A 115,722-nucleotide genomic window follows, 5' to 3' on the forward strand; every position below is an offset into this window, starting at 1 on the left:
CAGAAAGTGAACTTCAGCATCCAGGAAGTCATTAAAGGCTAGTTTCCACACAGCTGGTGGAAATGACCACAAGCCTGGATCCAAGCTGACCCTGGGCAGGACCCTGAGGACTCAGGAGGCCACTGTGCCTCCTCTGCCCCCTGTGGGTTTTACCTTCCTCCAGGTTCCATGAAGCACAGGCTGGTGCAGGGCACAGGGTGAACTGCCACCCACAGCACAGGGAGCTGCCATGTGTGGAGCACGCATGGCCCTGTGTGGACCTGTCTCTCCTTTCAGAATTGCGGAGACGTGGGAAGTGCTCCAGAACTGAGCTCTGAAATGTTTCCTGCGCAACCTGTGATAGAAGCTCAATAAATGTAGTTAAAGCACATTCCTAACGTGATGAATTGTGAAATAAAGTCAGTGTCTCTCAACACCTAAAATACATGCTCCCAAGACTAATGAAATGTCAGTTCTCCTAAGGCCAAAAATCCCTGCATTGCCCATATATCCTTCACCTGCTAAAACCTGTGCAGATTTAAATTTACCTATACAATCTTTGGGTTGTTATGGGCTTGTGCTTTTGTAGAAGGCATGTGCTGCATGAATTTTTCTCAAGTTGACATTTTTATCTTCTAGAGGGATTTTCCAATTTCCGGAGCTTAAACTTGAAGTTGCTGGTTACCGTTTTTCCTGCTGACCTGCATCCTTGTATGAGTATGCTAGAAAAAAACATTAATTCTATGTAGAAAATACCTAGCATGAAAATGCACAATAGGAAATGAAAAGGAAATCAAAGGGTAGAATCCAAAAAATAAAGAAAAAGACAAATTCACCAAACTAGAAAAGAAGGCAACAGTGGAGATATTGACGGTCTAGAAGAGCTGAATGACACTGAAAGAGCAAAGGGATACTAGTCACTCCTTTCCTACCAGGAATTATTTGAAAATTGATAGGATTAAAATGGCCAATCAAACCCCAAGTTTCCAAAAGCTGTAAAATCCATAGTTCAACTGTGTGCTGCCCAGAGAGCTTCACCAAACACCAAGGACACAGGTGAATATAATGGAGTTGGTAGGATTTCATGCACATGAGAGCCTAAGGAGGGCAGATTGGCTTTGGCAGAATCAGACAAATAGACATTAAGTCCCATGATCACAAGAAAGCAGCAGGACATTATGTGTTGATCAAAGGATGAATATTTTGAAGAATTTATAATACCCATTATAAAGCTGTGCACACCAAAAAAAAAAAAAAAACGGGGAGAAGAGGGGGAACAGGTACAGATATGGAGTTTAGGGCAGAGTTTGCCCTTCCTCTGGCACTCTGTGGGTACACGTGCCATCACATGTGTCAAAAGCCATGAATGGCTGGCTGGTGCTGAGACCTGTAATCCCAGCTACTCAGAAGCCTGAGTCAGGAGGATTGCAAGTTCAGGGCTCACCTCAGTAGTTTAGCAAGATTCGGCCTCAAAATTGGAAGAGTTGCTGCTCTAGGCATAGGTACAATGCTATTGAGTACAATAACCAATACCCCCCCAAAACACACATAAACACAAAACCACAGAAGGAGCATCATTGAGAGTGAACCCTGTTATGAACTATGGGGTTGGATAATGATGATATGTCAGTCTATGTTCTTCAGTTCCAAGAAGTGTTTCACTATGCTGAGATACCGAAAGAGGGAGGCTGTGCTTCTGTATGAACAGAGAGAAGGGGGGAGGTGACATTCAGTCCTTCTATGAACCTAAAACTGGTCCAGAAAATTATTTTTGCCAAAAGAAAATAAAATAAAAGAAAAACCACTAAACTAAACCCTAGATTACAACTCTGCCTCTGTTCTGCCTTGAAAATATGCAGTGCACTTAAGCCTTTTTCAGCAATGTCCCATATCATATGATGCCATAAGAGTGATCAAAATGTTTCAGATTTTAGGTGTTTGGATTGGGGATGCTGAACCTCTTATAGCCTGAGAAGTCTCAGGTACAGCTCTTGGGACTCTGTGAAATCTATGATCTCAGGTTTAAGCGAGGTGACAGCAGGTACTGTTTAGAGCCCAGTGGTGGACATCTAAGGGGACAGGGGCTGGGAAGGCCCTGCTGGGGCTTCAGGAAGCTGCTGATGCTGTTTCCTGATCCAGGTGGGGAACCTGAGTGTGTCCACAGTGAAAATTCAGAGAGCAGTAACATTTCAGGACGTGCGTTGCAATTCCTTAGAAGAGACAGAAAAATAACCAGGTCTGTATCCTTGAAGGACAGCTGGACTGAGCTAAACCTGGATGGAATAGAGAAGATGAAGGAGAAGAGAAGTTTGAGATTTCATTCCTCAAGACGATTATGAAAATGGAAGGCAGAGAGGGCTGGGGAATCACTCAGCCCAGTGAGACTTTGCAACTCATTATCAAGAGTTAAAGCTGAAGTGGGTGACAGCAGGTAGTGTTTTGAGAGCATTTTGTTGACATCTAAGGGACTAGGGGTGGGAGGGCCAGGAGGGCCTTGCTGAGGTTTCAGGAAGCTGCTGATACTCTTTTCTGGCCCAGGTGGAAACCTGGGTGTGTCCACTGTGAAAACTCAGCGAGTGCAACATTTCAGGACATTTGGCCCTATAATACAAGAGATTTAACAATTAGAAGAATGGGTGGACTTGAAGGGCAGGTGGGTCTCTGCTGAAACCTGGATTAAGGTTAGAAGATCAAGGAAAAGGTAAAAATCAGATTTCATTCCTCAAGAGAATCATGAAGGGAGGAAGGCAGAGAGGGCTGGGGAGCTTCCAGGATGCAGCTCAGACATGCTGACAAGGAGTGACAATGACAAGGGACATACAAGAGCTTTTGAAGGAAATAACTCACTGAGGGACAGTTCTTAAGCTGAAGGTACTTGAACTGCACATCCATGTGGCACTGTGATTGACACAGCCGGTGGAGGAAGTAGAGAGGTTTGAATCAAGTTGAGAAATATTCATTCATTCAAAGGAAAAACCGAATTTTGGTGTAGGATGTTACATTTGAAGCACAGAAATCTAGACACAGTGGGAATGTGAACTTTAAGAGTTGCACAGAAGGGCTGGGGATGTGGCTCAAGCTGTAGCGCGCTCGCCTGGCATGCGTGCGGCCCGGGTTCGATCCTCAGCTCCACATACCAACAAAGATGTTGTGTCCGCCGAGAACTAAAAAAAAAAAAATATTAAAAATTCTCTCTCTCTCCTCTCTCACTCTCTCTTAAAAAAAAAAAAAAAGAGTTGCACAGAAGCCTAAGAATCACGTTGTCATAGGAGGAGGATCCTGAGCCACAGTGGTGGTAAAAGCAGGCAAGGACCACCACAGAAAACCTGAGTGAAACCCTGACTGCAATAGAAGAAGGACTTCAGGTAGGAGAGGTGGAAGTGAAGGAAAGGGGTGTGGGGCAAGGAGTCTGCAAAGTCCATGATGACAGCAATGGAAAGGGGCTTGCTGCCTCTCATGGAGAATGACTGAGAGAAGACTCATGTCAGCTCAGACATGAGAGACTGCATCCAGATAGGAAGCCCTCCATCCCAATGTGAGTGGGTGTCACTGTGGAGAGGTCTCTGCTGACATCAGAGATGCCCCAGGGCTGCTCACTGCAGGCTCAGAGTGAGTGAATCTCTCAAGCCTCTCAGTTCTCCTCCCCAGCTCTATTTGTAGAGCTCTCCTCATATCACAGAAATGATCCCTGCACCCTGAAGAGCCTGTGTAGTCCCCTGCGTTATGATGTCTGCTTGTTCATAGGACACTGGAGTACATCCAAGCCCTACAGTTGTAACTAGATTATGTAAAGCGGGCAATGGGAATTTGTGGGATACTGCAGTGGTTCATTTGAATTGTCCACTTGATTGGGTTAAGAGATGCTGATGATTAAGAGGCTTCTGGGTGTGTCAGTGAGTGTGTGTGTCTAGAAATGATTGGAATGTGGGACAGTGGACTGAAGTGGAGACCCTTCCTAAGCATGGGAACCACTGTCCAATAGGACAGTGCCTTGGATGGAATAAAAGTTGGAAGACCAAGGAAGCAGCAGCAGATGCAAGCTCAAATCTTGAACGGGTTCCTGATTGCTGCTATGATCACCTGAGGATCTCAGACTCACTTTTCTTCACTTGTCCAAAGTGGACTCTGCCAATGATTCTCTTGGGAGTTTCCTGAATCCCTGGGTTTTGGACTAGGGTAGCACTGTTGATCCCTCTTGTTCTGAGGCTTTTGCCTCTTGGGCTGTATCCCACAAATACCCATTGCCACTTGGAGCTACTGGTTCTGTAGTAGAGACAAACAAGGCAAGGCACCGAAGGTAGCAGGAAACTGTTTTATTTGGCTGCAGCCAGGTTCAGAGGGTACAGCCTTTGCTGTAATCAGTCAATCCCCTGAACCCCGAATACCGGTAATTTCAGAGTTTTATACCCAGCATGTAAGGGGAGGGGCTCAGAAGTTCACAGTCTACAAAAGTTCACCCAAAAGCAGCTTTTTCCTTCGCTGTTTTGGGCAAGTTAATACTTCAAGGACAGCACCTGTGAAGGGGAGAGCTTCTTCTCCCCTTTCTTTCTTCCCCTGCCAGCTGTTACCATGGAGCCCAGTTGGTATCTTCTCTTAAAAAATGTAGACATCTCTGTGAAGCCCAGCTCAAGGCCAGAAGCCTCCTTAGCACATTTCTACAAACTACTATACTGGATACATTTGTGAGAAATTATTAATGGGGTGCCCAGCACCTGAAGTGCTGGTATCTTCCTGGCTACTGGCCAAGCAAAATAGGGCAATAGGAAAATAGGAAATTTATCCATATTGAACTTTTTCTCAGAGACTCTTTTTCTGACAGTCCCAAAATCAGCCATGGTGAGAATTCTTGGAGAAGCCCAGTTAAGACTTTTTCTGTGGAGAGAGGGAGTGCCACTTCAATTTTCCCCTTTAATGATGCTCCCCATAATTTAATCCTTTAAATTACAGAGGATCATTATCATCATCTTGGCTTAAAGCCTTATATAATGCCAGAAATTTAGTTGTTGTCCTCCTTTGAACAGCATCTTCTATAGTGGACCCAATAGTTTTAATGCACGGTGGAGCCAAACATGGAAGCAATAAACAGGTTAACAGCAGAATACCCACTATAACAATAAAGCTTTTAAATCCACCAAGAGTTGAAAACCAACCCCCTAAAAGTGTGTTAGGGTCCCAAACTTTAATGCCTCTCCATGTCTGAATGGGCATGTGTGCCAGTTTTCTTATGCTGTTGGCTATATCATTGAGTGCTTGTCCATTATCATCTATTTAGATGCAAGAATCTGAGCTGTTGAACTTTGTACATAATCCTCCTTCTTCAGTCAGTAGGTAATCTAATGCCAAGTGGTTTTGATAGATGGCCACTCGCATCTGGGTGTGTTGTGTAGCTATGAGGTCAAGACCTGTGGCAGTCTGATTAGTTATGATTTCTAGTACAGCTTGTAAGCGGATAATTCTGTTCAGCATGTAAATAGGAGTCCTATAACCCCAACTGCCATCTTGTGCCCAGGTAGCATGACCATAAGTGGCAATCATTCTCTGGGGTGTGCATTCATCTTCACCCCACGATTGGTGGCCTCCTAGTTCAATCTCTTGCCCAATGGATCTCCTTTTACTTGGCCCTAGATCCTCATACAAGGGGATTCCTAGGTCCTTTCCAGTAGCATTAGGAAGTAAGCAAAACCCTTGTCTAATAGTACCAATAGTACAAGTTCCTCTCCAATTTGTTGGGAGTTGGGTGTAAGCCCTTTTCCCACAAATCCAAAATAGCCCATCAGGTACTTTCCAGTTAGTGGGAGGTAGGTTGCTCCAGAATTTATGGATTTCGGGGATGCCCCAAAAGGAACTGATCTGGATCGTGTCTGGGCACGTACAGTTAAAAAGTGCTCTTCTCTTTTTGCATATTAGACCTCTAATTCCTAGCCAGCCTGGGTTATCTTCCTCAAACCAAGTAGGTTTCTCTGGCCCCCATTGGAATTCCAAAACAATATTCTATTACATGGGGTTTCACTGACTCATTGTGTGTGATGGGGTCCAAATCTGCCAATACATTCTTCACCAAATATTTCTGAAGTGAGAACCCAGACTTGGGGGCTTTCATTTTTTAGTTCCATTTGTGTTTTATTCCAAAGCAGTAGGGAGTAAGCAACTAGACCTAGTCCTGTCCATGGCCATTCCTCACTCAAAAGGCCCCCCCCCACAGACCCAGCAATTTTTAACCTCAAGGTTTTTAGCAATTCTTCCTGATAGGTCCAGAAGGAGATTCTTCCCTAAGGGAGGAAGGTTGAGATTTGGGCTTAACTCTTTATACAGTTTAGCTTTAGGGTAAGGACTTAGAGTAGGTCTCAAGGCAGCTGGTTTCGAATCACTTTTTCTAAAACTTTTCCAAGATAGTGGCTGGGAGTCTAGTGGCCAACAATACCAAATTCCACCAGTAAAGGGGAAATTTCCTGGGCAAAGTATTTTTTCCTTAAATTGTGATTCAATCCAAGCCATGTAGACTCTTTTTCCTTCCCAGAGGCAAACCGTCATCCACCTATATCATTTCTCTGGTGGGACAGGTCCTAAGTATATGTTTTTACCACCTTTTGGTTATAGTAGATTGGCTTGACACATGGTTCGCATGATCTCCACTGTTGGGGTGGGAGTAGGGCAGAACTCCTTAAGATGAACAAAAGAACCCATACTAAGTGATAGACTAACATTTTGGTTAGCATAGGTTGGACAGATTAAGTTAGCAAAGCCAAACTAATAACATCAAACAAATCTTAGAAACTTATATAAGCAAGATAATGAATATAAGTGAAATTTTGTTATTTAGAGCCCAGAGTGTTAACCATTACACTATAGGAAGTATATTAGAGGTTGAAAGAGTCCATTAGTTTTCATAGGAGGTTTATCTTTCACTAGGAATTTTTCAGCCAGTCCCTCCTGTGCGGCTGAAACAGGGCCACAGACTCCTCAAGCTTCGGCTGTGTGTAGAGCAGTCAGCTTCCGGAGTGACTGGACCAGGTCTGTTGTCCTTCTGATCCTCAAGCTTCTCTGATGCTCCTTTTCTCCAGATGGTCAGCTTCAAGGGTGTTGTGGCATCTGGAGAGCACTCCCAGTGTGCGGCTGCAGGCTTGAGTCTTGTGTAATGAATCCAGGGGCCTATTTCTGCAACCTTCACTGCAGTTGGGGTGGATAAAATCACAGTGAAAGGGCCCTTCCAAAGAGGTTTTAAAGGGCCTGGGTCTGTTTCTTTGACCCAGACTGAATCTCCTGGCTTGAAGGAGTGGGCATCTGTGGTTAAACTTACTGGCAACCTCTCTCTAACCCATTGGTTGAGAACCTGCAAAGTTTTCCCTAAGGCCTGAAGTTGCTGCCTCAGGGCTAATTCCTCTCTCTCTCTTAAGTCTCCCTGTAGCCCCTAATAAGAGGGGAAGGCCTTCCAAACATTATCTCATAAGGAGAGAATCCAGTCCTCCTAGTGGGAGTGGATCTAATCCTCAAAAGTACAATAGGGAGAAGTTCATCCCAGTGTAAGTGTGTCTCCTGACACAGCTCACCCAATTGAGTCCTCTTCATCCTTTCAGCTTTACCAGAACTCTGAGGCTTATAGGCGGTATGTATCTTCCATCTGATATTTAAATTTTTGGCCAGTAATTGTATCACTTCAGCCACAAAAGCTGGCCCGTTGTCCTAGCCAATAGTTATCGGGATACCAAATCTGGGAATAATTTCCTGGAGGAGCACTCTGGCTGCCTCTCTAGCCTTTTCAGAGCGAGTTTGAAAGGCTTCTACCCAAGCCGAGTATGAACACACAAACACCAGAAGATATTGATATCCCCGTGAGCGTGGTAGCTCTGTGAAGTCTACTTCCAAATCCTGGAAAGTTGCTCCTCCTATACTTTGAATTCCTGGTGAAAGTTTTGGTCCCTGTCGGGGATTGTTATGTGCACACACCTCACATTGTTCACAAATCACGCGGGTAATGCTTGTGAGCCGGGGGATATAGAAATATTGGCTCAGAATTGTCTCAAGTGCTGTACATCCCATATGTGTTCCTCTATGGCACTGTCTGATAAAGGCTGGGGCTAGAATCTCAGGAATGGCTATTAGGCCATCAGAAAATTTCCACCATCCGCCAGGGAGATAACTTCCTCCTTCAGTCTTAAACCAATTTTCTTTCTTTTTTTTTATTGGTTGTTCAAAACCTTACAAAACTCTTGACATATCATATTTCATACATTAGATTCAAGTGGGTTATGAACTCCCATTTTTACCGTGTATACAGATTGCAGAATCACATCAGTTACACATCCACATTTTTACATAATGCCTTATTAGTAACTGTTATATTCTGCTACCTTTCCTATCCTCTACTATCCCCCCTCCCCTCCCCTCCCATCTTCTCTCTCTACCCCATCTACTGTAATTCATTTTTCTCCTTATTTATTTTCCCATTCCCCTCACAACCTCTTATATGTAATTTTGTATAACAATGAGGGTCTCCCTCCATTTCCATGCAATTTCCCTTTTCTCTCCCACCTCATGTCTCTGTTTAATGTTGATCTTTTCTTCCTGCTCTTCCTCCCTGCTCTGTTCTTAGTTGCTCTCTTTCATGCAGGGAATATTTTGGCTCCCATTGTGTTAGTGGGTCTGGTAGGACAGCAGCATTTAAATCCAAGGCTGGATTATCTTCTCACTTGTAGGCAGCTGATCTGGCCTCTCTGTCAGCTCTCAGGTTGCCCTGAGCAACCACAGTATTTCCTTTTGATGACCCCGGCAATGCTTAACTGCAACCCTTTAGGGAGCCCACACTGCATCTAAATTTTCAGAATTTCTTGCCCATATTTTATGTCTTTTCCTCCTGAGTTAATTAGCCCCTTTTCTTTATATAAGGCCCCATGAACGTGCAGGGTGGTGAACACATATTTTGAGTCTGTGTAAATATTTGCACAGACTCCAGCTGCCAGCTGAAGTGCTCGAGTCAGTGCAATAAGCTCTGCCTTTTGCGCTGAAGTTCCTTGAGGCAGAGGTTCCGTCTCAGCAGTAGAGTCCAGAGTGAGCACTGCATATCCAGCAAAACAAGTCCCACCTTTAATAAAACTGCTTCCATCTGTGAAGTACTCTGCATCAGCATCTCTCACGACCCCTTGCCCGCAAGGAAGACGCAACTCGGGAATCTTCTTTCAGCGGTTTATTCAGGCCCTTGATATTTCTTCTACTAATCCCTCGGATGCCCCTCCCAGCCTTAATATAGCATCTCAAGCCCCAATGCGAAGCTGCCACGTGGAACTTTCTCATAGGGTGCTGAAAAACCATGCACCAACTCTCCCAAATAAGGAGTTGTTTGTCACATACCACAGCGGAGCCAGCGCCATCTTGTAATGGCGACCATAGTCTGCATAAGCGGCAGAAACGGCTCACCACAGTTCCCCCTTTCTGTTTTCTTAAAACAATACAGGCGAGAGTAGAGGTCCTATCCCACTGTGCAGAATGGCTGCATAGTATGGCTCAGTCCTAAGGAGGCGCCTTCCCCAGATCTGACTCCATATCAGCCGACGCCTTTTTTTGTGGGGCGGGGCGTGGACACGTCAAACCCGCATGCAATAGGACATGATCCCCTTGAGGTCCCTCTTCTCAATGGATCACTCAAGTGCAGTGCCTTGCCTCGCATCCTGTATCATGACGCTGGTGAACAAAAGGGGGTAGCTAGGACTACCTCTGTAGGACAACCACAATTAAGTTGGCGACACCCTGAGAGAAAGGCACGGGCTTTAAAGCCATAGCTAAAGACCAGTGTGGAAACCCTTCTGCGTGCAATGGCAACAAGACCTGCAGAGTGCAAGGGCTTTCCAGCACTAGAAGAAAGACAAAAGAAGGACATGTCGAACCCAGTGCAATGTTAGAATAACTTGGTGTGCAACGACCATGTCAAAGGCACTAGTGTGGAAACCCATCTGCGTGCAATGGTAGGAAGACCGGCAGAGTGCAAGGGCTTTCCAACACTAAGAGAATAACGAGGAAAGACATGTCAATCCCAGTGCAATGTTATAATAACTTGGGGTGCAATGACCATGTCAAAGATTTACTGTTTAAGATGCGCAAGCCAGACTTGAGGTGAGTTGCCATTTTCTAAAGCTGCAAGAGCTTGTATGATCATAGCCTTATCGTGAGCACTGCGGGCCTTGAGGCCACAGAGAAACCACAAACAGAGGAACATACCAAAGCAACACATTGCACCAAAAATGCCTACTCCCACCCACTCTTTAAAAAAGGAAAAGGCAGAAGATATCCAATCTGTGAATTGACCCAAAGTCACGGGATCAACACGGGTGTTATTCAAGACAGCTATCTGAGTCAGTTGAGACTGGATCATGTCTTCCGCCGCCATGGACCAATTTCCAGCCAAATAGTCACCGATGATGCGGGAAGCATTCCTGGAATCATTAAATCTGACAGAGGTTATACACAAATGCGCACGTTGTTCAACACAACCCAAAAGCACCATGTCAGACAATTCTTCTGCCTGAGCTTGAAGTAGGTCTATTCTTTGGTTGGCAGCTAAAATTCCTGACAAAATATGTTGATTAATTGTATTTTGGGATTCGAGTATGGTGGAAGTTTGTTGAATAACTTGATTAACAGTGACAGCAGTTTGCACCTGGCTGGCCATGGCTACTCCGGCCGTAACTGCTGCAGCAGCAGCAAGGCCTGCATTAGTTAATGGCCCACCTATCTCTCTACAGACTTTCATCCAAGCCTCTATGCCTTTGTTTTTATAAGGAGTAATAGCTGCCTTACATTCTTTAGTACACTGTTCAAAGACCAATTGTTTAATCAAGGGCATGGCTCTATCGGGATCGCCAAAAATCTTTCCGGCGGCATCCACCATCCTTGCTACAAAATCTGAAAAGGGTTCTGTAGGGCCTTGTATAATCTTGGTCAAATTACCAGACACCTCTCCTCTATTTGGAAGTGACTTCCATGCCCGAATGCAAATATTATTGATCTGTTCATATACCTCAGGAGGATACCCCGTTTGTTGGTTAGCAAACCTGCCCTGCCCCAGAAGCATATCTTTGTCCCAGGCAGGACGGCCTGCTGCATGATTCTGGGCAGCTTGTTCTACAGCTCCCTCTAGCATAAATGCTCTCCAGTCCAAATATTTGCCTGGAGAAACACAAGCCCGAACAAGGCTAGCCCAATCAGAGGAGTCATGCAGTATCTAGACAGACTCTCCACCTGAGTTAGTGTGAAGGCGGCATCCACCCCATAAGTGCGCACGGACTCCGCCAGGGTCTTCACAATTTTGAAATCTAAGGGTTCATGGAATCTTCCCCTATTGTCATCCTGAAAAACTGGATAAGCAAGACCCATCTCAGCGTTAACAGCCCTCCATGTTTGGGCATGGAAAGCTCTCCCCGAAACACCCCCACCGTACGGCGGTGGATCCGGAGGATCATTTTTCCTGAGCCCCTGTTTATTTCTGTTCTCTTCTCCTATATCTACACTCTCTAGCTGACGAGACAGCCTCCCAAGCTCTTCCTCCTCATCCTCTTCTTCCTCTGACCCACTTTCGCATGGGGGTGTACGCAGCGTACTGAGATCTGGATACAATCGTCTCCTCCCCTGTTTCACGTCCCGCACACTCCCATCCTCCTGAGATATCTCACTTTTTGTTGTTGCCGTTTCTGATTTCTCCTCATGTAATTGCTCTAGAACTTCCTGTCCTTTAGTAAGTGCTTCCTGACATCTGCCATCTGTAAGGCAACTACGGACCATCTTCCAAAGGGGTATCACCCCACCCTCTAATATGCCCTGCTCAGAAGCAAAGTCAAGATCTCTGCCTAATTTATCCCAACTAGGTATAGTAAGGCTGCCCGAAAATGCAAACCACGGTGCAGCAATATCTGCCTTCTGTAAAAATCTCTGTAAAGTACTATGCTTTACTTCTAGTCCCTTGGAACGTAACAGGTCATCTAGGGCCAGGAGAAGCGGACTTGAAGATGCGGCACCCATGACACAACTAAAGAAGCACAAAAAACAAACAAAAGAAGCACAAAAAACAAAAGCGAAAGTAAAAGCGAAAGTACACATTGCAGCTGCAATAAAATATAACGCTCTCTCTTTATTTGCAGAGGAGCAAATACCTTTTTCCCGCTCTCTCTTTCTTTACAGAGGAGCTGCCCCGCTTTGATCGCGGATCCCACTTACCTGGGACTAACTGGTGCACCACCCCTGACTGCTGAAAGTTCTGGTTCCCAGGTCTCGGCACCACTTGTCACGACCCCTTGCCCGCAAGGAAGACGCAACTCGGGAATCTTCTTTCAGCGGTTTATTCAGGCCCTTGATATTTCTTCTACTAGTCCCTCGGATGCCCCTCCCAGCCTTAATATAGCATCTCAAGCCCCAATGCGAAGCTGCCACGTGGAACTTTCTCATAGGGTGCTGAAAAACCATGCGCCAACTCTCCCAAATAAGGAGTTGTTTGTCACATACCACAGCGGAGCCAGCGCCATCTTGTAATGGCGACCATAGTCTGCATAAGCGGCAGAAACGGCTCACCACAAGCATCCCCAAGGGCTGGTCTGCCAGGTCTGGTCTGCTGGAGAACACTTCACCCATGACCTCAACACATTTGTGATCAGGTTTTCCAGGTCCAATGGGCAGCAAAGTTGTTGGATTTAGAGTTTTAACAACCTCAATGCGAACACATGGGATTTCACATAACATGCCCTGATATTTATCCATTCTTTCATTAGTCATCCTATAGTGTCCTTTATATTCTAACGATGTCAAAATTGAATGAGGAACTCTGACAACCATTTCTTGTCCCATGGCCAGTTTATCAGCTTCCAACACCAGAAGAGCTGTGGCTGAGAAGGTGGCAAGCCCTGGGCTACAGAATCCAGTTGTTTTGACAAATAGGCCACTAGACGGTCCCCAGCATCTGAGTCAAAACTCCCACAGCCACTCCAGACTGATCATGGACATACAGAAAGAAAAGCTTCGTGATGTCAGGGAGCCCTAATCCAGGTGCACTGGTGAGTGCTTGTTTAATGTCCTCAAAGGCCTTTTGTTGTGTTGGCCCCCACATCAGAGGATCTCGTTCTCCCCACTTTGTGGCTTCATAGAGGGGTTTCACCATGACTGAAAAGTTGGGGATCCATATACGGCAAAATCTAGTAGCTCCCCAAAATTCTCTAATTTGGCAGTGGTTTGAAGGGACTGGAATTGAGCAGATTGCCTGTTTTCTTTCAGAGCCCAGCTGTCGTTGCCCCTGAGTCAGATAGAAACCTAGGTATTTGACCTTTTCCTGACAGATTTGGGCCTTTTTCTTTGAAACTTTGTAACCAGCCTCATATAGGAGAGTGGGAAGCAGTTGTGTCCCCTTCATGCAGTCCTCTTTAGTTGCTCCAGCCAGCAACAGATCATCTACACATTGGAGCAGTGTGCACCCACACTGCCTTGCAGGAAAGGCTTTTAATTCAGAGGCCAGCGCTGTCCCAGAGATAGTGGGTGAGTTTTTAAAACCTTGTGGTAATCTAGTCCAGGTCAATTGGCCTTTGTTCCCATTGGAATCTCCCCATTGAAAGGCCAAGAGCTGCTGACTCTGTGTTGCTAGTCGAATGCAAAAGAAGGCATCTTTAAGGTCCAGGCAAGTGAAATATGCTGCTTCAGCCGGGAGCAGACTTAAGAGTGTATATGGATTGGGGACCACGGGATGTAAAGTGACTGTGGCTTGATTGAGTACACGTAAATCTTGGACTGGTCTGGGGTCATCAGTTCCTGGTTTTTGGATAGGCAAAAGAGGTGTATTCCATGGTGATTGGCACGGCCTGAGAATCCCATGTTGTAAAAGTCTGTACAAATGTTTTTGAATCCCTAGTTGTGCCTTATGAGGAATATGATATTGCCTCAGGCGTATTGGCATAACTCCCGGTTTTAATTCCACTCTTACTGGGACAATATTTTGGGCTATTCCAGGTGGATTGTCCTCTGCCCATACTCCTGGCACTTGGAAAGGAAGCTCTGGCTCCTGTTGTGGTGTCTCTACTAAGTGGAAGATATGCCATTCCTCTTCCTGGGGAATGGTGAAGGTTAAAATTTTTGCCTCAGAGTTTCCCAATGATAAAGTTGCCTGACCTCTTGCATCAAAAGTTATTTGGGCCCAGAATTTTCCTAGCAAGGCTCGACCCATCAATGGTACTGGGCAATCTGGCATATGCAGAAACTCATGAGTCACTTCATGACCTGCTAAATTGCATCGCCGAGGCAACAGGAAAGGATGACGAGCTTTGTTGCCTGTGGCCCCAATAATTGTAGTCTGTTTCTTTGAAAGCGGTCCCACCGGCCTGGTCACCACTGAGTGGTGAGCCCCAGTGTCCACCATAAAGTCCATGGGTTGGCCTCCTACAAACATTCGGACCATAGGCTCCTGGGGGCCCAATGGGATGGAGCCCGGTGGGTCCGAGTCCTCATCATAACTTTCCACGGCTGCCAGTCCCACAAAATCCTTTTCTGGGATATCAGGTGGGTGTTCATTGCACTGAGCATCATGGGGGACCCTTTTGTGGGGCTGGTATCATCCTCTAAAGACTTCACCTCTCTTGTCCTGGTAAGGAGTAGCAGCAGCCCAATTGTCTTTCTTCTTCCTGGGGCATTCAGTCTTCTCGTGGCCCTCTAGATGGCAGTAGCTGCACTGGTTTGGTCTCAGCTTAATCCCAGGATGGGATGGTCCCTCCAGCCAGACTTTTCTTGGGCTCTGCATTCGACCCTGATTTTGAATATTGTTCTGGCTTTGTTCTGGCAAGACCCCCCCCTTTGAGTGATTCCTGAATTTGCAATAAAGGCAGCCACGAGTAAATCCATTTTCTTTTTCATCTTTCTGTCCGCTTCTTGTTCGGCCTCTTGGTCTCGATTGATGAACACTGTAGTGGCAACCTCAGTTGGTTCATTGGCACACTTTCCAGCAAAACCCTCTAGTTTTTGTAACTTTCGGCGAATGTCACCCTGAGCTTGTCCCCCAAAGGCAGCGTTGATCATCCGCTGATTGTCTGGTGCCTCAGGATCAAAGGGAGTAAAGAGTCGAAAGGCCTCACACAGTCATTTGTAGAATTGACTGGGGCTTTCATCTGGTTTCGGGATCACTTCTGATGTCTTATTCATATTTAGGGTTTTCTTTCCTCCTTCCTTTAGGCCTCCTATGAAAGCCTCTTGATATTTCCTTATCTTTTGGAGGTCCTCTTCATTGTTGGGGTCCCTTTGGGGGTCAGTGTCCAGGAACTGGGCCTGGGCATAGGCTTGGATATTGCCTTGTGCATCTGGAACATGTTCCTTGAGCCATTTTAAAGCTGTTTGGGTTACCTGTCTACGTTCCTCCGTGTTGAATAGAGTCAGAAGGAGCTGGCAGAAGTCCACCCAGGTAGGCTGGTGAGTTTATATAATGGATTGTATCAAATCAATCATGGCCTGAGGGTTTTCCGTATAAGAGGGAGTATGATTTTTCCAATTTAAAAAGTCAGTGGAGGTGAAAGGCTGATATATGTAAATGCATGGTCCCCCTAGAATATTTCCTTCCTAGTCAACATAGGCTGGTCCTCTAGCTTCTTGTAAAGGCATCTGGAGCACTCTCCTTTGAGTAATGGCTCTAGTCTTAGGACGGGCTCCCTTTCTGGTCTCAGGAGGTGGAAGAGGAGACTTAGGTTTAGGGGAAGATTCTGGCTCTGAGGATGAATTGTTGGAAGGAGTAGTGGGTGTAACTTCTGAAGATGAGGGGGCTGTGGGTGTAGGCTGTTGTTCCAGTGGTCTTGGTAAGGTTGGGTAGAGTGGTACATACAGTGGTGGAGTCTCTGCTGGCTCACTGGACAAAACTGGTTTCTCCTGTGGCTCATGAGGCAAAACTGGTTTCTCCTCTGGCTTTTTTCTGTCAGGTTCCTTCTGTCTATTTGCCTTCCATTGTGTCTTTGAGGCTGCTGTGCTTCGTGCCAACATCAGCTTGGCCTGTGCATCTAGACAGGCTCTCAACCAAGGGGGCTGCTTCTGTTCTATTTCTTGCCAGAAATCAATATAAGGGAATGGTCTGGGTGCCCAGGAGTACCAACAACTATTAAAAGGACCTTAGCAATGACTCTCATATCTAAAGATCCTTCTGATGGCCAGCCCACACCTAAGGTGGGCCATTCTGCTTCACAGAGAGAACGCAACATTTGTGGAGTGAGTTTTACCCCATAATCTCCCTTAAAACCCTTTTTAAAATTTTTTAAAAGGGGTTCAAGGAACTCTGTTTATCTTGTGTGCCTTCCATGTTCCACCGTGAGTCGGTGTCACACACTTAGAACAAAATATCCTTAGGACAAGACTCGCTTTGTCCCTCTCCAGCCATTCTCTCGCAGGGACTTAGGGCCCTCTTTGCCTTGTGGGTCAGTATTGACCCTGACCTGGAGCTTCCACCTGGACGTTGATTGGTGAAATTCTGCCATAGACTGTATGAGGGGCCACGGAACCGCGGATCAGGACTCTGCACTCGCTTCGGCCCTCGGGTTGGGTCAGAACCCTTCCCTTTGTCCATCTCATTCACACACTTTTACACACTTTCACACAGACATGGCCAGGACAGAATTTCTATACCACCCAGATTCCAACAATTCCAAACCAAACAGAAAAGGGAGTCATGGTGTTCCCCCTGCTAGCTGACCCGGAACAGAGGCTACTCGGGCGACTCCTCGGGTCCCTTTCAGCTCCAACCATTTGGAGGGTACTCGGGACCCAACAGAGGGTGATCAGGCCTCTCTTCCACCCACTTAGGCCTCGAAGAGGAAGTCAGGTGGGCTGCAAACCAAATGGACCCCGGTCCTACCTGTTCAGCTGGGTGGTGCTCCAGACCCTAATTCTGGTTCCTGCTGCCTGGGGGTCCCATTGTGCTCCAGGGTGGCAGCCCCAGGGCGCTGGGTGAGTGGATCCTCCTTCAGGCTAAGAGTGGCCTGGGCATGCCAAGGGGAAGGCTGTCCCTCACAGCCCCAGGGAATCCTGTCCCCAGAGACAAGAGAGGCACAATAGCCTTCCTTACCTCCTGTGTCCCATCTGGGTCGCCAAAAATATAGTAGGGACAAACAAGGCAAGGCACCGAAGGTAGCAGGAAACAGTTTTATTTGGCTGCAGCCAGGTTCAGAGGGTACAGCCTTTGCTGTAATCAATCAAACCCCTGAACCCTGAATACAGGTAATTTCAGAGTTTTATACCCAGCATGTAAGGGGAGGGGCTCAGAAGTTCACAGTCTACAAAAGTTCACACAAAAGCAGCTTTTTCCTTCGCTGTTTTGGGCAAGTTAATACTTCAAGGACAGCACCTGTGAAGGGGAGAGCTTCTTCTCCCCTTTCTTTCTTCCCCTGCCAGCTGTTACCGTGGAGCCCAGTTGGTATCTTCTCCTAAAAAATGTAGACATCTGTGTGAAGCCCAGCTCAAGGTCAGAAGCCTCATTAGCACATTTCTACAAACTACTATACTGGATACATTTGTTTGAAATTATTAAGGGGGTGCCCAGCACCTGGAGTGCTGGTATCTTGCTGGCTGGTGGCCAAGCAAAACAGGGCAACAGGAAAATGGAAATTTATCCATATTGAACTTTTTCCCAGAGACTCTTTGGCTGACAGTCCTGAAATCAGCCATAGTGAGAATTCCTGGAGAAGCCCAGTTAAGACATTTTCTGTGGAGAGAAGGGATGCCATTTCAGTTCATCCATTTAGCTTCTGGTCATTGTGAGATCAGGTAAGGCAGGCAGCGACCAAAGGAGGCAGACTAAAAAAAAAAAACAAACATATTTTTTTTTGTAGTTGTAGATGGGCAGAATGCCTTTATTTATTTATTTATTTATATTTATTTATTTTTAAATATTTTTTAGCTGTCAATAGACCTTTTATTTATTTATTCATTTATATGTGGTACTGAGGATCAAACCCAGTGCCTCACACTTTCTAGGCAATTGCTCTACCTCTGAGCCACAATTCCAGCCCTATTTTATTCATTTTTATGTGATGCTAAGGATCGAATCCAGAGCCTCACACATGCTAGGCAAGAGCTCTACCACTGAGTTACAGCCCCAGCCCAAAGGACGCAGATTTAAAAAGACCGCCAAAGGAGGCTTTATTTGAGACTCTCTCCTGGCGGGGACTGGGTCAGACCCACAGAGTGGACAGGAGAAAGGTCAGAGGAGAAACCATGTGGGACCTTGACAGGACTGGAATTTTATGGGGCTCCTGGCAGGAAGGGAAGGGCTTGGAACAGGAAGATGGATTTTTGGGGTCCCTTGTCCCGCTGGAGTTGTTCAGGGGAGCTGGGAAACTCCAGGATTGGCCAGGGGGTCCTGCTGATTGACAGGCATTTCCAGGCTCCTGATTGCTGTTTCTTTCCTGTGCCCATGCGTGATGTTTGTGTTTTGTTCCTGCTTGGTGCTTTGTTCCTAGGTATCTGCCACCAACGGGACAGTCATGTAAGCCAATCTAATAAATCCACTTTTTGTAATCATAATTACTGTTGATTCTGTTCCCCTAGAGAACCCTGACTGATACAGAAGTTGGTGCCAAGAAGTGGGGTTGTTGCTGGACTAACCTGATATTGTGGTTCATACATTTTTGCAGCATTTGGGAATTGGTGGGAGGAATTTTGAGATGCTTAGCAATTGAAGCTGGAAATGCTTTAGACTGTGATCAGTGCAGCTTTCTGGTGGGAGCTCAAAAGACCAGAATGCCAATAGCATCATGGACAGTGAAGAGAGGGATCAAGAGGGTTTAGGGGAAAAGGAGGAACCTATGGGTAATTGGACTAGAGGCCATTGGGGTTCTCTTCTGGCTAAGAAGGTGTCTGCATTTTGCCCATGTCCTGAGACCTTCTGTGAGGCTGATTTTTAAAAGTGATGAACTTCTTAACTGGGCAGAAGTAATTTCTATTCATCATAGCATTCAGGTGGTGGTGTGGATATTGCTGGTGGCTTTTAGCCAAATTCATTGTGATATTCAGGAGCAGAAAGCAGAGCAGAAAGATTTGAAAAACCTGGACTTGAAAGACCAGAATAAAAGGAGGCTAAGGAAGTTGCAGTTTTTAAAGACATTAAGGCCACTAAAGAAATGCTAAAGTATTGGCCCAGAGACAATGTCAAAGATGGCCTGAAGGCATCTCTGGAATTTGCAGGACTACACCCATCTCAGACTCAAGAAAATAAAAGTAAAAATTCTCTTGAGAAAAGACCTTTGGGGCACACTTTTTTGCACTAGGGGGCCTAGGAAGTTTTACAACATGCTCAGCTACCCATCCACTCAGAGGCTGCTACCACCAGGGTCCCTGGAGGCTTGGCTACTGCTTGAAATGGAGAGATGGCACTAGACCTTGGCATCAAGCACATGGTGCTAGTTCTTCAGGAATGCAGGATGCTGGAGTTAGGGCATCATGGAGGCTTCCACTAAGATTTCTAAGGAAGGCCTTGGAGGCCAGGAAAGGCATAGCAGGGCCTGAGTCCCTGCAGGGTCCCCCAGAAGTCCAAGTGTGGAGATATGAGGAGGAAGCCAAAGCTGCAGTGGACACCTGAGATTAAGAGATGCCAGTAATGTGAGACATCATCCTACAAAAGCTGCAGGAATCAAGCAGAGAAAAGCCCACAGAAAGGCCTGGAGAGAACAAGATGATGCCCTGTGCCCCAGGGGCTGGACAGGAGAACAGGACTTGTTTGCCCAACTGGAATTCAATCTAGCTCTGGTTCCATCCCTTCTCTATGCCCCTAGTTTTGTAAATAGAAATGTTCACTCTATACCTTTATATATTGGACACTTGTAAGTCGCTTTTATTTTTACAGGTGCTCACAATGTGAGAGTACTTTGAGACTCAGAGAAGACTATGCACTTGAACCGTGAGCAATCTTGGAACTGATCAGTATGGGGACTCTTGGGAATGGAGTATATGTATGTTGCATGATCAGGTGAGTGTGAGCTTTTGGGGGCCAGGCCCAGAATCTTATGGTTTGGATGTGAGGTGTCCCCCAAAAGCTCATGTTGAAAGGATAAATGAAACTAAAGTTAAAATGTAAAGGACTAGGTATTGTAAAGTTTCTGAACTGCACACAGAACCTGAAATTCCTGAGGCATGTAAGACAATGCCCGGTACCACCACTTCGTTGTTTAACAACCTGGACCCAGTACAGCTCAGCACGTAGGCACCTCAGGGCCCAAACCAATGAGTTTGAATGTACCCCCCTTCTTAGGACTGACCTATCATCCCCGCCCGACCTGTTCCCACAAATGAATGTACTAATCATGTTTGAGAGTTGTTCAGTTTTCCCGCGCCTCATGATGATTTGCTCTGATGTATGCAAAGCCCCTGCCCTCCCCAACAAGTGTACTTAAGCACTGCTCAACCCTTGCTCTAAGCTCTTGGTCTCTCTCCCTTCTTGAGTGAACCTGGAGCCCCAGCGGGCAGGATTGGATCCCCAATAAACCCCCTTTTGCTGTTGCATGAGTTGGTCTCTTGGTGGTCTCTTCCTCTGATGTTCGCTGGACCCTTACAATGTGTGAGACAATGCAAGAAGGTTCAGAGGAGAAATTGTTACTGCTGTTTACCGATGATGAGTCCTTGCTTCCCCAAATGCTGAAGTATAACACCAGAGAAGCTCGCTGAGGCAAGTGTAGAGTGGAAAGTGGAGGCTTTATTAAAGGATAGCAGAAAAGACTTCCTCCCAGAGGAAGAAGGGGACCCAAAATGTGGAAAGGCAGAATCCGTGGAAAGGGGAGGTTGTCCCTTTTTTATGTCTAAGGTCTTCTTTTAGTCTCCCACATTTCTGTCTTTTGTTTCCTTCTATCCTGCAGTGATAGAAGCAGGTGGGAAGGCCAAAATGTGGGAGACAGGGGGACTGATGGAGCTGGGGGGAGTAACCTGGGCAGGAAGGGCCTGGGGTGGTCTGATTAGCACCTGCCTGTTTGCTGGGAGCTGCTTCATTAGTTCCTTAGGATGGGTTCCGGGCCTTGAGGACATTCACTTTTCAATTTCCCCAGGTGTTGTTCTGGTTTCCTGGACTCCGTTCTCCATAATGGTCTCCATTTTCTTTATCCTACTCGATATTAGACCCAATTTACCTAACTACAGTAACTACCCATCTTTAAATCTCGTGTCAAAATGATTAGGTTATAAGAGTTTTAACCCAATCAGTGAATTAAGTGAAGTGGTAGGGTGTGGCTTCAGGAAGTGAGAATTAGGGGCACAGTGTTGGGGTATTTATATTTGTATCTGGCAAGTGGAAAGCGCTCTCTCTGCTTCCTGATCACCATGATGCCACAGTCTCCCACCATGATGTTCTCTCTAACGTTGTTCCTGAGGATTGGAGCCAGCCTATAGACTAAGACCTCTGAAACAATGAGCCCTCAGATAATCCTGTCTTCCTTCAAAGTGGTTCTGGTCTAGTCCTTTAGTCAAAGTAGCAAAATAGCTCCCTAACACAGATACATAGAAGCAGTTTCTTAGGCCAGCACATTTTAATAGAAGTATGAAATCCACAAATGTAATTTTATATTTTCTGTAGCTCTATTTAAAAAAGCCAAAGCAAGCAGATAAATCATTTTAATGTCATATAGAAAATGCACTGACTTTAAAAAGAATAATAGGGCTGGGGATGTGGCTCAAGCGGTAGCACGCTCGCCTGGCATGTGTGCGGCCTGGGTTTGATCCTCAGCACCACATACAAAGAAAAGATGTTGTATCCTCTGAAAACTGAAAAATAAATATTGAAGAATTCTCTCTCTTTCTCTCTCACTCTCTCTCACTCTTTAAAAAAATAAAAAGAATAATAATTTAAGGATGTAATCAACATGAAAATTGTTGCAGTGATACATACATACACTTACTCAAACTAAGTCTCCTATTGTGAGAGCACAATAGATTTGTATAGCATATGAATTCAGACTAGTGCCATTTGAAGTGGTCAAGTTAACAAGAAAAAACCTTTTCCCAGACGAATCTTGAGGGACTCTCTTCTCTATAAGCATGGTGGGTCAGTTCAGCCATCAAATGCTCTTAGGAAACCTGTAATTCTTATTGTGAAAAGGATGAAGTAAATTGGGAAACAACTTTATTGTTTTTCATCAGCAAAAACGGGCAGATGGTTGGGTAGCATGAAGATAAAGCTCCACTCAGCCCCTCCAGCCTTGGGATTTTCTTGTGTGCATAAAAAGAATAAAGAGTCACATAGTTGTTTGAGAAGTAAAAGACCACGAAGCAACTTACAAGCAAGAGGATGGTGCGGGTGGCTTTGTGTTCCGGAGATGTCTGAGAAGAGACACGGGAGCTGTGGAGGTGCTGGGCTCTCCTGTGGTGTCTGTAGAGGAGATTCACCATGTACAGGCTGGTGCCGATCATGAGGAACACAAACACTAGGTCATGAATCAAGATGGGACTTAGAAATGTCCCTGAGTTTTGGTTTCCAAACTGCCTGGTTTGGCAGTATGGATGAACATAAGCACGACTAACCAGAGTCAAATTTCTAGTGGCTGTTATGGTTTCAATGACGTGGATGTATATAAGCATGTTGATGATCCAAAAGAAAAGGAACGAGGGACAAATCTGTGTATGGAGCTTAAATTTAAGCCATGCCCACTTAGAGTTACTAGGACTGACAGTGATGGCTTGAAAGGCACTCAGGAGACAGGTGGTGCAGATGGAAACACCCCGAGTCACTCTGTACATATACAGGACTGCTTTGCAACCAACATCATCCAAAAATCGTCTGACTCCAAAGGATGACGCTATATGTGGTGTCAATGTGAACGTGATTGTCAAAGTATTGGCCAAGGTGAGGTGGGAAAAAATGGGATCCATAAGCTTCATGTGACGCTGGACTGAGAAGGTGTGCATGTACAACAGGAAGAGGAACAAGTTCCCCGTGACTCCCACGCATAGCTGTGAGACTAGAAATACACCAAACATTGTGTCACTTGGGAACATTTTCTCCTTATTATGACCTTGCTGTGTGCAAGGACAGAATCCAGGTCTTCCTGTATGCTGGGCAGGTGCAGAGAATTGAGTTACATCAGCCCAGGAACATTATCTTAATGATAGCTTAGAAGATTTTATTGAGGGAAATAAGGCCCCAAATGTGAAATAATTATTTAGAATTATTTTTAAGACATAGATTTGCAATAGTATTAGGGTTTAGGAGGAGAAGAAGATGATGGAATGTGCAGTTCTGTGTTTCAGGGCGTGGTGAGACACTTCCAGAGCCTGGATTCCAGGGATTCCTGGGAACAACAGATCACAGCAGGAGGTGGACAAAGAAGGTGGAAATCAAGGCACATCAAGCATTTAGGACACTGGCCTGTGTAAAAGACAAATGTGCGGGTTATAAGGCACATATTCCTCTGAGCCCCAGACTATGTTTTATCTTCAACCTACATTTCTGTACTCTCTACTCTCTAAAGAGCAGGATCCTTATAACAGGAAGACTACTCTGTGCACTTCTGTGTTGGATTTTCATGACACACACTCTTCTGCCAAGTCGATAACTGTTAAAAACTCATCAGACACAGTGTTTTCAACCTCCCTTCATACCCATAGGTCAAACTTCAATGATGTGAGACATTTGTGGTGCTCACATCTTGGGCTGGGCTACTGTAATGCAGAAGGCTGAGGCCAAGATTGCTGCTCAATATTCCCCAGTGCTCCACACAAACCCCATAACATGGAAGGTCCAGCAGAACCAGCACTCACATCGTGGTTGATAACCCAGGATAACAAAGGACCCTGTATCCTGAGGACTGCAGCATGAATAAAAGCTACTTTTTGGTCTGGCATTTTTGTCTGATTCTTACAGGAACAGAATTAGTTTCCAAAATGTAACTGCAGAGGAAGGGATAAGATGTTCATTTAGGTTAACAATGAAATGAATGAGGTCAATATCTCAACCATACTTCTTGGATTTTGGAGTTTATTTCACTATTTCATTTGCTTGGGGATACTTTCTCCCTCACCCAGTTCTTCCTTCACCTGAACCATAGTCCTTCTTGGACCTCTGGTCAATTCCACATGTGTCTCCACACTGAGCAAGTCCATGAGAACATTCTCAGGTCATCTCAGGCTACACTTTCACCACAATCCCTGCTTGGGCATGATCTGTGCTGCAGGGATCCTACTGTCATTATCCTATTAAGGGATCAGTATTCAAATTATTCTTTGAACTCCCACAGTTTTGGAGTCCTGTTCCTCCACAGGTTCTTTTGTGCCTTCCACCAACTATGCAGTTTAAATTTTGTGAGTTTTAATGGTTTGAATTTGTGAACTAGTCACGGATTACCATGGCGACCACACTCTCATTTTTTAAAATACATCTTGTCTTTAATCATGATATGATGATTTCAGTCTCAACCTCAAATGTTTTGATCATTTTATTTTCCCTAGTTTCACTAAGCATGGCCTCTCTCCCTCCTCACCCTAGCCAGAGACCTTCTTTTAGACATCTTTTCTCCTTTCTTGGGACATTTGCCATTTCCTGATTTTATCATCCAGATCACAATATTCTCTTCTATATTGATGTAGTCCACACTCCCTCTGGCCAGGGGCAGGAGGACAGGGATGACATTAGTCTCTCATCTGGACATTTCATACACAAGCTGCATAATCTTTGTGGATGAATGGGATCAGCCCCACTTAGATGAGCAGAGGGAAAATGTATAACCACAAAGGATCAGAGATTCTTATGAACAGTTGTATTCTAAGCAATTAAATTAATTACAAAAATGAATAAACTTTAGAAACATGCCAACTACCAAGAATGAATCATAAAGAAATAGGTTATCTGGGTTAACTCAAATGAGAAAGATGGAATCTGTATTTTTAAATTGTAGATTGATGGTAAGTCTGGGACAGGAGTTCTTCAATGCTGAGTTTTAACAAACATTTGAAAAATAATACTAATTCTCTCATACATCAAAAAATATATAAGCACAAAAATTAGTTCCAAACTCATTTTGCAGAAATGGTATTATCCCAAAACAAAGGCTTGACAAGGACACTATGTGGTAAGAATGTTACTGGTCAGTGTCTTTGAAGAACATGCTTGCATGCACTTTAAAAAAATCATAACAAGCAGAATCCAACAGCACATTAAAAGGATCATTCAACCTGAAGGACTGGGATTTACACCAGGGGTGAAGTATGTATCAACACACAACTGAATCAATGGATGCTCATATTAGCCAAAGGAAATGTGAAGTGATTGATCCTCCCAATAGATGCAGACACAGCAGCATCCTCAATTGATGTGCAAATACCATCAACATTCTTTCATGATAAAAACTCTCAAGCAATTAGGCATGAAAAGAATGTACCTTGACATAGTGAAGACATTGAGTGAGAAGCTCACCCCAACATCATACTCAATACCGACAAGCCAAAGGCTTTTCCTCTAATAAGCACACTGTTGCCTCTTTTCTCAGCATGATACTTGAAGTCCTAGCACAGCAATTAGGCAGGGAAAACAAATGATTAATGTTGGGACAATGCCCAGGCTACTGAATTGGATCATGGATTCAATGGAATTTCAATGAAAATTCTAATACCAGTTTTTAGAGAATTGGAAAAACCAATCCTGAAAGTCTGTGGCTCTCCACAAACATACCTGATAGCCAAAACTCTGCTGAGATGTATTAAACTTTGAGATCATTACACTTGATGATTTTAAACATTATCAAAAAACTCTAGTAATCTAATAAGTACATTAGTGTCATAAAAGTAATGTTAACCACTGAAGAGAATGATGATTCCTGAAGTAAACTCAAACATATAGAGTCACCTAAACTTTGGGCATCAAAAACTCACAATGGAGAAAGAAAATCCCTGTAATTGTGGGATAAGGAATATCTGGATTTTCACATGCAAAGAATGATGGCGGACCCTTTCCTACTATCACACAAAAACATCTATTCAGATGGGATTAATGATGTAATGTAAGATCTGTCCCCATATGATTTCTTATGACAAAATCATAAGTAAAAACCTACTTGACATATATTTTTGGATATGACAACAAAACTACATGTGACGGAAAAAGAAACAGAAGGATCAATTCAAACTAAAAAGTTACTGCGTGACAAAAAGTAATAAGTACAAAAAGCAACTTGAATCAGAGAAGGTGTTCACAAATACTATATCAGACAGGAGGCTAATTCCACAATATATAAAGAGACATGATACAACTCAGAAGAAAAGAATATTATTTCAATAGACAGGTGTCATGAATAGACAGTTATTCTAAAGAGTTCTTTAAATGGACAAAGGCAAATGAAGTGGTGCTCTACCTCACAGACCATGAGAGAAACGAAAATCAAAATGAGAATGAGATGTAACTTCATCAATGGCCATTATGATAAAGCAAGAGGAACAAGCAGGAGTTGAGATGGGAATCAAAGGAGACTCATGGGCACTGCTGGTGGGAGTTCAATGGAACAACCTTCATGGAAATTGGGTGGAGTTGGCTCAAAACTTTGCAAGTGCAACAACCATGTGCCCTGGCAATCCCGCCTCAACACACACAGAGGAATTAACATCAGTCTCTCAAAGGTGTCTGCCTCCTGCATTCCCTGCAGCATGTTTAAAAAACCAAGATATAGATACAACCTGCGTGTCCACCGATGAACACAAGGATTAAATGATTGTGATGTGTGGATGGATACATGATACACACACACACACACACACACACACACACATATGCAATGAAATAATATTCCTTCACATGCAGGAAGAAAGCCTCTCAATTGTGTCAACATGTCTTCAATCTAGAAGACATTTTATTTGTCAAAGAAACCAGATAGAAAGGGAAATATTGTATGATTTCCCTTGTACGTGAACCCTAAATATGTTGAACTTAGAGGAACAGGGAGGGAGAGAGGTGGGTGCAAGTAGTTGGGAGCTGGGAACTGAGACGTGGTATCAAGGGTACAAACTTTCATGCACTTGAGAAGTAATTTCAGCATGTCCAAGGTAACATACAAGAAGAAGATGGTATTAAGGTGTGGTGTACTTCAAGTTTGTTGAAAAGTGATCTTAAATACTCTCAACACATAAACACACACTTTGATTCGCCAACCAACTTGACTTTTTGTGGTCATTTTACAGAGTACACCAGGTCAACACATTCTTCACCTAAAAGAATATTGGTAATATTTGTTAATTAGACCTCAATAAAGTTGGAATAAATCTGTAAAAAGTAACTGAATTAAACAGACTAAGCTGAAGGCCGAGATTGCAAGACTGAAAAATTCCACGTCTCATGTGTCTTGCTGTGGGTGGGCTGTAATTTTGTACAGCAGATCCACACTAAGGACTCTAGGGTGACTCGAATAGTGGTGGACCCCTGTGTGCTGTCTAATAGAGTCACACTGTACATACAAACGCACATGGGTCAAAAGCAACAGCATGAGCTCCTCAGCAGGTCCCGGAGAGTCCCAGTCAGAGCAGATGAACTGGCCTGCAGCACCAGCACCTGAGCTGAGTAAGACCCACCCAGTGAAGGAGACAGGGGGACTTCCAGGGAACAATGATGATCACAAACTGCACACTGACTTACCTAAAGGTGTCGCCCTCCATATGTTGGGAAATGTGCTTTAGGGGACAGAACCCCTGGGTATACAAAACCCACTGCATTGAAATGCACCCCTTAAATGGCTGTCCTCATATACACATGGCATCAGTATTTATGGTGTAAACACACATCCTTAGTGGATCACTGTGGGCGGAACACACCAGGTCAGAACACAACAAACCCACAGGTCAGTTCACACTCCACCTAACTGCTATAAAAGCACCACCCCCACAGTCACTGTGAGATCCCAGCTTTCTCCCCAGGCACTGGAGAAGCAGCAGGGAAATGCACCCACAGCCAGCCCTGAAGTGAGGGCCACAAGTGCAAGGGCTCATGTGACATGGCAATTCATCTGGAGTCACAAAAGACAAACAGGAAAACCCTGATCTTCAGTATGTTCAAAACACAAAGCACCTTTTACTCACCACCTGGTGACTCAAACTCTATTATGGAAAGCACTGTGGACGTGCCTTCCAGAAGTAAATGTGAAGACTGGATGAGAGCCTGTGAAAGAATGATGGCATTAGAACAGGAACAGCAGAAGGAGCCCTAGAAAAGGAGGGAGAGAGGATTTCTGTGAAGGCAGCAGAAAAATATCAAAGAACCTCAATAGAAAGGAAAAGCAAAGGCAAACACAGTTCCTTGGAAAGACTACTGCATTTAACCCCTCCTGTGAGACTGTCCCTCTGCCCCATGTGAAGGCTCCACAGTGTCAGGTGTACAGTGTGAGAAAGACACTGAGAATCCACAGGTGTGTGTGAAAAGGTGATGTTGGATGGACTATGTCAGTGAATTCAGAGGAACGAGACATGAGAAAACCCTAGGAGACTCGACTTACCTTAGATTTCAGACCCGCAGGCAGCAGCACAGTGCAGTGCTCGCCAGCATGACATGGAATATTGCGGAAAAGGGCTTCCTAAGGATTCCCAAGGAATGCTTCAACAGCGAAGGATGCCAACCACCAGATGCAGAAACATCTGCAAACCCTTCCTAAGGGCAGGAAAGTGGTTTCTCTTAATCACACTGTGAGGGCAGCAGAGCCTTCACAACAGAGGAAATGCAGTTGAAACGTTGATGACAAGAGTGTGTCCTTCCACTTCCAGATAAAAAGCAATCTGCACAAAATCATGGCTGACAGCAATTCCAAACTGTGCCAAAGGTATCCCAAAATGAGCAAGTGAGTTGTCATAAGTGCAAGGAGGTTCAGGATTAGAAAGGTCAGCTGTGTGACCACCCCCAGGAGTAGAGTCAAAGAGAAATCTCATCATCAACCTCAATAGACCCAGAAAATCATGGGATTAAAGGCCACACATATAAAGCTAAAAGTTTTTGAGATAGGAGTAAAAAGGATTTGTTTCTGTGAAAAATATCAATAATGTCAACAATACCATGTTTGGGGTTGAATATGGAAAACTTCTCTCTCATATCAGATTCCAGTGCAGATAACCTCTCTCTCTCTGCTTCTGCCCCTCATGAAAGCAGAGGGTTTTATTGTTAATACGGAAGGAATAGTTGATAATCACTGGGAAGAAGGCAACATTATTTTTTTACCTACACAGATTAAATTGTAGACAATAATGTTGGCTAAACATATGAATCATTTGGGAGATTATTAAGGCTACTGGGAGAAAATCAGCATAAAACTCACTTGAGGTCTGTATTCCACCATAAAAGTATTATTCAAACACCATTGATTATGACTCAGTTAAGCCGCATCCAATAAAATGAACCCACCAATTGTTACATGATAAAATTAGGCTACGCCTCCAACTGGACATGTATGAAAAGTAAAAGGAATCTTGGAAGAGAAACTAAAACTAGCTACAGAGCAGAAAAGAAATAATGAAGTGACCCTGGAGCTAAACTGCTCCAGAATAACCCCGCATCCATGGAGGCACTGAATGGAGGCAGCGCCTCCCAGAGACCAGGGAACAGGAGACCCAGAGGTCAAGGGCGGGACTGGGGGGAACTCTCACCTGTGCTCTAATCAGGAAGGACAGGACCCAGCACAGAGGAAACCAAGTGCTCTCAGTGTTAAAGGAAAACTCAGTTGAAGACAGGATGGATTTGGAGAGCTAAGAAGTACACACGACTTCAACACAGGCCAGATCAGAGAGGGAAACCGTGTCTGCAGAAAAGAACAGAACAGTTGATGGAACTAAGAGAGAAGAAGATGTGGGCATGTCATGAGAGGAAGGACATTCAGGAGGAAGCCAGACATCAAATGCAGTCCTTACCAGGCGTGGACTGGGCAGGGGGAATAGAGTCCTGGGCTCCCCTCCTCTCTCTCCCAGGCCCAGGGCTGCAGGGCCCTGCTCCAGGCAGTCGGCCTCCCTGACTCAGTGAGGAGTCTTGGAAAGGCTGCGCCTGGCCCTGTATTTCAGGGGCAGAATGACAGGACCTCTCCTCCCAGAGCACGTCACTCACCTGTCCCCTGTTGCCCCAAGGACCTTGTTTACTGTGCCTCACTTTGAAGCCCAGGAGGAGCAACGGGTCCTCTCCCAGGGGCACCGGGACTCTCCTGGTGGACTGCCAGGTGGAGTGAGTGCAGTCGCTGCCTGAGAATGTGCTTTTCCCACGATGAATCCAGAAAGTGAACTTCAGCATCCAGGGAGTCATTAAAGGCTAGTTTCCACACAGCTGGTGGAAGTGACCACAAGCCTGGATCCAAGCTGACCCTGGGCAGGACCCTGAGGACTCAGGAGGCCACTGTGCCTCCTCTGCCCCCTGTGGGTTTTACCTTCCTCCAGGCTTCATGCAGCACAGGCTGGTGCAGGGCACAGGGTGAACTGCCACCCACAGCACAGGGAGCCACCATGTGTGGAGCACGCATGGCCCTGTGTGGACCTGTCTCTCCGTTCAGAATTGTGGAGACGTGGGAAGTGCTCCAGAACTGAGCTCTGAAATGTTTCCCACGCAACCTGTGATAGAAGCTCAATAAATGTAATTAAAGCACATTCCTAACGTGATGAATTGTGAAATGAAGTCAGTGTCTCTCAACACCTAAAATACATGCTCCCAAGACTAATGAAATGTCAGTTCTCCTAAGGCCAAAAATCACTGCATTGCCCATATATCCTTCACCTTCTAAAACCTGTGCAGATTTAAATTTACCAGTCCAGTCTTTGGGTTGTTATAGGCTTGTGCTTTTGTAGAAGGCATATGCTGCATGAATTCTTCTCAAGTTGACATCTTTATCTTCTAGAGCTTTTTCTAATTTCTGGAGCTTAAACTTGAAGTTGCTGGTTACTCGTTTTCCTGCTGCCCTGCATTCCTTCTGTGAATATGCCCTAAATCCTTCATCCCTGAATTGATAGACGTTATCTCTATGAACTGTCGCTGGCCTTCACCCCTGCATGAAAGCCTTTCTGTGATTATTGGAGAGAGTTTCTTGCATTTCTTTGGGGAACATATAAAACAGAGAGGAGTTAATGACACTAGATATGTGTGTTTTTAATTGTGATTCCCCTCCATTCCAACAACATCTGTATAGGCGCTGACAGTATTTAAATGGCTTGACTCTCCCAATCATATGAGGTTCAGGAGGCTGTGGGATTTGGCAATTTGATGAGTATACTGTGGTTTCTATCATGGTCCTGATTACTAGACGTTCAAAAATCTTAGTTGGCTTTTACTTCATGTGATTCACATTTTGTGAAGTAACAATCTTAATTTCGACCTGTTCTGTCCACACAGTTTACTTTTCTGTTCATGATTTGTGTTCTGTTCCATTATCACCTGCAGTTTACATAGCTAATATCATATTTGAAAATCACACTTCACTTTGAAACTTAATATCAGGAATGTATCTATGTGACTTTTAATTTTGTTTGTGTCTTTTTCAAAAGCTTCATAAGGATGTGTTCCCAATTCAGTAACCTGTATCATTTTATCGTCAAATGGAAAAGTTTGGAAGAGAGGGAAGATGGCGGTGAAGGGAGTGCATCACCCCAGTGCGCCGCGTCACTGAGCCAGAGAAAGACGATGTGAAACGGCTGAAGGCTATCTTGTTGGGAATTTCCAGTGAAATTGAGGCGCTCCAGAATCTAGTGAACAGATTTCCATTGTGCGAGGTTCGGCTGTGGGAGCTCCATTTCTCCGCACGGAGGGTCGCATAGCCTGATAGGCGATCGCCCCGCGGCTGGAGTCTGGGGCGCGCGCTGGGGAACGGCAAGGTGCCGGAGTGGGGGAGCAGCGATACGGATTTGGGGGGCTCCCGCCAGTGGTACATTGGCAGCGCTTAGTGCTGAGTTCCGGCTTTGAGACAGAGGAGAGAAGCGGTCCAGCTTGGTTCCAGACACCAGTCGGACCACAGAGGAGGTCAGCAGCCGCCATGTCGGAGAGATGATGTAATCATCCCCATGTTCTACTGATCTCAGCTCATTCAGCTACGGAACAGGTGATTTCAGGCTGGCATTTGCCTGCGTCTAGCAGACAGATTTCTTCCTCAGGATCGGGACTGGGGATCTTGTGGAGAATACTCCTAGAGGCTCGTGCCTGGCAAGGCGTGCGCCGGGCACTGAGCAGCTGGATTCTGGTTCCCGGGGCTAACCTGGCCCAGGTCTGAGGAAACGGCGGAGACTGCCGGTGGAGGTCAGCTCCAAGTGGAGCGTGCGCTGAGCTTGGGGCGACTGGGTTCTGACTTCCAGAACAGTTTTGGCCTGGGGCTGGGGAACCCGTGGGGGTCGCTCGCTGGAGTCAGCTCCCAGCGGAGAGTGTATCGGGATCGGAGAGGCGGGGTTCTGGCTACCTAAGCTGCTCTGGCCCAAGGCTAGGGAACTGGCGGTGACTGCTTCTCAGCCAGGGTCCTGCTGGGTGCTGTGGGGGCAGAGTGGAGCTTCCACCTGCGCCCAGAGCAGGCCAAGTGACCCGCCGGCGTGGTATCATGAAACCCCAAATGCAGCTGGGGCTGAAGAGAGTAGCCACCCACGCCTAGAATAGGACCAGCGACCCCGCGGCACGGTAGCCAAGTAACCTCAGTTGGAGTAGGGGCTGTGCAGAGCTGCCATATGAGCAAGCAGGGCAGGCAGATCTGCAGCCCACTGGCAAGACAGGCCAGGTAGCTTGCCAACGTGGTGGACACATAACACCGAGGCAGTCGCGTCACACTGGTTGGAGTGGGGTTGGAGCAGGGTCGCCGCCCGGGTCCGGAGGGGGCTCAGCGACCCATTGGAGAGGTAGTCAGGTACCCCCATTGGGAGTGCGGGCTGTGCAGAACAGCGACCCACCGGCCTAGAGGCCTGCCAGCGTGGTAGACACGTCACATCAATTGGAGTGGGGACCCAGCAGAGCCGCCACCCACATCCAGATCAGGACCAACGACCCCAGGGCGTGGTAGTTACGTTACCACAATTGGAGTGGGGGCAGAGCAGAGCCGCCATCCGTGCCCGCAGGGGGGGGCAGACCTGCGACGGATCAGCGTGGTAGACAGACCACCCTAATTAGAGGAGGAGCACAGCCACTACCCGCCCTGCAAGGGAGACTTCCCAACTATACAAGAGCAATATAAATAAATAGGGGGTAAATTTCAAAATCACAACAGTTGCACCAAGCAGAAAGAAACTCGAGCAGTATGAAAAGACAAGGAAAGAAAGGACCACAAGCAATGCAGGTCAACTCAACTCTAGAAGAGGTAATAGCTGCAACAGATGGAATGTCAGATAAAGAGTTCAGGATATATATGCTTCAGATGATCTGGAGTCTCAAGGAAGACATGAGACAGCAAAATCAGACAATGAAAGATCACATTGACAAACAAATCCAGGAAGTAAAAGATCAATTTCACAGGGAGATAGAGGTAATAAAAAACAAACAAATAGAAATCCTAGAAATGCAGGAAACAATAAACCAACTTAAAAACTCAATTGAGAATACTACCAGCAGAGTAGATCACTTAGAAGAGAGAACATCAGACAATGAAGACAAAGTATTTCAACTGGAAAAGAACATAGACAGCTCAACAAGTCTGCTAAGAAACCATGAGCAGAACATCCAAGAATTATGGGACAATATCAAAAGACCAAATTTAAGAGTCTTTGGGATACAGGAAGGCACAGAGCTCCTTACCAAAGGAATGAACAGTCTATTCAGAGAAATAATACGAGAAAACTTCCCAGACTTGAAGAATGAGACAGAATCCCAAATCCTAGAAGCCTACAGGACGCCGAATGTGCAAAATCATAAGAGATCCACACCTAGACACATTATAATGAAGATGTCCAACATACAGAATAAGGAGAGAATTTTAAAAGCTGCAACAGAAAGAAAGCAGATTACATTTAGGGGCAAACCAATCAGGAAAACAGCTGATCTCTCAACACAGACTCTGAAAGCTAGAAGATCCTGGAATAACATATTTCAAACACTAAAAGAAAGTGGGTTCCAACCAAGAATCGTGTATCCGGCGAAATTAAGCTTCAGGATAGAAGATGAAATTAAAACCTTCCACGATAAACAAAAGTTAAAAGAATTCGCAGCTAGAAAACCATCTCTTCAAAAAATCCTTGGCAAAACATTACAGGAAGAGGAAATGGAAAATAACATTGAAAACCAACAATGGGAGGTAGGACAGTAAAGAGGGGAAAGTAGTCAATGAGGATAACAAATCAGGTTTAGTAACATCAATAAACAAATATGGCTAGAAGAACAAACCATATCTCAATAATAACCCTAAATGTTAATGGCTTAAACTCACCAATTAAGAGACACAGGCTAGTTGAATGGATCACAAAACAAGACCCAACAATATGCTGCCTACAGGAGACGCATCTGATAGGAAAAGATATACATAGACTGAAGGTGAAAGGTTGGGAAAAATCATACCACTCACATGGACTGTGGAAACAAGCAGGAGTGTCCATACTCATATCTAATAAAATAGATTTCAAGCCAAAGTTAATCAAAAGGGTTAAAGAAGGACACTTCATACTGCTCAAGGGAACCATTCACCAACAAGACATAACAATCATAAATATATATGCCCCAAATAATGGTGCAGCTGTGTTCATCAAGCAAACTCTTCTCAAGTTCAAGAGTCTAATAGACCATCATACAATAATCATGGGAGACTTCAACACACCTCTCTCACCACTGGACAGATCTTCCAAACAAAAATTAAATAAGGAAACTATAGAACTCAATAACACAATTAACAACCTAGACTTAATTGACATATATAGACTATACCACCCAACATCAAGTAGTTACACTTTTTTCTCAGCAGCACATGGAACCTTCTCAAAAATAGACCATATATTATGTCACAGGGCAACTCTTAGACAATATAAAGGGGTAGAGATAATACCATGCATCTTATCTGATCATAATGGAATAAAACTGAAAATCAATGATAAAAGAAGGAAGGAAAAATCAAGCATCACTTGGAGAATGAACAATAGGTTGCTGAATGATCAATGGGTTTTAGAAGACATCAAGGAGGAAATTAAAAACTTCCTAGAGTTAAATGAAAACACAGACACAACATATCGGAATCTATGGGACACATTGAAAGCAGTTCTAAGAGGAAAATTCATTGCTTGGAGTTCATTCCTCAAAAAAAGAAAAAACCAACAAATAAATGATCTCATACTTCATCTCAAAATCCTAGAAAAAGAAGAGCAAAACAACAGCAAAAGAAGTAGAAGGCAAGAAATAATTAAAATCAGAGCTGAAATTAATGAAATTGAAACAAAAGAAACAATTGAAAAAATTGACAAAACTAAAAGTTGGTTCTTTGAAAAAATAAATAAAATTGACAGACCCTTAGCCATGCTAACGAAGAGAAGAAGAGAGAGAACTCAAATTACTAACATATGGGATGAAAAAGGCAATATCACAACAGACACTTCAGAAATACAGAAGATAATCAGAAATTATTTTGAATCCTTATACTCCAATAAAATAGAAGATAGTGAAGGCATAGATAAATTCCTTAAGTCTTATGATCTGCCCAGATTGAGTCAGGAGGATATAGACAACCTAAACAGACCAATAACAATAGAGGAAATAGAAGAAACCATCAAAAGATTACCAACTAAGAAAAGCCCAGGACTAGATGGGTATACAGCAGAGTTTTACAAAACCTTTAAAGAGGAACTAATACCAATACTTTTCAATCTATTTCAGGAAATAGAAAAAGAGGGAGAACTTCCAAATTCATTCTACGAGGCCAACATCACCCTGATTCCGAAACCAGACAAAGACACTTCAAAGAAAGAAAACCACAGACCAATATCTCTAATGAACCTTGACTCAAAAATCCTCAATAAAATTCTAGCGAATCGGATTCAAATACATATCAAAAAAATTATACACCATGATCAAGTAGGATTCATCCCTGGGATGCAAGGCTGGTTCAATATACGGAAATCAATAAATGTTATTCACCACATCAATAGAATTAAAAATAAGAACCATATGATCATCTCGATAGATGCAGAAAAAGCATTCGACAAAGTACAGCATCCCTTTATGTTCAAAACTCTAGAAAAATTAGGGATAACTGGAACATACCTCAACATTATAAAAGCAATCTATGATAAGCCACAGGCCAGCATCATTCTGAATGGAGAAAAATTGAAGGCATTCCCTCTAAGATCTGGTACAAGACAGGGATGCCCTCTCTCACCACTTCTGTTCAACATAGTCCTCAAAACACTGGCCAGAGCAATTAGACAGACGAAAGAAATTAAAGGCATAAAAATAGGAAAAGAAGAACTTAAATTATCACTATTTGCAGATGATAAGATTCTATACCTAGCAGACCCAAAAGGGTCTACAAAGAAGCTATTAGAGCTAATAAATGAATTCAACAAAGTGGCAGGATATAAGATCAACACGCATAAATCAAAGGCATTCCTGTATATCAGCAACAAATCCTCTGAAACGGAAATGAGGACAACTACTCCATTCACAATATCCCCCCCAAAAATAAAATACTTGGGAATCAACCTAACAAAAGAGGTGAAAGATTTATATAATGAAAATTACAGAACCCTAAAGAAAGATATAGAAGAAGACCTTAGAAGATGGAAAAATATACCCTGCTCATGGATAGGCAGAACTAACATCATCAAAATGGCGATATTACCAAAAGTTCTCTATAAGTTCAATGCAATGCCAATGAAAATCCCAACAGCATTTCTTGTAGAAATAGATAAAAGAATCATGAAATTCATATGGAATAATAAAAGACCCAGAATAGCAAAAACAATGCTAAGCAGGAAGTGTGAATCAGGCGGTATAGCGATACCAGACTTCAAACTATACTACAGAGCAATAGTAACAAAAACAGCATGGTACTGGTACCAAAACAGGTGGGTGGACCAATGGTACAGAATAGAGGACACAGTAACCAATCCACAAAACTACAACTATCTTATATTTGATAAAGGGGCTAAAAGCATGCAATGGAGGAAGGATAGCATCTTCAACAAATGGTGCTGGGAAAACTGGAAATCCATTTGCATCAAAATGAATCTGAATCCCTATCGCCATGCACAAAAGTTAACTCAAAATGGATCAAGGAGCTTGATATTAAATCAGAGACACGGCATCTGATAGAAGAAAAAGTTGGTTATGATCTACATACTGTGGGATCGGGCCCTAAATTCCTCAATAGGACACCCATAGTGCAAGAGTTAACAACTAGAATCAACAAATGGGACTTACTCAAACTAAAAAGTTTTTTCTCAGCAAAAGAAACAATAAGAGAGATAAACAGGGAGCCTACATCCTGGGAACTAATCTTTAATCCACACACTTCAGATAGAGCCCTAATAACCAGAATATACAAAGAACTCAAAAAATTAGACAATAAGATAACAAATAACCCAATCAATAAATGGGCCAAGGACCTGAACAGACAATTCTCAGAGGAGGACATACAATCAATCAATAAGCACATGAAAAAATGCTCACCATCGCTAGCAGTCAGAGAAATGCAAATCAAACCACCCTAAGATACCATCTCACTCCAGTAATATTGGCAGCCATTAGGAAGTCAAACAACAATAAGTGCTGGAGAGGATGCGGGGAAAAGGGCACTCTTGTTCATTGCTGGTGGGACTGCAAATTGGTGCAGCCAATTTGGAAAGCAGTATGGAGATTTCTTAGAAAGCTGGGAATGGAACCACCATTTGACCCAGCTATTCCCCTTCTCGGTCTATTCCCTAAAGACCTAATAAGAGCATGCTACAGGGACACTGCTACATCAATGTTAATAGCAGCACAATTCACGATAGCAAGATGGTGGAATCAGCCTAGATGCCCTTCAATAGATGAATGGATAAAAAAATGTGGCATTTATACACAATGGAGTATTACTCTGCATTAAAAAATGACAAAATCATAGAATTTGGAGGGAAATGGATGGCATTAGAGCAGATTATGCTAAGTGAAGCTAGTCAATCTTTAAAAAACAAATACCAAATGACCCCTTTGATATAAGGGGAGAAACAAGGACAGGGTAGGGACGAAGAGCTTGAGAAGAAGATTTACATTAAACAGGGATGAGAGGTGGGAGGGAAAGAGAGTGAGAAGGGAAATTGCATGGAAATGGAAGGCGATCCTCAGGGTTATACAAAATGATATATAAGAGGAAAGGAGGGGTAAGAAAAGATAACACAAATGGAAGAAATGATTTACAGTAGAAGGGGTATAGAGAGAAAAGGGGAGGGGAGGGGAGGGGGGATAGTAGAGAATAGGACTGACAGCAGAATACATCAGACACTAGAAAGGCAATATGTCAATCAATGAAGGGTAACTGATGTGATACAGCAATCTGTATACGGGGTAAAGTAGGGAGTTCATAACCCGCTTGAATCAAACTGTGAAATATGATATATTAAGAACTATGTAATGTTTTGAACGACCAACAATAAAAAATAAAATAAAATAAAATAAAATAAAATAAAATAAAGAAAAGTTTGGTCTGTTTCCATTTAGGGTAGGAAATGCCATTGCCCTCCTAGAACAAAACTGGACCTGCACAGGAGCCCGGACAATGACTCATGAAGTCTTGATGACATCCTCTGCTCAAGCCACCTGCACATGCAGGTGCCAGTGCTCATCAGCACACTGAGGACCTAGGAGCTAAGGAAACACAGAGGCACATACAGTGGTCTGAATCACACTTGAATGTTCTGGATTCTGCATTGACACTGAGTTGACAGAAGACCTGATCGGAAGGAGAAAAATGCACATGCTCGACTGGGTACAAAGAAGAAAGCTCACAGAATGACACTGGAATGTGCGGGACACAGAACAGAACTACTCACAGAACAAGTGAGAGCTGTATAATAGCGTTGGCGTTGGCTCGTGAAGGACCACTGCAGAGGACACCTGGCGTCAGCGTACATGCATCTACGCTGAGCACTGAGAGTTTGTTGTTCATGTATTTTTCTGTCACTGTTTACTTTCTCTTAGTTTCCACTGAAACCCTTCCTTCAGCACCTCTTGTGACCATCACAAATCTCTTCAGTTGTTTTTACCTGGAAGATGGGAACTTACATTTTTCTTTGAAGGACTGTTGAGCCAGGTACAATACCATGCACTCTGCATGTTAATCGTTCAATCCCTGCTCTCCTCCTAGCTAGGGCTCTGCTGAGTAATGACCTGCAGTCTTTTCAAAGACCCTTTATACATAATGAGTTATCTTTCTCTTTTTGCTTTCAATATTTTTCTACATCTTTGCCTATAAATAATGCAGTCTGAACAGTCTTTTTTAGATCTCTCCAGATTCAATGTCATTATCCACCATGATGTTTGCTTCCTTAGCATATTTTGGAGGTTTCGATGTTCTTTCCTGCCATGGCCCTTCTGTCCATTTGTCTCTTTTCCTTCCTCCTCATGATGCACATCTTTCTGTGTGGCAACATGCCGCCCCCGTCCAGCACAGGCAGCTGAACTAAAGTCACTCGTGTGAATTTGGGGTGACACAAAATACCTTTTATATGAGCTTCAGGACAGCTTCCCTGTCTCCTGGCCTTAGGCTCCCCAAAGGGGGCAAGAGAAGGTCACCAGAGGCTGAGGAGAGAGAGCAAGCTTGTTTGGAAGTGGGCTTTTATTTTTGGAAGTGGGATTTTATTTGGGGGGGGGGGTCACTGTTTCTTAGATCATTCTATCCAAAAAGGCAGAAGGGGTAGGATTACAAAGGAACAGGTGAGTGTAACTAAACCCCAGTGGGTGATGCCTACACCTGGACAAGTACTTTCTGTCAGACTCTGGGGTGAGGATCCTAGCTGAGCCAGGCAGATATCCTGTTGCTTCGGCTCTCATGCTTGCAGTTAATCTCACTGCCAAAAATACTGCATTAAAGACTGGCACAAACCTGTAATCCCAGTGGTTCGGGAAGCTAAAACAAGAGAATCGCAAGTTCAAAGCCAGCCTCTGCAACTGCAAAGTGCATTGAGACCTTGTCTCTAAATAAAATACAAAATAGGGCTGGAGATGTGGCCATGGTTGAGTGCCCCTGGTTTCAAGCCCTGGTACCAAAAAAAAAAAAAAAAAAAAAGGGAAAAAAATTTGTATTAAAAGCACAGACAGGCTCTGTCCTTGAAGATGAGTCACATGAACAGTCCTTTGTTACTATGTGAATGACGGGGTTGCAGAAGAGACCTCAACCAGATGAGAAGTGTTATTCATCCAGCATATGGGGACCAACCTCTGGTGGCCTTGATTGGAGTGTCCAGGGCTATGACCTGCCCAGAATGCATGTGGGTGATTGGATGCTTTTGGAAAACACGGGCACATACACTGTTGCCACTGCTGCTACTCTCAGTGGATTCCAGAGGCCATGTATCAGGTGATGTCATGACCAACACGGCAGTGCAGGCAGAAAAGTCAGAACCAAGGCTTCCCACCCGAAGTGGAGGAGCAGGACGTGGTCACTCTGCCTGTGCCTTGAGCTCAGGAAAGCAGCATGAAAGGTCACCCGGCTGTGAGCACCTCCACTAGTATCAGAGTGTAGGTGTCACTCTGAAGCTGTTCACTGCAGGGATCTGGGGGACCACTGGACTAAACTGCTAGTTTTGAAAGTTCTCCATAAGAGTAGGTTGGCCCAGATGCAGCCGTGGGGAAGATTAGAAGGTGGGGTCACACTGACCCATCTTCCTAAGGAAACTATTGAATATTTGTTTGGTATGGATTTTTATTCACTTTTCAAACAAGCTACTAGAGAATGTCCCCCAGCTGCCCAGCTGGCATTGGTAGCTTGTACAATGTCAGCATAGGTCAAAAGGTTAATGTTGTGATCTGTTTTGAAAATAAAGTATCTTGAGGGCTGGGAATGTGGCTCAAGCGGTAGCGTGCTCGCCTGGCATGCATGCAGCCCGAGTTCGATCCTCAGCACCACATAAAAACAAAGATGTTGTGTCCACCAAAAACTAAAAAAAAATAAATATTAAAATTCTCTCTCTCTAAAAAAAAGTAAATAAAGTATCTTTAAATAAATGAATAAATTAATTTAAAAAAATTTCGTAAAATGGTTGCTGGTATAGCTTAGAGAAGGAATGGTCCTGGGTTCAGTCCCCATTCTTTCTCTCTCTCTCTCTCTCTCTCTCTCTCTCTCTCTCTCTCTCTCACACACACACACACACACACACACACACACACACACGCACGCACACACAGTCCTAGAATGAACAAAACCAAGAGGGAACTATGGTTTTTGATAATAATAATGTGTTGACATATGTTCCATCATTTTAAGAAGTGTTGAATTTGGGTCGGTAGATTGAGATAGGGGAGGCTGTAAATCCTTATGAATAGGGTAAAAGGGAGAGCCTGAACCTAAAAGTGGTCCAAGAAACACATTTTTTTTTTTTTTTTTTTTTTAGTTCTTGGCGGACACAACATCTTTGTTGGTATGTGGTGCTGAGGATCGAACCTGGGCTGCACGCATGCCTGGCGAGCGCGCTACCGCTTGAGCCACATCCCCAGCCCCAAGAAACACATTTTACAACAACAACAAAAGCTGAACCAACTTCCTGAGTTACAACTCTGCCTGTGTATGCCTTGGAAATACATGGAGCGTCCTTAGCCCTTTTGTCTTCACTATTAGTTATTAAGATGGGCTTCCATTAATAAAGAAAATACTGCATTTTGCAGTGAGTCTTCCATTTGTTTTGAAAGCACACCGTGTTGTGAAATCTGCCTCTAAGTTTGGATTCTGTCACCCTTGAATATTATCAAGATGAACAAAATCAGATATCACAAAACAGGAACCGAGTTTCCAGGGATTCATGGAAGAGGGGAAGAGGCACTCAATGGAAGTCAGCTTCCTGCTCACCTACTGCAGACACAAGATAGAATGGCAGGGAAAGAAAAAGCAACCCAGGAACCCTCACAAAAAATAGTGGTTTTCAAAAGAGATCCACAGCTTTGTAACATATCACTTAAGTCAGATAAAGTTCTATACAGAGGTAAGGTATATGCACACACACAGGTACCTTCACATACATGTGTTTATATGTAAAATACGAGGCTGGGTAGATTAGGGACCCTCTTCTGAGGCCCCTATAGAACTAGAGTTTTAAGATGAAACTCAATCCACTGCTTGTGCGGGCAGGTGGGTCTGCGCAAGCAGCAGGCCTCTTAGCCAGGAAGTGTGGCAGCAGACCCAGCAGCTCATCTTCAATTTCTTCTTCTTTCTGGGTTCTTGTCTCATTAATCAGAGAATGAAACCCACAGACCAGGATGAGTGTGTGTAGAGTAGAGTTTATTGAAGAGCAGAACCCTTGCAGCACAAGAGGGAACCAACAGCAGGTTTACGGGCCCAGCTGCTGATCTAGGCGTTTAAATAGCACTTGGTCCCAATTTATGATGAGGGCTTGGAAATGCACTAATGCTCTTGTTCTTGATCAGTTCTGGAGTCCCATCTTTTGTTAGGTCTGCCCCACTTCCATTTTCTCTTGGCAGGTAAGGAAGCAGGAGGGTGATGTCAACAGATGGCGCTGCTGTGCTATCTGAGGGCACTTATTGCCCACATCTGCATGGGAGGGCATGGTTATCCTTCAGTGGGATGGGCTGGCTGAGAAATAAAAGCTAAGAAAAGCAATACCATGGAATAACCAGAGAACACAGAAAGTAGTTTCAAAGTGAGGGCAGCAATGGGTGAAGCTGACCAGATGCGTCCAGCTTCTAACAGAGAAAAGGGCCCGCGCTTGCTTTATTTATTTTGGAATCCATCAAAAGCTTCCTGTAGAAAGTTCTTTACCAAAACAGGATAAATGTCAGGGCAGGTAGGCTGCTCGGTTCCTAGGGGGTCACTCCCATTTCTGGTGCTGCAGAAGACCTCTGCAGAGCTGAGGGGGAGTTCACTTATGTTTGGGCCTTCTATCTGGGTGGGTCAGGCACGGGAGGTTCCCAGTACCAGATCTACCCCTTCACTGGCTGTGATGCTGAAAAAGGTCCCCATGAATTTCACAGATAGCTTCTGGCAGGAGCTTCTGCAACGGGCATGCCCACTGTGTGCAGGCCACCTTCCCGGGGATGATGGGTCAGTTTGCCCTGACTCGGTGCTGGCCCCCCACACCGGCATGGCAAGTTCCACACAGCCACAAGCCACCAGTGCTCCAACCCACCAGGGCTGCCACTCTGTGGCTCCACAGCTGCACTCCTCCCAGCCAGCACCAGTAGGCAGGCTGTGCAGTTGGCTGCAGGGATCCATGTCACTTTCTCACCTTGATCAGTAGAAATGGTGAGGCTGAGGGCCTCCTCAGCCCCCTCATGCAGGAAAGGAACTATGAGCCATGGTGGTGGACAAAGTAGGAAAGGATTCAATCTAAAAATCCCTGTGTGACATTCTGAGGATCTGAGTGAAGTGCTGCAGTCTGGCTGGGCACAATTTAGGAGCCACTTGTCAAAAGAAAGGAACTTTATTTTTAGAACCACACACACCAAACAATACAGCTCCTCGGGAAAAACCTTCAGAGCCCAACTGAAACCACTGGCTTCCCACAAGCCTCTCCCCCAACCCCCAATCTCCTGCTCTTGAGGCTGATTGGCTGGGTTGCGTGGGCGGAGCCAAAAAAGTCCCCCAATGAGCAGCTCCGTGGTCTGAAAGGGCAGGGAAACAGCCCTATGAGCATCACCGCAGAGGAGCCAATCAGGTAGAAGTTGCTGGGGCCGCTGTGAGCCAATCATCAGCTGGCATTCTGAAAGGGTGGGGAAATAGCTCAATGAGCATAACCGCAGAGGAGCCAATCAGTTAGAAGTTGCTGGGGCCGCTGTGAGCCAATCATCAGCCAGCAGCTAGAAGTTTGCTGGGGCCCCTTTGGTTGTGGCTCTCAAGAGTAAAGCACTGGCTTCTACAGAACAAGGACTTCAAGTGGGGGAGGTGGGAGTAAAGAAAGTGGGTGTGGGGCAAAGATTCCAAAAAGTCCATGGTAACAGCAATGGAAAGGGGCTTGCTGCCTCTCATGAAGAATGACTGAGAGAAGACACAAGTCAGCTCAGACATGAGAGACTGCATCCAGATAGGAAGCCCTGCATCCCAATTCGAGTGGGCATCACTGTGGAGAGGTTTTTGCAGACATCAGAGACGCCCAGGGCAACTCACTGCATGCTCAGAGTGAATCTCTAGGCCTCCCAGTTCTCCTCCCCAGCTCTATTTGTAGAGCTCTCCTCACATCACAGATATGATCCCTGCACCATGAAGAATCTATTAAGTCCCTTGGTTATCATGTCTTATGCTCTCAGGACACTGGAGTACATCCAAGCCCTAATATCTTGCCTGGAAGATGTAAGGAGGGCAATGGGCATTGGTGGGATACACAGGCAGTTTCTTAGGCCAGCACACTTTAGTAGAAGCATGATACAAACTCCAAATCAATTTTACATTTTCTTGTTGATGCATTTCAAGAGAGGAAAAGCAAACAGAAGAGTTTTAATAGCATACAGAAAATATACTCATTTTACTCAAAATGTCTTAATTCAGACATGTAATCAATGTGAAAGCTATTCCAGTGATACATATATACATTTATTGAAACTAAGCCTTCTATTTTGAGTGCATTTTAGATTTATAGAATAAATGAGCCCAAACTAGTGGCATCTGAAGTGCTCAAGTACTACATGGATCTCCTTTTCCCTTACACATCATTAAGGACTCTCTTCTGTTAAAGCTTGGGAAGTCAAGCCATTAAATATTCCATGGGAACCTGTTATTCTTGTCAAGGAAAAGGATGAAATAAGTTGAGAAACAATTTTATTATTTTTCATCAGCAAAAACGGGCATATGGTTGGGTAGCATGATGATAAAACTGTGCTAATCCCCTCCAGGCTTGGAATTTTCTTATGTGCATAAAATAAATAAAGAGTCAGACAGTTGTTTGAGAAATAAAAGAACACAAACCAACCTACAAGCAAGAGGATGGTGCGAGTGGCTTTGTGTTCAGGAGATGTCTGGGAGGAGACGTGGGGACTGTGGAGGTGCTGAGCTCTCCTGCGGTGTCTGTAGAGGAGATTCACCATGTACAGGCTGGTGCTTATCATGAGGAGCACGGACACCAGATCTCGAATCACCAACAGACTCAGTATATATGTCCCTGAGTTCTGATTCCCAAACTGCCTGGTTTGACAGTAGGCATCAACATAGCCATGACCAACCAGAGTGAAATTGCTCCTGGCTGTGACAGTTTCAATGATGCGTATGTAGATGAGCATGTTGAGGATCCAGAAGAAAAGGAACCAGGGACAAGTCCATGTAGAGAGCTTACATTTAAGCCATGCCCACTTTGAGTTATTGGGACTGACAGTGATGGCTTGAAAGGCACTCAGGAGAGAGGTGGTGCAGAGGGAAACACCCCGAGTCACTCTGTATGTATACAAGACTGCTTTACAACCAACATTGTCCCAAAACCATCTTACTTCAAAGGATGACATGATATGTGGTATCAATGTGAATGTGATTGTCAAAGTGTTGGCCAACATGAGAAGGGAGAAAATGGGATCCATAATCTTCTTCACATGATGCTGAAATAAGAAGGTGTGCATATACAGCAGGAAGAGGAATGAGTTACCAGGGACTCCAATGCACAGCTGAAAGATGAGGAAAACCCCAAAGACTGTATCCCTCGGAAACATTATCTTATTATTATTTTGCTGGTGATGGAATCCAGGTCTTCAAGCATGCTGGGCAGGCGCAGTACCATTGAGCTACTCCCTGCCCAGCACAGAAATATTACCTTAATGATGGCTTAAAAGTTGTAATGAGGTAAACTAGGCCTACAATGAAAAAACAATGATTACTTAAAATTATTTTTAAGACACAACTTCTGCAAGAACACCAACATTGCAGGAGGAAAAAAGGTGGTGAAATGTACAGTTTTCTTGCATGCCAGGGTGTACTTAGACAGTTCCAGAGCCTGGATTCCAGGGATTCCTGGGAGCAACAGATCACAGAAGTAGGCAGAGAGAGAAGGGGAACTCAAGCCACATCACTGCATTCTAGGATAGTGAGTGGGGCCATGCAGCCTGTGTGAAAGGCATGTGTGCAGGTTATCTGGCATGAGCCTCAGACTGTGTTTCATCTTCAGCCTGTGTTTCCGTAGTCTCGCCTCTCTGAAGAATATGATCCTTCTAACAGACAGACTACAGTGTGTACTTGAACTTCTGCCTTGGAGTTTTCATGGCACACACCCTTCCTCCAAGTCACTGACTGCTAAACAATCATGCAAGACAGCGTGTTCCACGTGGAAACTTTTCACCTCTCTCCCAACACATGGGTCAAACAGCAGTGATCTGAGACACCTGACCACAACTTGTGCACAACTTGTGCAGAGCTACTGACATGCAGAAAACTGAGGCCAAAATTGAGGCCTAAATTGAGGCTCAATATCCCACAGGGCTCTGGACAAACCCCATAACATGGAATGTCCCGCAGAACTAGCACTCATACTGTGGTTGATAATCCAAACAAAGGTCCCTGTGTCCTGAGGACTATGACATTTGTAACATCTACCCTTTGGTCTGATTGTTTCTGAGTGCTTATGGAAACAGAATGAGTAGATTCAACAATGTTATTGCAGCAGAAATGACTGGGCATTTTTTCAGGTTAATATGAAATTGAAGAGGTCAATATCTCAACCATATTTCTTGGAATCTGGAGTCTATTTCGCTATTTCATTTGCTTACGGATACTTTCTCCCACTGAGTCAGTTATTCCTTCATCTGAACCACTGTCTTTCATTTCCACCTGGACCTGTGGTCAGTTCCACATGTGTCTCCACACTGAGCAAGTCCATGAGAACATTCTCAGATCATCTCAGGCTGCACTTCCACCACCATCCCTGCTTGGGCACGATCTGTACTGCAATGATCCCACACTCATTATCCTGTTAAGGGAGCAGCACTCAAATTATTTACTGAGCCCCCACAGTGTTGGAGTCCTGTTCCTCCACAGGCTCATTTGGGCCTTCCACCAATTATGCAGTTTATGTTTTATGAGTTTGACTTAGTTGAAATTGTGATACTTGGGCTGGGGCTGGAGTTTAGCGGTAGAGCGCTGGTCTTGCATGTGTGAGGCCCTGGGATCAATCCTCAGCACCACTTAAGTAAAATAAAGATATTGTGTCCACCTGCAATTTAAAAAATATTAAAAAAAAGAAATTGTGATACTTGCCATGATTGACTATGGTGACCGTACTGTTGTTTTTGAAAATGCACCTTGTCTTTAATATGTGATAATGGTTTCAGGTTCAAACTTGACTACTGTGATCACCCACAATAGTAGACTCAAAGACATAAATACATCATCAACCTCAATAGATATATAAAAGCAGTGATAAAATGCAACATATATAAAAATTAAAATTTTTATGCTATAGCTATAGAAAAAAATTATTTTCTATGGTAAAAATATGAACCGAGTCCATGATATCATACGTGTGGTTTAACATGGAAAGCTTGCCTTCCAGATCACATATGAATGAAGATCTGTGCTCATTACTTTTGCTCCTCATGACTGCAGAGGGCCATTATTGTCAACAGAGAAGGTACAGTTTATAACAACTGCAAAGAATGTAATACTATCTTTCTTCATAAATATTAAATCTTATGGAGAACAACTGCAGGATCAATGACTAAATTATTTGATTTATGAGAGGAGTTTTTCAAGATTATGGGGAAGAAAGTCAGTATAAAAATCATTTTGATTGCTGTATTGTGTCACAAAAGTATTATCAGAACACCCATTTCAGAAGGATACCATTTAGATAGCATAGAATAAGACAAACCTCAGAATGAATATATGATAAAAAGTTGTTATGCACTCAATTGGAAATGATATGATAAATTAATCTAAGTGACTATAGCATTTAATGAAATGAATGTCCTTTAATTTTTAAAAGGTAATATATGTATTGTTTATTATATTACATATTTCATATATACATATATATGCTCTGAAAACTAAAACAATAGTAGAGTAGAAAAAGGAGGAGTAAATGAAGTTAGATGTAAATCATTTGAAATATAAGCAAATATCAATTGAGCCATTGAATATGAAGATGACAGTGTGAGAAAGATCACACAATACAGGAGACCTAAGATTGTCATGGAACTGAATGGAAATTTCACATATATGTTAAAAGAAAATTCAAGATCTGCACATCAAGAATGTGTGTCAGAGACTTTCAACAAAACTAAATTGATTTAAACAATGACAGATATGCAGAGTTATAGCAGATACTAACACATACAGGAATGAAAGAATGGAGATAGCAGAGGCATATATTAAAAGAGAATTAAGCGTTAGGAACTGGGCTGGGTTTGTGGCTCAGCAGTATAGGGCTCGCCTCGCACATGTGAGACCCTGGGTTTGATCCTCAGCACCACATAAAAAAATGAATAAGTGAAATGAAGGTATTGTGTCCAACTACAACTGAAAAATTAATATTTTAAAAATATTGTTTTAAAAAATATTTAGTTTTCAGTTGTAGTTGGACACAATACCTTCATGTTATTCATTTATTTTTATGTGGTGCTGAGACACAAACCTGAGCCACAAACTAAGTCCAAAATAAATATTTAAGAAAAGAGAGAGAAAGTAGCCAAGTTTGGTGGTGCACACTGTAATCCCAGCAGCGAGGGAGGCTGAGGCAAGAGGATTGTGAGTTTAAAGCCAGCCTCTACAAAAGTCGAGGCACTAAGCAACTCAGTGAGACCTTGTCTCTAAATAAAATTCAAAATAGGACTGGGAATGTGAACTGAGTGGTCGAGTGCCCCTGAGTTCAATCTCCCATATCCTCCTGCAAAAAAGAGTTAGAAACTAAGAGAAAGGATCATGCATGTACATTATAACAGAAGTATTAAAAGTAAAAATCTAAAAATAAATCTAATAAATCTCTGTGCAGAAGCTTAGATGTGGTAATGGGAATGCAGACAAGGACTTCCTTCCTTACTCTCTCCTGAGGCCGAGGGCTGCAGGGTCCCTGCTCCAGGCAGTCAGCCTCCCCAACACAATCAGGCATCTTGGAAAGGCTGCATGTGGCCAGTAGAGACTGTATTTCAGAGACAGAATGACAGGAACTCTCCTCCCAGGGGTCATTGATCACCCTGTCACCTGTTACCTCAATGACCTTGTTTACCAGGAATCATTTGGATGCACCCAGAGGAGCAACAGATCCTCTCCCAGAGGCACAGTGAGTCTCTGGGTGTTAACTGTTAGGTTTATTAATTAGGAGTGCTACGTCATCCCTGAGGCTGTGTTTTCCCTGGTTGGACTGCCTCAGAAAGTAAACTTGAGGACCTAGAAAGCCACCAAAAGTTTCCAAGCATCTGATGGAAATGATCACAGCCCTCGATCCAAGCTGACCCTGAGCAGGACCCCAGAGGACACGCTGGCTGCCTCAGGGGAGGCCACTGTGCCCCCTGCTCCTCCACCCTCTGTTTTGCACAGGCCTGTCAGGGCAGCGGGGTATACTGTAGCCCTGACATCACTGAGGATTGTTACACACTTGGTTTGTTATGGAATCTGTTTGCTGTTTTAAAATTGTTTGCCATGGGGCTGGGGATGTGGCTCAAGCGGTAGCGCGCTCGCCTGGCATGCCTGCGGCCTGGGTTCCATCCTCAGCACCACATACAAAGATGTTGTGTCCGATGAAAACTGAAAAATAAATATTGAAATTCTCTCTCTCTCTCTCTCTCAAAAAAAAAAGCATTAAAAAAATAAAATTGTTTGCCATAATATAAAATTGAAATTTCCCTCCAAATTCCACATTAAATATTTCCTACACAATATATGATGCAATGTAAATGAAAAGAACCCATATACATATTCAAAACAGCTTAATTAATACAATAGCCATTACTATGAATACCTAAAATGTGTATAATATATTTCTTATTTCCTCAAGGGGTTAACATTTCTAAATGTTTTATATATTATCCTTTATTTTTTAAATTTAATGTTGGTGTAAATTTGATTTTGAAGTATGTATGTTTGGAGGGTTTATGGACTTTCACTTTAAAAAAATTATTTAATTTTTAGTTATAGGTGGACACAATATCTTTATTTTATGTGGTGCTGAGGGTCAAACCCAGTGCCTCATGCATGGTAAGCAGGTGGTCTATCCCAGCCCTGGACTTTCACTTTTTATAGATGGCATCATACTGCAAAAATAAATTTTTTTGCACTCTGTTGCATAATGATCAGTCAGGGATGGCTACAGGAAGAGAGAGAAGGGGCTCAGGAGAACAACGTTCATTTTACTCAGAGGTCCTAGAGACAGGATGTTAATTAAGTAGGTGTTCAGGGCCACCAAGATGGGTGTAGGAAAGATGCTGCTGGAGGACCAAACGGAGCTGGATCTACATGCTGTGAATTGCTTGCCCTCGGGCTACCGCACAGCCCCAAAGAAGCCTCTTTCAGATGGTTTTAGCTTGTCTATTTGTGAATTCTATCCCAAATACAGCAGACAGGTTTGGTAGCACCAAAAGCTGGTAACACTAAAAGCTACTAAGAACATGTAGCATCAGAGAGCTGCTGAAGAATTCCAGAATGACCAAGAGCTCCGGGAGAGCTGCTGGGAGCCATTAGCTCTGGCTGTGGAGAGCTGCTAACAATAAGAACCAAGAGCTACTGGCTCCCGGAGTTCAGAGCCTTTCTACAATTTTGCCTTTCTACAATTTCTATCCAAATTGAGCAAAAGAACCCTCAGCTAACTGGTAACAATAGTATACAAATACTTAAACAATCACTGACACTCTTTCATATATATGAAAACATAATGTAAGCCAAGAAATAGAAATAAAATCTAGTTACACACACGGAACCTTCAAAACTATCCCATTTTTGAAAAATCATATATATACAATAAATTCCCCTGGTTGATCAAAAATTCTAGAACTTCTTTCTCATTTATGTACAAATAACTGGAAAAAGTAAAACACTTTATGAACACTTATTTTAAGACTTGGTGGACACTGAAAAAGTAAAGGATTTCATTTGAATTCCTGAACGGTAATGACAGATTTGGAATTAGGTGCAAACCGGCTTCTGAAGATGAATTTCAAAGTGTTACCTACTAAGTTTGTTTTTTTCCATCTGTCCAAATGCATTTGAAAGAAAATTCAGATGGATTCATTAACCATGTGATAGAGCAGCTGCAAAAACTTTAGTCTACAATTGACTTGTCTGCAGTGATGTTCCTTCCAGCTGATTAAATTCCAGGAACTTTTAATGAGTTGCAGCTTTATGTGTCTGAATAAGCCAGCAAAATTACAGATAGGTTGGAAAAGAATCACAAGCACAAAAGGATAAGAAGACACAAAATGGTGCTGCTGCTTGACCACAGTATTATTTCTGCCATTGTAGTGGTGTGTAGATGAGTGTGTGGGCAATGGGTTTCCATGTGCCCAAGACAGCATGGACCCTGGCACAGAAGATGGGAATGCTGAACAGGCAGCACTATGTTGGGGTGTACTGAAGCACAGAATTCCAAGGAGAGCAGTGCCACATAGAAAATGAAGGTGAACATATCCTTCAAGAAAAGTTATGCTTCAAATGAAAAAAGCAGATACTCATCATAATGCAGTACTTCAAAATCTGATTAAGGGTTGTGAATGTTGGCCGGCTCTATGGACCACCTCCATGCAACTGCCCATAATCTATCCCTGTAATACACTTTATCTTGTCAGATTTTCATTTTTGTTTTGTTTTACTTTGGCTTTTAGTCCCCCCGGACTATGTAAAATTATCAACATTAACTTTTTACAGTTTATTTATTTCACTTTCATATAATTTCTCAGAGGTATTAAATTGTGTAGAATCTCTTAGAGCATTCTAATTTGTTTTACAAATTTTATTCCAAATTTGACTCTCTAGAAGCACATTCTCACACCACTGACTTCGGATAATCATTATGCACGTACATTAAACCACTGATACTTGCTCAGAAAATGGAGAGAAGTCCTTTTTGTTTGCTTCCACGTGTGAAAGATGACATTTCTCAAGATCATGGCTCTTTGGGTGACTGCGTGTTGTGTGGTGACTCCTTGTGGTTCTTGACCAATCTCATCAAAAGGCTTAGGTTTCCATCACGGTAATTCAGATGACAGTTATAAAGTTGCGTGCATAGAAACACTAACTGCAGTGATATGTTTATATCTTTTGGGATTATCAATGGAACCAGAAACATGGAGATAGAGTAAGCAGGTTTCCTGCCGTTGGGCATGTTTAATTTCCATATATTTGTAAAAAATCCAAAACTGTTCTTGTCACTGATTTCTCACTTTATTGCATTTTGATCAGAAAAGACCCTCAATATCAATATATCTAAGATACCCAAAAAAACTTGGAGTTCAAAAGTAGACAAGTGTTCATGGACATAGAGCTAAGATAACACCTGGAAATGAGAGGCTGGGAAGTCAGCACAGCCTTCAAAGCCTCTGGTCAATGGGGACACCGAGAAGCCAGGGCCAAGAAAAATAAGGTCATTAAGAAATCCACTGAGACAGGACAGTGTCTTCCCTGTTCTGAAAATAATATTAGGGACTCTCCCAGATGATAAGAGGCAAATTTCTGTTGGTAAGAGGCAAATGATGCATAGAATAGTCACTCACATTGTGGTAGTAGGAGCAAATGTGACTCCATTTTGTTTTATGACTTCATTCTGTAAAACAACCATGCCAAGTAGAAGAGTCATGACTGGAGCAAGATATTCTTTTCCTTTTGCTATAGAAACCTTTAAGAACACAAAACTACCTAATGGGGCATTGTTTCTGTAACTAGAGTAACTGTGCTCTGTTTCTGTAACTGGGGTGACTGGGCTGTGACTGGTAAGGCTTCCCTCCACTTGACTGCACTGTCCTGCTTCTGTAACCTGGCTGGCTTGCATTGGCTAGACCCCCCTGAACATTCCTTTTGCGGTTTTCAGGATTATAAGGAGTGCCCTTGCAATTATTCGGGGTTGATCAGGGGAACAGCTTTATGTTCTGGTCAGCCGCCACCGGTGTGCTTCAATAAAGGCTTGATTCGATTATACGTGAGTGGTCTGGAAGTCAGTTTATGAAACCCAGGGACGAAGCTTTAACTATAACATGTGATTACCTCTCTTACCGAAATAAAAGTCACACTCTTGAGTGTGGTCTTAAGATGATGATGAGATGTGTGACCTGCAAAGACGCATGATGTAGCACCTGGGTGTAACTAACACTCCATGTGACATCAAGAGATGGGGTCCCTGCCAACCCTGGATGCCAAAAGAGCTGTATTCCTTTGTCCTTCAATTCAGCCCACGATTTCTGTCCACTGTGTGCTGCCTCTTTTGGCACAAGCATAAGAATAAAGAGTCAGTCTCATTCCTCAATTGTGCTTTATTGATTGATTGATTGTAGTGCTGAGATTCCAGTTGTGCTTTTATTCTTTTGATAGCATAAGAGCCCGTGAAGTCAGGAGCACTATGATTACAATTTTTAAATTTTGTTGAGACTTGTTTTGTGGCCTACATTGTAATCTATCCTAGATAATGTTCCATGCGCTGGGGAGAAGAATGCTTTCTGTAGTTATCGGATGAAACATTCTGTAGCTGTGTGTTAGATCCATTTGGTCTAGGGTGCTACTTAATTCTGCTGGTTGTTTGTTGATTTTATGTATGGATGATCAGCCCCTTGCTGAAAATGCAGTGTTGAAGTCCCGTTATTGTGTTGGAGTCTATGTCTCCACTAATGTCTATTAATATTTGCTTTTTATATTTGGGTGCTCTAACATTGGAGAGATATATACTTGTTTAGAATTGCTTTTCTCTCTTGCTGAACTGATTCCTTTGTGATTGTCTGGTTTGGACCTAGAATGTCCCCAAGGTCTCTCGTGTTCAGAGTTGGGGCTTTGGGGAAGTAACTGCATCCCGCGAGGGCTCTGGCTTCACTGTTGGATTAATCCAGGGATGGCTGAGTGGACTGGGAGGTGGGACCTAGCTGGAGCCCACAGGCCAACAGAGGTGTGCCCTGGAAGGCTTTTCTTGTCCCCAGCCCCTTCTGTTCTTTTTGTTGAAAAGTCTCCTGTCAGCTTCTCTTCCAACCAGCGGCACCCCCTCACTACACCGCCATGACAAGTATTCTGCCACCCAGATGGCCCCTTCACACCCACTCCCTTCCTCCCTTTCCTGGAGTGGCAGAAGAAAACAGGCAGCAGGTGAGGCTGGGACTCAGGTGTGTGAGGGGTAGAGGGGCCACCCGACCACGGCTCCCAGAGCTCTTCAGGTTTGGCCAGGGTCTCCTCACACTTTGCTGCCTCCCTCTTGCTTCCCATGCGCCTCAGTGCCATGCTCTGCCCCGTATGTCCAGGAGAACGTTCGGTTCACAGGACCCCCGCCCCCCCCCACTGGATCACTCGCAGCAGAACTTCAGGCTGCCCCAGTGCACCACACGGTGTATTTCTGGTGTAGGGCTGGTATTTAAGAGATTGACTTGGTCTGACAAATAGCAGAAGCCCCTCTCCATGCTGCATCACCAAACTCCACTCAAACATCAGCCCAAAGCTTCAGTCTTTCAAAAAAAGGACAGCTGGGCATGTTGGTGCATTCCTGCAATCTCAGAGACCTGGGAGGCTGAGGCGGGAGAATTGCAAGTGAAAAACCAGCCTCTACCTCAGAGCAAAGCCTGTCCAAGGAAGGGACATGACCTTTGTCCTTGGAAAGACCCACAGAGCACTCCTAGGCACATTCCCACCCTGCTAAGTTGTTTATCTACAAATAATAGGTGTCCCTGACTCAGTCAGGCTAGGTGGGGATCCAGAGCAATCTCCCTAGCAGCCACCAATCAGCATGAGACAGGGAAATACCTGGGATGCCAGATGACCCTCCCAGTAGTTTATGGTGTTGGGAAACCATGTAATTCAGCATGAACACCCCTCTTGGCTTAAATCAATCAGTTCAAATGAATTCCCCTCTTGTAGTAACCAATCACCCTTACCCAACTTGTTCCAGCCAGTGAATGTGCTAATCATGTTTTAGAGTAGTTGTTTGATTTTCCCACGGTGTGTGATGATTTACTAAGAGATGCTATGATGTATGTGGGGGTCCCTGCCTTCTCCAAAGAATGTATAAAACTGCTGCAAACCCTGGGCTTGGGGCCTCTCAGCGTCACCAGTTGCTGTGTGTGCGTGGAGGACCGAGCTAGTTCACAATAAACACCTCTTTGCTGTTTTCATCGATCTTGATCTCTGGTGATCTTTTGGGGGTCTCGAATTCGAGCATAACAAGTTTGAGGTCAGCCTCAGCAATTTAGCAAGGCTCTAAGCAACTTGGCAAGACCCTATATCAAAATAAAGATAAAAAAGGGCTGAGGATGTAGCTCAGTGGTAAAACACCTCTGGGTTCCATCCTTTGTTTAAAAAAAAAAAAAGAAAGGAAGGAAGGGAGGTGGGCTAATCTAGAATAACAACCAATCACTGGTTTATCAGCCTGTTTACTAGATGGTTTAAAGATATTATTTTCAATTTTCAAAACAATCTTGGAGGGTTATCATTACCATTTCCACAGGATGAATTCATGTTCAGAGCAAAAGAACCTTAGCAAGTGGGTGACAGAAACTGTGACTCCATCAGGCACTCTTTCTGCTAAAATGAGAGTGAGTGACAACATAGGTGAAAGTTGAGGGCACAGGGATGACTTTCCTTTCTGCTATATATCCTTAAGCAAGTCATAGAGCCTATCTTATTTAGTCACCCCAGCTGGAAAAGAGGCAGCACGCCACCTCCTGGCAGTCTGGGTGAGCACTTACATAAATGTGGCTCAGAGCAAATCACATGTCATCATGGGGCAAGCAGACAACATGGATGAGTGAAAGAGGACAGGAGGGGACAGTGGGGACAGAGCTGCTGCTACATGTCTGCAAACCACTGTCACAAAGCACAGCAGCCCAGTGTTGCCAGACAGTCTGAGATGATCTGCTTCAAAGGGGTGGATTTCAAACCATTTTGTGGAAACTCAGGGTTCTTCCCAGGTGTAATGAGGCAAAATTAAGGAACAGGATGAGACATGGAAGGCAGGACTTTGGGTCCCTCCCCAGCTTTAACATCAGTGTTTTGCATTCCAACTGTGATTGCAGTTCTTCTCAAAGGAAGTGATGAGATGGCTACTGTTATTATTCCCATTCCACAGATAAGGAGACTGAGGCACAGAGTTAATCACCTGCCCAAGGTCACAGAGCAATTAATAATCAAACTGGAATCAGAATCCAGATTGTCTGCAGTTAATTAATACCTTGCTAAGCTGTTCCCTACTTACTTCCTTAACCCATTTAGTTAAAGCTTATCTTTCCCCATCAGGTTCCTGTTTCTCAAAGTGCCTTGTTCATTCTATTTCCGAGACTCTCTTGAATCCAGGTGGCTCTCTGTCTATCAGTGCTCCCTGCCCACTTCAGGGCATCTTCATCCTGACACCTCTCCTAGGGATGCCTGCAAAAGCCTCCTGACTGGTCTGCTTCCATCCTTGCCTCCTAGGTTATTCTCAGAGCAGCCAGAAGAACGTTTTTAAAAACATGTTACTCTTTCAGGAAGGCATCCAATAGTTTCACAAACCATTCGGAATAAAGGTCAAACTTCTAACCTTGATATGCAAGATCCTGCACAATCCATCTCGTTCAGTTCTCACCCTCTCACTCAGGTCCAGTCGCTCCCGCAGCGCACAGGAGCCACCATTCCTATATCGTTCTAACTTCTCCACAAAACCCAAGTCCCTCTAAAGTCACCACGGGATTCTGACGTCTGGCAGTGCCTGCACTTCCTAGGAGCGCTACAGACTGCTGTGAGATGATGAGTTTAGCGCCCCAACTTTACTTCCTGCATTTCCACCCCCCAAAAAACATCCCAGTTACCTACTCAGGTACCGATTTCTTGGCGATCTCCCTAAATCCCCTCAATATATACGGATTTATCAAAACATTCCCACTTCTTCAAAATACCCGAACCCCTCTAATATCAGCTCAGCTCTCTTATTGCAAACCGATTCCTCCATCACGCTCTCCATTCCTCGAGAACACCCCGGTTCCCGGGCTGGTACTCTCATTCCTGGCAAAATGTCCTTATCCCCAGCTCCCCGCCACAGGGTTACTACGGCAACGCCAATCTGTGGCTCCAGCCCCTTCTGCGCCGGCCGAGACCGCCCGTTACCATGGAGACCAGAAAATGCCCCTCCCAGTGGCCCTCATCCATAGACCCGGCACCCTGGGCCCAAACCTCTAGGACCCTGAGATGTACAGGGGACCCAAAATGGGAGGAGTGCTCGGCACTCCTCCGCAGGCACCCGACTAAGCCCCAAGCAGCCCGCACAGCTCAGACGGAGCGCCAACGGCGGCTCCTACCGCGCGCGCACTCTCGGTGCGACGGCCGTGGGCGCGGCGCTCCGCCTCCTGGGAGTTGTAGTTTCGTGTTTGCCGCCGCAGCAGGGACCGGTGGCCGGCCAATGGTGAGCGGGATGGGGGCAGGAACAAGGTTACTGAAGCCAGGCACCAGAGCCGGCGTGATCCCCATCCTAGCAACGAAGAAATGATGACGCGCCAGCCCTCCTAGCCAGTCTGCCATTTTATTCTATGATCTTTCTAAACCAGAGGTTACTTTGCACAGGCATTGGGGTACAGTGGAGAATAAAATCGATCTCTCACTTTGGTGTGTGGGACGATTGTTAATAATTGCAAACACAGGTCAATGGAAAACACAATATGTGTTAACAGGTAATTGGGGTGGTTTGGGGGTTGCGGAAATGCAGGCAACATTAAAACACTGGTACATATACTAATCCATTTACCCCAAGCCCCGAGGTAGGTTCTATTATTATTCCCAAACCTTAATACAGAGAGGTCAGGCAACTGAAGGCCACATGGTTGGAGCTGGGATTTCATACTTGATAAACTTAACCACAATGCTAAACTGGTAAATAGCCCTATGGTATGATTCCAGGAAATAGTGCTAAGAATAAAGTAGAAAGAGGGTAAAGTGACTTTAGAAAGAATGCTCAGGGATAGCTTTCAGGAAGATACGATACTTCAGCAGAGACCTTGAAGGGACTGATTTCACTTGTGGGATGAGCATGTGAGATATTAAGCTGGACTATATAGAGAGGAGTAAAGGCCACTAGCCTTGTTTTTTCTTTTTTCCCTTCTTGCATTTCCCAAGGGCAAAATATCACTGTACATGCTGCTACCTCTGCCAAGGATGTACTTCTTCATCCTCTTTTCTTAGCCAACATGTCTTTCAAGTTTCAGTTCTAGAAGAATCATCTACCCTGGCCTGTTCTGCTGACCATACATCTATCTCTTCCTGCTCTGTATTTCTAATGGAGCTCCCAGGAAACCTCAATGATGCTGCTCTGTGGATCATACTTTGAAAAGCAAAAGTCTAGCCAACCCCCTGGATGACCCAAGACACATAAGCCATAAGGGCTCATTGTTATATCTCTGAGGTGCTGTTTTTGTTTACACAGCATTAATGTACCCAGAGATATCAGATAACTTTATTAAGTCCAGTTTCTTCCTTGAGATTTACTATATGGGTGCTGGTAGAAAAGTCTTTTTGCCATGGAGCCATGAAGTTACCAGAACTTCAAGTAGCTATATTTCTCAGTCAAGAGAGGGCCTTCTTTGGAAGGAATCCACAAAGAACAGGAGAAATGAGAGGAGAAACCTGACATTGTTACAGCATTAAGCATCAGTTGAAGCCCTTGACTTCTCACAACTTGAACCTCTGAACTGTCTTTTGTTGCTGTTCATCCGCAACTGCATTATCAGAGTTTGCTTGAATTGCAGGCCCCACTCCAGACCTACTGAATCCAACTGCATCTCAACACAATTTTGAGAAGTGCTCAGTCACCTCAACCAGGACTTTCTAGCCTACATCAGTTGTGACAACAGAAACCCCAACTGAACTTCCCTAAATCACTAAGGTATCTTTTATTTAAGAAGTCCTGTGGTAGAGCAGACTCCAGGAACTCCCATCAGCCAAGCAAAGGTCAGACTGTCTTCATCTTTCAGCTCAGTCCTCCACAGTGTGGGTTCTTACTCACACCATCTCAGGGTGACTGCAAAGCAGGTCTAGACCAGACCATCTCATTCTGAAACTTCTTAGGAATGAGGGAATCTTTCTTAGAAGTTCCACCCCAACCTGAGCAGACTCATTGGCTAGGACTGGTCACAGGTCCATTCTCAAACCAATCACTGGCAAAGATGATCAGCAGGGGCCAGTCATTTGAGGGTCCAGAGGAGAAAGACGAGGCCTGAGCTGCCATGGCTCCTCCATCCATCTGGCCCCAGGAGGCTTTGTTGATAGAAAATAGAGGGACACTAGCCAGCTCAATTTTCTTCTGCTTCTGGACCTCCCACCTTCCCCCTGAAGCCATGAACTCAGCATGGAAACCAAAATAGTACTGCTTTATTCCGGTCTTTAAGCACAATAGTTCAGACAGTTCCCCTTCCTAAGGAGAGTCTCCAGCCCATCCCTCCAGACCCCTGTTGCCCTTTCCCCCTTTTTCCAGGAATGGCCAACCAGAAAGTGAAGAAAAGCCAAGTGGAGAAACACCCAGACCATTCTCCTCTCAGTTCTCTCTCTACCTCTCTTTTGTCTCATCTCCTTTTAAAATTCCCTCTTCCCTGTCTCCTCCTCCTCTTCCTGGTTCCCACCCTCACCCTCTCTTGCCTCCCCTGCATTTCCTTACTTCTTTTCCATTTCGGCATCTTCCTGTGTCCTCTCCTCCATGGGTCTCCCCTTTTATCTTCTCTGCCCTTTCCTCTCCATGTCTTCTTGTCCTCCTCTGCTCCCCCACCCCCTGTGCACTCCCTGGCCAGACGAGTTCAATTCGGACCAGACCCTCCCCACATCCTGGTGTCATCCCTTCCCTCCACTACTGCTCCCTCCCCCCAGCTCACCCCTCTCCTGCTTTCCACCTTGGCCTGACCCTGTTTATACCTCTCATCACGTTTCCTCTTCCGAGGGAAGCCGTCTGAATCCACCCATCAGCAGTTTCCACTGCTGTGGCTCTAGGACCTCAGAGACCATTGCCAGCTTCCCCTTGGACCCAGAGAGGCAAACTGCCAAGATGAAGTCCCTGGATGACCCAGGAGGTGACCAGAGGGACTGGGGTGCCCTCCTTGGCCTCAGCACTGTTATCTTTGGGATTGAAGAATGCCCTCCAAGTGGAGGGTGGCAGGTAGAGGGCAGAAGGGTCAGGGTTCCTGGGTGCTCCCCCAGCAATCCCTGAGCAGGTCCATGTGGAATAAGGCTGCCCCGGTGAGGAGGCGGGCTGCAAAGAGGTGCCGGCAGGGTAGGTGTCGAGCCGCATGGATGGAGCAGCTGCAGTGGGTCAGCGCTCCGTCCAGGAAGAAGTCTGAGGTGCCATCCTTAAGAGCAAACCCAGCTCCGGTCCAGTGGAAACCCTGGGTCCCGTGCTGCCTGGCGAAGGCCAGCTCCTCAGCCACCAGGTCTGCCAGCTCTGGCCCACAGGCTGCTCGGAATTTGGCCAGTGGCTCCCAGTCTACCTCCTCCTCTCCTGAGGGGCAGCAAAGCCTCTTTGGTTCCCTTGGGCCTTCTTCACTTCCTTCCTGCAGGGTCTCCCTTGCAGCTGGGGACTCACTCCTCATCACTGCCCGTTCTGGATTGCCTTCCAACACAGTTCCCATGGGGGTAGTGCACAGGACCCCATTCCCCAGCCCTGGACCCCTCCCTCCTGTGTCCAGCCCTTGTCTTGCTCTGTTTGTGGGGCCCATGGATGGGGCTCCCTTTCCGTCTCCATTTGCCACATCTGTGACCCTGGTGTCCCCGAGCTGGATCACAACTATGTCTTCCAGGCCTCGTCTTCTTTTGGCCCCCGACCTCCCTCCCCTCTCTTCTGCTAGCTCTGGCCCCCTCCTCCCCTCTTCTCCCCCTAGGGACCCCCTCCGATCTCCGTTCTCAGGGACTAAATCCAGGGGCTTCTCCAAATGGATCCCACTCCAGTTTCTGAGACCCAGTCTCTTGTCCTTGTCCACTTCCGCCTGAGGCCCCTTCCAGTCTCCGAGTTTCAGACCACTTGCCCTTTCTTCCTGCAACGGGACTCCCCTCCAGGGGCTCCCTTCAAGACCTCCTACCTTTTCAGACTCAAACTGGGTTCCCCTCTTTTCTATGATCTCTAACACCCTAATCCTTTGATCCTCCAACTGGCCTCCCCTCCAGTCTCTGATCTCTGGCCCTCTCAAGTGATCTTTCTCTAACTGGGTCCCTCTCCAGATAATCCCATCCAGCCCCCTCACTTTCGGGTTCTCCAACTGGACTCCTCTCTGTTCTCTGGCCTGCAATCCCCTCCCCTTCTCACTTTCTAGCTGAGCTCCTCCCCAATCACTGGTTTCCAGACCTCTCACCCTCTCATTCTCGACCTGGGTTCCCCCCCTCCCGGGCTGGCTGTCCAGCCATGCTCCATCACCATCAGCGCCCTCGGAGGCTGCCTCCCCCACTGCATCCGCCCACTGCATGGCCACCAGGTCGCGAAGGCACTGTGCCACACTGTGTGAGGGGCTGAGGCGGCGCAGAAGTCTCTTGCGGTGGCCACGCACCAGGGCGCACGCATCCAGATTACGGGATGCTTCATAGGCACGGAAACGCACCCACATGTCATGGCGGGGTGCCCAGTTGTGCTCGAAGTACTTAACAAAGGCGGCTGGGCCCTGGGCACGCAGCTCAGCTAGTGCCTCAGAGTAGGCTGCATAGGATGCCGCGCCGGCCAGGCGGCACAGCAGGGGCCACAGACCTGGGTCTTCTTGGCTGGCACCGCCCAGCTCCTGAGCCTTGCTGAAGAGCGTCTCGAGGCCTTGCGCGCGGCAGATCTGCACTCGTGCGCATGGCAGCAGCTGGCGCACGGCCCGCAGCTGTGCTGCCACTTCTGGCCCCGCAGTGAGGCAGCGCACTCGGCCCTTGACGTCGGGTGCGCTTTGAAGCAATGAGACCAGCACAAAACGTAGGAGGCTTGGCGTGCCAGGGCGCGCCACACAGCAGGCAGCCTGGCGTGCGCGTCCTGCGCTATCCACGCACAGCACTGCCAGCAGGTCCAGTGTGCCCTGCAGGCCAGGCAGTCGATCCACCAGGAGTATGCGCGGGAAACGCCGCAACAGCGCCCTGGTGCGCGATGTCAGGAAGAACACAGTCTCTACCATAGCTTGATCCTCTACGAACACCAGCTTCACCTGCAGGCGAGGGCAAGGAGGTAGGAAAGAGGTCAGGGAACAAAGGGACCGTCCCGCCCAGCTCCCCAGACAGCGGCCAAAGGGGAAAAAAAAAAGCAGACTGAGCCCGATTGTCTGGGTTTGAGATCCAGGCACCACGACCTGTTAGCAATATGATATCTGCACACACACTTTTTGCCTAGCTTCATTTTTTTCCTGCTGGGAACGGAGTGTTCATTGCTTCATGAGTCGTCAGGCGGCCTAGGGGCAGTGATTCTCACAGTATAGGCCCTGGACCAGGAGCAGCAGCTGACAGATAGACATACACCTTGTGGGGTTTACCCAGGACCTACTAAGGCTGAAACTCTGGATGGGACCCAGAAATATTTTTTTACTCCTCCATGCTGGGGCTTCCTAGGGCTAAATTAGGAGGCAGTCTAGTGGTAAACGGTGGACCAAAGAGGTAGAACGTTCAGATTGAGTCCTACCCCTACCATAGCCTAACTGCTTGACTTTCCCTCTCAGTATCTTAGTTCAGTTCCTCCTTAAACCCTCTGGGTTCTGAGACTTCTCGCCCTAGGAATTGAATACTCATTTCTTCCAGCAGAAGAGAGCAGCAGTTGAAAGCAAAGCCCCTGAGGCCAGACGTCCTGACCCTTCCTGGCTGGCTGGCTCCTGAAATTTCCCTAATCTCCCTCTCATCTGTAAAGTGGTAATAGAGTTCCTCTCTGAACAGTCCTCAGTGGGCAGTGGCACGCCTGTAATCCCTGTACCCTGGAAGGCTGAGGCAGGAGGATCACAAAGTTTGAGGCCAGCCTGGAAAACTTAGGAAGACCCTAATAATAATTATAGTAGTAATAATACTAGGGCTGAGTATGTAGCTGGGTAGTAAAGCAACCCTGGGTCCAATCCTCAGTACCACCAGAAAAAAAAAAAAATCCCTCTGATTGTTAGGAAGAAATGCATCTAGAACTTTTCCTGGCACAAATAGCATCACTATTGTTATTCATTCGACAAGTTGTAAGTGCTCTCTAAGAGTTCAATATTAGAATAATGAGCTCTGCCCCAACACCACCATCCCAATTAAGCCAAGGCCCCATCTCTCTCCAGCTCCTGTGGGACACGGCACTTGCCACCCTCCAGGACTTGGTATCTTTTTTGTCAATTCACCCACTACCTGTTGGCCCTCCCTAAGATATAAGCCCCACAGGGCCAGAATGTTGTTCCCTTTTGCATCTCTGATGCTTTTCAAGGCACCTGTCCCAGGAAAACAGTTTGAAACATCTGGAGGGAGGGAGGGAGGGAGGGAAATCCAATGGCCACTTCTCAGGAGTGGAGTTTCAGGTAACAGACTGCATTTGAATCTCAGGTTTGCCTCATTAGTTATGGGACCCTGGGCAGTGATATTCCCCTCAATGACCCTCAATTTCCTTGTCTGGCAAAATGAGAATATCTATTTAAAATGGAATGTCCTGGTGAGGCTAAAATGAGGTCAGTCCTGTCCAAGGTTTGCAGCAAGGCCTGGCATGTGCAGATCCCAGCTATAGACCATCCACCTGTTACTCAGGCCCAACACTCGGGGCAATGATTCTTTTCTCTCCTTCTCCATCCTCCACATGCAATCCATGCCTAAATCCCAGAACTGTTCCTCAGAATAAGTCCAGATCCTAGCCACTTCTCCCTAACCCTACGGCTACCATCCTGGCTGGGGCCACCACATTCTCCCACTTGGGCTTCAGGAGTCCACTTTCACCCTGTCTGTTCCCCACAGTGGCAACAAGAAGCATTTTCAAAACTCCTATTAGATTGCTCCCTCCCCTGCTTGAAAGAGCTTCCCAGGCCTTCTCCTCCCACTCCAATTAAGATCAAGAATCCACATCACAATTATGGGCCTTGGGAGATGCTGTGGCTTGAATATGGGCAGTGCCCATATGCTCAAACCTTGTCCATCAGGGCAGCAGTATTGGGAGGTGCCATTGGCCTGGAAGTGGTGGGGCTTGTTGGGAGGTCCTGAGGTCACTGGAGATGTGTCCCTCAAGGGAACTGAGGGACCCATTGGGCTCTCACTGTCCCTTTCTCTCTCTCTCTCCTTCCTGGATGGACATCAGGGTACTTACTTTGGCCTATATAGGTACCACGAGGTGCCATCCTCACCAGAGCCCCAAACCAGTGGGGCAGCTCCATCTTGGACTTGGACCTCATAGAACCATGAGCCAAAACACACCTCTTCTTATTTCCCAAGTAGCCCATGCCTGGTGTTGGCTACAGTGATACAAAGCTGACTAATAGGGGAAATTAGCCCTTTTGATCTCATCTTCTGTCTCTCTCCCACTTTGGTCTCAGTCACTCTGGCCTCATTATTGCCAAAAAGTCACGTGATGGGGAGGAGAAATTGGTAGCTATGAGCCAGGGTCCCCCATACTGTGCCAGTGGCTGGGGTCCCTCAGCCAGTCCCTAAGAGAGCTGATGTACAGCTGCAGAATGAGGCAGGATTGAATCCAGTTGGACCACACGTCTCTCCACAAACATCTGCACCACCCAAGCCCATCCTACAGGACCGTTTCAAAAGTGTTGCGCTGTGCTCTGTTTAAAAAAAACAAAAACAAACCTACTGTTCGGTTCAAAAAGAAGAATGAAATGCTTTCCTAACCCTGAAATAATATATTCAGCATTGAAATTAAAAATATTTCTTAAAAAACCAGTATGCTTACAATTGCATGAGTTACATAACTGCTAACAATTTTTTGACCATCATTAATCTGTACATCATTACTCTATGATTTAATCTTCTTAGTAGATGTTCAATCTAGACCTGCTCTGTCCTGCTAGCCATGAATCCCATGTTTAAATTTAAAAATTTAAGACTAGGGATGTAGCTCCAGGGGTAGAGCCCTTGTCTAGTATGAATGCATCTCCAGCACTGCAAGAAAAAAAATTAAATATATAAAAATTCATTTCCTCAGCTGCATTAGCCATATTTCATGTGTTCAACAACTACATGAGGCTAGTGTCAACTAGGCAGCAGAGATATATAACATGTCCATGAGCACAGAAAATTTTATTGGACAGCAATGGTCTAGAAACTGACTTAAATATAAAAGCTATAATGGGTTTTTATAAAGTGCACATTTCTACAGAATTAGGGAAGTTCACATCCTCTTCTCCTTGGGAGTCAGGAATAGACATAGACAGTAAAACATTTGCCTTGAGACTTGTCCAGAAGCAAGCACTTGACTAACCAGAAGCTAATTTCTGCTCTTCCATGGAATACTCTGATTCCTGATCTTGGGTTTTCTTCAAAGTCTATAAGATTTTCTTGTATACCCACTTTTCCCTTAAACCCTACGCTAGGCCAAAGGAGAAAAAAAGACCAAGGCAGGCCCCAAGTCCTGCCCTGTTGGATGGTCAAGAGTCAATGAGCAATAGGACAGTTGGTGCTGCTTTCAGCTGAGGCACAAGGATCAGAAAATTAAGAGTTCCTAGAGCCAAGAGCCAGACTGTCAGAGAAATCCAAATCCAGGTTTGTCTACCTACCAGCTGCGTACGTTTACACACCAGCTGTGTGTCTGTATTTCTCTGTGCTTCACTCTTTCCTGTCTGCAAAGACAGGGAGCATAACTGCAACTACTTTATAAAGATAATATGTGGACTGAAAGGGTTAATCTATGTGAAGCACGCAGGCAGTGCTGGCGTGAGTGTTAGTGGTTACCTGAGTGCGGAATGCATGCTGAACAGAAAGGCTAATGGGACCAGGTTGCTATGTCTCCCTCTGATGGAGTAAGGGTCATCTCATGACTTTGTGAAAGTGACCAAACAGGTCTGACCCAGAGTTTTCTGGCCGGTGGTTCATTTTCTGGCCAGTGGTTCATCTGCACGGTGGTTCATTTGGGGGGACACAGGAGCCCAGGGAGGAGCAGACTTTGAGGACCCAAGTGAGTGTAGGTGTCACCTCCAGACACACAAGTTGGTAGCAGAAGAAGCATCTACCTTAGAAGATTCTATTTTATTTTATTTCTAACACCAGAAATCACAGCACTATGTTCTACCTATGCCTCTTCCTACATTTGAGTCCATGTTTTCTTTATCACAAGATCAGAAGAGTACTATTTTCCACTTTGATGTGCGGGGGACGGGGGGGGGATTGAGGGAATAAAAATACTAGCTGGAGAGCTAACACCTAGAGAGCTTCCTACTTTTTAGGCATTATTTTCTCCTTTCCCTGTTACATACAAACCTATTTCTCACATAGCAATAGGTATTATCTGTTATTCTATAAGGTATTATCTATTGTTATTGTCCCCAAACTGAGGCTCATAGAAATTAGGTAGCCTGTTCATAACTTGTTCAATGTCCCAAAGCCACACATAGCACAGTCAGAATGTGTAAAAAGCTGTCTAGCACATATCAACATAGAAGTTAGCAGCTGTTATTTTGTCCTTCCAAAGTTGGCTGATCTAATGCAAAAATAGGCTCTTGAGCATAGAGAACACTCCTGCTGGGAGTGAGCTGCAGGAGGCCCGGAGTCTACAGAGCAGGGGGTACCCTGAGCCCCAGATCCAGGCAGGGTTTTGGGAAGGTCTTGGTGAAGTGGCTCCCCAGAATGTCCTTTATCCTTTTCTAAGTAATTGCAGTTCTCTCCATCCGGGACACTAGGTAATTCTGCACCTCTCCTTACTATTTGCAGGTAGGCAGGGCCATGTGACTTGCTTTGGCCAATGAACTGTGAGCAGAAATGACCTCAGACATCACTTCTGAACAGAGCCCTAACTGCCATCCCAGACAGATAGAGTACAGCCTGTCCTTCTGGGTGCCCAGATGAAAGACTGGCAGTATTTCCTGCTTCCTCTCCTTGTGGGTGAGCAGTGAGTAAAGCCCACTGAGCTCAGCCACTGAGATGCCAGGGCTGGTTGTTACTAGAGCAAACCCCAGGCCTGACGCGGCCCCATCATTTGCCCCCTAATTTTTCCTCTTAAATGGGTATAGTACATTGGGATTATTTCACACTTTTCATTTTCTTTTTAAAAATTAATTATTGGGGCTGGGTATTGTGGCACATGCTTATAATCCAAGAAACTTGAGAGGACTGTAAGTTTGAGGCCAGCCTCAGCAACTTAGGGAGGCCATGTTTCAAAATAAAAAATAAAAAGCGCTGGGGATGTGGCTCAGTGGTAAAGTGCCCTGGGTTCAATCCCCAGTGCCAGAAAAAAAATTAATGGTTTGAATGTGCAAATTTCACATGGCCCAAAAGTAAAATGATGGAATTCATGTAATTAAGCAATTAAATGTCACACTCCCAGCTCTCCATTCTAATCATCCCATTTCTGCTCTCTATTCCACCCCATCCACTTCTCTTGGCATGCTTCTGAAGTTTCTTTCTGTGAATATAAGCAAGCATACCTGTATGTCTTATTTTCTCCAATTTATACATAACATGGCGCATTATGTGCAGTTTTGCAACTTACTTTTTTCTTAAACACAAAAATGCATCTGAGAGGGGCTTGGGTTATGGCTCAGTGGTAAAGCACTTGCCTCACATGTGTGAGGCTCTGGGTTCGATCCTCAGCACTACAAAATAAATAAATAGATAAATACATAAATAAAGGTATTATGTCCATCTACAAATATATATATATATATATATATATATATATGATTTTTTTAATTAAAAAATTCATTTGAGAGATCTTTCCAGATCAGGGCCTAGAGTTTTCTCATTCCTTTTTAGAACTTCATAGTGTGTCATGGATGAATGTGCCATAGATTAAATAACCAACCATCACCCACTGGTGACATCTGGTTGTTTCCAATCTTTTGCTTTCACCAATTACAGTTATCAATTTTGTACCCAAGTCACCCCACAGCTGTGCTGCCCAGTCTCGGACTGGAACCTCCAGAACTGTGAGATAAATAACTTTCCCCTTTATAAATTAATTGCCTTGGGCATTTTGTTACAGTGACCCAAAGAGATACATTCTCCTTTGGAAGACTGCTGCAAATAGAAAAGAATAATGTATAACACTTGCTTAGCTAGTCTTGGAATGACAATAAAGCATTTTTTTAAAATAATTGTTGACATATTAATAATGCAGAACTCTTTAAATAAACCCTTTAAGTGATAGCAAGCTGGTGAAATATGTGAGTGATGGCCTGGACACATCTCACTTTCTTTTGAACTTCAAACCCATCTACAGGAATGACTTTTTACAACCTGAAAGACAGGGGCAATAGGAAAGATGGCAGGTACCAAGCTTTGGAATTTGGAAAACAGAAGAGCAAGCTGACTCCTCTCCTACCAAAAAAACCTCCATAAACCTTAAGCCAGAGCTAGAGAGTACTGAGTACCAACCGCACAGTCCTCCTACAGACCTGGCAAATCCGCAGTGAGAAGTTACAATACAGGTGCCGTGAAGAAGCAACTTGACCTCCAAATCCCACCTTTCCCTCCTCCTACCCTGTCTGCTGGTCCCCATTACTGTAGATAGTAAAGCAGAAAGGGGCACTGGCCTTGGGGAATCAGGCCCATCTCAGGATGAGGGAGGGGGAACCCCACATGGGTCTGGGTGCATTTTGCTGACCAAGAGCCAGCTCCCCTGCCTCTTCCCCATGAGGTTACAGAATTGGGCAGCCTGGCCTTCATCCTTCAGCCAGGAGGATGGAGCTTTCTCAGGGGGATCTGACCAGCCCCAGAGGAAGAATAAAAGACGCTGACCCCTGGCCCTCCCCTACACATAAAGCCAGAAGCAAAGTCGTGTGCAGAACACGCAGCCCTGCTGAGTGGCAGGGGCGGGGGAGTAAATGAGGTTAAAAATACAGAAATGCAAACTTCCTGCACATTTATAGCACTGTGTGTGCAACGCAGAAGCCGCCAGCCACATGGGGCTATTGAAATTTCCATTACTTTAAGTTTTAAAACTCCGGTTCCTCATTCATACTAACAAAGTGGTCAGTAGTCCCAGGAGCCAGTGGCTACTACACTGGAAAACACAGATGTTTCTATCATTGTAGAAAGATCCACTAGTCAATGCTGGGCCATAGAATAAGATATTAAATCTATGAGCAACTGGTAACTCTGCTAACCTGTGAGGAGGGGACCTGGGGCCAGGAGGTGAAAAAGGGGCTTTTCATTAAACCGAGTTTGGGTTGGCAGCATCCAAGATGGAAGTTTTAAAGCCAATCCCATTCCACAAATGGCTTTAATTCATGGAAGACCTGCGGGGTGCTTCTGGGGAGACCACCTGAGGTTTATTTATTCAGTGGGGACAGTGGGTGACAGTTATTAGCTCTGTGAAGACCAGTGAAGTAGGGAGTTTGTGTGTGCGTACCCTCATTTTTCTCAGGGCAGCAAACTGACATATTTAGGGCTCTTACCTTCTGGAGGATGGGATTGTTGGAGTGGGGCTGGGCCATGCTTCCAACTGGGCAAGGGCACAGCAGTGAAGGCTACAGCCTGGATCCAGACTGTGGGCCCCAACTCCGCTTTGCTATTAAACAGCCCCTGACTCTGGGCCAGTTACCTGACTTCTCAATGCCTCAGGGGTTTTGATTGTTTGTAAAATGGGGATTGAGAATAGTGAAGGCCTTCCTCATTCTTCTGAGGTGAGATTTCAACAATGACAACAAGGGCTGGAATGGAGCTCAGTGGTAAGCACTTAAAGCCCTGGGTTTGATCCTCAGATCAAAAAACAAACAAACAAAGGACAAAGAACAGAATAAGGAAGGAGGATATGGAAAGCACTTAGGGTAGTGCCTGACACACTGAAAACTTTAGCTAAGTTATCAGCATTATCTGAGGATACAGGCCGGTTACTGGCCAGGTGATGGGTGAGTACTCTGGGCCTGTCCCAGGGGGATGGGTGCACATCTCAGCTCTATCCTGAGCTGAGTTCATTTCCACCCTTGAAAGACAAAGACACAGCCATGTGGAGATACCAGTTTTCCCCCTCCTTGCCTTTTTAAATTAAACTTCAAGCCCCCCTTCCTGGTCTGCAGAGATGGAAGGGCAGCACCCTCGACTTGCCAAACTTGCTCCAGCCTCTAGGCCTTGGCACTGGCTGTCCCCTCTCCTGGAGCTCTTCCCTCTGACGACATGGGCGTCCCGTCCCTTCCCTGATTCACCTTCTCTTTAAAAAGGCCTTGCCTGACCACTCAGATCAAACAGCACCCTTGCAGCGCCTCTCTGAAAGCCCCGGCCTTGCTCTGCAATACAGGTCTCCACTTGGTCACCTTCTAGGGCACAGCACCCCCTTCTCATTCTTGATCTGGGCGTGGAACCCTGTGAACACTCTTCAAACTACATACTGATCGTTTTGTACTGTGCATTTTCTATCTGTAGTTTAATTTAAAAACAATTAGCATCTTCTGCCAGCTTTGGCGTCCTCCCCCTCCTACACCCCCCCCCCCCCCCCCCCGCAGTACTGACACCTGGATGTGTTTGTCCACTGCTGCTTTCTCCTACTGGAACTGCAAGTAGCCAACAGTCATAAATGGCTATGTGAATTTCAATGAATTAATATTAAACACATCCAGTTCCCCTCACACTGGCCACAATTCAAGCGCTCACAGGCACAGGATCAGAACATTCCCACAGGGAACAGGTGCACATTCCCACAGGGGACAGGTGCACATCCCACAGGGGACAGGGAGGCTCACTGAGGGCAGAGAGGAGTCTCTCTCTGCTCCATGCCAGCTGCACACAGAGCTAAGGAATGCGTGGGTGCAGGGAAGGGGTGCGGGGAAGGGGTGCAGGGCAGAGTGGGTGGGGAAGGGACAAGCGACTCGCTGTCTCCTGAGATCCTACCTTGGCCTCGGGGTCTGTGCGGAAGAGCCCCTCCAGCACATGCAGGGCGTCCAGCACGCCATGGTCGGGGCCCTTGCAGTGGGACAGCAGGCGGCGCACGTCGGCGGGGGCCACGAACTGCTTGGAGATCTGGTTGGTGATGCGCACCGGCAGGCAGGCGTTGGCCAGCAGGTGCCCAGGGCGGAAGTGGTAGGCGAACTCCCGAGGGCAGGCCGGGTGCGAGTGGGTCAGCTGGCACTCGGACACCACTAGTCGGTCCCGCAGGGGGCTCAGCTTGAGTGTGATGAAGGCCGGGCAGCTGGGCTGGGGGGGCCTGCGGGAGGAACCACCACCGCAGGTCACATCCCTCTGCCGCCCTCTCCTTCCTCTCTTTTTTTTTTCTTTCTTGTTTTTAAATAATTAAGTTTTAATCATAGAGAAGAGTAGAGGGCCTTTTAAGAATATGCCGGCTGTGTGATCTTGAGCAAGTCACTTCAGGTCTCTGTGCCTCAGTTTCCACATATATTCAAAGGTGGATTAACAATCATCAGACCTTCTTCATAGGGTTGAGGATGGAAAGGACTGATACGTGTAGAGCACACAGTAAGCACTAAATGTTTGTGAAAATTCTGTACCCACCACCAGCTGTCAAAGTGAACCAATGCTTTATTATATTACCTCCAAAGACTTCAGCAATAAAACATCTTAGTCTTGTATCTGCTTCTGGTTTATCAATAGCAGCATCACAAGTTGAAGCCCTGGGTGAATTCTGCCCTAACAAACCCTTCTTCATTCTGCCCCCAGAGGCAGCTACTACCAAAATCATGGACTTCACCTTCCCACATGGTTTTACGTGCCCCTAAGCAAGGGAGGGTGTGTTTCTCTGCTTTCCAACTTCATATAACCCAGGGGCAAGGATCAAGGAGATGACCAGTGAAAAACCCAAAGAAACCAGTGAGGGACATGGTGGCAGGAGCCTGTAGTCCCAGCTGCCTGTCAGACTGAGGCAGGATTGCTTGAGTCCAGGAGTTCAAGGCCAGTCTGGGCAGCCTAGCCAGATCCCTGTCTCAAGCCAAACAAAAGAAAAAAGCATGAGAGAGAGATAACATGCAGCCTTGACGAGGACACAGAGCAACCAGAACTATCATGCCACCAACACGAGCATCAATGGAAAACCGTGTGGCAGACCCACGCCTCCCTGTGCCCTTGCCATCCTACTCCAGATAAATGCCTGCACATGGGCACCAAAGGAGACGTGCAGGTGCTGTGAGCTGGCTTGTTCACCGCAGCGCCATCTACCAGCCAAATACACGAAACCCAACATCCAAGAGTGAGAAAGCAAGTTGTGGCAGATCCCAAGAGTAAAATGCTCATCAACACTGAGAAGGCACAACCTATATGATCTCCAACATGGACGCCCTGTCACACCAGCTATCAGAGGCCAGATAGACTTCAACAGCAGGCAGCAGCGAGTGGCTGTTGGGAGGAGGTGAGACAGCGATTTCCCTGGGCTTAACCCTCAGGGGAGGGAGGCAGTGCGAGGGGGGAGTTAGACATGTTCTGGCTTCTGTTCAGGGTGCCAGTCACACGTTTGATTTTGGGGAAAAATCACCATGTTGCCTTATGATGTTATATTAAACTTTTTGAAAGTTTGATCCCAGTGGCTCTGGGAGGCTTAGACAGGAGAATTGTGAGTTCAAACCCAGTCTCAGCAAAAGCAAGGCGCTAAGCAACTCAGTGAGGCCCTGTTTCTAAATAAAATACAGAATAATGCATTTTGTATAGGGAACAAAATAGGGCTGTGGTTCATTGGTCAAGTACCCTTGAGTTCAATCCTTGGTACCAAAAAAAAAAAAAAAAAAAAAGTCCTAAAATGGGGGGGATTCTGGATTATTGGTTGAACCCCATGTCATCTCCTTCAAGGGAGAGCGGGAAATAAGTGGACCAAAGACAGAGACAGACAAAGATGTTGCTCTGTTGGCTTTGACAATGGAGGTAGGAGCCAAGCCAAAGAACTTTGGTGGCTCCAGAAGTTGGAAGCAGGTTCTCCCAGAGCCCCTGGGAGGACCGCAGGCTGTAGTGAGACCTTCTGACCTCCAGAACTCTAAAATAATAATTATCATCTCGGGGCAGTGTGGTGGTCGTGGCTCATTACAACAGCGATGGAGAGAGAAGGCATCACCATGTCCCTTGGCAGCCTGTCAGCTACTGCTCAGAGGCTCCCTTTTCAGCCTTGTTCCTTCACCCCTGCCTCACTGCAGACTCTCTGGCTGGGAGGGTTCCCAGGTCTTCCTCCTCACAAACAGCATCCCACTGGGCCCTCTCCAGGCCACCTCTGAGTGTAAGCAAGCTTGTCTGGGGGGTGATCCTCAAGCTGCAGGGTGTAGCCCATGGCACAGGCAGTTAGAACCCCAGGATGAAGAATGAAATAGAATAGGAAAAAGAAACGGTGTTTGGGTTTGATCCCCAGCACTGTAACCAAACCAATAAAAAAAGAAACAAAAAGACTCAACATGCATCTCCCTGGTAATGTTCATGTTGGCATCTGCTTCCTTGAAGGTGGGGGAAGGGCCAGTGCTTCTCCATGCGAGGGTGTGACATCAGCATTGTTGGCAGGAGGTTTCAGGTTTGTGGAGGAAACTCTTTCTACAGAGGGCCACATAATAAACTTCTACACACACATGCCATAGGCAATGTGCAAATGAATGGATGTGGCTGTGTCCCCAAAAAGCTTTAATTATAACAATGGGTCACAGGCTGGGCTTGGCCCCAAGGCCTCCTACTTGGTTGACCTTGGTAACATTCCAAGGCCCAGCCAGTAGTGAAGAAGCCCTGGCTCCTGGTGAGGCAGTAGTGCCCCCTGGAGAATGATCAAACATTTTCTCCATGTGCTCCTGAGAAAGGGACCCCCCATCAGGACCACCAGGATAAATACTCAAGAATTTTCTTGTTAAACCAAAAGGGGATCTTTGACACCCCCCTTTCCTCTTACATGACAGTTTAAGAAAATCTAGAATTAGAAACTTTTTTTTTTTTTGGTACTGAGGATGGAACCAAGGGGCCCTCATCCATTGAGCCACAGCCCCAGTCCTTTTAAATATTTTATTTAGAGACAGGTCTTGCTAAGTTTCTGAAGTTGGCTTTGAACTCAGATCCTCCTGCGTCAGCCTCCATAGTCTCTGGGATTACAGGTGTGTGCCACCACGCCTGGCTAGAGTTAGAAACTTTTTGCCTAATTTAAAGCAAGAAAATAATGCAAATTGAGAAAAATTTAAAGCATGTAAATCATTATAAATAAAACAAATGTCCACTCAGCATGCGGCTTCAGGTGAAAGCAAAAGAAACTGCCAACATGCAGTTTTGTGTTGGTTTGTTTATGCAGTGCTGGGGAATAAACCCAGGGACACTCTGCCACTGAGCTACATCTCCCAGCCTTTACTTTGCCCAGACTGGCCTCCAACTTGATCCTTCTGCCTCCGCCTCCTGAGTCACTGGGATTACAGTGCCACCAGGTCCCACATGCAGCTGTTTCTGATGTACCAAATGGCAAGTTCACAGGATTCTGCCTAGGCCTTTTTCCTGGAATAGTTCATGCACTTTTGTGAAACTGCTCTGGCCTCTCTCAGCCTAGGAGTTTCAGCCCCTAGGACAGGCCTTCCCTCAGGGGAGGCCACCACTTCATAAAGCCATCCATCTTGCCAGAAAACAGTGCACCCACTGCATGAAGTCTCACATAACCACCTACAAGTGCCCCAACACCCCAATGTTGTAATTTCCTTCCACCTGTGGGTCGGGGTGATAATGCTACCCATCCCCCACTCTAAATGCAAACTCCACATGGACAGGAACTTTTGTCTGTTTTACCCATCTTTGTGTCCCCAGCACCTAGATCAGTACCTTGCGTCTGCAGGTGCTCAGGAAGTATACAGTTGGCCCTCCATATCCACAGGTTCCACATCCTCAGATTCACCCAACCATGGATCAAAATATTTGAAAATAACTTGTGTACTGAACATATAGATCTTTTTTTTTTTTGGTCAATTCCTTAACAACACAAAACAATTTACATAGCATTTACACATATTAGGTGTGTCACCTACGATTTAAAGTAGATGGGAAGATGTAGAGGTTATGTGCAAATACTAAGCAATTGAATATAAGGGACTCAGCAGCTGAGGATTTTGGTATCCTGGAACCAATCCCCAGGGACAACTGTATGATAAGTGAACGCCTGAATCCACTTGGTGACCTAGACACTTGTCACACCTTCCCTAGGATATGCACCTCCCATCCCATCAAAACCATCCATCACTACCACCTGCCCATCACTCCTCGGAAACCTCTCTGGACCATCCAGATTTTTCCACAGCCATCAGTGCTTCCTCCTTCATGAAACACCCTTCTCCCTTCTGTCAACCTAGTCCACTCTTACTCATCCTTCAACTGTAGAACCAGCACTACCTCCTCCAGGAAGCCCTTCCTGACCATCTTTGGTCTAGGACAAATTCCATCACACACCAAGGTGATGGTTTGATTGATGCTGTCTGTTCTGTACACTCCTCAGAAAACCTCAGCATTGAAGATATATACCCTGCACTTAGCAAGTGCTCAAAACAATTCTCTTGGACAAAGAGGCTTGTGCCTAGAACCAGATCTTTACGGTGCTGGTATGTTCAACTCACATACTGACTGAAGTAAAGACAGAGGGAAGGGAAGACCATGGCTATAAGAAGCATGACTTTGCAGTCAGACAGTGGAGTCCCAATTCTGGTTCTCCCTCTTAGCAGCTGTGCTATCTTGGGAAAGTCCTTTGACCATTCTGTGCCTGAGTTTCCTCATCTGGAAATTGTGGCTGAAATAATATCGGCCTCACAGACAGAGTTAAATAATGTAGAAAAGGGGTGAGTACCTAACCAACACTTGAAAAGCAGTAGCCACTATTTTCAATACATTTTTTTTCTTCTTCTAAAAGTACTTTTGATTTATTTGTGCTCTCCTTGCCCCTTTTACTCTTGATCTTTCAGGTTTTAAATATCTTTATGTTTTCAAAGGCTGGAGGGTGTTGGGAAAGGTTGAGCAATCCTGACCTAGAGAGGGAAGTGCCCAGAGGTGAGGGAGAGGGACTGGCAGTTGGACAGCTGGAGCAGCAGGGAGACTTGGAGGGGGGTCACTGTGCAACTTTTGGAAAGAGGGGAAGAATGGCCAGGAAGAAACCCCCTGTTTCCTGGATCCCAGGCTGCAGGCTCCTTTCCAGCCTCCCAGCTCTCCTCCATTCTGTCTACCACGTGGCTCAGAGGGATTTTGCTACACCCAGAGCTGATCTTGCTCACAGCTTTCTGGGGCTCCCTGGCACCCCCAGGATAAAATCTCAGCCACTGGACTCAGCCCTGCCACGTCCAGGCCTTGAAGACATTCCTCACTTCTTGCCTCTTCTCACACTATTTGAGTCTCAGACCTTGGCTCAGGGACCGTGGTGACACAGAAGAGACCCTGCTTCAAGCAGTTGGGGGTAGGTGTAAGAGCTCAGAAATGATTGATAGGTCCAAGTCACTGACCCCTCTTGAGCTTCCCACCCCATGGTCCAACTGGTCACCAGGCCCATACCCAAGGCACTGTCCTCACCTACTCTATAGCCCTGTCTGTCCTGCCCAGGGCTCTGATAATCATTGGGACATTACCTGTACATACTAAGCACCGTGTACTTATTAAGTCAAACACTGTGCATACATAAAGATAGAAACACAGTCCTTCAAGGTTCCAATTACTGGTCACCTCTTTTAGAAAGCCTTCTACAAACCATCCAGTAAGCTTTCAGGTAAAGTTGACCACATTCTTTTTGTCCTATTCAATCTTACTCTCGGAACTATGGGCCACTACTTCCATTTACTTATTTAGTCTTCTCCATCAGATTCTGAGCAGTTCAGGGGCCTAGCTAGCTCTGGGTTCCAAATGTCCAGCAAAAGGTGTGCACACAGTAAGTGCTCAATAAATATATTACATTGAATTGGACCCTGTTAGTGATTCCTGATTAGGCCTGAGCTTCTTGCAAGCCCATGTTCTAGACTGCCGTGTGATGTGTTGAACGTACCAGCACCCTAAAGATCTCTTGGTTCTAGGCACAAGCTGTAGGGAGGACTAAGCAGGATGGACACTGTTCTGCTTTTGGCCTGAGTCTCTCCTTCTAGAATAAAGAGGCAACTAGAGAACAGTAAACCCACAACAAATGTTTAAATAACTGTGGGCGAGGAAAGCTGTGGAGTGCTTCTTTTGTATTGGATGCGCTTCTGAACAATTAACATCCATCAGCTCACTGGATCCTCACCAAACCTATCAGACTCCTCCATCTTCCAAGTGAGGTAACTGAGCCAGAAAGGTGAAGTCACCTGTTCAACAGCACTGACTCATCCTCCACAGAGGAACAGTTCATTCTGCGCTCTTGACTCTTGTTACGGCCATCATTTAACCAGCTGCCCTGGGTTCTGGGGCAGTACCCTTCTCCTGCACAATCTCACGGCATCCTCACACAGCCCTCAGAGGCAGATACTATAACAACCTCATTTCAGGGCTGAGAAAACTGAGGCATGGAGATGTGAAGTCCATTGCCCAAAGACCTGTCTAGTAGGCAGCAGAGCTGGCCTCAGGCAGCCTGAGGCATAGCCTGTGTTCTTAAAGCACACCACTCTTATCTATGGCTCCACAACCCAGGATCTCAAACTCACACACCTGCAGAGGCCAAGCAGGTAGGATAAGGAAAGTGAGAGCACTGAACATGAAGCAGTAGAGCCACAGGGTCTGGCACAAACCTGAGCACCAAAGCTCTAAAAAAGAGATGGCCGTTAGCTCCCTTTCCTGTCCAAGGGAATCTAGAAACTCGGCTTGAGTTAAATGAGCTATTTAAATGTGGATCAATGAGAACTGGCTTCCCAGGATTGTTCTCCTGCCCCTCCTTGTCATATTTCACAGCTGTAGGGAGCTACCTGTGAGCTTGATGTACATCTACCTATCCAGTCTGAAAGTTCTAGAAGGACAGGGATTTTGCTCAATGCCCCCACCCCCACCCGACTTAACTATTGTATTCTCTTGACAGAGGAATCTTTAGGTCTTGTGGCTTTCCCTACAATTTGGTCTCTTACTCTTTCTCTCTGTGTGCTAAACATGGCTCTTTTTCTCTGGCTTGCTCTGAAGTCTCTGTAATTTTCTTTTCCTGTCTTTTGGTTGTGCCTCCCTCTGTTAAAGTCTATAAATTGGGCTCCATCTCCATCTTAGTTAAGCGTCCTTCCTTGACTCGCAGTCTCTGGGTATTTAGCAGCCTCAGTCTGGCTCTCTCCCTCACATGTCTGGGTGCGGGACTCCCTGCCCTGCCCTTTCCCCCCTTGTGTCCCTCCCCCTGAGGAGCAGCAGCTCAGGCTCACGCACCATGCTGCGGGCTGGTTGGCCGCGCGCATGTCCTTGCACACCAGTAGCACGTAGCTGTACTTGAGCACGTGGATGAGCCTGTACAGCGGGGGCGCGCTGGCCCAAGGGCTGCGTGCCACGTGAGTGGAGCTCTTGACTGAAAAGACGACCAGCCGCTGCTGGCACCATTTGTCGAAGAAGCGGCTGAACTCAGCCCAGGAGAAGAAGGCTCGCTCCAGCAGCTCCTGCTCTTCCTTCCCGGCAGCTGTGCTGGGTTGGGGCTCCAGCAGTTCCATCCTGGGGCCCTGAGTGGAGAGGGGGAGTAGTGCTATACATCAGAACCATCCCCACCCAAGGTATCTCATATCCTTAGCCTACCTCCCCCATCTGTGATGGTATCTCTACTTGTAGGGACCCCAGCTGGAACCAAGATTTTTTTCTCTAGTTACGAATCTCCACCCCATCTTTCTTCTCTCCTTAACCCATTTCCCCCTGGCTCACTGGAACTGATTCTAACTGAGGTAAGGTTCAGTTGGGCTACTTCTCCCAATATGGCCCTTAAGCTCAACTGCAGATGACTCCTTATTTTCTGAACTTCAGACAAGGTTTCTTTCCCTTGGCATATATCTCCTACCCTTGGCAATAATCTGAGTGTCCCATTCATCTGCAACTCCCCTTTTCAGGTGCCTACACTTGGCTATCCATGCCCCTGTCTGCAGATGCTCCATCTCCAGATGTGCTTCCCATATCCAAGCACGGACCTCTCATCCTCAGGCATATTCTTCATGCACCTGTGGCTCCCTCCTCCCCAGATAGATCTCCCATATACAGCAGTTGGCTTTCCCCCAGATGTGACCCTATGAATCAACACATTCAGCTGTGGCTGCTGCTTCCCAGAGATGCTCTCATGTCCAGATGTGCTCCCCACGTTCACTCTCGGACCCTTTGCCTACAGGTGTGTGGCCCACTTGTGGACAATCCAACTCTGAGGTATCACCAATATTCATCTGTGGTGCACCTCCTCCTAAGATGTATGCCCTACAGGTCAAGTTGCGGCCCCTTCCTCCCAGCTAGAGCCACTGTCCTTTACAATGTGCTTCTGGTTTCAAGACAGGGCTCCTGGTCCTCTTTACCCCAGATGCTCCCCCCACGCCCGGCGTCTTCCCCTCCCTCCTACACCTCCCTCCAGCCTTCTCCCGCCTCCCCAAGCGCTCCTAGTCCCGCTCGCCGCGGCCCCTCCCGCCCCGCCGTCTCTCCCAGCGGCGCTTCTCGGCTCCCCCAGATGTGCACCCTTCCCGCCCCCCCAACTCACCTACCCAACCCTGAGCGGCGTCCACCTCCCACAATGCCCCGCGCCGAAGCCCGGCCCGGCCCTCGCTCCCGGGATGCCCCGCGCGGCCTCTCGCCTCTCTTCCCGCCGTCCCCGGCGCGGCGGCTTCCTCGGAAAGGAAAATCCCCTTTTCCCGCCAGTCACCCCCGGGGCCTGCAGCCACACCCGCTCATTCAGGAGAGGGCAGGCTCGGGCTGGCTCGGGCCGCTTCCCAGCATGCTGTGCGCGAGGGCTTGCCCTGCTTCACCCTCCTTTCCAGGCTGCCTCACGATGAGACTACGACTCCCGGCGTCCTCCGTGCTGCGCCAGCGGCGCCGGCAGCACCCAGGCCCCGCCCCCACGGCCCCGCCCCGCCCCGCCCGCCGAGTTCTGCGCGCGAATTCCGTGGCGCGAACTTGGGACTGTAGGGTACGCGGCGCCGAGCTGAGCGTGGCGTCCGGGGGAGCGGCGCGCGGAGCGGCGCGAGGCAAGTGGGGCCACTGCGTTGGGGCTGGGGCTGGGGCGACGAGCGTGCCGCACCTCCGGACCCATGGCTTCGTCGGGTTGGGGTGGCAGGCCAAGGAGCGGGTGCGGGGACGCTGAGGCGGCCGGGAGCGCAGTGGAGAAGGGAGCGCGCCGGCAGCAGGCTACCGGTCGCCGGCAGGAGAGGGGCAGGTGGCGTGGACGGGGGATGAGGACCCGGCCGGCTGGGCGCCCCTGAGTCTGCCTAGGGGCGGGGACTGGGAAGGGCTCGCGCGGGCGTGGTCAGTGGGAAGAGCCGGGGAGGCGGGGCCGCCTGGAGGCCCTGGGCTGCGGGTCGGGGATAGGCCCGGCGGCTGGCTCGGCGCGCGGCGTTCGCGGGACGCGCGCGGCGGGGATGGGGAGGCGGGAGAATAAGGGTGAGGTCCAGGTGGAGGCCTCGGGCCCGCTGAATGGGTTCCAGGGCTGGCCTGTGTGTACCTGGGCCCGGGCGGAGGAGGAAGCGGGCCTGGAACAGGTGGGCCGCAGAGGCGGGGCCCCGGAGCGCAGGGAGTCGGGGCTCGCCGTTGCCCTGGCGGAGAGCCTGGGGAGGGAACCGGGACTCGCGGAGGGGCGAGGGCAAGGAGTTGGCAAAGGAAGAGGGACATTTGGAGAGCGGGCCTGGCATCTGGAAAAGCAAAGCTCCGGGGCGAGAGGGCGTCAGTTAGCGAAGCGGGAACTGGAAAATGGGATTAGGGCCACTTCTTGCCTTCCACCCCAATTTCTGCCTACCTGAGAAGCAGGAGGGCTTGAGGGAAGTTTGGGAAGGTCAAATGTAAGAAAGGGCTCCTTGATTCCCTTGTCTTATTCCCCATGAGCCCTGGGGCTGCAGCTTCCCATTGTGATTAAAGTGCGGGAATGTCACTGTGTGGGGGGGTGGCTATTCCTTGGCCGGGCAGTCACTGAAGGCCACCGGGAGGAGGTGGCTTATACGGACAGAGCTTCCTGAAGCTAGGACAGTCTAGTCTTGGGGTAGGAGCTGTGGGTGATTCTGAGGAGCAGTGCGCAGCCAGCTTGGTTGCAGCAAAGGACCCGAGGAGTTGAGGCTTGGGAGCCCCCAAGCCGGAGGTAGGGAGGGGATCCGGTTCCCCGCTGACTGGCTGAATGAACTTGGGAGCTTATGCTAAGTGAGATGGGAGGAGAGACTTAGTGGAGTGGCCAGCCATGGTTGATTGGGTTTGTCCTTTGGAGGTACAGCCAATGAGACTCGTTAGTACACGAATTTGGGGTGTGATAGAAAGCATTAGTTAGCAGAAACTCCAGGGTTTTAAAAAATGTCTTTAAAAGTATTACATACAGTAAATTGTACACGTTGGTGTGAATATTTTGCTGTGAATTTTGAAGTAGGAGTGGAGTCATGTAACTACCATGATCAACTTTCAGTTCTTTTACCCCTAAAAATTGCCTTGCACCCCTTTTGCAGTGCATTCTTCCCCCAGCAACCACTGCTTTGTCTTATCGCTGAGGTGTAACCAGAGTTCGTTGCTTTTTATGGCTGGCTCAGTGCTATAAAGGAACTTCAGTACACCGACAGTGGAATACTGCTCTGCAGGCAGGAAAGAGCCTTTTCTAACATACATACCAGTCATCTTTTACCCAAAGGACACTCAAGTTGTTGCCAGAATTTGATGATTGATCTTGGACAGAGCTGCTATTTTCCCCCAATAACTGCTGGTGGCAGGCAGCCAGAGCCAACTCGGTTGTAGTTGTGTAGGTGGCTTGTGGTGTGGAAGCTTGCCTTTCTCCTGGCTGCTTCCATTTTCTCAGCTGAATGAGGGTAGAGGGGGAGTTGCCAACTGGGAAAGCAGGTGTGTGGGTGAGCAGGAGAGTTGATGGGCTAGAGAAATGTCCGGAAGTTCCAAGGGATGCTGTGGGATCCTGTAGGTGCAGGAACAGAGCATGTGGACAGTGGGTTGAATCTGCTTTGAGGTGTTTGTTGCCAGCTAAGTGACAAAGTGGGGGGGGGGGCGCGGCAGAAGCACCAGGATGGGGCAGGGCCCCTGTGAAGAGGGAGTATATCTACCAGGTGTGCAGGCAGGAGCTGAGTTCCTATAGGAATTTGGCTGGAAGATGTGGTGCTGGAGAATGGGGTGTGACAGAAAGCATTGGTTAGCAGGAATTGAGACAAACAAGGTCAACATCAGTGAATAAGTGGTGTTTAATGCCAGACACTGAGTCCTTAGCTGGGAATTAAGAGGTTTTGGTTGAGTTCATTGATTGGCTTATTTGTTCATTTCTTCATTTCTCCCCCTGCATGTATCTGTCCTTTCTTGGACTGTGAATTCTTTTTCTTTCCTACTTTTTGCAGAGGGAAGAGCCTGGATGAAGTGCGGGAGACCAACAGTAGAAAAGTTATTCGGGTCTTGGATTCATTAGTTTTTAGATCAGTGTTCAGGGACCCCTGTTTCTTTTTCTTTTTCTACATTTTTTATTGTGTTCAAATAGGTGTACAAATTGATGGGATTTGTTATTACACGTTTTTATATGTACCCAATATAACAATATAATTTGGTCAGTATTGCTTCCTAGCATTTCACTCTCCCTCCTTACCTTCCACCCCTTGGTGGGGACCCCATTTATTATGAAATATCCCACCAGTTTCTAGTCTTTTCTCATTACAGGTAGTGCTGAAGAGAGGAACTCTGCTTACAAGACTTGGCCCACATGTGCATATCTCTCTTGGCGTTGCCATTCTGATGGCGAGGATAGGAAACCCTCTAGTGAAGTTGGCCAGCTTGTCACCCACCAGCCGAGCAATATGAGGCCAACTTTTAAAATCCCCAGGGTAAAGAAGAAGGAGCTTGGGCTCTTAGCCAGCCACACCTGGGTTCCAGGTCCTGCTAAGGCACCAGTTATGTCTCTGTCCTCAGTACCTTCATGTGGAAAGTGGGGCTGATCATACCTCTTTAAAGAGCTGACTTGAGTATTGGTTGGGAATGTAACCAGTTTGTCAGATGTTGAGTTAGCCTCCAGGTCAGTGGCCAGCTCTTCCTTCCTCCTTTGCACCTCAACCTGTGGTTGAGAGGTGAGCCGTGGAGAAGGCAGGTCTGGGTGGAAAGTACTTGATCTGGGTTGAGTCCTCGTACCTCTCTGTACCTCAGTTTCCTCATTGATATTAGGGTTGTTGTGGAGATTGAATAAGATAATGCAAAGTTCCTGCAGGGAGGCACTCAGCAGGGATCAGAGTCATCAGTGTGCCTTTCTCTTTCCTCAGGGTTTTGGTGGCTGATTCCTAATCTCCTTTCTTTGTGAACAGTTCTAGAGGGAGTTTGGCTCATTTCTTGCTTCCCAAATCGCCTTAAGGAGCCCTGTTTAGAAATTAATATGTTTTCTGATTCCAAAATTTGAGTCTGAGTTCCTGGAGCCAGGACTGTACTGGGTGAGGCTGTGGGAAACGGGCAGACATGAGGCAAGTGTCACTGTGCCGACAGAGCGTTATCCAGGGTGCTAGAGTAATTCCAGCTGTCCACTCAGAGATCCTGCTGCTACTTCTTGCTTATTGCCAGTATTGATAAGGCTCAGTTCCACTTGCAAGTTGGTAAAAATAAAGTTATGATTTATTTTTCATCAAATTTCATAGACCTCTTGAATTGTATTCTTGGACTCCTGTGTAATGGGAATATTCTGTGGACACCAGATTAAGAACCTTTCTTTAGGGTTGCTCTATAGAAACCCTAATGACTTACGATTTCATTAAACAATAGATTTATATTTAGAAATACTTAAGTTTTAAAATGACATTTTGTAATGTATTCGGGTGGCTTTGCACACAAAAGGGTACATAGTAAACAGTCTCCCTCAGTGACTTCCCCCAAGATTGGCCCCCAAGAGCGCAGCATTGCCTTTTGCTTTCTCCCAGCAGACACGTTCTGTGCTTGTAGAATCAAAGACACACTCTTCCTTTGTTTATATCTTCCTTTTTTATTATTTTTTAATTCTAATTTATTATATACGTCAGCAGAATGCATTACAATTCATATTATACCTTCTACTTTTCTTGCTGTCTGTGGTGTCCTGCCCTTCATTTCTATTAACATGTCTTAAAAATTGCTAAACAGCTGGGTTTTGTAGACCAGTAGATACAATTTTATGAACTATATTTCACAGTCAATAACACCTAAAACCAATTTTTCTCTAACCTTAAAACTTTCAAAGAAAGGAAAAAAACTCCTCAGGTCTTCAGTGAATTAGTTGAGAAACAGACTCCATTTGGTAAAGGAGGAATCTTCCCTTTTTCTCTGGTGTACATTTATTCTTCACCAATAAATCTTATTTGCAAATCTGTTTTGGTTCATAAAAATGGGAGTTTCTTCTTGAATAGGAGACTCCTGTTTCTGAAAGTGGTTTTGTTCTTTTTTTTTTTTTTTTTTCCCTTGAGGAAGGGTTTTTTTGTGTTTTGGCTTCTGCACAACCAGTATCTTCAATAAGTCTTTGGATTTCTGTTTCAGGAACAGCTGACGAGAAAAAAGAGGAAGTGAGATTTAAAGACCATCATGCAGCGAAGTATCAGGTAAGGACCCTGCCATCCCCCTTATGTTCCCCAAACCCCTAGTTTTTTGTTCCAGATGTGGCCTTTTCTTAGAAAACTCCAAAAGTAGATTTCATGTCGTAATTCCCAAGAGTTGGCTAGGAGGGAGAATGGGGAAGGGAGTATTTGAGATAGGAGTGTATTAACCAAAACTCCTTTTGATTGCAGGGCAGAATCCCTAACCCAAGGGTCCTCAGGCAGCAGTGCTGTTGCCCCCAGGGAACGTCTGGTTATCACAGCTTGGGGTGGGCGGTCTGCACGGGCACCTCATGGGCTGGAGTCAGTATGCACCAAGCATCCTGTGCTGCATAGGAGAGAGCCCCATAGGAGAACCCCTTGGTAAAACATGGCCTGGCCTCAAATGGCAGTAGTGCTAGGCTGAGAAACCCTATAGTAATTAATGCAGGTGGGTTTTGGGAAAGAAAGGGGTCTGTATGACTTAACCAAGTGAAACCTCGAGTAAATGGCCTTAGGCTTAGTGGGATCCATTTGCCAAAGCTTTGTCACTGGGACCCTGTCTCTTGTTCAGCTCTGCAATCTTTGATGATATTGTTACTTAGGCAGGCTTGTCCTGTATTAACAATCCCAGAGGAAAGAGAATTTCTCTCTCCCAGCTGTTCCAACAGTATATAGTCAAGTTTCAGGGGCTACATCCTGAGCATCCACTGTGGCCACAGGCATGCGATGCATGATTGGCCAAGCCTGGGGTATGTGTCAGTGTGTGGCTGTAGGTGAAAGGTCAGCCCTACTTTTATCATGTGAACTGAGAGAATTCTGGGGGAAGAGACATCCCAAGAGGAAAATGGAGGGGCTGTTACCAGAAGCAGGAACTGGATGCTAGACAGACCCAGACCTGGACAGCTGCTGGAGAATCTGGGAGTCAGTGGCTCACATGGATTCCAGGTTGCATTTTTTTCCATGTGATGAGGAATTTGGGGATAGTTGGTCCTGGGCTGACAACACCTTCAATTGCTTTATGTTCTCTTGCTTTGCTTCCTTCTCTTTCTTCCTTCCTTTTTTTTTTTTTTTTCTCCCTTTCCTTTTTAGGTTGAAAAAAAAAAAAATCTGTGCTGTGTTGGAAAGGGTATCAGAAGTTGTAGGGCACAGCACAGATAGGAGGGGTATTGGTGCTGTTATCATTTCCCATTTTCCCCCCCTTGTGTTCTTCTAGGTCATTTTTCTACCCCACAAAAGAGGGTAAAGCAAAGAAACCTGAGAAAGAGACAACCAACAGCAGCAGAGAGACGGAGCCTCCTCCAAAGTAAGTATAGGGACGAGGATGTGGGCTCTTCCCTCAGTGGTCATGGTTCTCTGGGTTGCAAGTGTTATAAATCTCATTCAAAATATCTCCGACTCCAAAAGGAAAATTTTTTACTCATGTAGCTGGAAGTCATAAGGCAGGTCCAATTTCAGGCACAGCTGAATCCAGGCCCTCAGAGTTGTCTTTAGGGCTCTGTTTCTACATGTCTTGGCTTCATTCTAGACTAGGCTTTTCTATAAGGTTATGGTCTTAGGGAAGTCCTTGCCTGGGTCACCTGACCACCCTTAGGCCAGTCAGCTTGGTAGAGCATGTACTTGAGCCAGATTTAGTTCCTGTCCCTCATTTGAGACCCTGAGTAGGTTTACTTCCTGTGCCCCAATTTCTTCACTGTGAAAGAATATCTAATCTACACCAGGCTGTTGGATTCCATGAGTGAACAGATGTGCATTTTGTAGAACGATGCTTCATTCATAAAAGGTACTCAATAAGTGGCCAGTATCAAGTAATGAATTTTTTCCAACATCTTGGATTTTCAGATCTGGCCCTTCAATGTACACATTGCTGTAGTTATATTCACACTTGGTTTATTTAATTTGAAAAACCAAATTATACTTGCGCCTTTAGTTAGCATTGTGACAGAGGTTTTTTCTGCTCAGGAGCACAGGTGCACCTTAATTCTTTCACCCTCTACTTGTGCTCCATTTTGTTGACGGTCTGTAGACATTGTTAAGCATGCCCCTACTGCTGGGTGTTTTGGTTGTTTCAAATTGGTTGTAACAAGTCTGTGCTACAGGGAGGAGTCTGTACAGGGAGGAGATAGCCACATGTGGAGTTACACATGGCAATTATAAAAACATCAACTCAGAGAAGTAGACAAAGCAAAAATTTAAACTTCTTCCAGTGTTCACTTCCCAGTTTGAGGTAATACATCTGACATAGTTATTGGCATGTAGTAGGCACTCAGTAAATACTCCTTTGGTGAATAGGCATCCCCCGTACTAACAGGAACTATCTGCTCACTTGAATAGCTGGCATGATGCCTGTTGTAATAGATTGGCGGCAATACAAATGTCTTTAGTATGTTTTAAAATATCAAAGTAGGGCTATTGGGTATGCATACTGCTTGCATATTATTGGCAAACACTAATTTTTCTTTACATTTCCACATTCACTGTTCAGAAAATAACTATTGAGTATCTAGTGTGTTCTAGACCCTGTGAGTTCAGTGGTGAACAAGATGGATGACCATCCCTCTCATGGGCTCACAGCTGATTTTATTTTTTCCCTCATTAAAAAAGCCATAGAGAGGTCTCTTGGCATTGCATATGAATCTACAACATTCTTTGACACAGTGTTCCATAAAGTGAGTGTCCACAATGGTAAGCAGGGACTTGGCGGTATAAATGCTAGGCTCTCTGTTCAGTCTGTGAGCTCTGTGTGCAGAAGCTTGGAGGCAAAGGCCATGTTCTTAGTGACTGCATGACCTCCATCAACATTCATGGCCCCTGCATTGTGGTGGACCGTGTCTGTCGCCTTCACAGATTGGGAGCATGTCAGGGAGGTTGGGCTGCTTTAACACTAACCAGAGTCACTATGAGTTACTTAAAGTACATGTTACCCTTCTCTTGTAGGAGACCCTGAGCTGTAGGCAGTGTAGATCAGGTGGGTGGCCCAGTACCCCAGGCTGTCCTGAGGGCTCAGGCTGCTACCCTCATCTGCATTATCAGTGAGTGGGCAGGTCAATTCCGGGGTGTAGCAGAGTAGGGAGCTGGCAGTAAGGAGCAAGTTGTTTGCCTGCGCTGTGCCACCTGTATTCTGATGGTCAGAACTTGTCACTTTCCCATACCTAGCTGCAGGGGTAACTGGGGAGAGTCCTTGGTTGGGTGGCCATGAGCCTTGCAGAAACTCAGGGGCTTGTGTTGAATAAGAGAGACTATCTTCCAGGGGATGTTGAGAGCCAGCCCTGCCCTTGCCTCTCAGTATGGCCCGTCACAGGGCAGGTGTCATGACATATGACTAAACTGGTCAGGGTCACTCCAATTTAATTTGGGGACACAGACACTGAAAGTATCTTTTCTTTGGGTTCATTGACCACTCCTCCGCTGCAGCTTCCACGGGGGGAGGCAAGCAAGAAAGAAAGAGCATGCCCAGGTTTTATTGGGGAGAAGCCATTCAAATGAGGCAAAGGGTCAGGTTTCAGGGGGTTGAGTCTAGCTTTGTGAGGTCTTGCTGTCAGCAGGTTGACTGGCATCTTGGAAGGCCACACCCATCTCTTATGCTGTGTGATGATCAAAGGCAGAGTGAGCAACACCTACGTGCACAGCCCAGGCAGAGCAGCATCATCAGTCCTGTCCGCTTTGTGCGCTCAAAATGCTCACAGCTCACACACAGCTTGTGGCTGGTTCATCACAGGCGGGCACTAAGGGGCCTCTGGAGTCCTGGGACAGAGGGGTGAGTGGATGATAGGGAGTGTGTGCCAAGGAGGCACCTAGAAAGTGTCCCCTGAGAGCTTAGAAGGCAGAAAGGAGAAGTACAGTGAGGCAGCTAGAGCTTTGGGGGTAGTGCTGCCACACTGTCTAAGGCCCACATGGCCCTGTTTTCCAGAGTGGCACTGAAGGAGCGGAATGGAGTGCTGCCCGAGAGTGACTCACCAGTGAAGAGGCCAGGGAGGAAGGTGGCCCGGGTCCTGAGCAGTGAGGGAGAGGAGGAGGATGAAGCCCTCACCCCACCTTGTGGCCAGGTAGGTCTCCATCAGCCTGTCCATTTGCACCAGAACCCTAATTCCCATTTGCTTGTGGACCTGGGACGTTCCCTTAGAGCAGGGCAGGTGCTCTGGTTATGCCCTGGAACACAGAGCTGTGGGCATCAGCACGGCAGGCCACCAAATGCAGTCCTTTGGCTCATGACCAGCCAGCGGGAAGGAGGCTGGAGATGTGGATTCAGTTTGGGCCATCTGTGCAAAGCTGAACGGCAAATTCTACTGCTTAAATAGCATTGTTAATGGGTTTTTGGTGGGGAGAATCTGGCACCAAAAAGCTATGTGAGCAAATGGAGAGATGGCCCAGGTGGGACAGGTACCTGGACTGAGGCCAGGACTGTGGGCCAGGAAGGAGGGTAGGCACAGCCCCAGCTGCTCTCAGATGTTGGGAGCTGAGATAACCAGGTGGTCCCTCCTGCCTCCCCTCATCCAGAACTTTTTCTTTTCCTTCCCAGAAGCCTGTGCAAGACTCCCCCCAAGGCTCTCCTCCCAGTCCTGCCCTGTCTTCTGGGAATAGCCCCTCCGTCTCCAACACCTCCCTTGCAGACACCTCCCCATCGGGGATCCCAAAGCGTCTCACAGGTAAGGACATCTGGGCCCCTGCCTTTTCAGCTGCTATCTCCCTGCTGGGGTTTCTGTGCCAGGCAGCCATCCTTCTTTTAGCATGCCCTGATCTCAGCACTGTGGTAAAAGCACGGCCTCACCGTTCACTGGCTGCGTGACCTTGAGCAGTGATTTACCTTCACAGAGCCTTAGTCACTTGATCTAAAGGTGATGGCACAAGAGTCCAGGGGTTAGAGGTTAGTAGTATAAAGTGCTGGGACCCAGCCCTGCCCACAGGAGCCCTCAGTGGACGTTGATCATGTGCAGTGATGAAAGCTGCAGAGCTCAGGGAGACTTCTAGAAGACCGTGCCCAGAAGGGCAAAGAGGAGTCAGCTGGGAAAGGAGGAGGGAAGAGCATGCATTGGCAGGTCCTTGGGGCTACTAGGGTCGGGTGCCTGCAAGGGGAGCGCAGGATTGAGGGCTTGGCGTAGAAGGTGGAGGAGGTCTGCACAGCCAGCCTTTGTCCTGAGGGGAGGGGAAGGAAAGGGGAGGTGCACACCTGACGCAGGAAGCTTGAGCCTGTTGTGCCTGTGGCCTGCTGTGCACTGGAGTGAGGGCAGGGTGACCAAAGGGCTGAAGTGTAATGTTGAGCCATTTTGATTAGATTAACGTTTGGAAGCCAGTATGAGTCAAGTATCCCTAATCCAAAATTCAAATTCTGTGAAATCAGAAACATTTGAGCATCAAATCAGTTCAACTGGTAAAGTTTATGCAAATAGTAAAAGATGAAAACTCAAATCTGAGGTGCTTCAGGTCCCAAGTATTTTGGATAAGGGATGATCAGCCATTCTAGGATCAGTTAGTGAAGACTTTGCAGTGTTTTAGCAACAACTTGGATGTGTGGATCTACTGTTGCCACCATAAATTTTATGAAATCTAAAATCAGATAAATATTTCTGCTAAGTTTTGTGTCCAAGTTGTGATGTGCAATCAAGGCATCCAGTTTTGAAAACTTAGCTTAAAAAAAGAATGTTGATAGTCTATTATTGCACATGTTGGGATTGTATTTTGGATGTATTGAGTTTAGTAAAATAAGTGGTGAAACTAACTTTACCTGTTTTGTTTGTTTGTTTTTAAATGGCTGCTCTGAAGTTTAAGGTCATGTATGTGTTCATTGACCATCTCCCTGGATAGTGCTGTGGTAAAGGGCATGCTGGGAGCTTAGAATTCAGCCGGCCCAGAGGAGGCGACAGCTGAGCTGAGTCTTAGTGGATGGGATAGGGCTGGCTGAGAAAAGACAGGTGGAGAATGTTACAGACAGGAATCTGCACGTGGGAAGGCCTGGTGGGTTTGGAACACCACAGGTTTATCCGTAAGAGAAAGCAGAGTGTGTGGTGCGGAGGAGTGAGGTCAGGAGGAAAGACTAGGGAGGGTGAGTGGACATCAGGAGACCCTATCCTGGGAAAATGGAGAGTGGGATCTGGCAGGGTCCTGAGCAGGGAGGAGCAGCACTGGCATGGCTGATGAAGGTCCTTCTGTATGAAGGAGACCCTGGGGGCCGGGAGACCAGGGAGGAGCTGATGCAGTGGTCTACATGGGCCCTGAACTTGAAGACACCTGTGGCTGCCTTTGAGTGAGTGCTTCACCCCGAGTTGTATTTGTTTGGGGTCCCACAGAAGCAGCCTCTGTAGCGCTGAGGCGATGTTCGAGTGCAAGGTGTTTCTTAGGGAGGGGCCATCCACAGGGATGACTGGGAAGGTCAGCAGCCACTGGACCTGTGTTACTAGGTCGATTACTGCGGTAGACAACTGGAGCTTAATTCTGTGTGATACCCGGGAACAGCATATATGTGGCCTTCAGAGTCACCCCCAGGTTCAAGAGAGCTGGGTGGTCATGTACCGGTTCCCATCAGTCACTGGGGCAAGGCCACACCCATGGCCTGTGGATTCCCTGCCACTTCTGGACTTCTGAGGTTCCAAAAAGCAATTTGGAACATATGGAGATAGTAAAACCACAGGGATGGCGGGTGGGGTGCTGAGAGCACCTGTTGGAGTCTGGTACCAAGCCAAGCATGTCATTTGAGTCTGTTTACTTGTTGGGATCATTTCCAAGTGCTAGAGAGGGAAGCAGAGAGAGTCCAAGGGACCTATTCAAGGACTGGAAGGGTGAGGCCTGCACTAGGGCAGTGGCTGAGGTCAAGTGCAGAAGGGAAGGGGTCCAGACCCTTCCCAGGGCCCTGTCAGTGGGATGTGATCCCTCAAAGGTAGAGACAGGCCAGCAAGTTCAGCCACACTGAGCCCTCTGCCTTCCCAGCTCGGAAGCAGCTCCCGAAACGGTCAATGCAAGATGTCCTGGAAGAGCAGAGTGAAGACATGGAAAGAGAAGCCAAGAGGAGAAAGGCAGAGGAAGGTGAGGTCCCAGGAGGTGAGAGCACTGTGTGGGTGTGTCTGCTTACAAGCATGGTGGAGTCTGGAGGGCAGGGAGGACTGTAGGAAGTCACTGATTTGGTGCCTGTATCCAGGAATCCAAGCATGTCAGTCGGAATTTCACACAGCACAAGAACTTTGCTGTAAGAATCATTTGGAATACTGTTTGGTCCTGTTAACTCAGTACTAATTCATTCATAGTTTCCATTGTTGTCTAGTGTTCTAATATTAATTTTATGGAAAATATTTCTTTTTCCTTGAATATTTTACCATAAAGTAGAGGTTCCCAAACTTTCTTGGTTCACAGTGCCCATAGTTTCTCAGTAATTTTAAGATATTGCCCCTCGGGCAGTCCCTTAGGAGTTCCATTATTCAGTGATTGTCTGAACAACTACTAAAAAATAAACACGTTGAAAGAAAACACTGTATTTTCTTGTTAACTGCAGTCATTACTAATAGGAGGTACCCTGGCTACTACACAGCATCTCAGACTGGAGTATAGTATAAAACTGTCCTCATTTCCTATCCCATGTTGGTCTCTGCACAGTACTTGATTTTGTTGTTGTTGTTGTTGTGACTGGGAATTGAACTCAAGACTCGAGCCACATCTCCAGCCTTTTTATTTTGAGGTAAGGTCTCACTAAGTTGTAGAGGCTGACCTTGAATTTGTGTTCCTCTTGCCTAAGACTCCTGAGTTCCTTGGATTGTAAGTGTGCACCACCACACCTGGCTAGTTTGATTTTTATAATAGCACAGCAAAGACCCAAATGTGCAGAGATGCATTTTCATTGAGAGGAATATGATCTCACACAGTTGACCCTTCATATCTGAGAAGGTTGGTTCCTGGACCCCCCTTGGGTACCAAAATCTGCACATGTACAAGCCTCTTACATAAAATGGTGTGGCCTTTGCATAGGACCTACATACCAGATACAATGTAAATGCTGTATAAATAGTTGTTACACTGCTTTTTAGGAAATGACAATAAGAAAAATGTCTGTACATGTTGAGCACAGACACAGTACTTTTTAAATTTTTTAATTGTTTTTAGTAGTTATACGTGACAATAGAGTGCATTTATGGGTGTGTGTCTGTGTATACATATATGTATATATACATGAATTTATATTCATATATATTTTGTTGTTGAACATACAAGTGTGTATGTATATGTATGTATGTATATAAAGTAATACTGTCTCTTTTGTTCTACTGTCCTTCCTATCCCCAGGTCACCTCCCCTCCCTTTACTTCACTCCCCTTTACCTAATCTAAGATAACACTATTCTTCTATAGTGACCCCCTTGTTGTGAATTAGCATCCACATATTAGAGAAAACAATCAGCCTTTGGTTTTTTGGGATTGGCTTATTTCTCTTAGCATGATATTCTTCAGCTCCATCCATTTACCAGCAAATGCCATAATTCCATTCTTCTTTAAGGCTGAGTAATATTTCACTATATATTTAATTTTCTTTATCTGTTCATCTATTGCAGGATACCTAGTTTAGTTCCATAGTTTAGCTATTGTGAATTGAGCTGCTGTAAACATTGACATGGCTGCATCACTATAGTGTGCTGATTTTAAGTCCTTTGGGTACAAACCGAGGAATGGGATAGCTGGGTCTAATGGTAGTTCCATTTTGAGTTTTCTGAGGAATCTCCATACTGCTTTCCATAGTGGTTGTACCAATTTGCAGTCCCACCAGCAATGTATGCGTGTACTTTTTTCCTCACCAACTTTTATTGTTGCCTGTATTCTTGATGATTGCCATTCTGGAGTGAGATGAAATCTTAATATAGTTTTTATTTGCATTTCTCTAATTGCTAGAGATGTTGAGGGTTTTTTTTTTTTTTTTGTACGAAATTGAACTCACAGGCGCTTGACCACTTAGCCATATCCCCAACCCTATTTTGTATTTTATTTAGAGATAGGGTCTCACTCAGCGCCTGGCTTTTTGCTGAGGCTAGCTTTGAACTCATGGTCCTCCTACTTCAGCCTCTGGAGCTGCTGGGATTACCATTGTGTGCCACCATGGCTATCTTTGAATATTTTTTTATATATTTTGTTGATCGAATATATTTCTTCTATGAAGCACATAGAATTTTTCTCAAGTATTTTTGATCTCTGGTTCATTAAATCCAGGATGCAGAACCCCTGATACATTGGACCAACTAATGATACTGAAAACTGAAAGAGGCCAAGCTAGTAGTTCCTAGAGCATCTAGCAGGTGTCGCTGGGTTTCCTCTGGGAATGGGAACTGCCTGCTGCTCCTCAGGGAGTTCCCTCCACATAGAAGCAGCATTGAAGACCTGTCTGTTGACCACTGGGGACCTGGAGTAGGCGCCACCAGTTGCAGCCTTCGCCACAGCCAGGGTTTCATTTCTTTATTGTGCTCAGATTCTCCCATAATTTGGAGATCCGAATTTGGTGGAAATTGGATTTTCTATCGGCATTTTCTAGTCAGTAATAAATTTTATTGTACATTAGGCAGTTTTGGCCATTGTGGGTGTCCAGGGATGGGAGGTCAGTAACCTTTCTGTTAAGGCATATTTTTTCCAGTTTGCAGTTTTTATGTTATCTTAGAGGTATGCCTTTTTTGTCAGTTTTCAAAAATTTTATTTTTTGTGTACCACAAGCTATCATATGCATTTTGAACCCTTTTAAATTCTATTTTGAGGTAATTCTCAAGAAATTGTTTATGAGAAAATATTTGCATTTGTTTTTCAACTGCAAAGGTGAACATTGAGATTGGATTTCCTCAGAAGTCCCTGCAGCTCATGGTGGACCAGGAGCAGGCCCTGACAACTCCCCACACTTTGCAGACCCAGTCATCCCTTGGTGTCTTGGGTACTGGTTACAGGAAACCCGCAGACACAAAATCCAGGGTGCTCGAGTTCCTTACGTAAAATGGCACAGTATTACGCCTGACCTACACCCTTCTTATCATACAGTGTAAATCATCTCAAGATTGTTCATATGCCTAGCATAACGTAAACACCATGGAAACACTTGACACTGGATTCTCAGGCAACCGTGACAAGAAAAATAAGTTAGTACATGTTCGGTATAGATGCACTTTTTAAAAATTTTTTTTACAACTTCAGTTTATTTATTTATATTTTTATGAGGTGCCGAGGATAGAACGTCTTACGTGTTCTAGGCAAGAGCTGTATCACTGAGCTACAACCCCAGGCCCTAGTGTAAATGCATTTTTTGAAAATATTTTTATTAGTTGAATTCACAGATGCAGAACCCACAGACGTGGAGGGCGGCTGCACTTGATTGGTACAAGAAAGAACAGTGGAACAGTGTGTCTTGGGTGGAGCACCTGGGGCATCAGAGTCGAGTTTTGCTATCTGACTTTTCTATGTGTCATCCATCAGAAGCAGACACCCCAAGAGAAAGTCCCACAGAGGCTGAAGTGGTAAAGACAAAGGAAGAAGCTGAAGGCGAGCACCCCAGCACACCCCCTGACCCTCCAAAGCCCCCTAGTGAGTTCTTCATCCTCTTCCCCCAGGCCCATCGCTCTGATTTTGGGGTTGGAGTCTGAGGGTTGGTTAATTTACTCAAGGTGTGGATTCTTCAGTTTGTTGTGTATATGCAAGATCTGGGAGAATCAGATGCATTATTATGATCATTGGGCTTTTTTTTTTTAATCTTTAGTTTTCCCCAGACCTGTGGGAAAAGAGGAAAGAGCCAATCACCAGTATTTACAGCTTTTAGGGGTCATAGGTGCCAATTAAATGGATTCATTGAGCAATGATTTATTCAGTGGGCCATATAAGCTGGGTCCAGATGTTGGGTTCACCCCACAGGCTATGGGATAGCTCTTGCAGCCAGTGTCCCTGAGCCCCACATTAGAGATAGCACTGTAGGGACAGTTTTAGAGATGCCACACCAAATAGGATTTCCTGCAACTGCAGGAGAAGGGAGAATCTTTTCTTCCAATACTGTTGTGATTTCTTTTTGCTGCCATCCTGGGCCTCTGATTTCAGGCTAACTGCTTTGATTGTAGTGGTCAGCACTGAGGAGTAACACCAGGCCCCAGAGGCTCGGAGCCTGGGCTGTGGAAGGGAAAGTGGAAGAATTCGCTACATTTCCCCACCAGGCAGAATGACCTGGGAGTCAAAGGGCAACGGAAGTGGAAACAGGTGGATACAGTGGGTATCGTCCTCTGCCCTCTTTTTCTTAGAAGCAGAGACTCCAGCAAAGACAGAAGGCACAGCGGCACCTGAGGCACCCAAGGCAGTCAGCCGGCAGGAACCACAGGAAGAGGACCAGAGCAAGCCTCCTCCCAGAGCCCCCAGGACGCTCAGCAGTTTCTTCAGTGAGTGTCTCTTCCCCTCTTGTCCCTGGACTGTGCAGGCAGGAGGTGGGTGTGTCTATCTGTCCCTCTGAGTGTCCTGTCTCTAAATAAAGTCTGACTCGTCTCTTGGCTTATCACCCATTGCTCTGAGTGATTGCTAACCCCAAATGTCAGAGTGATGCTGGGTGCAGGAAAGATGGGAGGTGGGGGCCATCAGGAGAAAAAAACCTATTGTTCCTGCCTTCATTCCTAGCCCCCCGGAAGCCGGCGGTCAAAATAGAAGTGAAAGAAGAGGAGTCAAGTGCTCCGGGAAAGGACGAGGCCAAGGGGTGAGTCGGCATTCGGTCTCACCAACCTCTCCTGGGCACGTTCCCTCTTCTCCATTCCATGGCCCATGCTTGGCTCCGCTTCCTCCTCTTGCAGGGCTTGGCAGTTGTTTTTTTTCTCTCGGGATTCTTAGGCAATATGTGGCCCCCTTTGCAAAGCCATTCTTAGCTCACAGGCTCAAAAAAGAGTTGAGGGTGGAGTGGGCCCACCCTGCCCAGCCTCTTCTCTGACCTCTAGCCTCCAGTTTGCCATCCTTAGTTTGACCCCCACAGGGCCTGGGAGCATGTGTGTGATACCTGTAATTGACCCTGCCTCACATGGCTTCCTGGTGTCCCCAGGAAAAAAAGATCTAATCCCTTGGCCACTGACCCCCACCTCTGTCTCCTGCTTTCCCCTCTGTTCCGGTTGCACTGGACTCAGTGTATTTGGAGAGTGCCTTTGTAGCAGCAGGCATGTTTCCTCTGCAATCTTGGTGGCCTGTGAATGGAGTTAGACCATAGACCCATCCCTCTCTGTCCTGGACCCCTTAATGCCTTCATTAGGACAATGAAGGGTTAAGCAATCACGTCATTGTAATTGTTAATTCTTGGAAAAGAAGATACCTAGGCCCATCTGTGATACCTCATAGATAGGAGGCTTCATGGAGGATTTGTTGAATGATCAGTTGGAGGGTGGACAGATAAATACCCCATCAAGTACCAAGATCAGACCCCATCCTTGCCTGCTCAGAACCCCTCTGTGGTTCCCCAGCACCCAGCATAAGCACTGGGTTCCTTCTGGCCCTTGAAGATTCCCTGGGCCACATTCCCAGCTCCAGACAGGGCCAGGCTTCTCCTTGCTCCCCCAGCACAGCATTCCCGCCAACTCTCCCTGCTTCTGAACGTGCAGGCCCCTGCCTAGAGCACTGCCCCAGCCCCACTCTGCCCAGCAGGGTGCCCTCGGGCTCCTCCTCTCTCTGCTCAGGGAAGCCAGATGCTTGCTCTTCCCTCCTCCCTCCGTCAGAGCCAGCGCCAGTGTGTGTCCCCAGCACTAAGGATATGTGTGCTCTTTCCCCTGGCTAGTGCTGCTCTGCCCTTGGGGTCCAGTCACTTCCAGCAGTGCATCTCAGCACATTGAATACTGGACATCAAACTTCACAAGCCTTTGTGGGGACGTTCGAGACCCAGATAATAGCAGGGTAAAAATAGCAAGTGAGCAAAGTGTGTCCCGTGGCGATAAGTCTGTGAAGAAGGGTAGGGAAGGACCAGGGGAAGCAGCTGGGAGGAGTGGCCACAAGGGTCGGTGGAGAGGCCCAAAGGGTCCTGCTGGGGAATGTGAAATTTGTGTAAAAGACCTGAAGGAGATGAGGGAGTGAGCCAAGGGGAAGAAGGTTCCAGGCAGAGCGAATGCAGGTGCAGAGGTCCTGAGGTGACAGCTGTGGATGTCTACGGGCAGTGAGGAGCCCTGTGCCTGGAGGAGAGTAGGCAGAAGGGGCAGTAGCAAGAGACGGAAATAGGAGGCAAAAGAGTGCAGGGTTACTGCCCTTGGGGCCCAGCCTGCCGGGCACCTAGTTGGCTCTTAGGAAACACTCGTTGGAGGATTGGCGTGTCTGGCTCAGAGGTCCATTCAGTTCAGTCTCCTTTTTGCCCCCACAGACCTCTGGATCCGACTAGCTACAATCCTGCCAAGAACAACTACCACCCCATTGAGGACGCCTGCTGGAAACCAGGCCAGAAGTGAGGCTTTGCCTTCCTAGACCGTGGGGTCTCCAACCAGGGCCTCGTGGAGGATTGACCATTCTCCCTCCTGTCCTGGGGCACAGTCGGCAGTGTGGAAGGGGACAGTGGGCAGTGAGCAAAACAGCTTCATGCCCCTGTGTTGGCAAGTGAGGGGGCGGTGCTGAAGCACCTGGGGCCATCCCAGCGGCTCTCACCTCTCTTCCTTCCAGGGTCCCTTATCTGGCTGTGGCCCGCACATTCGAGAAGATTGAGGAGGTTTCTGCTCGGTAATTATCAGGCCTGGGTGGGGCAGTGACCTGAGTGGGGCAGTGGCCAATGGACAGCTCATCAGCTGTCCCCTGTATGACAGTGGACACTGCCTCCTGCTGCCCACTTCTCTGCCCCCTCTCCTCTCCCTCACATGTGTGACATGGGTGCACAGGCCTGTCACAGGGCGCCTCCAGGTCCTCTTGAGGCCCAGCCTCTGGAGGCACATGGTAGCATTTCTGCCTCATTCTATTGTCAGAGCAAGATATAGGACCAGCTCAGAGTTGTGAGGTTGGGAAACATGCTCCACCTTGGGACAGAAACGGCTGAAACTGGCCATTTTCAGTGGACTTAAGTCACCAAAAGTGACTTCATTTTTGCTTCCATGCCTCATGGTTAGTGGAAGGAAGTTGGGTCTCGGTTATATAGTGAGGGCATTTCTCTCACAGAGCTCCCAGGCCTGGGGACACCCTAGTGCCAGCCCTAGTGCCCTCTGTGTAAGGGAGGCTTTTACTTTGGGTGTGCTTGCCGCCCTCATTATTACTGTCACTATCAGCCAAGTTGCTCCTCCAGCAGCTACTTGGGGTGGTGCTGATGGCTCCAGCTCACACAGCGGCTTCTCTCAGCTTTTCCTGTTCTTTCTGATACATCCCTGAACCCTCCCTTGACCTTGAAGAGGCAAGTGTGACCCTGTCCCCTCCTCCAGGCTCCGGATGGTGGAGACGCTGAGCAACTTGCTACGCTCCGTAGTGGCCCTGTCACCTCCAGACCTCCTACCTGTCCTCTATCTCAGTCTCAACCGCCTTGGGCCACCCCAGCAGGGCCTGGAGCTTGGCATTGGTGACAGCGTCCTCCTTAAAGCAGTGGCCCAGGCCACAGGTGAGGGGGATGTGGAGGGACCAACAGGAGAGGAGCTCAGAGGGAGACATGGGAAGGGCAGAAAGATATGAGGGCTGATGGGAGTTGAAGGTGAAGCTGGGGAGGGAGGACCTTGAGAGGGTCCCGGTCCTCATATCACCTTTGAAGAATGGGGTTGTAGGTGGCCTCATCTCTGCATTCAGTGCAGACTAGGAAGGTTGTGCCACAGGGTCTCTGGGACCGGGTTGTTGGTCATCTGTCATGATGATTGGCGTCTCCATCCTTCTAGCCTCCTCTTACCTCTAGGGGTGTCCTTGGGGCCCAACTCTGGACAATAAGACTAAGGGATGTCCCACATACAAATTGGTGACATCAAAAGACACTGACAGAAAGCAAAAGGCTCATGTTTGCTGCCATGAGACATAGTGCCAACCAGAAATGGGGTCCCTTGGCCTCTGCCCTGGGGTTTCCTCCTGCCATCTGCACACAGGCTGCCCACTCAGCCATCCTTGACTAGGCCTGGTGCACCCAGCTGCTGGCCTTTGCTGTGAGCAGATCTCGGGCTTCTTACCCTGATGTGACAGAGACAGAAGTTTCAAGAGCTTTCCCCACCAGTGGGCGGGACATTACCATGGGGGTGTCCAGGAATTTGCCCAGCATGTGGAGCCAGAGGACTCAGCACTGCCTGCCTTCTCCTCTCCAAGGTCGGCAGCTGGAGACTGTGCGGGCCGAGGTGGCTGAGAAGGGCGATGTGGGGCTTGTGGCTGAGAGCAGCCGCAGCACCCAGAGGCTCATGCTGCCACCACCACCCCTTACCACCTCCGGGGTCTTCACCAAGTTCCGTGACATCGCCCGGCTGGCTGGCAGTGCTGTGAGTGGGGCAGGGGGCTCACCCTGTGCAGGACATCCGGGCACCTCAGGCCTAGTGGGTGGCTGGAAGGCTCCTGCTGCTGGAGTCTAGGGCTGAGGACACACTGCTGGGTGGAGAGGGAGGTGGAGAGGGAGGACAGCCAGAGGCTGTGGAATGGGGAGGACAGGGATTCCCCCGAGACCACCAGGCACTCTCATTTTTCCCCACCTGCTCCAGTCCATGGCCAAGAAGATGGACATCATCAAAGGCCTCTTTGTGGCCTGCCGCCACTCGGAAGCCCGGTTCATCGCCAGGTGAGCGGGTAGGGCCGAGGGGGCTGTGCACCTAGCAGGTGAAGGTGGGAGGCCTGGCAGCTTGTGGCCTTCTTTAGGTGGGAAAAGCTGGAACAAGAGCCAGACCCTGAGGGCATAGGAGAGCAGCCCAGGTTTCCTCTCATAGACTGCCCCCTTCCCTCCGTGGTACTGCTGGAAAAGGACCTTGGGTTCTTGGCCAGGCCTGGCCTGATGGGGCCATGAGCACAGAGCCATGAGTTTGCTGTGAGGAGCAAAATCGTGCCAAATGTTCTCCCAGGGCAACCCTGGTTTCCTTGCTCCCGTGGACAGGGGATGTAGGTATGGGGGTTAAACCAGCTTCCAGCCAAGGAGGCAGAAATAGGCACGCTAGATTGGGAGGGAACCAGCCATTGCACACCCTGCTGGCCTCTTTCCAGGTCCCTGAGTGGACGGTTGCGCCTTGGACTCGCAGAGCAGTCAGTGCTGGCCGCCCTTGCCCAGGCTGTGAGCCTCACACCCCCAGGCCAAGGTGAGCTCCATTGGCTCTTCTTCCTGCCCATTGCTGGTATTAGTGGTGTTCCTTCTCCTCAGAGCCCATGCCCCACCCGACCCTCACAGCCTCCACAGCTCCAGCCCCTTCTTGCCTTAGAAGAATGCCCAGGCGCCTGCACCTGCATTCCTCACCTAGCAGTAAACTATTGTCTGTTTTCCTGCTGGCTCTTTTCCTAGAATATCCCCCTGCTGTGGTGGATGCTGGGAAGGGCAGGACAGCAGAGGCCAGGAAGACATGGCTGGAGGAGCAATGCCTAATTCTGAAGCAGACGTTTTGGTGAGATCCAGGGGCCTTGGGTGCAGCAGGAGTCCGAGAGAGCAAGAAGTGGTGATGGGGGGGGGGAAAGTGGTGATGAAGATCAGGAAGGTGGCAAATGTGAAGGGTGGTGACCAGGGAGACTGAGATGCTGACCTGGAGTGAGGACAGCAGGTGTCAGGAGGCCTGAGTTCTGGCCACGCTTCACAGAAAAGGTCCTGAAAGACCTGGGAGAGGCTGGAGACAGACCTGTATTGAGAGGTTGTGATTGTCACAGAACATGGTGGTGAGGTCCCAGAGAGAGCCATGTGGAGGGGCCTCAGCCAGCAGCTGGCCTAGGGCTAGTGACAGCAAAACAGTGATTGTGTCAGGCAGGAAGGCTGTAAACAGTTCCACACATGCTCCCAGGACACTCACTCTTGGCTATGGCCCTGGGGCTGGGTGTACGGCTGTGACCAAACCCCTGATCTCTCCTGGTTAGGCACCGGCCCCACCAACTTGTGAGCTCAGGCCCTGACCATTGAAGTCAGGGTCTTTGCAGGTGGCGCCTAGTCCTGAGAAGCTGGGTTTAACTTGATTGGTCTCCCTGTGCAGCTGTGTAGAGAATTGCCAGCTTTACGGAGGGGGTGGGGGTGACAAAGGGAGATGGTGACTTTAGTGACTGAGGGAGGACACAGGGTGGCAGGGAAGCCGGGACATGGTCGTAGAGATGGGCAGAAGTGTTCTTGATCTCAGGTCTGAGCAGGGCTGAGGCCCTCCCTGCAGCATGGGCAGCCACACAGCACAGTTTTCAAGTTGTGCAGGTGCTAGAAAGATTCCTCCATACTGTTCTCACCCTACCACAGTGAGGTGCCTGACCTGGACCGAATTGTCCCTGTGCTGCTGGAACATGGCCTGGAGCATCTCCCGGAGCACTGTAGGCTGAGCCCAGGTACCACCCACGGGCCCTGGAGGCTGGCTGCAGCCCACCCTTTGCAGGGCAGGTGCAAGAGGCCCTGCCAGGTGCCTACTGAAGACCTAGAGTCCCCTTTTTCCCCACCAGGTCTCAGTCCTGCTCGCTGGTCCTGAGACTCCCTTCTTGCCTCCCCTTCTGGATAGCCAGTGTGTGGTAAAGCTACTAAGGTAGCCCAGAAGACAAGACAGTGGGTTGTCCAGATAGAATCTGTCCCACACATGAGTGTCTAGAACAAGGCAGGTGGCCAGGGAGGGTACCTGGCTGTGCTCCTGAGGTCATCCAGATCCCTCTGCCATCCTGAGATTGGTGCTCTGACAGATGTGAGTTATCACGTCTCCATGCCAGATGGAGGGGAGGCAGCTACGTTGCTTTTAAGGCTGTGGCCAGACATTGGGCACGTGCTCTGTTTGCTTTCTAGTCACCTTTCCCAATTGCCAGGGAGACTGACAGGTACCATCTCAAGTGGGGGCCCTTCAGAAATGTGGAGGCTTTGTTTCTTCTGCAGCACTCAGGGGAAAACAGTCCTGGGCATTTGGCCACCTCCCCCCCACCCATTCTGATACAGGAGCTCCCCGCCCTTCCTTTGCCCCAGACTTCCCTAACACGCTCTCCCCCTCTCCCAGGGGTTCCCCTGAAACCCATGTTGGCGCATCCCACTCGGGGCGTCAGCGAGGTCCTGAAACGCTTTGAGGAGGCAGCCTTCACCTGCGAGTACAAGTATGACGGGCAGAGGGCACAGGTAGGGGTGGGCACAGCCCTGGCTCTGAAAGGAAGCACCTGGCCTGAGCACAGAGCCAGCCTCTCGTGAGCTGCCTGTGCCTTGCTTGCCTTTGGGCTCTGGTTTCCCCTCCACAGTGGATGTGGTAACCCCTAGCACACACTAGTTTGTCGGAGGGTAGTCCGTACAAGTCCTGACCTGCGATAGGGTGAGGTCCATGATAACCTGCTCCGATTGGGGATGCTATGTATGAGGCCATTCTGGAGGTTCCTATGTGACCCTTAGTGCTCTGATATGTGCATGTCCTGTGACCCACAGGTGCCATTGGTCCTGGCTTTCAGTGTGGGTGTGTCATGGCTCTCCTGTCCTGGTGGGGTCTGGGTCCATTTCTGTGTTCACCACATGAGGATGTGGGGCATGCGAGGCAGGTGATGTCTATGGAACTCTGAGGCTGTTATGAGCGGGAGATTCCATAGAACACAGTGTGACAGGTAGATCTTACAAGTAACATTGAGAAAACAAGAATAACTTACAGAGGGGTCGTGATTTTAAATACATAACTACTACCTGAGCCAATACTTGTGAGATGACTTGTGTGTAGCCCTGCATGGGGTGGTGACTTAAAATAAATAACCAACAGTAGAAACCAGGGGTCAGGCGCTGTGGCACATGCCTGTAATCCCATTGGCTCAGGAGGCTGAGGCAGGAGGATCACAAGTTCAAAGCCAGGCTCAGCAATTGAGCAAGGCTGTAGTTCCTAAATAGAATATAACAAGGGCTGGGATGTGGCTCAGTAGTTAAGCACCCTGGATTCAATCCCTAGTACCAAATTAAAAAACAGAACAGAAACCAGGGGGCAGGCATAATGATCTTCAGACCAGTGTGTGCACTCGCAGCCAGGGAGATGTGCCTGCAGCAGCAGGGTAGGACTCGGGGTGGTGACATGGGCAGGAGGTGCCAAGGAGACGATTTGCTCAAGTCTCCATCTTGGTTCCTCAGAGCTGCTGAACCTCTGCTGGGGACGTGGGGTGTGAGGAGAAGAGAGGGGCTGCGTGGGCTGGGCTGGGCTGGGCTGAGGTTTCTCTTCTCACCCCTTGATGGCAGATTCACCTTCTGGAAGGCGGGGAGGTGAAGATTTTCAGCAGGAATCAAGAAGATAACACGGGAAAGTACCCCGACATCATCAGCCGCATCCCCAAGGTGGGCACCCACCTGTGCTCTGCAGGGCTGCAGGGGTGATGCAGAGCCTTGGGCCCATGCAGGCCAGCAGGACCTGGGGGTCTCTCCCCAATAACTATTACACTTCCAGACAGAAGGGGTTCAGCCTCTGCTGCTCCCCTGAGAAGGTTGTCACTTCATGGGACTCTTCCCCCACCACTGGCCACCACTGGGTACCATGGCTACCCTAATGCAGCAGAGGTCTGGGAACAGGAGCTGTGCAGCATGTCTCTCCAGCAGGAAAGCAGGGAGGCTTGGGAGGAGTGGGCAGCAAGCCAGCCTGGAGCTCAGCCTGGAGTCTCAGATTGTGAGCCCAGAGATGTGGCAGTGCTGGAAGAGGACGTCTGAAGCCTGTCTCGGCAGCCCCCCCCTCCCATTGAGGAGCACCTCCCCTCGCCTGCCCCTGATCAGAGAGGAAGTTGTTTCTTCAGTGAGCAGAAAGCACGGTTGGGGATGCTCCCTGTTACAGGCAGCAAAGGCAGTGGCACCTCCACGTACCCAGTGGAGTCTCAGTGCTGAGCACCGGGCGATGTTTCCTGGCGCATGTCAACATGCACACACCCATGTGACCAGCATCGCAGTCAGTGTAGAAAACATGGCCACATCTCATCAGCCAAAGAGTTTCCTTGAGGCTTCATGTCTGGGTCTGCCCCTCTGCCAGAGGCAGCCCCTGTGGTGCTTCTGTCTCCCAGGCTGGCTTTGCCTCTGGAGCTTCCCAACAATGGCATTGTGCAATCCATGGCCATCTGTATCTGGCCCCTGGCTCACTCAGCAGGGGTTACTGGGGGCCTGCTCTGCACCAGGCCCTTGCTGAGCCCAGGTGTAGCATGGATGGCCCTGGCCCAAGCTTCTGTCCTCACAGGCAGGCGGGCAGACCTTTCTTTGTCAGGGTCTATGCTTTGGCTCTGATTCCATAGAGAGATCACAAAGCTCTGAAGAAAAGATCCAGCATGCCGTGAGCTGGTGTAAGAAACAGACTGGTCACACAGTCCCAGCGTGCAGATGAAAGGCACCCCCTGGAGTTGTTACCAAGGGAGAAGAAGGCTTCCCAGGAATGCCATGGGCAGGACAGGAGAAGGGTGGGGACAGGCATCCCAGAAGGACCAGCCTGTGCAGAGAGCATGGTGGGACAGGCACAGCCCATGAGAAGCTGATGTTCTGGCCCATGGGCCAGGTGTGCTGGGGAGAACCAGGGATGACGGAGGAGAGTCCCCACAGCAGGGTTGAATGATGATCTGATTCAGGATTTGCCACAATCCCTTGCCTGTTGCAAGGATAGTAGATTGATGGGGTGCACGAGGGGACCCCCTAGGACAGGGTAGAGAAGTAGGAAGAGGTGGCTTAGATTTCAGGGGAAGTCACAGATTCCTAGGGATTGAGTGATAGAGAGGAAATGGGAGATGACAGGCTCCTGGGCATCCAGTTTGTGGGACTCCATAGTCTTAGAGAAGTTAATTCTGCTCAGTGGGGAGTCAGAAGGGGCCAGTGTTCACGTCTCAGGTTGGCAGCAGTTGGTGGAGTGCTGTGGAAGGAAAGGCCATTTGTTTCCCTGTGTCTGTTTCTTGAATTCATCTCCTGTGTCTCACAAGTCCTGAATCTTCCTTTACTCCTCAGATTAAACTCCCATCAGTCACGTCCTTCATCCTGGACACGGAAGCTGTGGCTTGGGACCGAGAAAAGAAGCAAATTCAGCCATTCCAAGTGCTCACCACTCGCAAACGCAAGGTAGCATCAGCCTGCCATGGCCCCTCCTCACGCTGTTCATTGTCCTAGGGGGCTGAATGCAGTCCTGTTAGCCTTTGGTAAAGTGACTGCCATAGTTCTAGCCATCATGTTCTACCCCAGCATCCCAGTTAGGAAGAGGGGAAAGACCCTTTTTCTGTACCTTACTTGTTTTAGAATGAAAGTACATCTGTCCTGGAAGTCCCCCAAGCTTTCCCTTTACCACAGAATGGTCAGAATTGTCTTATGTCACCACCATTAGCTGCAGAGGAGACTGGGAGAGCAAACGTGAAGGGAAATGAGGCTGCTGGGGTTTGCTGAGAGCCTTCTTGACTCAGGTCCTGCCTTCTCAGGTGCAGCTGCAGCAGGGGGAAGGGGAGAGTGTAGGTGACTGGTGTGTCCTGGCCAGTGGGAAGGGACGCAGCCTGCCTGTCTCACCTCGCCCACTCATTGTCTCTGTTCTGCCCCAACCAGGAGGTAGACCCCTCCGAGATCCAGGTGCAGGTGTGTCTGTACGCCTTTGACCTCATCTACCTCAACGGAGAGGTGAGTTCCGCCTGTGGCTGGAGCAGCCAAGGGCTGGGTGGGGGTAGGCTTGGGGCTGGCAGGGTGGCTTCTATGCTTATTCTGCACTCACTTAGCTGGGAGACCATGCTCAGGCAGTGCTTTGAATATGTGATTCCAGGACCCCTGGGATCCCCAGCCCCTTTGAGGGGGGGGGGTCTGTGAGGTCCTATGGCTCCCCATTTGTGGGGAGCAGATTTCTCCATGTTTGTCACCCAGACCGACATTGAAGCCATCAGAGTGCCATAGGCAGATATGAAAAGCCAGACAGTAAAGAAGCTGAAAAATGTCAGGCCACACCCCTCTTCTCACTTTTTTTTTTTTGTTTCTTTGTTTTTTCTTTCTGTTTTTAAACAGAAGTGTGATTTATACAATGTCCTGTTTGGGATCAGGGAGTGTGGGTCAGTGGTACAGCACTTGCCTGACACGTGGGAGGCCTAGACTCAATCCCCAGCACTGCAGAAACAAGAAAAAGTGCTATTTTGATGAGCATATTGGATTTATTCTTTAAATGGATTACTATTATTTTAATTTCCCATTTTTAATTTCTAAAATGGTCGATATCAAGAGATATAACCCACATTAAAAAGGAAAAAGAAAACCCCTTTGGAGTGAGTTCTCAATACATTTTTAAAGGTGTAAGGGGTCCCGAGACTGAGAAGTCTGAAGACGATTGCTTTAGGTGTCCATTAAGCCTCTAGGGGCTGAGGCAGGAAGCATTCTCGCCCTGACCGGGGAGGGGAGAGTCATCCTCTGGTGGGAGTGAGGAGAAAGCTCTCTCCTTTCTCTTACCTTCTCCCTCTGCCTCTCCTGAGATACTCCCACCCACATGATGCTGGGCAAGGAAAAGGCTGACCCCAGTCCTGGGAGAATTTAGAGCTTGGGGAGGACAGGCTGCTAATACCCAGAGAGCAAGTCACCTGAGTTCATTTCAGGGCAGAAGTGAGCAGCATCCACCACTAGTCATGGTCTCATCCAAGCCCGGAGGCTCGCAGCCACATCTGTCCCATCCACCATCTGTGTTTGTAACTGAGGCTCTGCTGGAGCACATCCTCACCCTTTCTCGCACTTCAGTCTGCGGCTGCCTTTGCCCCACAGCAGCAGGGCTGGATGGCTGTGGCAGACACAGCCAGGAACACAGTTGCCTTTGCATTTTCAGGCTCCACGACTGTGTGTTCCAGCAATCTGGGATTGAAAATATCCGAAAGAACTGCATCTGTGTCAATGTGTGCAGAGCTTTTCTTGTAATGATTCCCTAGTCCCCACAGCATGGCTTGCACTTACATTTACACTTCACTAGGTATTGTAGCTAATGGAGAGACGATTTAAGGTGTGTGTACTCGTGCTACTCCCTGCATTACAAGGGGTCCTAGAACCAGTCCCCAAGGATACCGGGGGACAACTGTATTTACTCTAGTTCTTACTGGAAGAAGTTGCCAAATCCTGTGTTGATGTAGAAAACATGTTCTTGGGAACAGTGTTAATAACCTTATGGCCGTTGGTTTCTTCTTTGCTCTACTGGGCTGGCGTTAACAAGAGGTACATAAAGTCCATTCCAGCTCTAGCCAGGCCATGCTTCTAGCCAGGTGCTCCCAAGGTCACCAACAACCCTAAGCTGGGTCCACCCTCTTGCTGATCCCTCAGCTTATGCTTTACATTCTGAGTCCTGCTGATGACGTGTGCATGTGGTTCCCTTTGGCCTCAAGGTCAGGGCTTATGGTGTCCCTCCCTTCTTTAGTCCCTGGTCCGTGAACCCTTGTCTCGACGCCGGCAGCTGCTCCGCGAGCACTTTGTAGAGACAGAGGGCGAGTTTGTTTTTGCCACCTCCCTGGACACCAAGGACGTCGAGCAGATTGCTGAGTTCTTAGAGCAGTCGGTGAAAGGTGAGGAAGCCACTCTTCCCTCCTACATGGTCCCCAGCCTGCGCCAGCCTTGGTGAGTTGGGGAGTCCCACCAGCCATGCTTCCATGTCTCCCTCAGACTCCTGTGAGGGGTTGATGGTGAAGACCCTGGATGTCGATGCCACCTACGAGATCGCCAAAAGGTCACACAACTGGCTCAAGGTGATTACTGCCCCAGTATGTCCTACCGGGGCCTGAAACTGGTCCCTGTTTCACTCAGTGATGTTTCTGTAGCTGCATGCGTGCTCCCAGGTCCCCTCCTGTCCACCCCCCCTGTCAGACGTCCCCTAGATCTCCTGGCTGACCAGCCCACCAGGAGTTGGCTGTGATCCTCTGGCCTAAGCCCCCAGAGCTGTGAGGAGGAGGCCAGAAGAGGCTCCACCTTTCCTTGAAGGCTTCCCTATTGGGCCAGGAGCCTGGGAAGGGAGTCAGCCAGAGGGAATGAAGTGACCTCAGGGCTAGTGAGGACGGGCCTCTTCTGGGTCATCCAGAAAAGCCCTTCTGGAAGCAGCGTTTGGGTGGGGACCTGGGTGCAGGAAGGGGTTGGCCATATGGATGTTTGGGCAGGAGACCTATATGTGCAAAGGCCCTGAGGTAGGAGGTGTATGCCGGGAGCAGAGTGGAGTGGAGAGTGGCCCCAGGTCACACAGCCACTCAGGCCATCATAAGATAAAAATTGGATTTTCCTTTGAAGATTTTGGGAAGCCAGCAAAAGTTTCATACGGGGAGTCACATGTCTGATGGCTTTTTTGTGGGTCCTATTGCTGTTCTGTGGCTGTGGCCAGGTGTGCTGGGGGCTGAGCAGCAGTGGGAGTGGCCAGTGGAGGCTGGAAGGGAGCAGGTGGGCAGGATGGGAGGGGGCCAAGCAGCAGGGCGGGAGCTGAACTGGCCGGGCTGCTGTGTGTTTCTGTGTGTCCCTGGTCTGTGTACCTCCTGGACTAGAAGCAGCTGTGAGCACACAGACCTTTCCTGTCTTGGGAGGTCTGCACTCTGCTACCCATGGTCCCAGGCGCCTGGGGAGAGGACTTGGGGGAGAGGGTGTCAGGTGGCCTCCATACCCCCCGTGCCCCCCACCCCTCCTCCACACATCTGCTTCAAGCCTGGAGGCCCTTCCCATGTCTCCTTGGGGTGGCCACTCCTGGTGTTCTTTCCAGAAGTTCCCAGATACCCCAGGCCCTCCTCAGCCCACTGATGAACCACCAGCCTTGAGGTGCCTGGGTCCCCCTCACCTCTGGCTCCCCTCCGCAGCTGAAGAAGGACTATCTGGATGGCGTGGGCGACACCCTGGACCTCGTGGTGATCGGCGCCTACCTGGGCCGGGGGAAGCGGGCTGGCCGGTACGGGGGCTTCCTGCTGGCCGCCTATGACGAGGACAGTGAGGAGCTGCAAGCCATATGCAAGGTCCTGGGAAGGGGTGCCCACCACTGAAGCAGGAGACCAATAGATGAGACTCTGGGGGGACCTGGACCAAGAGGCTCTCACCTCTTGCCTATGGGGGATGATTGTTTTCCTCATTCTGTGTTTTTCTGATTCTCTGAGTAACTCTTGCTTCATATAGAAAATAGACTCATCTAGAAGGCGTGCAGAGGGAGTGTAAGGAATGGAGGTCAGCCTGCCCAGGAGGGGGCTTGCTACAGGATGAGCAGTCTCTGGAGCAGGCACCTCTGCAGCCTGCTTAGGGACCTGGGCTCCTCCTGTCTCTCCATGGTCCTTCTTGTCATATGCTCTGGCTTCCTTGTCACAGTGTGGCTGCAGGTGTTCCATCATGGGATTCGTGTCCTAAGGAAGGCTGGGTCAAGGAGGGGCGGCCGTCTTCTCAGTCCCAGCCAGGACTGTCAGAAACTTGTCTGCCCAAGTTTCTTGTCAGAGTCTTACTCCATGGCTCACTCCTGTCCTTAGGAAATGTGGTTTTTTTTTTTTTTTTTTTTTTTTTTTTTTTTTTTTAAGTTTAGAAAACAGTATTTTAGAGCTGTGTGCATCGTGACTGGCCTTTCCTGTGCATTTTCTGTTTTCCTGTATCCAGCGACTTTGGGTCTTTAGTCACAGAGACATAACAGAATATCACCCAGGAAGACTCCCACTGCCGAGCACCAGAAGCAGGGCAGGGCAGTGCAGGGCAGGGCGTTTCGTTTATGTTCTATGATGTTGCGATTCTTCTAAGCAATTTTTCTTTTTCTTTTTGTCTTAAGAATATGGGAGGCTGAGGCAGGAGGATCATGAGTTCAAAGCCAGCCTCAGCAACAGTGAGGCACTAAGCAACTCAGTGAGACCCTGTCTCTAAATAAAATGCAAAATAGGTTGGGGATGTGGCTCAGTGGTCGAGTGCCCCTGAGTTCAATACCCAATAAATAATTAACTTTATTTCAAATGCTGTCATATGAGTTTAAGTAGCATGGTGATTAGACTTGGTGCTTGCACAAGCGTCTTCAGGGTCCAGGCCCCATTTCCTGAGCCCATGCCCTATGTTTGATGATCAGACTCTTGCCAGCCTCACCTAGGAATTCATGAGCCCACAGCAGTGATCAGAATGATCTTATGATTACCACATTTTGGGGCACCAGTCTGTCACCATTTTACATTATTCCTGTAGCAGAGATACTGTAAGTAGCTGCTGTTAGGACAAGAGAGGAAGTATAGAAGCAGGAGTCTCCAGTCGAGACTTTCTGTCAGTGGCTTAAAGGTGCCTGTCTTGTCTGCTGGCTGTGACTGTTTTGGTAGTTGAAATCGTGGGCAGTATTAAGATGGAAGGTTTCGGCTGGTTTGCAGGCGGGTGGGATGTGGGTGAGCCCAGGGGAACGACTTCCTGACCTGGTAGAGCACCAGGAGGAGGAGAGGAGGGCGTTTCCTCCAAACACAGGGCAGTGAGTGGTTGAGGGGGTGCCTGCTGGATAAAAGGTGGCACCCGCTTGAGGGTCCTGGCCGACCATGCAGGTGCTGGCCAGTGCTCAGCATCAACCCACTTCTTTGTCCTGATTCTATAGACTCTGGTTGAACCAAAGTAGGTTGGGGGCTGTCAGTGTGCACAGGTGTAGTCCTTAGCTGGCAGAACAGGGAGGAGGTGCTGGGCCAGCTGGCCAGCCCAGCTTCTGACCTGCCACGTGCTCCCTGCAGCTTGGAACCGGCTTCAGCGATGAGGAGCTAGAAGAGCAGCATCAGAGCCTGCAGGTGAGCCCCACTACTGCAGGCCTTGCCCTCCCAGCCCTTGCTCTGTGCAGTGACTGGTCTCCTGCATCTTGGGGTCAGGGATTGGGAAGGAGGGCAGCAGTAGGAAGACTGGCTTTAAAGCTCCACATATCCAAGTTCGAGGTGCAGCTGGTAACTGGCCAAGAGGGTCTCCTCTCCCTGAGCATGACACATGGCTTTCTCACGGCAGCATGGAACCAGGGCAGGGGTTCCTGTAGGGAGGCCTCTGTGAGGTGCTTGGTGGGCCCCTAGGGGAGGGAGTGCTGTCGTGGCTGCAGGTAATTGGGGTCTCTACGATGTGTATTGGTGTCTCTGGATCCTGGTTCCATCTCTGTCCCATTCTTTGGATCTTTCTCACTGTCCTCTGCCGAGTCTTCCATTCTTGGGGCCCCTGCCCACCAACCCCCTGGAGTCTGTCCCTCCCTCTGGGTGTCTGCCTCTGTTTTTTTCTTTACTGTCCTGTCTTGTTTCTCCCTGTCTTCCATTCCCCATTTCTCCTTCATTGTTCTTCCCTCTTGCCCTGCTTTCTAACCTCTCTACCTGTTGGCCCTGACTCTGAGCTCTGAGACCCTCCCTCTTCCCTGCTGCTTGCCATAGGCCCTGGTGCTGCCCACCCCACGTCCCTACGTGCGGGCTGATGGTGCTGTGGCCCCCGACCACTGGCTCGATCCCAGCGCTGTGTGGGAAGTGAAGTGTGCGGACCTCTCCCTCTCCCCCATCTACCCCGCTGCCCGGGGCCTGGTGAGTACAGGGGCCTGGGCGAGAGTGGGCCTGGCCACATCTGTTCTCCCACGTGATGGTTAAGAAAGCTTTAGAGTATTGGGGTGTTCAGTAATGAGGTTGGAAATCATTTCTGTAAAAAAAGATTCTCAGGTGGTAGAAAGAAAAGTGACCTTGCTCCGTTAGGGTCGTGGTCCTTTTGGCAACTTGGGTCTTCTGCGTGGACACTCAGTCCAGCCCCAGGCATCTTCTTTCAGGCCCACAGTTGCTTCCTCGCCCGGGTTCTCACAGTGCTGAGTGTAGATCCCAGGGGCGCTGTTGCTCCCTGGGTTCTGCCCTCAGAACCAGCAGTGGTTGCAGTGTGACCACGTCCCTTACCCTTAGTGCAGGGAAGCTCACCTTTAGTGTCGTGCTGCGAGTTTCATCCCATCCTCAGAACCTAGCGGCATGTTGCTGTTAGAAACTTAAAGTTTCTCCCTCATGCTGCTCATTGAGTCAGGGTGTCCTGGTCACACACACAAGGAGCTTTCATCTGTCCTGTGCTCACTGTGCAGCCAGCACTGTGCTGGTGACCAGCATGTCCCTCATGTAGTCCTTACAGAAACGTCCACAGGAATGTCTTCATTTTACACACCAGGAGATTGAGCCTCCGAGAGCTGAGGTGACTGGCCAAGGCCACCTGGCTCTGAGGGCAGCAGCTGGATGGGAGTCTCACATGGGCCTGGCAGCTGGTGCCTCTGAAGCACCAGGCACAGGATCCAGACTCTTCCTCAGCTGCTCTGTGCCCCCCCTCCCCCCATTGCTAAGCTCCACTGTGTGGATCAGGAAGCAGCAGGACGGGGCAGGAGGAGGACCCTGGCTAGAGTACCTGAGCCTTGCCTCCTCCCCAGGTGGACAGCGAGAAGGGCATCTCCCTTCGCTTCCCTCGGTTTATTCGTGTCCGTGAAGACAAGCAGCCAGAGGAAGCCACCACCAGTGCCCAGGTGAGACCCTTGGAAGATGGGGTTTGCCTAGGGTGGGCTCGTGTGGCCAGACCAGCCTCTTAGGGAGGTGACTGGCTTGGAGTCCTGCAGAGGTGGGGCAGCAGGGAGTTGCTGACCCACCCCTGCCCCCTCCTCAGGTGGCCTCTCTGTACCTGAAGCAAAGTCAGATTCAAAATCAACATGACACAGACTCAGACTCCAACCCTGAAGATTTCTACTAAGGCCTGGCCTCCCCGGGGCTGGGGAGGAGCCCAGGGTGGAGCAGGTCTGCTTCCCCACTCTGGTGGGGGGGATGGGGGGTGTTACACTGGGTCTGGGATTCATTCTGTTATTTCTTTCAATAAATAATTACCAAACTCTTGGTGTGTGACAAGGGCCATGCTGAGCTCTGGGCTCTCACACTGGGCATTGAAGAATACTATGGGGACTGGGAGCCCATGCTGTCCCACAGGACCCTCCATAGAGCTAGTGGAGTTTGTGTGCTCCATGTCATATGGTGACAGCTGACAGTCACCTGTGGCCATTGAGTTCTCCTCATGGGGACAATGCAATCAAGGACTCAGATATTTCATTTTGACTATGACAGTTTATGTTAGCTTGTTGGATCTCCAAGCAATCCAGCTGGTGGTCCCTGTCCCAAGCCCTGTGTGCAGACATCAGTGATTTACCCAGGAGCCTTTCTAATGAGGTCTCATCCTCCTGGGAGACAATAAGTTCAGTGGTCAGTGTGTGGCTTCCAGTTCTGCACCCCCATCTGGGGACTAAGTGTCATTTCAGATGCACTACACAGTGTTCCAGGTACCCCACCAGAGCAAGCAGTGACCACTCCTGTTTGGGCTGTTATGCTCTGGACCCAGGCTTGGAGCCTGGCATATCCTAGCTGCTCAGGAGATCATGGCTGAGTGAGAGAGAGCTGGGCATTGTTGCTAGGCTGCTGGTCACCCCAGTTTCCCCATCCTCCCACCACTGCTGTGTGCTTCAAGCATAGAGGCCCCTGGCCTGTGTATAGACACTTGGAGCTGGTCATGGTGGCCCTGTGCAGTTCCACAAGGCTTCGGTGACACAGGCCAGAAGTGGGACTTTGGTCAGTGCAGTGGGAGTATCTTGGGACTAAGGGGAGGAATCTTTTGCAAAAGCTTGTTTTCTGAGAACTGTAGCCTGCCACCTTCTGGGGGACTTGCAGCTGTCTTGTGGCAACCAACTGGAGGAGGGTAGAGCAGGGCCCAGATCTGCACACCTGGGGCCTCTCTGTGGCCACCAAGCTGAGGGACAATGAAGTTCCCCATTGTTAGGCAGCTCTCGGGTGGGTCCTGCTTGCTGCAGTTGGAGGCACCTTCAGGGCTGCTGTGATGGTTAGTGAGGCAGGGAGAGGAGGGCTTGGGGCCGAGGAGCTCAGCAGGGTCCTTGGCCTGGATTCTCTCGAGAGCCTGTGGTGAAGGCCTGAGCCAGGGCCTTCCTGCCTGGCCCGTCAACTCCTGCACTCTTCTCACTAACGACGGCCCTGCAAGGTGGGTACATCCATATCTCCATTTAACAGGTCGGTACACTGAGGCTTGCGGGGAGTTGCTTTCCCTGTCTCACTATCTGGGAAACGGCCAGGATTTGCCTGGGTGGTCTGCTCCAGGCCCATGGTCTCTGCCATGGAGAGCCTTGAGTGCACCTGTGAGGATGTGGGACCTTCTGCCATGGCACCATGTGAAGTGGTCAGGTCTGGAGGGGAGAGATCTTGCTCATGTGCTCACTAAAGGCAGGAGCCTAGAGGTGGGGGAGCAGTGGAGACCATCTCCCTCCAGAGTGGGATCCTCTTTATCCCTTCAGGATTGTCACCACTCACCAGGGTAGGGTGCCTATGAGCTGGGCTCTGGGTGATGCACATGCCAGGTTTGGAGGCGGCACACCAGGAAGCAGCACTCCGTGCTCAGGACCTGCCTTGACCAGAACACAGGGTCCCATCACATGACCACAGGTGTCAGAAACATTGCTGGGAGCTCCCAGCAAAAAGTAGTTCACACTGAATGGAGTTCCCTGGAGTTTTTGATATCGGAGTGGTGGTTGGTTTTCTTCCTAAATGGAAATAAAATGAGGTAGATGTGGCCCTCGGTGTCTGGCGCATTACCTCATTTAATTCACTCCACAAATCTGTCGTGTTAGTACAGTTATGATCTTTTATTTTTCAGATAAGAAAACACTTGTCACTATCAGGATTTGGTTGCCAGCTACAAAGCTCAGCTAGTAGGAGGTAGACTGAGATTTGGCCAGGACTCTCAGCCTCCTAGGCTCTGCCTTTACCTGTGCCATCAACAAGTCAGTCCCTGCTTCGCATAACATATTTTCTCCAACCTCCTCCCAGCTCACTGTGGGCAGAGATCAGTGAGTCCTCTGCTCCCTCAACGGCTAAGGGGTGACGAGGCTGCTCATTCAGGGAAGTGCCCACTTTGCAATTCCATCTTATCTGGAGCGTGGCCTCACCAAGGCCCTTATCATGACTTACCTGGGGGTGGCAGAGCTGTCCTGGGCACAGCGCCAGTCTGCTTCAGTGTGAAAGTTCCCTGCTCTTTAGCAACAAAAAAGTCAACAGCTCGGGTCACTACAGTGGTGCTCAGTGTTGGGCAAGTGAGGGGGTTGGTGCTGC

At 47.5% G+C, this 115,722-nt stretch overlaps 4 protein-coding genes across 15 annotated transcripts; 1 reads left to right on the forward strand and 3 right to left on the reverse strand.

The window, feature by feature from the left end:
* Positions 1-17,098: 17,098 nt before the first annotated feature.
* LOC101974414 (vomeronasal type-1 receptor 4) lies at positions 17,099-35,464 on the reverse strand. The gene is made up of 2 exons (XM_040279680.2): positions 22,228-35,464; positions 17,099-17,763 (listed from the first exon to the last, which is right to left on the reverse strand). The coding sequence occupies exons 1-2, from the start codon at positions 22,942-22,944 to the stop codon at positions 17,719-17,721; spliced, it is 762 nt and encodes a 253-aa protein (XP_040135614.2). The 5' UTR covers positions 22,945-35,464; the 3' UTR covers positions 17,099-17,718.
* Positions 35,465-42,276: 6,812 nt separating this feature from the next.
* LOC101974131 (vomeronasal type-1 receptor 4) lies at positions 42,277-47,948 on the reverse strand. The gene has a single exon (XM_040279678.2). It carries the CDS (start codon positions 45,659-45,661, stop codon positions 44,678-44,680), a length of 984 nt encoding a protein of 327 aa, XP_040135612.1. The 5' UTR covers positions 45,662-47,948; the 3' UTR covers positions 42,277-44,677.
* An 11,473-nt stretch (positions 47,949-59,421) lies between these two features.
* Positions 59,422-79,919, reverse strand: Zswim9 (zinc finger SWIM-type containing 9). Of its 3 annotated transcripts, none has more exons than XM_005336622.5 (4): positions 79,684-79,919; positions 78,393-78,676; positions 70,998-71,310; positions 59,422-62,221 (listed from the first exon to the last, which is right to left on the reverse strand). In XM_005336622.5, the coding sequence occupies exons 2-4, from the start codon at positions 78,665-78,667 to the stop codon at positions 60,233-60,235; spliced, it is 2,577 nt and encodes an 858-aa protein (XP_005336679.2). In that variant the 5' UTR covers positions 78,668-78,676; positions 79,684-79,919; the 3' UTR covers positions 59,422-60,232. The 3 variants fall into 3 exon arrangements, with proteins under 3 accessions (XP_005336679.2, XP_013218985.2, XP_040135907.2); XM_013363531.4 differs by having other exon boundaries at positions 79,688-79,918; XM_040279973.2 differs by lacking the exon at positions 79,684-79,919 and adding an exon at positions 79,133-79,516.
* Positions 79,920-79,963: 44 nt separating this feature from the next.
* Positions 79,964-113,449, forward strand: Lig1 (DNA ligase 1). Of its 10 annotated transcripts, none has more exons than XM_013363507.4 (28): positions 79,964-80,167; positions 84,648-84,709; positions 85,899-85,988; positions 88,593-88,728; positions 89,202-89,328; positions 91,604-91,714; positions 95,104-95,211; positions 95,913-96,047; positions 96,280-96,355; positions 97,988-98,068; positions 98,281-98,337; positions 99,024-99,196; positions 99,880-100,046; positions 100,263-100,339; positions 100,756-100,847; positions 101,048-101,147; positions 101,972-102,057; positions 102,705-102,820; positions 103,904-103,999; positions 105,632-105,742; positions 106,214-106,285; positions 108,042-108,186; positions 108,284-108,366; positions 109,453-109,605; positions 111,316-111,369; positions 111,985-112,128; positions 112,998-113,090; positions 113,228-113,449. In XM_013363507.4, exons 2-28 carry the CDS (start codon positions 84,693-84,695, stop codon positions 113,309-113,311), a joined length of 2,784 nt encoding a protein of 927 aa, XP_013218961.2. In that variant the 5' UTR covers positions 79,964-80,167; positions 84,648-84,692; the 3' UTR covers positions 113,312-113,449. The 10 variants fall into 10 exon arrangements, with proteins under 10 accessions (XP_013218961.2, XP_040135905.2, XP_040135906.2 ...); XM_040279971.2 differs by having other exon boundaries at positions 91,604-91,699; XM_040279972.2 differs by having other exon boundaries at positions 91,604-91,699; positions 95,107-95,211.
* The last annotated feature ends 2,273 nt before the right edge of the window (positions 113,450-115,722 follow it).

This window comes from Ictidomys tridecemlineatus, chromosome 15 (genome assembly GCF_052094955.1).
Source record: "Ictidomys tridecemlineatus isolate mIctTri1 chromosome 15, mIctTri1.hap1, whole genome shotgun sequence".
NCBI classification, from domain to species: Eukaryota; Metazoa; Chordata; class Mammalia; order Rodentia; family Sciuridae; genus Ictidomys; species Ictidomys tridecemlineatus.

Excerpts from the sequence above, each read along its gene's own strand:
- LOC101974414 (XM_040279680.2), bottom strand. The coding sequence starts at position 22,944 with ATGTTCCCAAGTGACACAATGTTTGGTGTATTTCTAGTCTCACAGCTA. Across the intron at positions 17,764-22,227 it reads CCCGCACCATCCTCTTGCTT|TCTGCCTCCTTTGGTCGCTG; the intron begins GTAAGTTGCTTC and ends TTTTTTTTTTAG.
- LOC101974131 (XM_040279678.2), bottom strand. The coding sequence starts at position 45,661 with ATGTTTCCGAGGGATACAGTCTTTGGGGTTTTCCTCATCTTTCAGCTG.
- Zswim9 (XM_005336622.5), bottom strand. The coding sequence starts at position 78,667 with ATGGAACTGCTGGAGCCCCAACCCAGCACAGCTGCCGGGAAGGAAGAG. Across the intron at positions 71,311-78,392 it reads GCCAACCAGCCCGCAGCATG|GCCCCCCCAGCCCAGCTGCC; the intron begins GTGCGTGAGCCT and ends TTCCTCCCGCAG. Across the intron at positions 62,222-70,997 it reads GCACAGACCCCGAGGCCAAG|GTGAAGCTGGTGTTCGTAGA; the intron begins GTAGGATCTCAG and ends CCTCGCCTGCAG.
- Lig1 (XM_013363507.4), top strand. Across the intron at positions 106,286-108,041 it reads TCATCTACCTCAACGGAGAG|TCCCTGGTCCGTGAACCCTT; the intron begins GTGAGTTCCGCC and ends TCCCTTCTTTAG. Across the intron at positions 111,370-111,984 it reads AGCAGCATCAGAGCCTGCAG|GCCCTGGTGCTGCCCACCCC; the intron begins GTGAGCCCCACT and ends TGCTTGCCATAG.